At 42.1% G+C, this 114,721-nt stretch overlaps 3 protein-coding genes across 8 annotated transcripts; 2 read left to right on the top strand and 1 right to left on the bottom strand.

The window, feature by feature from the left end:
* The first annotated feature begins 4,319 nt into the window (after positions 1-4,319).
* LOC135558373 (nuclear receptor-binding protein 2-like) lies at positions 4,320-68,314 on the top strand. Its single transcript, XM_064992125.1, has 18 exons — positions 4,320-4,788; positions 37,636-37,758; positions 38,194-38,295; positions 38,586-38,675; positions 39,161-39,201; positions 40,313-40,407; positions 41,771-41,794; positions 42,050-42,133; positions 46,245-46,300; positions 48,862-48,957; positions 52,969-53,101; positions 56,929-57,031; positions 57,143-57,193; positions 60,075-60,204; positions 60,584-60,637; positions 61,478-61,541; positions 62,138-62,193; positions 62,513-68,314. Exons 1-18 carry the CDS (start codon positions 4,672-4,674, stop codon positions 62,600-62,602), a joined length of 1,509 nt encoding a protein of 502 aa, XP_064848197.1. The 5' UTR covers positions 4,320-4,671; the 3' UTR covers positions 62,603-68,314.
* A 615-nt stretch (positions 68,315-68,929) lies between these two features.
* On the bottom strand, positions 68,930-82,633 carry LOC135558374 (tetratricopeptide repeat protein 19, mitochondrial-like). Its single transcript, XM_064992126.1, has 10 exons — positions 81,467-82,633; positions 81,123-81,214; positions 80,057-80,167; positions 79,459-79,497; positions 78,949-79,005; positions 78,523-78,584; positions 78,032-78,126; positions 75,497-75,651; positions 73,401-73,563; positions 68,930-71,276 (listed from the first exon to the last, which is right to left on the bottom strand). The coding sequence occupies exons 1-10, from the start codon at positions 81,747-81,749 to the stop codon at positions 71,116-71,118; spliced, it is 1,218 nt and encodes a 405-aa protein (XP_064848198.1). The 5' UTR covers positions 81,750-82,633; the 3' UTR covers positions 68,930-71,115.
* A 7,830-nt stretch (positions 82,634-90,463) lies between these two features.
* LOC135558375 (zinc finger protein 808-like) lies at positions 90,464-114,315 on the top strand. Of its 6 annotated transcripts, XM_064992129.1 has the most exons (10): positions 90,464-90,543; positions 92,121-92,323; positions 92,563-92,667; positions 92,755-92,850; positions 93,528-93,638; positions 94,424-94,550; positions 95,777-96,042; positions 101,749-101,856; positions 113,280-113,371; positions 113,843-114,089. In XM_064992129.1, the coding sequence occupies exons 1-10, from the start codon at positions 90,474-90,476 to the stop codon at positions 113,991-113,993; spliced, it is 1,329 nt and encodes a 442-aa protein (XP_064848201.1). In that variant the 5' UTR covers positions 90,464-90,473; the 3' UTR covers positions 113,994-114,089. The 6 variants fall into 6 exon arrangements, with proteins under 6 accessions (XP_064848201.1, XP_064848200.1, XP_064848203.1 ...); XM_064992128.1 differs by lacking the exon at positions 113,280-113,371 and having other exon boundaries at positions 113,843-114,315; XM_064992131.1 differs by lacking the exons at positions 113,280-113,371; positions 113,843-114,089 and adding an exon at positions 102,145-105,599.
* Positions 114,316-114,721: the final 406 nt, after the last annotated feature.

Raw genomic sequence — 114,721 nt, forward strand, 5'->3', positions numbered from 1 at the left:
AGGTACGTGGGCTGAAAAATGAAAAAACAAAATATAGAACAAAACACACATCACGACAAGAGAGACCTAAGATAACAACATAGCATGGCAGGGCAACCATATTGGTTTATGAAGAATGGGAAGATGTATCCAAATTACATTGAGATAAAAACAAATATAGGAAAATGAAGTTCATTCAAGTCCCACTGTAATTCAAGAATGATCCAACACAGAGACATTGACAGGCCTGCTCAAACGAAATGTACTCTACAGCCCATGGTTGTAGTAATGGACCGTTCGTCGACTCTGCGGTGGCATCACAGGGTTACGACAAGGTAGTCATTGTCTTGGCGGTGTCGTCTCGGCAGGCCATGTCTGGAAAAGGACAGTGGTAAAAATACTTTAAAGTAGGATACCTGTACTTTACTATTTATATTTTTGACAAGTTTTACTCCACTACATTCCTAAAGAAAATATACTACATGACCAGTGTATGTGGACACTCATTCTCATTCCAAAATCATGGCCGTTAATATGAAGTTGGTCCCCCCTTTGCTGCTATAACAGTCTCCACTCTTATGATAATGTTTTCCACTAGATGTTGGAACATTGCTGCGGGAACTTGCTTCCATTCAGCCATAAGACCATTAGTAAAGTCGTGCACTGATGTTGAGCGATTAGGCATGGCTTGCAGTCGGCATTACAATTCATCCCAAAGGTGTTTGATGGGGTTGAGGTCAGGGCTCTGCGCAGGCCAGTCATGTTCTTCCACACCAATCATCTCGTCAAACCATTTCTGTATGGACCTCGCTTTGCGTGCTGAAACAGGAAAGGGCCTTCCCCAAACTGTTGCCACAAAGTTGGAAGCACAGAATAGTCTAGAATGTCATTGTATGCTGTAGCATTAAGATTTGCCTTCACTTGAACTAAGGGGCCTAGTCCGAACCATGGAAATATTCCTCCTCCACCAAACTTTACCGATGTCACTATGCATTCAGGGCAGGAAGCATTCTCCTGGCATCCGCCAAACCCAGATTTGTCCGTCGGACTGCCAGATGGTTAAAAGGATCAGACTTTTTTTTTAAATTTTCACCTAAAATGACATACCCAATTCTAATTGCCTGTAGGGCAGGACCTATCACATGAAAGGATGTTTCCTTTGAAGTTTGTGGAAATGTGAAATTATTGTAGGAGAATATAACACACTAGATCTGGTAAAACATAATACAAAGAAAAAAACATGTTTTTTTTTGGTACCATCTTTGAAATGCAAGAGAAAGGCCATAATGTTTTATTCCAGCCCAGGCGCAATTTAGATTTTGTCCACTAGATGACATCAGTGTATGTGCAAAGTTTTAGTCTGATCCAATGAACCATTGCATTTCTGTTGAAAAGGTATCAAGACTGCCCAAATGTGCCTAATTGGTTTATGAATACATTTTGAAGTTCATAATTGGGCACTCCTCCTCAAACAATAGCATGGTATTCTTTCACTGTAATAGATAATGTAAATTGGACAGTGCAGTTAGATTAACACGAATTTAAGCTTTCTGCCCATATCAGATATGTCTATGTACTGGGATTTATTTTTTTCTTACTTACAACCTCATGCTAATCACATTAGCCTACGTTAGCTCAACCGTCCTGCAGGGGGGGACACCGATCCCGTAGAGGTTTTAACTGACTTGCCTGGATAAATAAAGGTTGAATTAAAATAACTATATATAATTTTTTACCATTTTGCTAACATTAGTTATTATCACCACCAGTAGGACTTGAAACTAACTTCTTTTTCCACAACCCACTGTGGCCACAGTAAGATATTTTACCAGCCAATATGTTTTTGCCATATAAAAACTAAACAAATGGATGGGCATGACTTGAGTCTTTTAACCAAAATATTACAGATTAGACAAAATATGGGTCATGGCTAGAAGCTTTTGTCAGAATTGACTTTTCGTAGCAGGTTTAGGAAAAAATATACATTTTATCAGGGAGCAATACTGAGATGGTCTTTTTTTTACAGATGATCCCTGATTTACAGAAATTACAGTACATACACACATCAACATATAAATACAAGAAGAAAAAACACGTTCATAGAAAACAAACACATTCATCAGTAATAAGGTCCACAATCAGGTTTCATAATTGCCCTAGAGGCACCAAAGCATAAAAATTTAACGTTTTGAAGATTGTTCCACAAATAAGCTGTAAGAAAAGTTGATTATTTACCTCAGTGCAGGCCAAAGGACTTCCCAGAGTTAACCATCCTTGAGACAGTGGGTGGTAACTCCTACATGTTTCTGTGCACAAAGTTTTATAGACTTGATGCTTTGCGAAAGGAAAAAAATTGTATTGTTTAGAAGGAGTGCAAGGTTGAGTTTTGCACACTTGTACTTTACAGAGGAGGAGTTCCCTGACGGAAATATGCAAATACATGCAACAACGTGCTAATAGGATCTCGCTAGCTCATTCTTGGCTTTTCCCACTGCTTCATTTGCTCCCACTGTAAATGACACAGATGAATGATCTTGGATTAGTTATAAATATATTTTGATATATCTGACTAGTAGCCTCAAACATTGAAAAACAACCTAGCTTGTGAACAAAACAATGGAAATAGTCAAGAAACACAAGGACAAAGTCTCACTTTAGTAGACGTTCAGCAAATTAGACCAATTTGTATGCCTGTGTGCAGCACTTCTAAAAATTTGCACTCAGCTCTCCAGCACGCACAGCTCCCCAGCCAGGCAGGGTTGCTGCTTGTCATGATATGATTAATAGTTTTTTATGTGATTAGCATTAGCTACCAGATATGAAATAAAATGACAAACACTTTGAAAACAGCTACTGCAGGATTTATTTTTGTACTCATACTTGACTTCAAACTATTTTGTATTCTAAAATGCGAGGAGAAGTAACACCACTGATGATTTTTAAAAAAACAACAATGCATTTTTTGGCGGGTAAATTAGGATTTTCTGAAATGGAGGCCACAAATGCTCAAATCTAAGGTCATCATTCCTTAATTTACTAAAGTGATATGATTAATCATTTTGATCACAATGTTATTTCCCTTCATTTAAATAGAGTAACACCAAGTGACACTGGATTTAGACACACCTATACTAAGGAATATTATTCGCCAATCACACCCTTTTAGTAAGTCATAAATGTGAGGACCCTATGGCTGTTTGCCGCTGGAGAGAATGCTCAAGGTCCTTGTATATCATCAATGAGTGATTTTAATTAGCATTTGTTTTTATTGATTCATACAATAGATTCAATATTTTTTGTTCACTTTTTAGCATTCAAATCAATTAGATATGTCTAAATCCCAAAAATATGACACTTCAACTCTACACATCACTAAGTAAGCCAATTTGCTTACCCTAAGTGCTTTAAACAAAGTTTTCCAGTATAAATGACTTGCATTATGTTTTATCATTAATAAACAGTTCAATAACTATTTAATTTTAACGTGTTTTTCGCGGTTACAATAGCAAGGGAAGCAAATGCCACGCAACTCCAGAACAACCCTGTTTTTTTATTTGTTGTTGTTATTTACCTGTAAGCAGTTCAAGATAAAAGAAAAATGAGATTAAAGCGGTTATCTCTGTCTGCCCCCGGCCTGTGTTTATGGTTTTGGGATCCTAAAGAACCATGGGTATTGACAAAATACACTGTCGGCCAGGGAGAAGGTCTCTGCGCTGAAGCCAAAGAACCTGATCAGAGACACGAGGGCCTTCACCTCGTACTTCCTGAGCCGGGCGGTCATCCTCGGCCTTTGTTATGTGCTGTCTCAATGAACTAGGCAAGTTCTTAACTGACTTGCCTAGTTAAATAAAGGTTAAATATTTTATTACTTTAAACACATTATGGAATGTAATCTCTCTTGTACAACCCAAAGGAAATTGCTAATCAGTACAATAGCCTATTAAACATAAGTAGGCTATGAAATACAATGTAAAATCAAAAAGAGGGAACTGCATGAGAGGTAGATATGCTAGGGGGGTGGGTAAAAAAAAAGACGTCCTCTCCCACAATCGGTGTGCGTTTTCGTTTCAGTTTTTACGGTAGTATTTACATTACAAAAAACTCAGGAAGTGGCCAAAGATCACAGAAACTTGTCCGACGGAAAGAAAATAATGGGAAAATCTCAATTGTATACTCCGCGCGTCCTCTCTCCCCCCGTATCCTTCTCAAAATCCATTGGAGGAGAAAGTCAGAGCGGCGGGACTTCTGACTTTCTCATCCAATGGGTTTTGAGAAGGATACGAGGAGAGAGGACACGAGGAGTGTACAATTGAGATTTCCCATTTATCTTTTTTATTTTTTTATTTTTACAAAAAGCCGCAGAGGCCACTATGGAAGGACTGTATAGTGTGGCATACCACCCGCTCTTACTTCAAGCACAGTTCAACAGCGGCTGTGCGTGTTGCAGCACCTCCTGGAAGATCCCCTATTGGCTCTTTCTCGGGGAATGCGCTTGTTTTGACAACTCATTTGATTGTTGGATATGGTTTGAGAGGACGACACGGACTGCAGGTTAAACCGTAGAATTCATAACAGTTTCTGCATTTTGCAACCTATTCAAATCGGATTAATTTTGGAAGGCTAAACATAGGAATTTAGTTTATAAACGCGCGTTCCTCAAAAAAAAAAGGGGGGGCGATTGACTGGATTGAAATGACCATGTCCGAGGAGAAGAATTCGGGGTCTCGGGGGAAAGAGGAAGAGAGCGAGGATGAGAGTGAAATCTTGGAAGAAAGCCCCTGCGGTCGCTGGCAGAAGCGAAAGGAGCAGGTACTGTATGTCTCAGATAATTGTTCAATTCGTGGATGACACATGCGCAATGTACAGCTTGTTTTTATTTCACCAATGAATGCCGAACTCTTCAGTTGCGCAATAAGGGTCACGTTCATGTGGCTACAATGTTGCAGATGAAATTGTCACTTCTATACATTTCTCTGTTCCACTAGCCTTACATGACAGCGAAACATGTCCTTTCTGCTAAATATATTTATGCTGTAATGCCTGAAATGTTGTAGCTAGCTTAAAACAAAACAAAAATCATAACATTCTAACAACTATGATTTTTATTTTGGTTGTTTTGAAGAAACTTAGAGAAACGTACAGCCATTGACAAAACAAAATATGGCATTGTATCATGTATTATGAAAATATGTCTTGAACGCCTTACAAACAGTCCAACTCATTTTGGTAAGATCTTCCTTCTTAAGACATTGTTTGTGATGCACAGAATATAGGATTATTATATCAAATTACTAGGTAAAATGCTTCTTTAGGCATTTGAAGATCTGTAGATCTATGGAGAACATGTGTACCTCAAACACACAATGTGTTTTAAAGGGGAAATCTGTACCCCGTCTCTGTTTTGGTAAATAGCTCAAGGATGTGGCTGAAGCAATGTGACATCTCAAATTAATTGACAAAGTTATGGATGCAAAAACTGACTGTCCATGAGAGAGTTTTGAGGCTATACAGTTATACTGTATATATATATATATATCACAAAAGTGAGTACACCCCTCACATTTTTGTAAATATTTGAGAGTATCTTTTCATGTGACAGCACTGAAGAAATTACACTTTGCTACAATGTAAAGTAGTGAGTGTACAGCTTGCATAACAGTGTAAATTTGCTGTCCCCTCAAAATAACTCAACACACAGCCATTAATGTCTAAACCGCTGGCAACAAAAAGTACAAAAGATATACTCAAATATTTACAAAAAATGTGAGGGGTGTACTCACTTTTGTGACCTACTGTGTCTATGTATGTATGTGTGTGTGTGTGTGTGTGTGTGTGTGTGTGTGTGTTACGATGGGGCAAAACATGCTCAGTTTGTGCTCTGATGAGGTACGTCGCTATTACTAAACTCAGGAGGCATTTATTACATTGCATTCTTCAATAGTCAATCTTAAGTTGCCCCTTATCCACTTGAATTTGTTGTGATGCATCGAAAACATCCAAGTCGGATTCCATGGGAAAATAGCAGAGCACACGACATGTCTACAAAGTATATACATTGGCAAGATATGGACAACAAAAATTTGTGTGGGGGGGAAAAAAAACATCAAAATGGGAGACATCCTCCTTTGAGAGTAGCATGGTCTCGACCGGCTTCGATAGTTTTAAGTTGGGCTATTGGGTGGTGAAGTGACAATCGAACAACAGTAAATATTAGAGACTGCACCTTTTTTTTAACGCTTCAGAGACGTTAGCTTCATGAGCTTCTCTTTTATTTTTCTTGTACGGCTAATGTAGCTGTACAAGCTGTACACTGTACACTGTTCTGCAGTGACTGGGAATCATTTAGGCCTGGCTGTGTAGATGGGGGTGGCAGGTAGCCTAGCGGTTAAGAGCGTTGGGCCATTAAGGTTGCTGGTTCAAACCCCTGAGCTGGCCAGATGAAAAAATATGCTGTTCTGCACCCCCCCCCACCCCCAACAACACCCGCTCCCCGGTCGTCGATGACATGGACGTCGCTTTTTAAGGCATTACCCATCCCCGCACCCCTCTGATTCAGAGGCAGAAGACCCATTTCGGTTGAATGCGTTCAGTTGTGCAACTGACGAGAGAACTTTCCCCCTGACAGACTATGACAGCATAGGGGTTAGGTGTGAGACTGCGGGTTGGCAAATAAGGTACCTGTGAATGGGCGATGAAGTGTGGTATGTAGACAGACACTTTGCTGTGAAATTCAATAACTGTGATTTTGAAGTACTATGAGGGGCCCTAGCATACCACATATAGGTGTTGCGCAGTCATCGACATTGGGCGAAGGGGGCGTAGCCAAAGTCATTGGACGATGGGGGCGTACTACGTCATTGGGTGACAGGGGCGTAGCCATAGTATAGGCCTCCGTCATTGGGTGACGGGGGCGTAGCCATAGTATAGGCCTACGTCATTGGGTGATGGGGGCGTAGCCATAGTATAGGCCTACGTCATTGGGCAATGGGGGCGTAGCCCTAGTATATGCCTACGTCATTGGGCGATGGGGGCGTAGCCATAGTATAGGCCTCCGTCATTGGGCGATGGGGGCGTAGCCATAGTATAGGCCTCCGTCATTGGGCGATGGGGGTGTAGCCATAGTATAGGCCTCCGTCATTGGGCGATGGGGGCGTAGCCATAGTATAGGCCTACGTTGCAAAAAATGGTCCAACTTTTGAGAGCTGATGAGCTGCAGGTTTTCGTTCCTCCCTTCAATGTTTTATCATATCATTTAAAAAAAAAAATAGATATATTTTTTTAATTCAGCAGTGGTCCTGTAGGCTTACTCGGTGCTCTGACAATTGAACAAAGTCCTTGTCATACCAATATGGGCCAGTGAGTGTGCAGTCAATCAAGTCACCATGTGGTGGGTACTTTTTACACAATGCAATCTACACAAGGCTTCTGAGTGTTTGTTCGCCCATTGCATTCTCTAGATACGTGTTTTTTTTTGCATACAAACTTATCATGTTTAAACATGTCTGGTAATGGGAGTTGTCTGACCCAGTCACCCCCTAACTCGGCACCTATGATACCATACTAGTCCGTTCTCCTGCCATAGAGTCTGTGTGAAGGCCTACTGATGATACTGTTTCCCCTGTGTACTTGTACATGTGTGTGTCAAGGGGCTTTAGGACAGGGTGTGTCGTGTTAGAACGAGCCATTCGTACAAAGAGACTGAAAGCCAAGTTTGTTTGCAGAGTTTTTCCATTCAATATGGTTAGTGCCGTCGCTCTGAGGAATGCCTGTTAGATTTTTTTATGAGGAGGCTTGAAAGGCACCACCTCTGTGGTTTCTGCATTGACTGTGTCCTGGTGGATACAGCAGATTACCAACATTATCCTCTTTTCTCTTTTGCTTTCATGGGCAGTGTGTTTCCCATCTTTCGTCCAGGTATGAAACACCAGTTTGTGTATTTCATAGAATGTCTGTTCTCTATGTCGGTATGCCTTTTACAGTCCAATTTGTAAGTCGCTCTGGATAAGAGCGTCTGCTAAATGACTTAAATGTAAATGTAAATGTTTAGAGTACTGTTCTCCTGCTAGGACCCAGTATGATTAAGACTTTACATAGAAACGGCCTGATAATCAATGTCTATTTCTATTGTAAACTTCACATACTAGTTTTTTTATGAAACACCTAAGCCTTGTGTATTTCATATAATGCCTTGTTACCTCCCTATGCCTTCGGTATGCTCCCTATGCCTTACAGTGCTGTTTGGAGTACAGTATACCTCCCTATGCCTTGGCAGTATACCTCCCTATGCCTTGGCAGTATACCTCCCTATGCCTTGGCAGTATACCTCCCTATGCCTTGGCAGTATACCTCCCTATGCCTTGGCAGTATACCTCCCTATGCCTTGGCAGTATACCTCCCTATGCCTTGGCAGTATACCTCCCTATGCCTTGGCAGTATACCTCCCTATGCCTTGGCAGTATACCTCCCTATGCCTTGGCAGTAACCTCCCTATGCCTTGGAAGTATACCTCCCTATGCCTTGGCAGTATACCTCCCTATGCCTTGGCAGTATACCTCCCTATGCCTTGATAACCTCCCAATGTATACCTCCCTATTTCTATTGTAAACTTACCTCCCACATACCTCCCTAGTATACCTCCCTATGCCTTTTTTAAAGAGTACTTACCTAAGCCTTGGCAGTATACCTCCCTATGCCTTGGCAGTATACCTCCCTATGCCTTGGCAGTATACCTCCCTATGCCTTGGCAGTATACCTCCCCCTTGGCAGTATGCCTTGGCAGTATACCTCCCTATGCCTTGGCAGTATACCTCCCTATGCCTTGGCAGTATACCTCCCTATGCCTTGGCAGTATACCTCCCTCCCAGTATATGCCTTGGTATACCTCCCAGTATACCTCCTATGCCTTGGCAGTATACCTCCCTATGCCTTGGCAGTATACCTCCCTATGCCTTGGCAGTATACCTCCCTATGCCTTGGCAGTATATATGCCTTGGCAGTATACCTCCCTGCCTTGGCAGTATACCTCCCTATGCCTTGGCAGTATACCTCCCTATGCCTTGGCAGTATACCTCCCTATGCCTTGGCAGTATACCTCCCTATGCCTTGGCAGTATACCTCCCTATGCCTTGGCAGTATACCTCTCTATGCCTTGGCAGTATACCTCCCTATGCCTTGGCAGTATGCCTTGGCAGTATACCTCCCTATGCCTTGGCAGTATACCTCCCTATGCCTTGTATACCTCCCTGGCAGTATACCTATGCCCAGTATGCCTTGCCTTGGCAGTATACCTCCCTATGCCTTGGCAGTATACCTCCCTATGCCTTGGCAGTATACCTCCCTATGCCTTGGTATACCTCCCAGTATACCTCCCTATGCCTTGGCAGTATACCTCCCTATGCCTTGGCAGTATACCTCCCCTTGGCAGTATACCTCCCTATGCCTTGGGGGACATCAAGCCCTCCTTTTGTCAACCTTGACAAGGGTTCAGCATTGGTCAGATTTGAATGACAAATCCAACACAATAAAAGACTGCAATTATGTTATTTATTATAAATAATGACTGTAATTATCTGTTAGCCTATTCTCTTTTCCACATATTTTGACATACTGTTTCCAGAGACTTTGCGCTATAGATGTGTTGGCAAATTACCATGGCAACTAGTTTTTTTATTTAAAATGTTAACTTTTTTTATTTTTAGCTATCTACCATGCTTACAGTTGAGACAACTGTGGTGGCAGGGTAGCCTAGTGGTTAGAGCGTTGGACTAGTAACCGGAAGGTTGCAAGTTCAAATCCCCGAGCTGACAAGGTAGAAATCTGCCGTTCTGCCCCTGAACAGGCAGCTATCATTGAAAATAAGAATTTGTTCTCAACTGACTTGCCTAGTTAAGTAAAGGAAGAATAAAAAAAAATGTCCTATAGGGTACCCTGCCATTAAATGAATGATTGAGTGTTGTGTACTGTGACTCTGGAAGGTACTGACTGACATGACATGACAGGAAACCCCAGATTCCTCTGCCAATGTATAGCTGTGACTGTCTCTAAGACAGTCTCATACAGAAGAGGCAGCCTAGTTTGTTTTTTTAGAACTGTCATCCAGAGTTTGTACATTGGATGATATATGAAGTGTGTGATTGATTACATTTGGCACACACAGCTGATGCATAGAACATTTTTACTTTTGCTAATGTTTCCAAATGCATTCAATAATTCAGGCAGATGCAGTCATCGCTAGCATCTGAGTCAACAGAAAGCACCACATAATGGCACAATAGAAATCCTTGTTGGTAGAATGATGGCAAACCTGCAGCGTCACAAGACTGCCATTTAGCTGGCGGATCTGATCTCAGACCGGCTAGAGGGATGTCTGGCCGGGGGGATTAAATGAGAGTAGATCAAACCTTTCGCAAATCCCGCTGTGATAATTTTCCAGGACATTGGCTTGATGAGGCCATCTCTCTGTTCACATTTGACGCGGGTGTTCAGAGTAAATTCATATAACTTTTCAAATGGTTAGTGTACGTACACAACTGAGACATTTTTTGTTCTTTTCTTTTCTTCTGGACTCGATTGCAATTTAAGCGACATATAGACTGATCTAGACTCTTAAACTGGCACACACTCGCTCCCTTAGTCTAATCTGCCCTTTTGGCAGCCGATCAGCAGAGCGAGCCCCATTTGCCGAGTCATAGCTGTGACAAAATGACAAAAGCATGAGTTATGTCTGGAGATAACCTTCAACTTTCAATCAGGAAAGTGCTTGTGCTGTAATCTTCGTAGTGGACTCTAGGCTTTACTGATTTTGAAGAAGACTGGAAAAAATGCAGTACTGTAAGCAACATCCTATCATCTGTAGGTTCTACCGTATAGGGGATACACATTTATGGGAAGCATTTTCATTTATTTGGGGAAAACTTTTAAGTTAAACGTTTTGCGAACAGAACATCACTATTTGGGGAAATACCATGGGACCTTTTTTAAGAGAGCTGAACATGTCGGGAATGAAGTCATTTGGATCACCTGAAATGTTAGGTAAATTCACTTTAAAACTGCATCAAAACATTTCATTGAAAATTAAGAATTGTGTATTTACCAACAAGCTGTCTTAATGCAGAATTAGACATTTCAAAGTGTTTTTGTTGCTACTGCTCCCCTGTATTATTACATTTCTCCAAATGTTTAATTTCAATGTTAAATGTTAAAGTTTAGGCACTCATTCCAAACGGTTACGGTTTGGGATAGAGATAAAAAATAAATTAAAAAATGTGTCCATGACTGGGATTAAACACGCAACCTTCTGATCCAGAGTGATGGGATTACACCTGTCCAACCCCGACCGCAAACCATCAAGTAGACTTGAGTTTATGGCCGTTTCCCCTAGCAGCAGGTTTTGAAGGCATTTCCCAAAGTCCTATTGAATGTTCTAGCTGGTATTTACATGGGTATTCTAACCATTTAGCCCATTTACTGTATCTGATGTGCTTTGCGCACATGTGACAATGTTTATGGGTTTGTCTGTAGCCTCCAGAAGTTATTTTCCTCCATTTTGAATGTACCTGTTCAATATTTTTTTTAAATTTGACCTTTATTTAACTAGGCAAGTCAGTTAAGAACAAATTCTTATTTTCAATGATGGCCTAGGAACAGTGGGTTAACTGCCTGTTCAGGGGCAGAATGACAGATTTGTACCTTGTCACCTCAGGGATTTGAACTAGCAACCTTCCGGTTACTAGTCCAAAGCTCTAACCACTAGGCTACCCTGCCACCCTGTTGGGTAGATCCGGCATTCTGTAACTCTTGAGGTTAGAATCTTTGAGGTTCTAATCTACTGCAATGGCTTCAAGAAGAGGTGATAACTCCAGGAGGCACCTGTTGACATTCTCCTCCCGGTAACGGATTTGATTTGGGGACCTTGTTGATGAATGACCAGTCGAACTGCTGTTGTAGTCTGGCTGCGCAACAATATCTTGAAGTCCGACACTTTGCTACCTCCTTGAATTGGGCCCTTTAAAAAAAAAATATATATGTATTTTTTACTGTATTACAGTCAACATCCCAAAATTGGACAAAAATATCTATGGCAGCCTAATGAGGTTTGTGTATGGCTTTATACAGTGTATTCAGCCATACATGAACCAGCCTGTATGACAATACCCAATCCACTTAAAATAGCCTGAATACAAAAGATTAACTTCAATGGCAAGGACAGGACTCGACATTGATCTTTCTCTTTCTTCTCCTCTCTCCAAAAATAATTTCACTAAAATTACATTTCATGAACCCGAAGAATTTCATAATGCTGCCTGCTTGTTTGCCAGTGTTAAAATAAGCATGAATTATACCCGTAGTAGTTAGTAAGGTTGGCTATTGAAACCTTAACTAAGAACCTAAATCTATGTGTTTTTAGAAAATGTGTTGATATTACATTTTATAGATATAACTGGATGAGTATATATTATATCTACAAATGTCATATAACTCATTGTCCCTAACAGATGCATGCATGGTTCTTTGTTGGGTTCAATTGATGGTTTAAACGTCACAGCAAAAAAATCCCATGGTTTTCAACCCATAGCCCAAGATTATGATAACTCTGTGTCGTCACAAAGTAACAGCAGGTAATTTTATTAGATGTTTGACACCGGAGTTAGTTAATCCAATATTTTGAGCCGTACCTTGAGTTGTCCTATGTAGGCCAGTAGATGCAGCATCCACGATAATCCTAATATCAGGGAAATGTTAACTAATCGGAATTCAGGAGATGATGCTAGCCAATCAAATAATAACAAATGGAAATGCTGTGTACACAGTTTAATAGCAGGTATAAAAGGTGCAGTGAAATGCTTGTGTGTGAGTTCCCTCAACATTGCAGTACAATAATCAATAACAACAAGTCAAATGACAAAACCAGTAATAGAAGAGTTAGTAGGTCTAGTACTAGCCTGATATGTACACAATAGGATAGGTGAAAGAATCATCTCTGCCCTTGACCATGGCACTTATTTCTAATTTCTCCTGTAAATCGCTCAGCAGAAGAGCATCAGATAAATGACTAAAACTGTAAGTATGACTGTATTTACAATATAACATGGGTAGTGTCAAAAGTAAATAACTGATTATTGTAGATGTCACAACTGGCCTAATATAGACAACTCGACATTAATTTCCAATCTAGATTGGCTGAACCCTCCATTAAGTGGTACAGCAGGATAGGAAGAACTTTAATGTATCGAGGGGAAAACTATCTTAGACACTGTACATTGCACACTCAATGTAAAAAACACAATACAAAAATACATTGCACGTTACCCATGTCCTAGATATTGTACACGTTGTACAACCACATACATATTGCACAACTGCCCTGACACATTTTGTCAGTGACTCGGGAACACAGCTCGACTTAATTTATTGCTATTTAGGTATTTGATGGACATGGCAATAATGCAGGATGCTTGTACCTGTTCGGCTTACACGTAGCGACCCGATAGGGTCTGCCTGAGGGGACAGGCTGATACTCAGAGAATTACATGGGAGTGGTCTGAAAGAATCTCTGATAACGGTTTGTTCAACAGTAAAGAAGGCTACTGCATCACACCCATGATCTTCATGGCAGTTTGCAGGCAATTTGAGCGGCCTAATATGGGGGGTGCTCTTCACCCGGACAATTAGGCACATTTCCATAAGTCTGCTTTGCCTCTGGATGATATGACTCTAGTCACGAGGAGGAGGTCCTGAGATGGTGGGTAGATTATCAGATCGTATCAGGACACACATCAACAAGAACATTCCTATTATGTTCTCTGGAACCCGCGATCTTTTGAGGACAAGCAGCTTGTCTGTACCCGAATAGCCCCCTTTAGGAAAGAAAAGCAAGTCAGATGTGGGTTTCTGTCCTTTGTCACCCTCTCAGCTCACTGCCAGTGAAAAGCACATCCAGAAAGACATCTGTGTTGCAACATGGGGCTCTGTAGATGGCCTTGTTCCTGTTGTGTTTTCCTTCTCCCAGGTTTCTTGGAAAGGCAACTGACGTGGGCGTTTTTACTTGTTTCTAAACTCTGGACTTTGTGGGCGGAATACGCTCTAGCCACTACTTGTAAACGTATGCCACGAGTGTGTGGTGTTGCTTTGCACCCATGGGAATTTACACAGAAAACCTGTCAGTCACTCATGTTCATGGCTTGGTATGTAAAGTACCAGTCAAAAGTTTGGACACACCTACTCATTCCAGGGTTTTTCTTTGTTTGTACTATTTTCCACATTGTAGAATAATAGTGAAGACATCAACTATGAAATAACACTTATGGAATCATGTAGTAACCAAAAAAGTGTTAAACAAATCAAATTACATTGGAAAATGTTTTGCAACGGAAAAGTTTCTACTGGCCAAATTCAGATAGGTCCCTCCCCATTTCGTTTGCTGCCGTTTGGTTCATAGAGCAAACGGTATGCAGTTACCGTTGCAGAGCGTTTTTGCAACGGAATCCGACTAATGAATACACCACCACTTGTTGGTCCACTGATTGGCCAGGCCTCCTCTCACTTTAGATAATTTGCAATAGCATGTCACCTCTCTCCTGGGCTGCATTCCATTCCAAAAAAATCCTTCCCCCAAAATGCTCCCTTTCCATCACATTCAGGAGGGGGGGGGGGGGCAGCAGCAAAGGCATGTAAATGATTGGAGGGAGAAGTGACATTACCTCAGTCCCTCTATTTTTTTCGTCTGCGCCAGTGTCACGAACCGGCTCAAAGCCCGTAACAAAAAGGGAGACAACGTGGAGATAAGGAGTAAACTAAGTACAATATACAATGGTGTGTGTAATCAGTAGTGTAAGTGAGTGTTTTGCATGCATGAATGTGATATTGCAGGGTGTTGAAAGGTGCCAAAGCAAATAACCAAAAGGCCACCAAGATACACAACAAAATCTAGAAAGGTGTCTGCATGGAGAGAGTCTCTTCCATGAATGTGGAAGAGGTCTATTTATCCTGGGACACACCTGGCCCAGGTGTTTCCCATGTAGCTGACGACCCTCCCAACTCCGCCCACTGGCATCCTAATAAGGAAAACAAGAGCAAAGAGAAAATACGGCAGACAGAGTGGGAGGGTCGTAACACCAGTTCGAAAGCTTTTTTCTTTTTTTTCTTTTCAACATAATCTTTCTTCTCAGATCTGTCATTACTGTAGCTGAGATATATGGATGTATTTTATTTCTAATTTTTGTTGCCTTCTGTCACAGCCAGGCTCTGGCCCAGCTAAACACACGTGATGCTTGAGTCCTCGCTTAAAGTTTGTGGCTGGTTTATAGTGAACTATAAGTGTACTGTACAGTTGCTTTCCAGATAATTGCCGTGACACCAAGGTCGGCGGGGCAATCAATAATGTGGCCCATCTTTGAGATTGAACATCAATATTATCTTTTCTACCACACCGGATCCACACGCCGACGACATTCTTTACAGTCAATAATAGTGATGGATCCCGTGAGATAAGGACATGTGACATATGTCTACAAAACAGTGCACAGCGACTTGCCAAGAATTACCGTAACGTTTTGAGTAGATTGGCACTTAATAATCACTGCCGTTCTCAAGGACATCGTCAAAAAGAGACATTTTGAAGAGCTGCAAGAGCTGCTATTCCAATGATGGAGAATAAAGAAATCCTTTTTTTTTAAAGTGGACAATATTAAAGTTTAAAGTGGACAATATTAAAGTTTAAAGTGGACAATATTACTGTATTACACAACAGACTACACCACTGGAGTAATGCATGATATTATATGGTTGCTATCGGAAATACCTTTGCATAGCACAGTTATCATCTTTCTTTCTTTTTCTCCTTTGTAACCCTCAAGATGTTTTTTGGTAGCCAGTACACAATTATTCAATGTTTTCAATGATCCTTTCTTTGAACATATTGGGTACAAGAGATACCTTTTTTTATATCACCAAAACACTAGGTTGGGTTTTTGTACAAGCCAGCAGTAACTCCGTACTCTACAAATATGAGCTGAACGCTTCAAGATCAAGAGGAGCGTGTGAGCTGGAGTATCTCCTCTTTTTATCTCAAGGCTTATTGAAGGGAAATGAGATTTTTACAATGTTGCAGGAACTAGGCCACTGTCTTCATACCGTCCCAATGTGGTAATTGTGTCCGAAGTTTGAGTTACTCCACAGATGCTGCCTTAAGACTTAAGACCCCAAAGACGCAAATCATAATAAATGAATCTCATCAATGCCAACGATGGGAGTAAATGTCTATCAGGGGACGAAAGAGTGTGGAGGACAATGTTTGAAAATGTATGCATATTGAGGCAAACAGCCCTTATTTGAATGACATGGTGGTTTCCACTCCACAAGACTTGTAATTATACTGAACAAAAACATATAAACGTGACATGTAAAGTGTTGGTCCCATGTTTCATTAGCTGAAATAAAAGATCCCACAATAAAAGGCAACTCTAAAATGTGCAGTTTTGTTGTGCGCTCTTCACAACTTGTGCTTGGACCATGTTAGTTTGTTTGATGTGGACACCAAGGAACTTGCCGCTCTCAACCTGCTCCACCGCAGCCCTATCGATGACAATGGAGGTGTGCTCGTTCCTCGTTTTTCTGTAGTCCACAATCCTCTCCTTTGTCTTGATCACGTTGAGGGAGAGGTTGTTGTCCTGGCACCACACGGTCAGGTCACCAGAGCTGTTGCCATAGTTAATTTCTCTACCATAAGCAGCCTCCAATAATGTTTTAGAAAACTGGGTGAGGCCGTCCAACCGGCCTCCAATAATGACCATTTATTTCAATTGACTGATTTCCTTATGCACTTTAACCCTGTAAAATCCTTCAGATTTTGTTCAGTGTAGTTATTTTTACACAGCAGTAAGCCTTTATGTTTGCAGACAGTCTGATAACGTGTCGAAAGGGGGGGACTGGCCAGTGGGCGGCTTGAACTCTCAGGTAGCGTGACCGTGTTGTGACGTGTTCCCTGGGTTTGTTAACACATGTTTCATTAACGAATGACTTTAACAGACTTGAAATGGAATTGACCCAATCCTGTTAAAGTGAGCTGAAGAGTTTTAATTTACTGCTTGAGTTCTCTGGCACAATGCATTCCTTGGCAAAGGGGAAACACTAAGAATTGTGGTGACTGTGATCGCCTGCCTGAGATAATTAGCCAGTGACTGTGGCAAATTGCTATTTGTTGACATGCGGGTCACATCATGCGTACAGGAACTGGCATGCTTTGTGAGCCTGATTCCTGCCTGATTCAACCAGTATGAAGGCTACTGCCAAAAAGCGGGCAAGAAATAACCATTTTGAAGGGCACTTTAACATTCTATAAACCTTTCAGACAAAGTGGATCAATGTAACACTACAACAACAAAGGAATAACATTTTGTAAATGGGTCATGTAAAATAAGGCAATATTGGGGGTTTCTCATAATCAAAATTAGAAAGAGAGAATAATGGATTAACTTTTCCAAACGCTAGTTAAAGATGGGCTTTATTCTGTTGCTGCTCTGCACATACAAGCTTTTTAGCTAGCTCTGGTCCAACGTTAGTTAAACCAACTCTCTGAAGTTCAAAGACATTGAATGTTCCTCCATAGAAGCTGCTCCTCCGTAGGTATAATACTGTGGGCCTAATTCAGATAATGCATGTCATAAGATGCCCAGCACTTCAAGCCAAGCCTCCTCCACCCTCTCTTGCTCTCTCCCCACCCTCAAATTTCAGTCGCATCTCGTGCCCTACATTTGTCTGTCCAGTGCATGTAAACAACTATAGATCACCTGCTCCAGCAAGCTGATCGAGTCACACTGATTGCTTGGTGATGTAATTTAATGTTGCACTAAATGTAAAAAGTGTGTGTATATTTCGAAGGTTGAGAAAGGAACTAAATTCAGCAAGAAAAGAAAAGGTTTTAAACACTGTTTCCTATGCTTGTTCAATGCTTGTTCAATGAACCATAAACAATTAATTAATTAATGAACATGCACCTGTGGAACGGTCGTTAAGACACTAACAGCTTACAGACGGTAGGCAATTAAGGTCACAGTTATGGAAACTTAGGACACTAAAGAGGCCTTTCTACTGACACTGAAAAACACCAAAAGAAAGATGAACAGGGTCCCTGCTCATCTGCGTGAATGTGCCTTAGGCATGCTGCAAAGAGGCATGAGGACTGCAGATGTGGCCAGGGCAAGAAATTGCAATGTCCGTACTGTGAGACGCCGAAGACAGTAATACAGGGAGACAGGATGGACAGCTAATTGTCCTTGACGTGGCAGACCACGTGTAGCAACACCTGGACAGGATCGGTACATCCGAACATCACACCTGCAGGACAGGTACAGGATGGCAGCAACAACTTCCCGAGTTACGCAAGGAATGCACAATCCCTCCATCAGGGCTCAGACTGTCCGCAATAGGCTGAGAGTCTGGACTGAGGGCTTGTAGACTTGTTGTAAGGCAGGTCCTAACCAGACATCACCAGCAACGTTGCCTATGGGCACAAACCCACCTTCGCTGGACCAGACGGGACAGGGAGAAAGTGCTCTTCACTGACGAATCGCGGTTTTGTCTCACCAGGGGTAATGTTCGGATTTGCGTTTACCGTCGAAGGAATGAGCGTTACACCGAGGCCTGTACTCTGGAGTGGGATTGATGTGGAGGGTCCGTCATGGTCTGGGGCGGTGTGTCACAGCATCATCGGACTGAGCTTGACATTGCAGGCCATCTCAACGCCGTGCATTACAGGGAAGACATCCTCCTCCCTCATGTGGTACCCTTCCTGCAGGTTCATCATAGCATGACAATGCCACCAGCCATACCTCTCATTCTGTGTGTGATTTCCTGCAAGACAGGAATGTCAGTGTTCTGCCATGGCCAGCAAAGAGCCTGGATCTCACGTCTAGGACCTGTTGGATCGGAGGGTGAGGGCTAGGGCCACCACCCCCCAGAAATGTTTGGGAACTTGCAGGTGCCTTGGTGGAAGTTGTTGGGTAACATCTGGTGCAGTCCATGAGGAGGAGATGCAGATTGTGGCCACACCAGATACTGACTGTTACTTTTGATCCCCCCCCCCCCTTTGTTCAGGGACACATTATTCAATTTCTGTTAGTCTCATATGTCTGTGGAACTTGTTCAGTTTGTTCATACAAATATTTAAATTTGCTGAAAAATAAGTGCAGTTGTGAGGACGGTTTCTTTTTTTGGGGGGGGTGGGGGGTGAGTTTATATAAACACTTTGTGTTCGAACCAGTTTAGAACTTTTACTTTGCTTATCAGAACAGTGGAAAATAATGGTTCTGTTCAGAACAAAATGATTGGGAAAATAATTTTGGGTTCCAACTCCTGCTTTGTTGTGCCTACCAATCTTTGTGTGGTAAAGAGAAACTGCATGAACATTTTTAGAATTGCAATAACCAGTGGCCCCTAGTGTAAACTTCTGCCTCAAATATGTAGCTATATAATTGTCTATTTTAGTTGGTGTACTTTTGATAACCAATAGCTTTTTTTTTGTGTTGATACAACAGAGAGACACCAATCGTGTAAAACTGCTTTGCTTTATCTTGGTCTCGTCACAGTTGTAAATGAGAACTTATTCTCAACTAGCCTACCTGGTTAAATAAAGGCGAAATAAATAATAACTTTAGGGCTTATTTCAAACTTAATTTCTGCGCTCTCGGCTTTAACTCAGAGGGCTAATACTGTCTGGAGGCAACACTGGTTCGACATCCAGTTGGTCACAGTGGGGTATGTGGTTTTCCAGCCCTCCAATCTTTCACCATTTGGCCTACTGAGACGCCACGGAGTCTGAGGCAGATTGTGCACAATGCACGTCACAAATAAGACACTCGTACAACTCCAGTCTAAACCACAGCCTATTACATTTTGATAAAGTAGATGACTCAGGCCTTGAATAGGTTACTTTTTTAACGGGCTCGCTGGTGGAAAAACCTCACAGTAAAGTTGTTTTTATTTTTTATAGATGTTTCTTCTCAACAACAGCCCTCCTACTGAGTGATAATGTCTGAATCCCAAATGGCACCCGATTTCCTTTATAGTGCACTACTTTTGTTCAGGGTCCATAGGGCTCTAGTGAAAAGTAGTGCACTATATAGGGAATAGGGTGCCATTTTTGGGTATGTGTGTGAGTGAGAGATTATACATCCTGCAACCTTTTTAGGGGAAGCATGGTAATCAGAACCTGCTGTTATGCGTACTGAAGACTGCAGTGGTCCGACACACTGTTTACATCGCTGTGCAAGACAGAACTACAAGCCACTGTACTAATTCATGAATGAGAGAACATCTAAATATTGTGCTGGATTGGCTACAATTCTGGATACTATTGTTTATTTGACAGTGACCACTTAAAAGGAGTACATTACACCAGTGTTTGTTTTTTTTACATTTCTAGACTATCCCGTCTTAACTGCAGATAGTTTCCGTATCCAATATTTTTGAGCTGTGACATGAACTGCAACTTGTACGAGGAAATCCGCATGCCATTCTTCATGCGAACGTCAGTCAAACTGTGTTTATCAAGTGCTATTTGCTTGTGAAATTGTCATGCAATGCATTCTCCCCATTGTTGACGGTTTTTGTTGGTGGCCCACTCTTTGATGGTATGAACCCAACTTTTTAAAGGTTTCTGTTTTTATGTTGTAATTTTTCCATGTTTTTTTATTTATTTATGTTACGACGTTAATGAAGAGGACCTGTATTTACAGTCTGAAGACTGATTATGTGTCCTCCAATATGGGATGGTGGTTGATCTGTGAGGCGGAGGTGCTGCTGTCCTTCATCTGCGATTGGGTCATCCATGATTATTGATGAATATACTATCAATTCAGTTTCACATTGTTAATATGTGACTGGAACTGACTGACCCTGTATGTAGCGCGCTTCGTTGTCTTTTTATATCTGGTGTTTTTGTTCTACCTTTTTTGTTATTTTTTTTAGTATTACATTGTTATTGATTACTGCATTTTGGGGTTTTCGAGCTTGCAAGAAAGGCATTTCACTGTACTTCTGTAAGACACGTAAAAAGAAAAGTGAAACTTCAAACTAACTTATAAATGCCTTTTTTACTAGTTAAACTGTGGTATCGCATCAGAACTCAAAATAATAAGCATGTCATGGAACTCTGTCTATGAATTTGAAAGGTTAGTCCCAACCCCATCCCTCAACCAAAGCAGTGGTGGGGTGGCTACTTGTTAAATGTTTTTTTTTAAAGGTGACCTTGTGTGTCCTGAAATGTAGTTAGGCTATTCAAAACAATGGGCCTCTCACGTTTTACCATCTCCAATAAATAGGATACTGTTGCTTTCTACTTCACGTCCAATCACAGGATTTGGAGACGGTGCATACAGTGGGTTATTAATGCCAGAAATAAAGGTAGTTCTAGTGTGTACAGTGCCTAGTGAAAATCTACACACCCCTTACACATTATTCACATTTTGCTGTCTTAGAATTTAATATAGAAAAGGGATCAAATTTATTTTTCTACAGAACTACACCCCCCCCTCCAATTAAAAAAAAATGTTTCTTGAATGTGTAAGTCTTCACACTCATTAGGGCAAAATTTGGCCATTGTTTTTTGTCAATTGCTCAAGCTCAGTAAATTTGGTTGGGAATCATTGATGGACATGATTTTTTTTCTCAAAACATGTCTCTGATATTCAAGCAGATTTTAAGTCAGGACTCCGACTTGACCACTCAGCAACACTCAACACCTCTTGGAAAGCCATTCTGGTGTGTCTTAACCATGAACATGTGTGTAATTGTCTATTCCAGGGTTTTGAAAATACTTTTCTCTTTACCCGGGCTTTGCTCCTTTTTCATATTTATTTGAATCACGACAAACTCCCCGGTCAAAGCTGATGACAAGCATACCCATAACATGATGCCTCACATCAAGGCGTCAGGCTCTCATCACAATATCTCTGTGCATTCAAATTAGCATTGATTTTTAAAATGCAATTGTTTGTCTGTAGCTTATACCTGCCCATACCAGAATGCCAAGCCACCATGGGGAACTCTGTTCACAACGTTGACATCTGCAGACTGCTCGCCCACATGACGCCATACACGTGGTCGTAACTTGAGGCTGGTTGGATGTACTGCCAAATTCTCTAAAACTACATTGGAGGCTGCTTATGGTAGAGAAATTAACATTCAATTCTAAGGCAACAGCTCTGGTGGACATTCCTGTAGTCAGCCAATTGCACGCTCCCTCAACTTGACTTGAGACATCTGTGGCATTTGTGTTGGGTGACAACTGCACTTTTTAGAGAGATCTTTTAAATGTTTTATTCATAGATTTTTGGGCTATAACAACAAAAACAGTACAACCCCTCACTCCCTCCCTCTCCCTTCAAACCACCCACCCAACAAGGCATCTATAAAAGTAAGTTAAATAGGGAAGAAACAAACCAGTAATAGAAACAAACAATGGAAAATAAAAATAAGTTCAATAAATTCTTATCAGCACAAATGACCACTAGAACAGACATGACTGCTTACCAAACGATGCAAGTTGCACAAAGTAAAAGACTGGCTCTCCAGGTATTAATGGAGACCAGGTTAAGTCAAACTTTGTTGGGACCCAAGCACAGAAAGGTGGATTAATGTGGAGTATTATGTCGTATAATCTGTAGATTGTGCCCTTCAGATAAGGGTTAAGATCTAAGCACCTCTGGACTTAACACTTAGTAGGCTCAAATGGAAATGAAGGGAAATGTTTTTTGGCAAATCTGTGTATCTAATAGAATAAGTGGTTATTGGGAATATTATGGTCAACACTCAGAGTATCGAATGAGACTAATGTGTTATCAACAAATCGGTCACAAAAAAATATCACACCGTTCCTATGCCAGAACTGGAATGCCATGTCAATCTGTGACCCTGGGAAGAGATGATTCATGTTAATGGAGAGAAGCCGCTTGCATGTTTTAAGGCTAAAGGGATTTTGGAAATGGGACCAGATTTTAAGGGAGTTCTTAACTAGAGGTCGACCAATTTTATGATTTTAACGCCAATACCGATTTTAAAAATATATATATATATTTTATTTATTTATTTATATTCGATTTTTTTTTGTAATAATGACAATTACAACAATACTAAAAGAACACTTATTTTAACTTAATAGAATACAAACATCTAATTATTTAGTGTAAAATAAATAATTAAACATGCTCAATTTGGTTTAAATAGGGCAAAGAAATGTTGGAGAAGAAATTAAAATTGCAATATGTGCCAGGTAAAAAAATAAAACTTTTAAATTCCATGCTCAGAATATATGAAAGCTGGTGGTTCAATATTCCCAGTTAAGAAGTTTTTTTAGGTTGTAGTTATTATAGGAATTATGACATGTTGACTATTTCTCTCTCTACCATTTCATATGCCTTTTGACCTAATCTCAGGAGTTGATAGGCTTGAAGTCATAAACAGGGCTGTGTTTGAAGGAATGCTTACGAGCTTGCTGCTGCATACTACCGCTCAGTCAGACTGCTCTATCATAGACTTAATTATAATAAACACAGAAATACTAGTCTTTGGTCATTTAATATGGTCATATCCGGAACCTATAATTTCAAAAACAAACCGTTTATTCTGTCAGTGAAATATGGAACCGTTCTGTACTTTATCGAATGGGTGGCAACCCTAAGTCTAACTATTGCTGTTACATTTCACAACCTTCAATGTTATGACATAATTGTGTAAAATTCAGGCAAATTAGTTTGCAATGAGCCAGGTGGCCCAAACTGTTGCATATACCCTGACTCTCTGTGTAATGAACGCAAGAGAAGTGACAATTTCCCTAGTTAATATATATTTTTACCTTTATTTAACCAGGTAGGCCAGTTCAGAACAAGTTCTCATTTACAACTGCAACCTGGCCACGATAAAGCAAAGCAGTTCGACACAAACAACAACACAGAGTTACACATGAAATAAACAAACATACAGTAGAAAGTCTATATACATTGTGTGCAAGGGAGGAAAGGCAATAAATAGGCCATGGCGGCGAAGTAATTACACAATAGGAATTAAACACTGGAGTGATAGATGTGCAGAGGATGAGTGTGCAAGTAGAGATAATGGGGTGCAAAGGAGCAAGATAAATAAATACAGTATGGGGATGAGGTAGTTGGATAGGCTATTTAAAGATGGGTGTGCAGTGAGCTGCTCTGACAGCTGGTGCTTAAAGCTAGTGAGGGATATACGAGTCTCCAGCTTCAGTGATATTTGCAGTTCGTTCCAGTCATTGGCAGCAAAGAACTGTAAGGAGAGGCGGCCAAAGGAGGAATTGGCTTTGGGGGTAACCAGTGAGATATACAATGCCTTGCGAAAGTATTCGGCCCCCTTGAACTTTGCGAACTTATGCCACATTTCAGGCTTCAAACATAAAGATATAAAACTGTATTTTTTTGTGAAGAATCAACAAGTGGGACACAATCATGAAGTGGAACGACATTTATTGGATATTTAAAACTTTTTTAACAAATCAAAACTGAAAAATTGGGCGTGCAAAATTATTCAGCCCCCTTAAGTTAATACTTTGTAGCGCCACCTTTTGCTGCGATTACAGCTGTAAGTCGCTTGGGGTATGTCTCTATCAGTTTTGCACATCGAGAAACTGATTTTTTTCCCCATTCCTCCTTGCAAAACAGCTCGAGCTCAGTGAGGTTGGATGGAGAGCATTTGTGAACAGCAGTTTTCAGTTCTTTCCACAGATTCTCGATTGGATTCAGGTCTGGACTTTGACTTGGCCATTCTAACACCTGGATATGTTTATTTTTGAACCATTCCATTGTAGATTTTGCTTTATGTTTTGGATCATTGTCTTGTTGGAAGACAAATCTCCGTCCCAGTCTCAGGTCTTTTGCAGACTCCATCAGGTTTTCTTCCAGAATGGTCCTGTATTTGGATCCATCCATCTTCCCATCAATTTTAACCATCTTCCCTGTCCCTGCTGAAGAAAAGCAGGCCCAAACCATGATGCTGCCACCACCATGTTTGAAAGTGGGGATGGTGTTCAGGGTGATGGGCTGTGTTGCTTTTACGCCAAACATAACGTTTTGCATTGTTGCCAAAAAGTTCAATTTTGGTTTCATCTGACCAGAGCACCTTCTTCCACATGTTTGGTGTGTCTCCCAGGTGGCTTGTGGCAAACTTTAAACAACACTTTTTATGGATATCTTTATGAAATTGCTTTCTTCTTGCCACTCTTCCATAAAGGCCAGCTTTGTGCAATATACGACTGATTGTTGTCCTATGGACAGAGTCTCCCACCTCAGCTTTAGATATCTGCAGTTCATCCATAGTGATCATGGGCCTCTTGGCTGCATCTCTGATCAGTCTTCTCCTTGTATGAGCTGAAAGTTTAGAGGGACGGCCAGGTCTTGGTAGATTTGCAGTGGTCTGATACTCCTTCCATTTCAATATTATCGCTTGCACAGTGCTCCTTGGGATGTTTAAAGCTTGGTAAATCTTTTTGTATCCAAATCCGGCTTTAAACTTCTTCACAACAGTATCTCGGACCTGCCTGGTGTGTTACTTGTTCTTCATGATGCTCTCTGCGCTTTTAACGGACCTCTGAGACTATCACAGTGCAGGTGCATTTATACGGAAACTTGATTACACACAGGTGGATTGTATTTATCATCATTAGTCATTTAGGTCAACATTGGATCATTCAGAAATCCTCACTGAACTTCTGGAGAGAGTTTGCTGCACTGAAAGTATAGGGGCTGAATAATTTTGCACGGACAATTTTTCTGTTTTTGATTTGTTAAAAAAGTTTGAAATATCCAATAAATGTCGTTCCACTTCATGATTGTGTCCCACTTGTTGATTCTTCACAAAAAAATACATTTTTATATCTTTATGTTTGAAGCCTGAAATGTGGCAAAAGGTCGCAAAGTTCAAGGGGGCCGAATACTTTCGCAAGGCACTGTACCTGCTGGAGCACCTGCTACGGGTGGGTGCTGCTATGGTTACCAGTGAGCTGAGAAGGTGGGGCTTTACCTAGCAGAGACTTGTAGATGACCTGGAGCCAGTGGGTTTGGCGACGAGTATGAAGTGAGCGCCAGCCAACGAGAGCATATAGGTCGCAGTGGTGGGTAGTATATGGTGCTTTGGTGACAAAATAGATGGCACTGTGATAGACTGCATCCAATTTGTTGAGTGTTGGAGGCTATTTTGTAAATGACATCGCTGAAGTTGAGGAACGGTAGGATGGTCAGTTTTACGAGGATATGTTTGGCAGCATGAGTGAAGGATGCTTTGTTGTGAAATAGGAAGCCAATTCTAGATTTCACTTTGGATTGTAGATGTTTTATGTGAGTCTGGAAGGAGAGTTTAGTCTAACCAGACACCTAGCTGTTTGTAGTTGTCCACATATTTTAAGTCAGAACCGTCCAGAGTAGTGATGCTTGGTTGAAGAGCATGCATTTAGTTTTACTTGTATTTAAGAGCAGTTGGAGGCCATGGAAGGGGTGTTGTATGGCATTGAAGCTCGTCTGGAGGTTAGGTAAGTGTCCAAAGAAGGGCCAGAGGTATACCAAATAGTGTCATCTGTGTAGAGGTGGATCAGAGAATCACCAGCAGCGAGAGCGACATTGATGTGTACAGAGAAGCGAGTTGGCCCGAGAATTTAACCCTGTGGCACCCCCATAGACTGCCAGAAGTCCAGACAACAGGCTCTCCGATTTGACACCCTGAACTCTCAGAGAAGTAGTTGGTGAACCAGGCGAAGCAATCATTTGAGAAACCAAGGCTGTTTAGTCTGCCGATAAGAATGTGGTGATTGACCGAGTCGAAAGCCTTGGCCAGGTCGACGAATACGGCTGCACAGTATTGTCTCTTATCGATGGCGGTTATATCATTTAGGACCTTGAGCGTGGCTGAGGTGCACCCATGACCAGCTCTGAAACCAGATTGCATAGTGGAGAAGGTACGGTGGAATTCAAAATGGTCGGTAATCTGTTTAATTTTGCTTTTGAAGAACTTAGTAAAGCAGGGTAGGATAGATATAGGTCTGTAGCAGTTTGGGTCTAGAGTGTCTCCCCCTTTTAAGAGGGGGATGACCGCAGCTGCTATCCAATCTTTGGGAATCTGAAAATACAAAAGAGGGATTGAACAGGCTAGTAATTGGGGTTGCAACAATTTCGGGAGATAATTTCAGAAAGAGAGGGTCCAGAATGTCTAGCCCGGCTGATTTGTAGGGGTCCAGATTTTGCAGCTCTTTCAGAACATCAGCTATCTGGATTTGGATGAAGGAGAAATGGGGAGGCTTGCTGTGGGGGGTGCAGGGCTGTTGACCGGGGTAGGGGTAACCAGGTGAAAAGCATGTCCAGCCATAGAAAAATGCTTGTTGAAATTCTCAACTATTGTGGATTTATCCGTGGTGACAGTGTTTCCTAACCTCAGTGCAGTGGGCAGCTGGGAGGAAGTGCTCTTATTCTCCATGGACTTTACAGTGCCCCAGAACGTTTTGGAGTTTCTGCAACAGGATGCACATTTCTGGTTGAAAAAGCTAGCCTTAGCTTTCCTAACTGCCTGTGTATATTGGTTCTTAACTTCCCTGAAAAGTTGCATATCACGGGGGCAATTCGATGCTAATGCAGAATGCCACAGGATGTTTTTGTGCTGGTCAAGGGCAGTGAGGTTTAGAGAGAATCGAGGGCTATATCTGTTCCTGGTTCTACATTTTTTTGAATGGGGCTTGCTTATTTAAGATTATGAGGAAGGTACTTTTGAAGAATAACCAGGCATCCTCTACTGACGGGATGAGGTCAATATCCTTCCAGGATACCCGGGCCAGGTCGATTAGAAAGTCCTGCTAGCTGAAGTGTTTTAGGGAGTGTTTGACAGTGATGAGGGGTGGTCGTTTGACCGCAGACCCATTACGGATGCAGGCAATGGGGCAGTGATCACTGAGATCTTGGTTGAAAACAGCAAAGGTGTATTTGGAGGGCAAGTTGGTTAGGATGATATCTATGAGGGTGCCTATGTTTACGGCTTTGGGGTTGTAGCTGGTAGCTTCATTGATAATTTGTATGATTGAGGGCATCAATCTTAGATTTTAGGATGGCCGGGGTGTTAAGCATGTCCCAGTTTAGGTCACCTAGCAGCACGAGCTCTGCAGACAAAGGTATGGTAGGATGTGAATACAGTGGAGGTAAACCTAGGCATTTAGTGATGATGAGAGAGTTATTATCTCTACAAACATCATTTAAACAGGTGATGTCATCGCATGTGTGGGAGGTGGAACTAAAGGGTTGGATAAAGTATATTGAGCAGGGCTAGAGGCTCTACAGTGAAATAAGACAATATTGCCTGCTAACATTAATTTATTTTAACTAAATATGCAGGTTTTAAAAAATATTTACTTCTGTGTATTGATTTTAAGAAAGGCATTGATGTTTATGGTTAGGTACATTTGTGCACCGATTTTCTTTTTTCGCGAATGTGCTTTTGTTAAATCGTCACCCGTTTGCGAAGTAGGCTGTGATTCCATGATAAATTAACAGGCACCACATTGATTATATGCAACACAGGACAAGCAAGTTAAACTAGTACTATCATCAACCATGTGTAGTTTACTAGTGATTATGTGAAGATTGAATGTTTTTTATAAGTTTAATGCTAGCCAGCAATTTACCTTCGCTCCTTGCTGCACTCACGTAACAGGTGGTCAGCCTGCAACACAGCTTTCTCGTGGAATGCAATGTAATCAGCATCCAAAAATGCAGAGTTACTGATTTTTGTTATGAACACTTGAAATCGGCCATGCCGAATAATCGGTCGACCTCTATTAACAATGGGGTTCAAATCATGGGTGTCAAGGTTCATGGGCATTGGGGAGCACAGGAGCAAGAAGTTGGAAGGCTTGACTGTAACTCCATAATGGCCCAAGTTGGACCAGCCTTGTTTTCAAATGTAGAAACCCAATAAACATTTTATATATGTTTGCTGACCTGTAGTAGTGTAAAAAAATTGGGAAGGCCAAGCCCGCCTGCGAGCTTAGGTCTCTCTAGATAGACCTTTCTCATTTGTGGATTTGACTTATTCCAAATGAAGTTGAAAAATGTACTTGTAACCAGAGACTCTGGGTTCGCGCCCAGGCTCTGTTGCGACTGGGAGGTCCGTGGGGCAATGCGCAATTGGCCTAGCATTGTCCTGGTTAGGGAGGGTTTGGCCGGTTGGGATATCCTTGTCTCATTGCGCACTAGCGACTCCTGTGGCGGGCCAGGCGCAGTGCGTGCTAACCAGGTCGCCAGGTGCACGGTGTTTCCTCCGAGACATTGGTGCAGCTGGCTTCCGGGTTGGATGCGCGCTGTGTTAAGAAGCAGTGCGGCTTGGTTGGGTTGTGTTTCGGAGAACGCATGGCTTTCGACCTTCGTCTCCCAAGCCCCAACGGGAGTTGTAACGATGAGACAAGATAGTAACTACTAACAATTGGATACCACGAAATTGGGGAGAAAAAGGGGGTAAAAATTAAATCAAACTTTTTTTTTAAAGAAATGTAGCTGTCCAGTTTGAACGTAGACTTTGGCAGAAAAATGGGAATAATTTGGAATAAGTACACAAACCTTGGCAGTAGTCATCTTAACAGAATTAATGCGACCTAATAATGGAATGGGAAGAGACGACCACCTCATGAAATCCTGCCTCCTGCGCTCCAGGAGTGTTTAGAAGTTGTTTAAACAGAGCTTTAAATGAGTGTGTGACCTTTATCCCCAAATAAGTAAAGACCTGATGCTCTGCCTTAAATGGAAAATTGGAATTCCCAATTCCTTCTGCTAACTGATTAATGGGGAGGAGCACACCTTTTGTTAGGTTTAACTTATAACCAGAGAATGTCCCAAAACCTTGTAGCATGTCCAATAGAGAGGGTATAAACTCCACAGGGTTAGAGATGTATAAAAGAAGATTGTCTACATATAATTATGTTATGTTGCCCCTTAATATTCCCTTAATCCTCTCCTCTGCCCGCAATAGCCATATCAAATAGGAAAGGGGGATAGACAGCAACCCTGCCTGGCCTCCCCTGTGGAGAAGGAAGTATCTGGAGGTAACATTGTTGGCGTGAACAGAAGCCACTGGGGACGAGTACAAAATCTTAATCCACGAAAGTAATGACGGGCCAAACTCAAATCATCCCTCTAGTACTGTAAATAGATATTTCCCCTCAACCAGTCTAAAGCCTTTTCGGCATCAAGAGATGAGAAACTCTGGCTGTTCAGTGAGCAGAATAAAGAACATTAAATAGACTGTGCATATTATAGAAAGATACCTACCTGAGAAATCCGGTTTGGTCAGAGTTAATTATATTAGGCATCACTGTCTCTAAATGCCACGAGAGGACTGTAGTGAGAATTTTATAATTGCAGCACAAAATGCTTATAGGTTGGTATGAGTCACAGTCTCTAAGGGGATTATTGTCCTTTTTTTAAGCAAAACCAAAATAGTCATCTGGGTAAGGGTCTGTGGCAGTTTCTGACTAGAAAGGATTTCCTTGTACATTGAGCTGAGAATAAGGGATAATTTAGAGGAGAATGCTTTAGAAAATTCAATAGGAAAGCCATCAGACCCGGAGGACGCACCGCTCTACATGGACTGGATTTCCAGAGTAGCTTCATCTTTCACTCATTGAGGCATCCATGTTGGTTGTTCATATGAATTGAGACCGGGGATGTCTAGAAATGTATGCATACGAGATGTGTCAGGAAGAGCCTCTGGCGAGTAAAGAGTAGAGTAGAATTGCTTAAATTGATTGATTTCGTTGGGATAGTTAGAAGTTAAATCAGCTGCAACACAGATTTCAGGTATGCTGCTGCTAGCCAGCGGATTGTCGAAGCTGGTGAGATGTTCATAGAATTTTTACCTCGACTTAAACAGAAGCTGCTCCGTTTGTTTGGTGGAAAGATTGTCAAATTCCAGATTGGTGGTAGCAGTCTCTCTTTGTAGAGTTCAGGAGTCAGAAAACAGGCATATCTGTTGTCCACATCTAGAATGAGTTGCGATAGCTCCGATAAGCGCTTGGTGTGCTGTTTGTCATGTATGAAATAATTTGGCCCCTTAGATATACTTTTAACGGGTCCCATACAGTAGTGAGACACGTCAGGGGTACAGTTGATCTGTAAAAAGACATCAATGTGAGTTGATATGTATTTTTTTTAAAGGCACTACAGGATAGTAGTAGTGGGTCAAGTCACCACTCGCATTGTGACACAGTACTGTCCAAAAAGAGGATATCTAGCTGGACAGTGCTATGGTCTGTGATATTGGCTATTAGTTACAATAGGAAGAATGATCTTGTCCAGCAGGAACAAGTCAATCCTAGAGTATGATTGGTGGACTGGAGGAAACAAGTCAATCCTAGAGTATGATTGGTGGACTGGAGGAAACAAGTCAATCCTAGAGTATGATTGGTGGACTGGAGGGAAAAAATTGAGTTCTGTTTAACAGTGGGATTGCTCCTCCTCCATGGATCAGACAAATTATAGGATTCTAGAAATGAGTTGATTACTGCGCCTGATTTTGAAATTACATTGTTGGGCTTCGGTCTGGATCTGTCTAGACTTGGATGCCATACACAATTGAAATATCCACCCAATATCAATTGATGAGAGTTAAGGTCAGAAAGTGTTGCGATGAGTTCAGAGAAATTGAGCGTCATCCCAATTAGGACCATAGAGGTTAGCCTAGAATAACCTGTGTGCGAAACAATTTCCCCATCACCATCTGCCATTAGTATCTGAAATTACTTTGGAGGAGACAAATGGGGGTGCTTTTTTCTGATAAGGATGACTGCCCCTCTGGCCTGAGCACCAAAGTTGGAGTGAAATATTTGGTCTACCTATCCTCTCTTTAGTTTGTCATGGTCGCTGGACCGGAGATGGGTCTCTTGCTTGGAGAAAAACAATGAACGGATTTAAGGACTGAAGATGAGCATACACTCGGCTACGCTTCACCACCTGGTTCATTCCTTTCGTGATCCAGCTGATACAGCTTGTGGAGCCTAGAGTATGTGAATTAAGCATAGTAATCAGAAATGAATGTAAGTACAATCTCATGGCCAGTGTGCTGAAAGGTCAGAGTCATAAAGAAAAGGGGAAAAAAACGGCTAAAAACAACAAAATAGCCAGAAAACCTTGGACCCCTATGCTGGTCTTCCCCCTGTTGGAAGGCTGCATCTACCTCTCCTAGACTAGAGCAAAAGGCTACCATGTTAAACTGAACCTCTTCTTCATGACTACCACCGTGTAGTCCGGGTAAATGCGAATATTCTGGCCATAGTGGGTGATGGGAGCCTCTCGCGTTGCCTTAGGGAAGACCACCTCCTCCTGAAGGTAGTGGAATTTAACTACTATGGTTCTGGGTGGCTCCCCATTCTTTGGCGCAGACTGTATGCTTCTGTACTCCCTGTCAAGATTGGGGGCGTAATCGAGGCCTAGAATTTCCTGTAGCAGTTTAGCTATGGATAGGGTAAGCTGCATTCCGCCTACGGTCTCGAGTCCCTCTCTCCCGCCGAAAATGTGACAGTTCCCCTGGCGCTGTCTGTTCTCGAGGTCCTCAACCTTGGAAGGGAGTTTGACGACATCTGATGATAGCTGGGTGACTTGCTCTTCCAGTGTCACTGTGTCGGAGTAAATATTTACGCCATATTCCAGACTATTCAGACGGGTGTCATGTCTTGTCAAGTCTTCGTTAACGGAATCGATCTTTATGTATACCTCGGTGGCAAGAATAGGTATTTGTGTGGATAGTGACTCCACCTTATCCATCACAGTCTGTTCAGATTTAATGATAGCCGGCATTACCACGTCTAGGTCGGGAAACAGAGTCCGTGTCAGGTGAGCCCGCGGCCGTTGTTGTCTCGACATTTTACGATTAAAAGACAAAAAAATTCAGGAAAAAAATCCAGATTAGTAAATTGGGTTCGATTCCATATTAAATGTTACAAAATGAGCACGGTGGGGGAGGTGTTGGTCAAGTATTAATAGTAAATTGTTCGTCTTCACATGTTGCTGCTCCCCAGTATTTTTTTTTCTGTGTTATGTCTTACATTATTAGCCCAGAATTATTTTGGGTGTTATTACATACAGCTGGAAAGAACTCTTGGATATCAGAGCGGCGGTAACCCACCAGTAGTATGACCAGGAATACGACTTTCCTGAATTGGATCCTTTGTTCGTACCCCCCAGGGCAATTGATTCTAGAGGCTGATCCAAAACACAGCCGGCGGAGAAGAGGTATTCGGAGTGGACTTCTAGTCCGACTCAGGGCGCGCACATCACCCACTGCTTCCGAGTATATTACTCGCTAATGTTCAGTCTTTGGATAATAAAGTTGATGAGCTCAGGGTGAGGATCTCCTTCCAGAGAGACATCAGGGATTGTGATGTATTCTGTTTCACGGAAACATGGCTCTCTAAATATACTGTCTGAGTCTGTCCAAGCAATTGGGTTCTCAGTTCATCAAGCAGATGGGAATAAAGATCTCTACGGGTAGAAGGGCTGGCGTGTATGTTTCATGATTAACTTCTTATGGTGTGATTGTGATAACATACAGAAACTCAAGTTCCTCTGTTCAACCAACCTAGAATACCTCAAAATCAAATGCAATCCGTATTACCTCCCAAGAGCATTCTCTTCGGTTATAGTCACAGCCGTGTATATTCCCCATCAAGCCGATACCACAATGGCCTCTCAAATAACTACACTGGACTGGAAACCACATATCCTTAGGCTGCATTTATTGTAGCAGGGAATTTTAACAAAGCTAAAATGAGGAAATCGTTACCGAAGTACTCTCATCACATTGACTGTAGCACTTGTCTGAGAACATTGGACAACTGCTACTCAAATGCCTACAAAGCCCTCCCCGCCCTCCCTTCGGTATGTCTTATCACGACTCTATTTTGCTCCTCCCTTCCTATAGGCAGAAACTCATACAGGAAGTACCCGAGCTACGGTCTATTCAACGCTGGTCTGACCAATCGGAATCCATGCTTCAAGATTGTTTTGATCATGCGGACTGGGATATGTTCCGGGTAGCCTCTGAGAATAACATTGAGGAGTACACCGATACGGTGACTGAGTTTACCAGGAAATGTATTGTTGTACCCACTGACTTTTAACCTACCCAAACCAGAAACCATGGATAGATGGCAGCATTCGCGCAAAACTGAAAGCGCAAACCACTGCATTTAGCCATGGCAAGGTGACTGGGAATATGGCTGAATATTATAATATATATTTTTAAACAGTGTAGTTATTCCCTCCCGTAAGCAATCAAACAGGCAAAACATCAGTACAGAGACAAAGTGGAAACGCAATTCAACGACTCAGACACGTATGTGGCAGGGTCTACAGACAATCATGGACTACAAAGGGAGTCCGCGATGTCTTGCTTCCGGATAAGCTAAACACCTTTTTCGCCCACTTTGAGTATAACACAGTGCCACCGACGCGGCCAGCTACCAAGGACTGTGGGCTCTCCTCCGTGGCCGACATGAATAAGACATTTAATCGCGATAACCCTCGCTGGGGAAGCCACGTCCACAGAGTATGCGCAGACCAGCTGGCTGGAGTGTTTACAGGCATATTCAATCTCTCCCTATCCCAGTCTGCTGTCCCCACATGCTTTAAGATGTCCACCACTGTTCCTCTACCCAAGAAAGCAAAGGTAGCTGAACTAAATGACTATCGCACCGTAGCACTCACTTCTGTCATCACAAAGTGCTTTGAGAGACTAGTCAAGGATCATATCACCTCTACCTTAACTGACTCCCTAGACCCACTTCAACTTGCTTACCACTCCAGTAGATCCACAGACGATGCAATCACACTGCACACTGCCCTATTCCATCTGGGCAAGAGGAAAACCTATGTAAGAATGCTGTTCTTTGACTATAGCTCAGGATTCAACACCATAGTACCCTCCATGCTCATTACCACTCCAGTAGATCCACAGACGATGCAATCACACTGCACACTGCCCTATTCCATCTGGGCAAGAGGAAAACCTATGTAAGAATGCTGTTCATTGACTATAGCTCAGGATTCAACACCATAGTACCCTCCATGCTCATCATTAAACTCGGAGTCCTGGGTCTGAACCCCGCCCTGCGCAACTAGGTCCTGGTCTTCCTGACGGGCCACCCCAAGGTGGTGAAGGTAGGAAACATCACCTCTGCTCTGCTGATCCTCATCATAGGGAACCCACAAGGGTGTGTGCTCAGCCTCCTGTACTCTGTTTAACCATGACCGCGTGGCCATGCACGCCTCCAACGACACAACAGTAGTAGGCCTGATTACCAACAATGATGAGACAGCCTACAGGGAGGAGGTGAGGTCCCTGGGAGTGTGGTGCCAGGAAAATAACCTCACTCAACATCAACAAAACAAAGGAGCTGATCGTGGACTTCAGAAAACAGCAGAGGGAGCACCCCTATCCACATTGACGGGACCGCAGTGGACAAGGTGGAAAGCTTCAAGTTCCTTGGTGAACATCACTGACAAACTGAAATGGTCCACCCACACAGACAGTGTGGTGAAGAAGGCGCAAGAGCACCTCTTCAACCTTTGGAGGCTGAATATATTTGGCTTGGCACCTAAAACCCTGACAAACTTTTACAGATGCACAATTGAGAGCATCCTGTCGGGATGGATCACCGGCTGGTACGCCAACTACACCGCCCGCAATCACAGGATTCTCCAAAGGGTTGTGCAGACTTTCCCAACGCATCACCGGGTGCAAACTACTTGCCCTCCAGGACCCCTATAGCACCCTATGTCACAGGAAGGCCCAAAATACCAAGGACAACAACCACCAGAGCCACTGCCTGTTCACCCCGCTATCATCCAGAAGGCGAGGTCAGTACAGGTGCATCAAAGCTGGGACCCGAGAGACTGGAAAACAGCTTCTATATAGGGCTGCTGCCCTATATACATAGACTTGAAATCACTGGCCACTTTAATGTTTACATTTTTTTATTAAACCACATATTTTGCATTACTCATCTCACATGTATATGCTGCATTCTATTCATTGCTCATCTAAATATTTATATATTCTTAATTCCTTTACGTTAGATTTGTCTGTATTGTGAGATATTACTGCACTGTTGGAGCTAGAAACACAAGCATTTCGCTACACCCGCAATAACATCTGCTAAACATGCGTATGTGACCAATAACATTTGATTTGTAATGATGATCATTCTGTTTTAATCAGCTTCTTGATATGCAACACTTGCCAGGTGGATATATTATCTTGGTAAAGGAGAAATGCTCACTAACATGGATGTAAACAAATTTGTACACAACATTTTAGAGAAATAAGCCATTTGTGCATATGGAACATTTCTGGGATCTTTTATTTCAGCTCATGAAACATGGGACCAGCACTTGTTTGTGTTTTTTTGTTAATAAGAGAACATTTTCCAATTTACAATCAATTCTTTCACTTTGTAAATGTGGGGTAGGTTGTTGTAGATCATTAGAACATGCACATTTATTCCCTTATTTAGATTGTTTTAAGACAGAAAATGTTAAGACTATGCAAGGGGTGTGTAGACTTTCACTGGCGACTATCTTGTGTTGACCCCGTTTTGCTCTCCAGACAGGATAGCGTGCAGTCAATTTGGAACGGGATCATTTCCTTTTGATCCCTTACAGCGTGAGTCGGAAGAGCATTGACTTATTCAATTTAGACTAATTTAAGCAAATAGAACTAATGTAAATGTGTGTGGGGGGGGGGGGGTTTCTAACATGTTCCTATACTGTCCTTTGCAACTCCCTGTCAGGTGTGGTAGATGGTTCAGTTGTTCAACTACCAGACATATTTTGGGGATACTTGAGTCATACACTGTGTACAAAACGTTAGGAACACCTGCTCTTTCCATGACGTAGCTTTCATTACAGCCGGTCAGTCAATGACTACTGATTGATGTCACTAGTTAAATCCACTTCAATCAGTGTAGATGAGGTGAGTTCCTAAGGTGTTCCTAATGTTTTGTACACTCGGTGTAGATGAGGTGTGTTCCTAAGGTGTTCCTAATGTTTTGTACACTCGGTGTAGATGAGGTGTGTTCCTAAGGTGTTCCTAATGTTTTGTACACTCGGTGTAGATGAGGTGTGTTCCTAAGGTGTTCCTAATGTTTTGTACACTCCGTGTCTATTCTAGAACATATTGGAAGTTGTAAACCATATTTGTTCATTTTTAAATGGTTGGTCCAAGCTTTGCTTCTGTGTATCTCTACAATGAACCACTATAATGCAGCACGAATCCAGGGTTCATTGGAATACTTCTAACAAATCCTCATTTTTTTTGTCTGCATTGGTGAAAAACTAAGAGCTAGTACCCTTGCTTTCACCTAGTCAATTGTTTTGTATCACTGATTGCTTCAAGGAGGGAAACATCATACATTTATTTTTCTGACTTTTGTTGAACAGATGGAGGATGACAATGGGGTGGAGATGTGTCATATGACAGTAGGCCAGATTCTAACCTATGCCAACACTGGAGACCGGCTTTACCCCTGGAGCAGCCAGGCCGCGGAGGGAAGCATTTTAACAGTTTCGAAGAGGGCTGACTAATACTTTGGACCTACGCTTTCCTCTGTTTTTGTAGGTGAGTCAGGGGAATGTCCCAGGCATTGAGACTGCCTCACTGGCCATGGACACAGAGGAGGGAGTGGAGGTGGTGTGGAACGAAGTGCAGTTCTCCGATAAGAAGGTCTTCAAATCTCACGAGGTATCTTTTTGATAATCCTGTCCTGATTTTTTATTTATTTATTAATTATTTTTTTCCCCCCATTTTTTTTAAAGGCAGAATCTGGTAAAAAAAAAAAAAAAAAAAAGAGAAAAATGAAGTTTGACCCGGCAGGACGAGGAAGGCAGATATTTTTGTTGTGTGTGTCAAAGAGTGATGTTGATAACCGGCTTTGAGAGCTCATGGGGCAGGCTGGTAGCCTAGTGGTTAGAGCGTTGGGACCAGAAAACGAAAGGTTGTGCGATCAAATCCCTGAGCTGACAAGAAGTTTGTCATTCTGAACAAGGCAGTTAACCCACTGTTTCAAGGCCATCATGGTAAATAAGAATGTGTTATTTAACTGACTCACCTAGTTAAATAAAGATAGATAGTAAAACATTTCAGAAGTGTGGGTCTTCATGGTTGTTTGTCTTGCAGGATCGAATGAGGGAGATGTTTGAGAGCCTGATGCATGTAGATCACCCCAACATTGTCAAGTTCCATAAGTACTGGCTGGACACCAGGGAAAGTCGGGCGAGGGTGAGGGACATGAGCACGCATGACCTTGGTCTCTCTCTCACACACACACACACACACACACAGGTAACCAGTACATACTGTACACAGGAACAAACTGTCAGCATCTGGGAGAAGTAATTACCCTCCTTTAAAAAAAAAAAGTCCATTCAAAACGGCTTGTGAATTTCAATGACTATAGTATAGGGATACATCATTTTACACTTTTTGGATAAACAAGTTTTTCCAAGAACACTGATGCCCCCCCCCCCCCTAACCATTCATTATATCTCCATGTCTATCTCCGAACTCAGGTGATCTTCATCACAGAGTACATGTCATCAGGCAGTCTCAAGCAGTTCTTAAAGAAAACAAAGAAAAACCACAAGACCATGAATGTCAAGGTGAGTCCATCCCATAGAGAATGATAGAGGCCTCTAATGACCAAAAGGCTGAGGGCTTCCACCATTTTAAAGTAGTCAAGTGGGTGGGTAATTTCTATGGGTAGCCTGAATGGCGTTACCCATGCTGTCAGATCTATCATCTCTATGGTCCATTCCCACTCGTCTTCCTCCTCCCTCATCAAACCTCAACTGGGAATAGCGCCATCTAGTGTTTGGCTTTAAAACTACCACAACATATAGGATTTAGAACGTTTCTCGTAGTCACTTATCCTGTATTTGTCTCTGCGGGTGGTCTGGAATGCTGCCAAAGCAGTCGCGCTGCACATACTAACCGATTCAAATGCTTTGCAGCAGGGCATCAGATTGCACCAGTAGGTTAAACACTTATCCAGACGGTGTGAGATTTTGTTGACGGCCACTGTTTTTGTATCTATTTAAGTCATTCAGTAAAACTGTTTCTCTGTTTGCGTGTGGTCGGTTTTTAGGCATGGAAGCGATGGTGCACTCAGATTCTGTCAGCTCTGAGGTAAGAAACCCGGCACCATTCAACCTGTCACTCAAAACTCACCCAAATGATGTCCCTTCCCCCCCCCCACACACACTGGGCAAATGTGTAACACAAAATCGGTCCCTTTTTTGGTTGATTTTCAACCAATGTGAATTTTGCTTGAAATAAACCAACTCTTGAAATCTTGTAGTCAAATTGTGGTTCAAATCCAGTTAAAATGACGTTGACTTTTTTTTTTTGTGTGTGTTCAACCAAAAGTTCAACTACAATTCAGATGACAGTGATAGAATATTGGTTTTGTATATTTTGTGTGAACTCTATTTATTCAGTGATATATCTAAAGGATAGTGGTGGAAATGTACCCATTTGCTTGAGTAAAAATAAAGACACCTTAATAGAAAATGACTCAAAAGTGAAAGTCACCCAGTAAAATCCTACTTAAGTAAAAAAAAAAGTATTTGGTTTTAAATATACTTAAGTGTAAATAATTTCAAATTCCTTATTAAGCAAACCAAATGGCACTATTTTCTTGTTTTTTTAAAATGTACTGTTAGCCAGGGGCACACTCATACATAATTTTCAAACAAAACATTTATTTAGTGAGTCCACCAGATCAGATGCAGTAGAGATGACCAGGGATTTTCTCTTTAAGTGAGTGAATTAGACCATTTCCCTGTCCAGCTAAGCATTCAAAGGGAAATTGTATGGAGTAAAAAAGTACATTATTTTCCTCAGGAATGTAGTGAAGTAAAAATATCAAAAGTACAGATAGATACCTGAAACGACTTAAGTAAAAATACTTTAAAGTACATAAGTACTTTACACCACATGGTAACGAGGAAAAAATAAGATGGCGGCTCCACAAAGCCGTATCCCAGCAGGTTTAGAGGAGAATCTGACTGCCATGTTTCTTAAATTGTATTATATTTAACTACTATAAATGAGCAACTTTAACATCAAGAGGAACGATGTGAAACTGCTTCTCCTGTAGAAGATTTATGAAGTAGATTATCCACAGCACATGACAAAGACATAATATAGTACTGACATTTGATTTTATCACAGGACAGAAATCACACGCAAAAAGGTTAGTTTTTTTAAAAATATGAATGCAAATTTATATCCTTAGTTATCTGCATTCCTGCCACCCGCCCATAGTCCATGGTAACGTGACGTGTGACACCATCTTCATCCAGCACAACGGACTCATCAAGATCGGCTCGGGTATGTGGTCTACAGGGCAAGGAGGGGGGGTGGGAGAGAGTACCAGTACTCCACCGTTGTCCCTGACGCTAGTTGGATTTAAATCATAGGAAATGCTATGCTTTTAAAACCATCAGGAGGTAGTGCACAAGTGGACATTTGCAGGGAAAAGATTGGATAATTACAACGTGGGTGTTTATCTAATCACCAAAGAACAAAGAACAATGGTAATAAGAGACTGCTGTTACCGATGTACCCCTCTAACAGACCTACAGTGATATCACATTCTATTAAGTTGAATGGGGGATTACAGTACCAGTCAAACGTTTGGATACCAACTCATTGAAGGGTTTTTCTTTTCTTTTTATTATTTTCTACATTGTAGAATAACAGTGAAGACATCAAAATTATAAAATAACACATATGGAATCATGTAGTAAAAAGAAAAAAAATGTTCAACAAAATCAAAATATATTTTTGATTCTTCAAAGTAGCCACCCTTTGGCTCATCAGACCAAAGGACAGATTTCCACCAGTCTGTCCATTGCTCCTGTTTCTTGGCCCAAACCAGTCTCCTCTTATTGGTGTCCTTTTGGTAGTAGTTTCTTTGCAGCAGTTCGACCAGTCTCCTCTAAACAGTTGATGGTGAACTGTGTCTTGAACTCTGAAGCATTTATTTGGTATTTGGGCTGCAATTTCTGAAGCTGGCAACTAATGAACTTATCCTCTGCAGCAGAGGTAACTCTGGGTCTTCATTTCCTGTGGTCAGTCCTCATGAGAGCCTACTTCAACAGGTTGCTTGTTGATTTTTGCGACTGCACTTGAAGAAACGTTCAAAGTTCCTGAAGTAAAGTATTGATGGACTGTCGTTTCTCTTTGCTTATTTAAGATGTTCTTGCCATAATATGGACTTGGTGTTTTACCAAATCTTCTGTATACCACCCCTACCTTGTCACAACACAACTGATTGGCTCAAATGCATTAAGAAGGAAAGATATTCCACAAACTAACTAATTTAAATGCATTCCAGGTGACTACCTCATGAAGCTGGTTGAGAGAATACCAAGAGTGTGCAATGCTGTCATCAAGGCAAAGGGTGGCTGGATACTTTGAAGAATCTTCTAAAAATATAATTTGACATGTTTAACACTTATTATTTTTTATTATTTTTGTTGGGGGGGGGTTACTAGATTATTTCATAGTTTTGATGTCTTCGCTATTATTCTACATTGTAAAAGAAATGAAGAAAAACCCTTGAATGAGTAGGTGTGTCCAAACTTTTGACTGGTACTATATATAATTGAATAAATACCTAACTTTTCCTCAGTTTTTCCTCTTGGGATCATTTGTTTGAATTCTCCGTGTTTTTCTGTTTTGTTTACAGTGTGGCATAGGCTGTTTGTCAATGGTAAGAATCCTATTTGTCACTGTTGTTGTTTTTCTCCCCCTTCTAGTCTACAATCCACTACTAATTTAGGAACTAAGTTCTGTTGTGGTTTATGTTCTCAAGACTGCCCTTCACTTGGTCAAAACATTTTTTTATTTTTTTTATTTTTTTTAGATAACCTGTTGAAGAGTAATTGTGAATATAATCTGTTTTCGAGAGTGTGAACGAGATGGAGACTTTTATTTTTTTACTCTGGTCTGTTTGTCCCTTTCCTAGTTTTCCCAGAGGCGATCTACGGAAATGTGCAGCATCATCGGGATGATGAAACAAACCAGCACTATTTTGCTCCTGAATACGGCTGTAAGTGTCTATCTCCCATCTTTCTTACTCTCCCTTTAACTCCATCTACTACTCCCCATGCATTTGATGTAGCTCTTATTTTGGCTCGTGTGCATGAACAACACTCCACCACCTATTCTGCCTTTCTCTTATGATAATTTAGTTAACTTTAATAGCAAATTAAGGGCAACCATTGATGCCATAGCTCCAGTAAAGTTGAAAAAGGCCACATCCAAAGGGAGAGCCCCTTGGAGTGAGAAATAATAAATGAAAGAGAAATTGCAGAAAGGCAGAGTGGAAGTGCAGAAAGGCAGTTGCAGGTCCATTGTGATATTCTGAGAGAGCAACTTGACATATATAACAAGGCAATTATGAATGCCAGACGGGCTCATTTTACTAACATGATCACTGTTAATCAGAGTAATTTGTGAGTGCTCTTCTCCACCACTGATGGCCTGATATATCCTACCCCTGCAAACCTATGTGACCTTTCCTGCACATCTAAATGTGAGTTTGCAGCATATTTCAGAGAGAAGATACCCAGCCTAATGTTGCTTATCAGTAAAGCAATACCTGATGAGAAGGCACTATGGATTTATTTCCCCTGGTTGACACAGACATGCTCAGGAAAGTGATATCACAACTTAAGCCTTCTCGATCCTATCCTCCACACCTTCAAAACAGTTTTTAATAGTGTATCTGAAGAAATGCAAGCTATTGTTAACCACTCCCTGTTCATAGCAGTTTTTAGTGCAGTTTATTTTTATCTTTATTTAACCAGGCAAGTCAGTTAAGAACAAATTCTTATTTTCAATGACGGCCTGGGAACAGTGAGTTACCTGCCTGTTCAGGGGCAGAACAACAGATTTTTACCTTGTCAGCTCGGGGGTTTGAACTTGCAACCTTCCGGTTGCTAGTCCAACGCCCTAACCACTAGGCTACCCTGCCGCCCCCTCTCCCAGTGGGGAGAGTGCCTATGTTAAAAACCGTTCTGAAGAAAAGTAATCTGTACTGAACCAAAATATTAGCTCAACATTCAACAATTTCAACGATTTTACTGAGTTACAGTTCATATAAGGAAACCGGTCTTTTGAAATAAATTCATTAGGCCCTAATCTATGGATTTCACATGGGGCACAGCCATGGGTGGGCCTGGGAGACCATAGGCCCACCCACTTGGGAGCCAGAACCAGCCAATCCGAATGAGTTTTATTACAGACGGATATACTCCTCAGTTTCATCAGGTGACATCATCTGGGTGACTGGTCTCAGTCGATCTCACAGGCATCGGAACGCAGAGCTTTCAAAACATGAGTCACTTCCGGATTGGATTTTTCTCAGGCTTTCGCCTGCAATATCAGTTCTGTTATACTCACAGACAATATTTTTACAGTTTTGGAAACTTTAGAGTGTTTTATATCCTAAGCTGTCAATTATATGTATATTCTAGCATCTTGTCCTGACAAAATAGCCTGTTTACTCTGGGAATGTTATTTTTCCAAAAATGAAAATACTGCCCCCAAGTTACAAGAAGTTAAGAAGCCGGATGTGAAGGTCCCAGGCTAGTGTCGTTACACGTGGTCTGCGATTGTAAGGCCTGCCAAACTGCCAAATTCTCTAAAACAACATTGGAGGCAGCTTATGGTAGAGAAATTAACATTCTCTGGACATAACTCTGGTGGACATTCCTGCAATCAACATGCCAATTGATTGCTCCCTCAACTTGCGACATCTGTGGTGTTGTGAGGTCCTTTTATTGTCCCCAGCACAAGGTTCACCTGTGTGACGATCATGCTGTTTAATCAGCTTCTTGAAATGCCACACCTGTTAGGTGTATGGATTATCTAGACAAAGGAGAAATGCTTACTAACAGGGATGGAAATTAACGTGCACAATTTTGAGAAATAAGCTTTTTGAGTGCAAGGAACATTTCTGGGATTTTTTTATTTCAGCTCATGAAACATGGGACCAACACTTAATTTTTTTATTTAACCTTTATTTAACTAGGCAAGTCAGTTAAGAAAAAAATCGTATTTACTTTGGCGGCCTACACCGGCAAAACAGGGCCAAATGTGTGCCGCTCCTATGGGACTCCCAATCACGGCCGGTTGTGATACAGCCTGCATATAAACTTGCATGTTGCGTTTTTTAAATTTTTTGTTCAGTATAGATTCTAACGCTCTTAGCAATTTTCAGCCAATCTCCAACCTTCCATTATTAAGCAAACATCTGGAGAAATTCAAACAGCAGTGTCAACTTAAAAAAAAAACTTTACAATTCCCATCTGGTTTTCATGCCCACCACAGCACAGAGACCGCCTTAGTTAAAGTGGTCAATTATCATAGAGCCATCAGACGCCAAACAGCTCTCTGTCCTTATACTCTTAGATTTAAGTGCTGCTTTTGACACTGTTGACCATGATGTCTCCACAGTCTGCCCAGAAGGACGTGTGTTGGCCTCTCCAGTCCAGTTCTAAATTGGTTTAGAACTGGGGGTTTTGTCACTCTTGGTGAACATAACTCAGAGAAAATACATTCCACAAGGTTCTATTTCTGGTACTGAGTCCGGTGCTGTTCAGCTTATATATGTTAACCCTTGGCAGCATTATCAGAAAGCACAGCATTGATTTTCACTGCTACGCGTATGTAACACAACTTTACATTTCTGTATCACCAGAGGATTTTAGCTCCATGGATAAATTATTAGGCTGTATTGGTGATGTAAATAATTGGGTGGCTCACAACTTCCTCCAGCTAAATTAAGACAAGACCGAGGTACTTATTGTTGGAGCCAAAGCACAGAGGGAGAATCTAGCCACACATTATAATTCACGGGCAAGAAAGATAAAAAATCCAGGTGAAAAACCTAGGTGGTATTTTACATTCTGAGCTAAATTTCGAATCACAATTTAGGAATGTGACAGCTTTTTACCACCTGAGGAATATCGCCAATGTGCATCTGTTTCTCTCAGGCTGACAGAGACTCATCCATGCTTATATTACAAGCAGGCCTGACTACTACTGTAATGCTCTCCTGTCTGGTCTACCCGAGAATGCCATTGGTCAACTGCAAAACATACAGAATGCTGCAGCGTGGGTACTGACCAAGACCAGACGGAGAGCACACATTACACCGGTTTTAAGGTCTCTGCACTGACTGCCTGTGAGTTTTAGAATACATTTTAAGATTCTTATATTGGATTTTAAATCAATCCACCATTGTGCACCCCAGCACATATCAGACATGCTTTTAAGTTATGTTCCCACTAGGTCCCTCCGGTCCTCTGTCACTGGCCTTTGAACTATCGCAAAGCCTGGGACCAAAAGGCATGAAGAGGCAGCCTTTAGTTACTATGCCCCCAGCCTCTGGAATAGCCTGCCAGAGAACCTGAGGGGACCAAGAGGCATGGAGAGGCAGCCTTTAGTTACTATGCCCCCAGCCCTCTGCCAGAGAACCTGAGGGGACCAAGAGGCATGGAGAGGCAGCCTTTAGTTACTATGCCCCCAGCCCTCTGCCAGAGAACCTGAGGGGACCAAGAGGCATGGAGAGGCAGCCTTTAGTTACTATGCCCCCAGCCCTCTGCCAGAGAACCTGAGGGGACCAAGAGGCATGGAGAGGCAGCCTTTAGTTACTATGCCCCCAGCCCTCTGCCAGAGAACCTGAGGGGACCAAGAGGCATGGAGAGGCAGCCTTTAGTTACTATGCCCCCAGCCCTCTGCCAGAGAACCTGAGGGGGGCTGAAACTGTGGACATATTTAAAAGAGATCTTAAAACACACCTCTTTAGCTTTGCTTTTCCTTAGGGTACTTTTTAGTCGTTCAGTTTGTATTATTTTAGTTTTTCATCATCTATGCTTGTGTAGTAAATATTTACGTTTATTTTTTCCTGTGAAGGGCATTGCGTTGGATTCCATGTCTGAAATGTGCTATATAAAAATAAAGCTTGACTTGATATGTCATATTTTATATGCTTTGTTTTGTAAATTTGTTTTTGTGTGTAGTGTACATTGAGCTGTCTTCAAATGTGTGTATTTCAGACAAAGGGGTCTCTAAATAACCTTTTCTCTTTCCTTCTCCCCTTGTCTCTGTCTCTGTGTCGGTCTCTGTCTCTCTCCTACACTATTCTGCTTTAGTGGCTGAGGATGTTTGCTCTATTGACATCTTCGCCTTTGGCATATGCACCCTGGAGGTAAGACAAAACAACCCGGGGTGAAGTTTTCCCCTGGGTACAGATTTAAGATCAGCGTCTATGGTGAACTTCACTCTACGCCGACACAAAACACGTTCTCTTGTAGTGTTCCAATAATAAACAACCAAATACTTTTGGTCATGTAGTGTATCTAAAGGGTATGTGGACACCTGCTCGTCATCGAACATCTCATTCCAAAATCGCGGGCATTTATGGAGTTGGTTCTTGCTTTTGCTGCTATAACAGCTTCCACTCTTCTGGGAAGGCTTTCCACTAGATGATGGAACATTGCTGCAGGGACTTGCTTCCATTCAGCCACAAGATAATTGGTGGTGTTGGGCGATTTAGGCGTGGCTCGCAGTCGGCGTTCCAATTCAACCCAAAGGTGTTCAATGGGGTTGAGGTCAGGGCTCTGCAGGCCAGTCAAGTTATCCCACACCAATCTTGACAAACTACTTTCAAAACATATTTTTTTTAAAAGCAGGCCAATTTCATGACTACGGTCTTGTCTCATCGTTGCAATCCCCCCAACGGGCTCGAGAGGCGAAGGTTGAGTCATGCTTCCAGAGAAAGATGCCGCGTCCTGAGAAAGATGCCGCGCCCTGAGAAAGATGCCGCGCCCTGAGAAAGATGCCGCGCCCTGAGAAAGATGCCGCGCCCTGAGAAAGATGCCGCGCCCCAGAAAGATGCCGCGCCGCGTCCTGAGAAAGATGCCGCGCCTGAGAAAGATGCCGCGCCCTGAGAAAGATGCCGCGCCCTGAGAAAGATGCCGCGCCCTGAGAAAGATGCCGCGCCCTGAGAAAGATGCCGCGCCCTGAGAAAGATGCCGCGCCCTGAGAAAGATGCCGCGCCCTGAGAAAGATGCCGCGCCCTGAGAAAGATGCCGCGTCCTGAGAAAGATGCCGCGCCCTGAGAAAGATGCCGCACTTCTTACTTAGCCGATTTAGAAATTGTAATGTATTTTTGTAGCCGTCTATTTACCACCACAAACTGACGCTGGCACTAAGACCGCACTCAAGCAGCTGTATAAGGCAATAAGCAAACAAAAAAATGCTCATCCAAAAGTGGTGCTCCTAGTGGCCGGGGATTTTAATGCAGGCAAACTTAAATCTGTTTTACCTCATTTCTACCAGCATGTACAAAAAACTCTAGACCACCTTTTACTCCACACACAGACACCAACAAAGCTCTCCCTCGCCCTCCATTTGGAAAATCTGACCATAATTCTATCCTCCTGATTCTGGCATACGAGCAAAAACTAAAGCAGGAAGTACCAGTGACTCGCTCAATACGGAAGTGGTCAGATGATGCGGATGCTACAGGACTGTTTTGCTAGCACAGACTGGAATATGTTCTGAGATCCATCCAATGGCATTGAGGAGTATACCACCTCAGTCACCGGATTCAATAAATGTATCTACGACGTCGTCCCATCAGTGACCGTATGTACATATCCCAACCAGAAGCCATGGATTACAGGCAACATCCACACCGAGCTAAAGGCTAGAGCTATCGCTTTCAGTGATTGTGACACTAATCAGGACGCTTATAAGATGTCCCACTATGCCCTCCGACGAACCATCAAACAGGCAAAGCGTCAATACAGGACTAAGATTGGATCCTACTATACCGGCTCTGACGCTCATCGATGTGACAGGGCTCGCAAACGATTTGTTTTTATATAGCTGCTACTCTCTGTTTTATCTATACATAGTCACTTTACCCCTCCCAACATGTAGAAATTACCTCAACTAACCTGTACCCCCGCACATTGACTCAGGACTGGTATCCCCTGTATATGGCCTTATTGTTATTTGAATTTTTTTACTTTAGTTTATTTAGTAAATATTTTCTTAACTGCATTGTTAAGCATTTCACTGTAAGGTCTACATCTGTTGTATTCGGCGCGTTAGGGTTAGGTGTTAGGGTGCGTGACAAAATATTTGATTTGACTTACAGTTGACCGGGGCAGCTCTAGCAGGGCAGAAATTTGACAAACTGACTTGTTGGAAAGGTGACATCCTATGGCGGTGCCACGTTGAAAGTCACTGAGCTCTTCAGTAAGGCCATTCTACTGCCATTGTTTATCCATGGAGATCGCATGGCTGTGTGCTCGATTTTATACACCTGTCAGCAACGGGTGTGGCTGAAATAGCCAAATCCACTAATTTGAGGGGTGTCCACATTTTGTGTGTGTGTGTGTGTATGTGTGTGTATGTCACAGATGTTAATTGAAACCCGTATTTATGTTATGTTCAATAGACACGAAACAGGAAAAAACATTCTGATGTTTTACCTGAACTCGTCTGATAAGCCATTCTCATTTTCCGAATAAAAATGTTTCCTTTTTTTTGCCTACTGACGCATAATATTAATCACAAATGCAAAATAAGGGTCGTGTTCATTAGGTACCAAACGGAAGAAAACAGATTGAAAAAGGGAGGGACAATCTAGCCTTGGTCATGATAATAAGACCTGCCCATTTTAGCTTTCTGTTTTACCGTTGTTGTCCTAATTAACACGACTCAGCACATTTTTGTTTTTGTCCTCCCCAACTGCAGATGGCAGTGTTGGAGATCCAGGCCAACGGGGACACTGTGGTATCCAAAGAGGCTATAACCAACGCCGCCCAGTCTTTAGAGGACCCGCTCATAAAGGCAAGTTGCACAGGAGTAGTGGGCATACGCAATGATGGCGTGCCTAAAGTTAGGCATTTCCCACAGGGCTAAACCTGGTTGCTTTTCATATGAGTTATTTTATGACTTCATATTTACACCTGAATCATATTTACACAAGCGCCATGCTCGACCTACTGAGCCACATGGGACCATATACTGGTTGTATACCAGTGGAGGCTGCTGAGGGGGGGTTGGCTCTTAATAAAGGCTGAAATGGAGTGTAATTGCTGGAATGGAGTGAATATAATGGAATCAAACACATGAAAACAACGTTGGAAAAAATTGTGACTAATAACCAATAATTATGGAATATTAGAATCTCCTATTAAACAACTCCTAGGGATTAATTGTACCGTAGTGGTAAATGTGTGAAGGAAAGTTTGCAGCTGCTTCAATACTATAATACATTGAGTCAAACTGTCTGTGTGTCATCTTCGTCAGTCACTGAAAGCCACGGTTCTCTCTAATTCCCATGACACATTTCTTCCTTCCTACCAAGTGTTTGTAGTAACTCGGTGAAAGATGACAGGCCGTTTTTATATAAGCACATTGTAGGAAAGATGTCAGCAGCCGTAATGCTATATGTAACGTTACACGCCATCTTTTTTTCAATCACCAGATGCTATGGCTCCTTCTAATTACCCAGTTCCTTCTAAATACCCAGTTCCTTCTAATGACCCAGTTCATTCTAATTACCCAGTTCCCTCTAAATACCCAGTTCCCTCTAATTACCCAGTTCCTTCTAATTACCCAGTTCCTTCTAATTACCCAGTTCCCTCTAAATACCCAGTTCCTTCTAATTACCCAGTTCCTTCTAATTACCCAGTTCCTTCTAATTACCCAGTTCCTTCTAATGACCCCGTTCCTTCTAATGACCCCGTTCCTTCTAATGACCCCGTTCCTTCTAATGACCCAGTTCCCTCTAATTACCCCGTTCCTTCTAATTACCCCGTTCCTTCTAATGACCCAGTTCCTTCTAATGACCCCGTTCCTTCTAATGACCCCGTTCCCTCTAATTACCCCGTTCCCTCTAATTACCCCGTTCCCTCTAATGACCCAGTTCCTTCTAATGACCCAGTTCCTTCTAATGACCCCGTTCCTTCTAATGACCCCGTTCCTTCTAATGACCCCGTTCCTTCTAATGACCCCGTTCCTTCTAATTACCCAGTTCCTTTTAATTACCCAGTTCCTTTTAATTACCCAGTTCCTTCTAATGACCCAGTTCCTTCTAATGACCCAGTTCCTTCTAATGACCCCGTTCCTTCTAATTACCCAGTTCCCTCTAATTACCCAGTTCCCTCTAATTACCCAGTTCCTTTGAATGACCCCGTTCCTTCTAATTACCCAGTTCCCTCTAATTACCCAGTTCCTTCGAATGACCCCGTTCCTTCTAATGACCCCGTTCCTTCTAATGACCCCGTTCCTTCTAATGACCCAGTTCCTTCTAATTACCCAGTTCCTTCTAATTACCCAGTTCCTTCTAATTACCCAGTTCCTTTTAATTACCCAGTTCCTTTTAATTACCCAGTTCCTTCTAATTACCCAGTTCCTTCTAATTACCCAGTTCCCTCTAATTACCCAGTTCCTTTGAATGACCCCGTTCCTTCTAATTACCCAGTTCCCTCTAATTACCCAGTTCCTTCTAATTACCCAGTTCCCTCTAAATACCCAGTTCCCTCTAAATACCCAGTTCCCTCTAAATACCCAGTTCCTTCTAATTACCCAGTTCCCTCTAAATACCCAGTTCCCTCTAAATACCCAGTTCCCTCTAAATACCCAGTTCCCTCTAATTACCCAGTTCCTTCTAATTACCCAGTTCCCTCTAAATACCCAGTTCCTTCTAATTACCCAGTTCCTTCTAATTACCCAGCTCCTTCTAATTACCCAGTTCCCTCTAATTACCCAGTTCCTTCTAATTACCCAGTTCCCTCTAAATACCCAGTTCCCTCTAAATACCCAGTTCCCTCTAAATACCCAGTTCCCTCTAATTACCCAGTTCCCTCTAATTACCCAGTTCCCTCTAAATACCCAGTTCCCTCTAATTACCCAGTTCCCTCTAATTACCCAGTTCCCTCTAATTACCCAGTTCCCTCCAATTACCCAGTTCCCTCTAAATACCCAGCTCCTTCTAATTACCCAGCTCCTTCTAATTACCCAGCTCCTTCTAATTACCCAGCTCCTTCTAATTACCCAGCTCCTTCTAATTACCCAGTTCATTCTAAATACTAAATTCCCGTCAATCTACACACAATGACCAAGCAAAAACAGATTTGGATTTTTTTCTTCTAATTTATTAAAAATAAGAAATGGATATATCACTTACATAAGTATTCAGACCCTTTACTCAGGACTTTGTTGAAGCACCTTTGGCAGCGATTACAGCCCCAAGTCCTTTTGGGTATGACATAAGCCTGGCACAAGTGTATTTGGCGAGTTTCTCCCATTCTTCTCTGCGGATCCTCCCAAGCTCTGTCAGGTTTGAGGGGGGCTCGTTGCTGCACAGCTATTGTCAGGTCTCTCCAGAGATGTTAGATCGTAATCAAGTCCAGACTCTGGCTGGACCACTCAAGGACATTCAGAGACTTGTCCTGAAGCCACTCCTGTGTTGTCTTGGCTGTGTGCTTAGGGCCGTTGTCCTGTTAGACTGGGGTGAAGGATTACCTTCCGAGGTCCTGAGTGCACTGGAGCAGGTTTTCAATAAGGATTTCTCTGTACTTCGCTCCGTTCATCTTTCCCTCAATCCTGACTAGTCTCCCAGTCCCTGCCACTGAAAAAGCATGACGCTGCCACCTCCATGCTTCACCGTTGGGATGGTGCCAGGTTTCCTCCAGACATGACACTGCCATCACCATGCTTCACCGTTGGGATGGTGCCAGGTTTCCTCCAGACATGACACTGCCATCACCATGCTTCACCGTTGGGATGGTGCCAGGTTTCCTCCAGACATGACACTGCCATCACCATGCTTCACCGTTGGGATGGTGCCAGGTTTCCTCCAGACATGACACTTGGCATTCAGGCCAAAGAGTATATCTTGGTTTCATCAGACCAGAGAATCTTGTTTCTCATGGTCTGCGAGTATTTAGGTGCCTTTTGGCAAACTCCAAGCTGGCTGTAATGTGCCATTTTACTGAGGAGTGGCTTCTGTCTGGCCACTCTACCATAAAGTCCTGATTTGGTGGAGTGCTGCAGAGATGGTTGTCCTTCTGGAAAATTCTCCCATCTCCACAGAGGAACTCTGCAGCTTTGTCAGAGTGACCATCGGGTTCTTGGTCACCTCCCTGACCAAGGCCCTTCTGCCCTGATTGCTCAGTTTGGCTGGGCCGCCAGCTCTGGGAAGAGTCTTGGTGGTTCTAAACTTCTTCCATTTAAGAATGATTGAGGCCACTGTGTTCTATGATCTTCGATGCTGCAGAAGTGTTTTGGTACGTTTCCCCCAGACCTATGCCTTGACACAATCCTGTCTCGGAGCTCTACAGACAACTGCTTCGACCTCATGGCTTGGTTTTGCACTGACATGCACTGTCAGGTGTGTGCCTTTCCAAATCATGTCCAATCAATTGAGTTTACAACAGGTGGACACCAATCAAGTTGTAGAAACATCTCAAGGATGTTCAATCGAAACAGAATGCACATGAGCTCAATTTCGAGTCTCCGAGCAAAGGGTTTGAATACTTATGTAAAGGTATTTTAGTTTTTTTATAAAAAATAAAAAAAAGAATTTAACACCTGTTTTTGCTTTGTCATTGTGGGGTATTGTGTTGTCATTATGGGGTATTGCGTGTAGATTGATGAGGGGAAAACGTTTATTCAATCAATTTTAGAATAAGGCTGAAACGTAGCAAAATGTAGAAAAAGTGAAGGGGTCTGAATACTTTCTGAATGCACTGTGTATTTAAAAATCACCACGTTCCACCCAATTCCACCCACATTTCCACCCATGGTAGTAGTAACTCTCCATGCACCTCCCTTTTCCCTCGTCTGTTACAGGAGTTCACCCAGTCGTGTGTACGCATGGACGCCAAGAAGAGACCCACGGCCCATGACCTGCTGTTTCACAGGGTCCTGTTTGAGGTGCACTCTCTTAAGCTGCTGGCTGCCCACTGCTTTATCAACTATCAGTGTGAGTCAGAGGTGCATTCAGATTCTTGACACAATTGGTCAGAAAACATCCCCTTTTTTTGTCGTTTGCCCCCCATACTGAAAGTTGAATGCAAATCTCTTTTCAGTCTTATTTTCCAAGATTCTAATTTTAATATTTTTTTTTTTTTACATTGGATAAAAGTACAGACTCAGCGCTTCAAAATGGCATATCATACACTGTAGTTGGAAGAAACATGGGGGAGTAATGCTGCTTTAATCATTTGTAATATTTTCACAAAAATGTATTCTTTAACCAAATTGCCAAAATGGATTCTCAGAACATTATCTCACCAAGTTAGGCAAACCATTAATGACACTATGACATTTAAAAATATTTTTTAAATATTTATTTGATTGAATATTCAAAACATACAATATACTTGCAGTGAAGCCGCTCAATAACTACATCATACCAGTCATCCAACAGATTCCCATTCAGAGCGACACACAGAAGCATCCAGGGTCAATGCCCTGCTCAAGGGGGCATGTTGACCGATCTACCACCAGGTCAAAAAACGGGAACATGAACCCTCCAAGACCCCCCCCCCCCACACAGTTCCCCAATAGCTGTCCATCAACCATTTGAGATCCCCCCCCTCCGGGAATAAAAAATAATTAATTCCATTCCCCACCCCCAAGAACCCCCCACCAAGAGAATGAACTATAGAGAAAAAAGGAAAAGACAGAAGAAAACAGCTAGCCTGGCCAACATCCAGTGAGATTGCAGAGCGCCAAATTCAAATACAGAAATACTCATTATAAAAATTCAGAAAAGATACAACTATTTTACATAGGCTTAAAGATTAACTTCTTGTGAATGCAACTAAATAGAGAGAAAATGAATCACTTACCTTTGATCTTCATATGGTTGCACTCAGAAGATTAATTTATTCAATAAATGTTCCTTTTGTTTGATAAAGTCTCTCGTTATATCCGAAAACCTCAGTTTTGTTCACGTTTTCTTCAGTAATCCACAGGCTCGAACGCAGTCACAACAGGCAGACAAAAAAAAAATCCAAATTGTATCCGTAAAGTTCATATAAACACGTCAAACGATGTTTATATTCAATCCTCAGGTTGTTTTTAGCCTGAATAATCGATAATATTTCAACCGGACAATAACGTTGTCAATATAAAAGGTAAACAAGAAAGGCACTCTCTCTGGTCGCGCGCATGAAAAAGCTCTGTGACACGGCAGGGTCCACTCATTCAGACTGCTCTTACTCCCTCATTTTTCAGAATACAAGCCTGAAACAATTCCTAAAAAGACTGTTGACATCTAGTGGAAGGCATAGGAACTGCAATTTGAGTCCAAAGTCAATGGATACTGTAATGGCATTGAATAGAAAACTACAACAACAACAAAAATCCTCCCTCCTGAATGGATTTTTGTCAGGTTTTTGCCTGTCAAATCAGTTCTGTTATACTCAGACATTATTGTAACAGTTTTGGAAACTTTAGTGTTTTCTATCCAAATCTACGAATTATATGCATGTCCTATCTGCTGGGCCTGAGTAGAAGGCAGCTAAATTTGGGCACGCTTTTCATAAAAAATTCCAAATGCTTTCCCCTACCCTAGAGAAGTTAAAGAAACGTCTCGTTAATCCAACCAGTGTCCGATTTCAAAAAGGCTTTTCGGGGACAGCAGAACATATCATTATGTTAGGTCAGCAACTAGTCACAGAAAGCATACAGCCATTTTCCAACCAAAGAGAGGTGTCACAAAAAGCAGAAATATAGATCAAATTAATCACTAAGCTTTGATATTCTTCATCAGATGACACTCCCAGGACAACATGTTACACAATACATGTATGTTTTGTTCGATCAAGTTCATATTTACATCCAAAAACCTCAGTTTACATTTGGCTTTGCCTCCAAAACCTGCCGTGAATTTGCAGAGAGCCACATCAATTTACAGAATGTCAATGTCATTGGAGGAATCCCGGAACATATTCCAGTCTGTGCTAGCAAAACAGTCCTGTGGCTTAGCATCTGCGTCATCTGACCATTTTTTTTTAATTGACCGAGTCACTGGTGCTTCCTTCTTTAATTCTTGCTTGTAAGCAGGAATCGGTGTGCGGTCTTTTAGTGCCAGCATCGGTCTGTGGTGGTATGTAGACAGCTACGAAAAATACTGATAGTGTGGTCTACAGCTTATCATGAGATACTCTAACTCAGGCGTGCAAAACCTTGAGACTTCCTTAGATATCATGCACCAGCTGTTGTTTACATATATACATAGTCCGCCACCCCTTGTCTTACCAGACGCCGCTGTTCTATGCTGCCGAGACAGCGTATAACCAGCCAGATGTATGTTGATGATGTCGTCGTTCAGCCACAATTCTGTGAAGCATAAGATATTCGTTTTTAATGTCCCGTTGGGAGTTTAATCTTCCTCGTAGGTCGTCAATTTTTCTTTTCCAATGATTGCATGTTAGCTAGCAGAACGGAAGGCAGTGGGGGTTTATTTGATCGCCTACAAATTTTCAGAAGGAATCCGTCCTCTTTTTCCCCCCCTCTTATCTTCATGCAAATGACGGATTTGGGCCTGTTCCCGGGAAAGCAGTATGTCGTTCACGTCAGACTCATTAAAGGAAAAAAAAAAGCTTCTGCCAGTTCGTGGTGACTAATTGCTATTCAGATGTCCAGAAGTTATTTTCGGTCACAAGAGACAGTAGCAGCAACATTATGTATAGAATAAGTTACAAACAACGCAAAAAAAACCAACACATTTGGTTAGGAGCATGTAAAATGTCAGCCATCTCTGGCGCCATGATAGCTATATATGTGTAACAATAGCTAGCTATGAAAATGACTTTTTGATTTAGTTGAGAGAATAACGCATGTTCATGTAGCTATCTTGGTATTTTAACTGAAGACTCTTACCGGTGTATGGATTATGATGATTCACAGCAGACAGACACACTTTCAAAATAGTCCTTCCCACTCGGCTTCAACCAGTCCAGACTGCTTCAGCCACAGAAGACAGAGCTGTGTCGATACCAGCAGTAGTATTCAGGACAAAACTGGTATTGAAAGCTGTAGCTACACTTTGCATGTTGTCCCATGATGAAAATATGAGTAAATCCTATGGATCGTTCAAATATCTGCGGTAGCAGAGAGCTTGAAGTGCCATTTGACAGAGAAGACTAGCGTGACAGAACGGATTGTGAATGTCCCAGTCCACTCATTATCTCAACCATTCATGATGGCTAGGCAAGATTTTGTCTATAAACAGCTTTGTCACATTTTATTTATATTTACAGATTACATATGAGTTTGTTATTACAGCACATAAATTGATATATGGTCTATTGGTTTCTCTCTAAAGCTAACTTTCATCAATGTTTAATATGGTCTATTGGTTTCTCTCTTTTTATTGGCAGAATCCTTTTTCAGTGTTATGATATTCATAACATCCATATCCACCAGTCTATCTTCCTGTCAACTAGCAGAACTCTGCTCAAAAAAGCCACTTTGCTAAAAAAAAAAAAAGAAAAATGAAATGTTCAAATGCCTCTCCTGTGAAGTAGTGACGTCTATCACACACCCAGCTTTCTGAAACGGTTCACAAATAGATTGTGAATCTGGATATTTTTGTCAAAAACAATATTTTAGGATTTTGTTACTTAGTCCACTGTGAATACAATCCCACATTTTTTATTTTTCAGGTTAGGAGTCCAATATCACTTTGACACGGTCACTTTAAAGTTGAAGTTCTCTTCTAAGAGGTCAATCCAATAAAAATAATCTCCATATTAATCACATAACGGTAGTCTGAAATGCATTCCCTCTTTTCAACAGATCAGCTTCATGATAACTGCCTTGAAGAGAAGACCAGAACTTTCGACCCCAGTGGTGTGATGGCTGAGATCAAGCATAGGGACCGGCCCGGGGTGGAGATCAAGTAAGGATGGAGAAAAACCCGTCCCCAGGCAGAGACCCCAAGGTCTGTTTGACTGAGGTGATTTGTTGATGTTATTACTCATGCTGTCCCATTTCTCATCGTTTCCTAAAGGTACTCGAATGTTTCGCCGCTAGAACTGGACAAATTTCTGGAGGACGTAAAGTAAGTGTGAGCGTTGGAGGATTTGGACAAAGGTCATTGGATTTAATTTATTTGATCATTAAAAGTAGAAGGCTGCTTCAGCCGGAGATTACATTGCATAAAGTACCAGTCAAAAGTTTGGACACCAACTCATTCAAGGATGTTTCTTTATTTTTACTGCCTAGAGGGTGCAAAGCTGTCATCAAGGCAAATGGTGGCTACTTTGAAGAATCTCAAATATATTTAGATTTAACACTTTTTTTGTGGGGGGGGGTTACTACATGATTCCATATGTGTTATTTCATAGTGTTGATGTCTTCACTATTATTCTACAATGTAGAAAACAGTAAAAATAAAGAAAAACCCTGGAATGAGTAGGTGCTCTAACCTTTGATTGGTACTATATACAGTCAGAAGTTTACATACACTTAGGTTGGAGTCATTAAAACTTGTTTTTGATCCACACCACACATTTCTTGTTAACAAACTATAGTTTTGGCAAGTCGGTTAGGACATCTACTTTGTGCATGACACAAGTCAATTGTCCAACAATTGTTTACTGACATATTATTTCACTTATAATTCACTGTATCACAATTCCAGTGGTTCAGAAGTTTACATACACTAAGTTGACTGTGCCTTTAAACAGCTTGGAACATTTCAGAAACTGATGTCATGGCTTTATTGACATCATTTGAGTAATTTGGAGGTGTACCTGTGGATGTATTTCAAGGCCTACCTTCAAACTCACTGCCTCTTTGCTTGACATCATGGGAAAATCAAAAGCAATCAGCCAAGACCTCAGAAAGATCTCAGTCTTCATCCTTGGGAGCAATTTCCAAACACCTGAAGGTACCACGTTCATCTGTACAAGCAATAGTACGCAAGTATAAACACCATGGGACCACGCAGCCGTCATACCGCTCAGGAAGGAGACGAGTTCTATCTCCTAGAGATGAACGTACTTTGGTGCGAAAAGTGCAAATCAATTCCAGAACAACAGCAAAGGACCCTGTGAACATGCTGAAGGAAACGGGTACAAAAGTATCTATATCCACAGTGAAATGAGTCCTATATCGACATAACCGGAAAGGTTAGGAGGAAGGAGGAAACTACTGCTCCAAAACTGTCATAAAAAAGCCAGACTACAGTTTGCAACTGCACATGGGGACAGAGATTGTCCTCTGGTCTGATGAAACAATAATTGAAGGGTTTGGCCATAATGACCATCATTATGTTTGGAGGAAAAAGGGGGAGGCTTGCAAGCTGAAGAACACCATCCCAACCGTGAAGCACGGGGGTGGCAGCATCATGTTGTGGGGGTGCTTTGCTGCAGGAGGGACTGGTGCACTTCACAAAATAGATGGCATCACAAGGAGGGAAAATTATGTGGATATATTGAAGCAAAATCTTAAGACATCAGTCAGGAAGTCAAAGCTTGGTCACAAATGGATCTTAAATGGACAATGACCCCAAGCATATTTCCAAAGTTGTGGCAAAATGGCTTAAGGACAACAAAGTCAAGGTATTGGAGTGGCCATCACAAAGCCCTGACCTCAATCCCATAGAAATTGTGTGGGCAGAAAAGTGTGTGCGAGCAAGGAGGCCTACAAACCTGACTGTTACCCTAGCTCTGTCGGGCGGAATGGGTCAAAATTCACCCAACTTATTGTGGGAAGCTTGTGGAAGGCTACCCAAAACATTTGACCCAAGTTAAACAATTTAAAGGCAATGCTACCAAATACTAATTGAGTGTATTTAAACTTCTGACCCACTGGGAATGTGATGAAAGGAATAAAAGCTGAAATAAATCTCTCTCTACTATTATTCTGACATTTCACATTCTTAAAATAAAGTGGTAATCCTAACTGACCTAAAGACAGGAAATGTTTACTGGGATTAAATGTCAGGAATTGTGAAACTGAGTTTAAATGCATTTGGTTAAGGTGTATGTAAACTTCTGACTTCAACTGTACATACATACATACATACATACATTCATTCTAAATGATCAAGGATATAAACCTTGATCAGGAAGGAGGGATGCAATATAAAGGGGGGAACTGTGTACCGAAACCTTGGTTGATTACGGTAAGATATTTTTGTCTAATGTCTGTTGGTCTGCTCATCATCAAATGTTATGGGTGTGCATCTGCAGCTCCTATATCTGCTATAAACAAATCAAATTACCTACGATTGGATCCAGATCGGATCTTGGCAGCTTGCGCCCACAACTGGCATTCAATTGTGTCCTCTATCCATCTCTTGTCTGCTTTGTAATTGGATGCTTATACACACATTTGTTTTGTGTTTTATTAGAGTTGACCGCTATTTAATTTATTGCTGCACTTATTCCACGCCAGTTGCCAGCCGTTATTGTTATTGTAAATAAGAATCTGTTAACTGACTCGCCTGGTTAAATAAAATAAAAACATAAATTAAAAATGATCTACATAGTAAACCTCCTTTTTAATCCTAAATTTGTTTGACTTTCCGGTTGATGTTAGAACCGTCCGGTGCTATGAAGGCCACTATGATGGCCGCCACAGTTATAAACATATATCACTTCTTAGTAGCTCTGACTTTGCTTAGAGGAAAAATGTACTTACTGTGACATGTGGTTGTCTCACCTAGCTGTCTTAAGATGAACGCACTACCTGTAAGTTGCTCTGGATAAGAGCGTCTGACAAATGACTAAAATGTTAATGTAAAAAAATATCAATTTACTCAACTCAATTAAGTCTTAAGATTTTCCAAGAGACTATTGTCCCTTCCCCCTTTTTCATACTGACTGTGGCATTTAGTCAGTATTTAAAGTAAAGACTGTACATCACATGATTTAACTCACTTAGTTTGTTTTTCAATTGATTGGATTGGCTCTTTCTTACTGTGTACTCACTAGGAATGGGATCTATCCCTTGATGAACTTCCAGCGAGGCCTCACCATGCCCCGGACCTTGTCCATATTCCAGGAGCGCATGGAGACAGTGAAGACTCCCAGCCCAGAGCCCCAGGAGATGGAGACCAGAAAGGTAACTTATACGAGGGGTTCCATGCAGACCAGTACTCAGAAGGTTGCTGGTTCAAATCCCGGGTCAGTCAAAAAAAAAAGGTGTTTTATAGCATATGTACTGTATATGAACCATACCGGCAACACCCAACCAAAATGTTGGGGTAAACAATTATCCACTATACAGTCTCTTTAACTGGCAACCGGAAGGTTCCTGGTTTTAGATACCAGACTGTACCATCTTCTGCCGCTGTGCCCTTAAGCAAGACACTTAGGCACTAAAATTAACCTTCTTTTTGTCTGCTTTCAATTTAAAGGCCCTATGGTCATGAAACGAGTGTTGGAAATCAGTTGAGCAGATTTTTTTTCTCTCTCTCTGTGTCATGCTTGAAACTGTACAGGTTGTCCAAATGCATTGTAACTTGGAGTTCACTGAGGAAGGCACCAGAAGTCATGTGAGTTTTTGTTCATTTTCATCTACAACAACTCACACTTTAAAGGGAACAAAGAATTGTTGCTGGAATGTAAAATTGTGAGCTTTTATAACTACAGGCAACAAATAATTGCACAATAAAAAATCTTGGTTTGTGTGGTTAGTGCCGCAGCCAATTCCTCCTTTGGTCGCCTTTCCTTCCAGTCCTCTGCTGCCGATGACTGGAACAAACTGCAAAAATCGCTGGAGACTCATATCTCCCTCACCAGCTGTCAGAGCAGCTCACAGATCATTGCACCAGTACATAGCCCATCTGTAAATAGCCCATCCAACTACCTCATCCCCATACTGTATTTATTAAGCTTGCACCTTTGCACCCCAGTATCTCTACTTGCACATTCATCTTCTGCACATCAGTCACTCCAGTGTTTAATTGGTATATTGTAATTACTTCGCCACCATGGCCTATTTATTGCCTTACCTCCCTTATCTTACCTCATTTGCATAGACCTTTTCTACTGTATTATTGACTGTATGTTTGTTTATTCCATGTGTAACTTTGTGTTGTATGTGTCAAACTGCTTTGCTTTATCTTGGCCAGGTTGCAGTTTTAAATGAGAACTTGTTCTCAACTAGCCTACCTGGTTAAATAAAGGTGAAATAAAAACAAATGTAATAAATCAAAACCCCCGGCACTTACGTACAGTATGCACGAGAGTTGGGATTGGTTCAAATCTGACCCAGTGCACACACTCGCACCTCTCCATTTTATAATAGATAATAAAAACCAATTAGATTTTAAACATTTCTACAAGGAGTTGTAAAATACATTTGAATTGAATTCTCTGTTATCTGTCTGCAGCTCTCTCTCCTCCTGAAGATGGACGACAAGCTCCAACGGCAGCTGAACTGTGACGTTCTGCCTAGTGAGTCAATCCAACGTTCAACAACGTTATTGTAACGTTACTTGTGTGTACCCTTTTTGACGTTGTATTAACCAAACAGGATGTCCTGGTCCTATAGACTGGGTAGATTGGTTTCGGAGACCATTAAAAAAAAACAGCTTGTGACGTGGCACGGTTAGGGTTCATGTTATTAACAAGGCAATGTGATTGTACAGTAACGGCCACTAACTCATTGAATTATCCCCCCACCACCACCCACTGTAGATCAACAGTTAACTTGGTATCTGGTACGAGGTAATTTAACCACATGCCAATATACAGAGGGGCTGTTACAAATGCAGATATACCGCTCCATCTATTGGATTATTCAGTTGATCGCATGCAGTTTTTAAAGTGGAAGTTCAGGATTTTATTTGAGGTTAGATGTTTCCTCAACCTGAAAGTATGGGCCAGGAGTGGAATCGGTGGTTTGGTTTTATCTAAACAGCCACTACAAGCTTTAGTAACTGCTAGCAAATAATCAATGGCAGTAATATGGGCCCCTTTAACTGTAGGACTGGTTGAGGATCTTTATATGTTAAGGTTTTTGGTGGCTGTTTTGTGTTTTTCCAATTTAGCTGACAGTTCCAAAGACCTGGCCAGTGAGCTGGTTCACTTCGCCTTCATCAGTGAGGTAAGAGGAGCGGAAGACACTGATTGATTAAATTAAACTCAACCCAGGCCAGCCTTGAATCTGTAGTATTTATACAGAAGTATTGTTTTTTTGTATTGAGGTTTTTTTTTTTTTTTTTTTTTCTGGTACTTACTTTGAAAAATTTGACAAAATTTTATAATTACCTGATACCAAGTGGTGCCGAGTGGGACTTATTTGAATGAATCCCAAAGAATCAAACCTGTTTTAAATACCTGGTCATTGTACCTTTAAAATAAAGTGCAACTAAATATCGTCCCTTAATATATAACCCCTTATTTCTGGTCTCTTGTTTCTCCAGGAGGACTGTGAGAAGCTGGCGGGCTTTCTGGAAGACGCCCTGTGTAAGCATTGGGCCGGGCCGTCATTGGAGGAGTCTTCCCTGGCATAGTGATGATGTACCGACACATGCTGCTGACCCAAGGGGGATCTGGACCCTGGGAAAACTACAACAAGAGAGGGAAAGAAAGAGAATTTAGGGACGCGGGGGGCAGGGCAATTAGTGGGAACTTTAAGAGTGAACATTCCAGGACTAGGAAGTGTCAGATTTTAGTTTTTTGTTTTTGTGAGGCTTGTAAGGGAAGAGAGCCAAGTCAGCACTTCAATCTGTGTGGTAAATGTAAGCATCAAGAAACGCTGTCTCAAAACAGAAGTGAGAGGCGATCTCTCTCTCTACTAAACAGAAGTGAGAGGCGATCTCTCTTTCTACTAAACAGAAGTGAGAGGCGATCTCTCTTTCTACTAAACAGAAGTGAGAGGCGATCTCTCTTTCTACCAAACAGAAGTGAGAAGCGATCTCTCTTTCTACCAAACAGAAGTGAGAAGCGATCTCTCTTTCTACCAAACAGAAGTGAGAAGCGATCTCTCTTTCTACTAAACAGAAGTGAGAAGCGATCTCTCTTTCTACTAAACAGAAGTGAGAAGCGATCTCTCTCTACTAAACAGAAGTGAGAAGCGATCTCTCTTTCTACCAAACAGAAGTGAGAGGCGATCTCTCTTTCTACTAAACAGAAGTGAGAGGCGATCTCTCTTTCTACCAAACAGAAGTGAGAAGCGATCTCTCTTTCTACCAAACAGAAGTGAGAAGCGATCTCTCTTTCTACTAAACAGAAGTGAGAGGCGATCTCTCTTTCTACTAAACAGAAGTGAGAAGCGATCTCTCTTTCTACTAAACAGAAGTGATCTCTCTTTCTACTAAACAGAAGTGAGAAGCGATCTCTCTTTCTACTAAACAGAAGTGAGAAGCGATCTCTCTTTCTACTAAACAGAAGTGAGAGGCGATCTCTCTTTCTACTAAACAGAAGTGAGAAGCGATCTCTCTTTCTACTAAACAGAAGTGAGAGGCGATCTCTCTTTCTACTAAACAGAAGTGAGAGGCGATCTCTCTTTCTACTAAACAGAAGTGAGAGGCGATCTCTCTTTCTACTAAACAGAAGTGAGAGGCGATCTCTCTTTCTACTAAACAGAAGTGAGAGGCGATCTCTCTTTCTACTAAACAGAAGTGAGAGGTGATCCCACTTTCTACTAAACAGAAGTGCCAACCAACTCAAGCCAGATAAGACTATGCTGGGAGAGCTACTATATTTGGCCACTTCAATGCCTCCGTCTCTCCGCACAGATGATGTCAATGGCCTTGTTTAGAATTATAGCAAGAGACAGTGGACAAAGTAAGCAATACGAGGAACATAAAGGTCTTCAACATTTACTGCTGCATTGAGGCCTTTTTGTCCATAATAACCTATTGGGCTCCATTTTACACACGCAGCGCAGCCTTGGCAATGACCCCATAAAGAAAACTAATCTAAAACTCTCACTCTCACATGCAAGGTGAGGGTACAGACACATTGAGATTTTGTGTCCCAAGATTCCAGGATTGAGACAATGGTTTTTCAATGGGGAGGTCATCCTCTGCTTAATGAAAGATTGTCCAACGGAAGGGAAAAAACTGCAAAATATGTTAAGTCTTCTACATATACAAGTCATCCGAGAAAAAGTAGGGATGAGTTAAACTTATGACAAGAACGGACAATGATGTAGGTCATATACAATTTTATCCGTGTTCATGCTTCTCTGTTAGAGTTTAATACTTTCCTGGTATTTTACAAATAAATCACTTTTCTCCCCGGTAAAATCATTTATAAAGCATATAAATATGCCTATGTCTGGATTTGAATAGGCCGTTGAGCGAAAAGTCAAGTCTGATGCGCCATATACATTAAAGACATTTAATGAGCCCAAGCCACCAAAACAAACGCATGATTGTGCGGTTATCCAATACATATATGATATAGGCATATTACGCACGACAGAAAAACATAAAAGCCCATAGATGTACTTAGCTATATGCTCTGTTGGGTAAATAAATTAAACTAACTCCAGTAGGCTAATACTTCCTGAGTGTGAACTGTATAATATCGACTGGAATTACACACATCGATCAAACTGATAAAGCGAGAGAACATGCGATTCCGGTGCAGCACATGCGTCCTGTAAAGTTACAAGTATAGGTTAGCAAAATAGTTTTTAATTTAAGTATAATGGGGCCTATTTGTATAATTTTAGTCGACTGACGCATATATACCTTGAAATAATATTTACCCTAATGTTATTAGTATATTATATTTGTTTTTGCTTGCTTCCTTCCTTCCTTCCTTCCTCTCTTTCAACTGTTAAATGAAATACGTTTCGTTGTCCTTTATTCTCATAATTCTAAATGACATCCTTGAACAAAATAGGACTCGAATTAGATGCAGAAGGCTTTCACTTCTCTTCACAAAGATAGAATGGTCATGGGTCTGAATAAATAACTGCTATAGCCGACCGACATCGCGCGTTCGCTCTTTCAAATGAGTTATACTGGCTGCTGTATTTACCATTCAGCAAACAAGCGCTTCAGTCCCTCTTCAAATAGTCTATTGGCATAGGAAATGCTTAAAATGTCCAAGCTATTCTAGTCTAGCTTCTCCTGCATGGGACTCCAACAGCTAAGGAGCGTTTTTTTTAAGAGGCCAGCGGAGCACGGGTGTGTTCGTATTGCGCAAGAGACAGGGGCTATAAATTAGAACCTAATTATTCATAACCCATAATTAATTAGCTAAATATAGGGCTAATACTGCATTGAATGTATTACCTGAAAGAGGTAGGCTAGGATATATATATTTTGGATGCAATTTGAATGGAGTTAGAGCGAGAAGGACTGTGTGCTCGCACGTGCACAGATTTGAAAGCAAAGCTATTCGAGTGATGGGCTGTTTTTAAAACTGCAGCTGCAATAAAACAATTATCTTTACAATAAAATAAAAAAGTGATCCCTAAAGCCAGATGTAAAGACATTCAGTCTTTATATTACTGTAGCATAGACTATGCTGCAGAAAATGCAGGCCTACCATCACAATATATTTTGTGTTTACCATGATAACATGCTAGGTCTACATGAACTGCGGTCCATACTCATGTTCCCTGAGCGTTGATTCATCTTGCAGATGCCGTAGAGAAGCCAGATTTTAGACATTGCGTATAATTTAAGTTCCATTCACGCCATGCTGTTCATAGAAATAATTTATTATAATTTTCCGGTTTCTCGCAGTTATTTATCCCGGGAAAAGGGTGTGGTTTTGGGCAGTGAATCTCAGTGACCGGGTTCCTGCCATTCAACCCTAGTCTCCGTGTGGCCATTCCCCTTATGCAAGTCGTAATTTTTCGTTTGCGATGTCTGTGAAAGCACAGATTATTGAAACATCATTGAAGCACATGACACTAAAATGTGAAGCGCGTAATTCAATCTCGATGATTATTTTTCAAACGTTACCGAGGCTACGCTGCGTATGTCACCCTGGTATGTTTCAATGTTTATAAGGCTACAAACAAGATGCACAAAATTAGCATGCATGTTGTATTGCTTAGTTACTTTCCAATCATGACCACTTCACTGCAAGTGTTATTAGTCTTTCATAGGTCACACCGACCATCACCGTTTCTGAGGAGACCGAGTCTGTGTTCCCGGCAGACAAAATTGACATGGAACAAGGATGGTTTTTAAGGTTGTTTTTGTTAAGGTCTTCTTTTTTTTGCAAACTAAATAATGTGTTAATCTGGTTAACATATCACAACCAAAATATACGGTCTTTTCCATGACTTCTTTACCTTGTCATGAACATTTTTCTCAATTTCTCTTGCTTTACCTGGTTGTAAAAGAGACCCGTTGGTTGTAATCTGGTTATAGGACGTCTTCTCAACCAGAAAACTTGTTAACAACCAGAACACGTCATACACCATGAGCAAAATGTCCACTGGGTTGATACCATAAATCAAACACTACTTCTGTGTTTGTGTCCGACCTAACACCTTTGCTCAATTGCAGGGAAAGTCTGGGTTAACGACAGATCTTCCATACTAAAATGTCAGACATTGAACCTGTGAAAGTAACTCAAGTTTTAAACGGGAGACAATAGAATACATTTGCCAGCAATCCCTTACATAGTATGCTGCGTTTTTCTTTCTAAGAATGAAAACCCTATCAAGCCGAGAAGAAGACTTACCTCACAATTTGAATTCATACATTTTTCTGCCTCATTGATATGATCACCATTTCCGATCTTAATATTTTGCTCTGTCCTTAATGTCTTTCAGTGGAAAGTCATAGACCTACAATAGTTTCTGAATTAAATTCACTGTTGAGAAAATGTACCTTTTTTTTTTTTTTTAAAATATGAATTGTCATTTTTCTTAAATCATAACTTGCAATATGCCTTTTACAAGTTGCTGTGTGTTCTTAGTCTGTATGAACAAATGTTACATGTATCCACATTGGAATATTCCTTTGTTTTGTGTGTTTTTTGCATTTGTTGAAAGATCAATCTTTTTAACTTGGTTTGATAGGCTACACGATGGAAATTTAGTTGCTAATTATTTACCTCAGATTTTTAGCTTGTTGACTGTATGGTTCATTATACATGCATGACATACTATTAATCGATTTTAGCTGCAATCAAGCCCAAGTGCCTCACTATACACCAGTGCAGTGTTTTCCCAAACTTTGTCCTTGGGACCCCAAGGGGTGCATGTTTTGGTTTTGCCCCCAACACTAAACAGTTGACTCAAATAATCAAAGCTTGATGATTAGTTGAATCAGCTGTGTAATGCTAGGGGCAAAAAAACTAAGTGCACACCCCTTGGTGTCCCGAGGACCGAGTTTGGGGAAACCCAGTACTGGTGTTACACAAACCAACTTTTTAATGCAATTTTAGTTGCCATTGAGCTCCCTTACTGGGCTGTATGGAACATGCATGAGCCTCAATTTCCATTTTGTAAGCCAGCATTCATTTAGTACACTTCATACCATGAATTTGTAAAACATTGTGGGTTCTGTTCCGCATGAAATATTATCAATATCTACTTGATTATATGACCGTCCAGTTGATCAAAACCAATGTGCTGGCATGTTGTATGATAAATGTTAAACTCATTTGATCAGTAATCTTTGTTACTCCGTTGCCCATGACTGGTCGGTACTGTGCCTCCGTTGACCTATTTTTGGGGGTCAAGCATGTCCTGTCCACACTGTATTCAGGAGTGGATGTCTTGAGTTGAATTGTACTTGAGCTTGCCGCAATCGAGTCACTCTAGCCCTGTTTATACCTGGTGCTAACATGCAGCCTTTTTCCTGCTCTTATCCCCACTTTCTGATTCTGGCCAATTTTGGGGGGAGGGACAAGTGCAGATTAAATTTTTTTTTTTATATATATATTATATAAAAATGCATTGTGATCTGATCGGTGTAAACAGCCAAGATCAGGACGAAGGACACATGTTAACGGCGGGTGTAAACAGGTTCAAATAAGGTTCTCCTCATTTCAGCACCACCGATGAATTTATGTCTACATTCCATATTGTAGACAATGATAATTTTCTCTGTAAAATTTGGAGGGGTGAGGCTGTATCATCGATAATTGAAAAATAACTAAAAACAAATGAAAGGCCTAACACATTCTCTTCCTTTATCTGTTTAGCTAAATTACAGCTCTCCTTGTATTGAGTTGCTTCTGCCTTGTTCTGTTTGTACAACTCATGTAAAATATTGTACAATAAAAAAGTATTGAGTCTATAGATGAGGCAATAATGACACTGATTCTTTTGTGTTAACTGACAATCTGGGCCCGAGAGTTGAGCTATGGCTTCTGTTATTACACACGTGGGCCTGCCATTCCTCACACATCACAACATGAAGCCTAATCCCGTTCAAAAGACCATTCCACCCAATGCTCGGAAGGTCTGGTGCATCAACGTGTCAAATGTGACCTTTGTTTATTCGAAATAGGAAAAAGTCCCGACCCACAGCCAAGGTTCTGGAGCACTCTGCCTTAGAGTCATTAAAAATCAGTTTAATCTATATCAACTGTAATATTACTAAATAAATGTATTGTTGTATTAAAGTTAAGACTCACATTGTATGTACACTTATCTGATAGCAGTCAGATTCACTTTGTAAATGTAACCTTTAACTAGGCAAGTCAGTTAATGACATTCTTATTTACAACGACGGCCTACCACGGCCAATTGTGTGCCAGCGTCACGGCCGGATGTGATACAGCCTGGATTCAAACCAGGGACTGTAGTGACGCCTCTCGCACTGAGATGCCGCGGGAGCCCTGACTCATGCAAGTCATCTCACAGATTAAGCCAGTTGACTTAAAACTCAGCAAAAAAAATAAACGTCCTCTCACTGTTAACGGAGTTTATTTTCAGCAAACTTAACATGTGTATGAACATAAGATTCAACAACTGAACAAGTTCCACAAACATGTTACTAACAGAAATTGAATAATGTGTCCCTGAACAGGGGGGGGGGGGGTCAAAATCAAAAGTCAGTCAGTGTCTGGTGTGGCCACCAGCTGCATTAAGTACTGCATCTCCTCCTCATGGATTGCACCAGATTTGCCAGTTCTTGCTGTGTGATGTTAACCCACTCTTCCACCAAGGCACCTGCAAGTTCTCTGACATTTCTGGGGGGGAATGGCCCTAGCCCTCACCCTTCGATCCAACAGGTCCCAGACATGCTCAATGGGATTGAGATCCAGGCTCTTCGCTGGCCATGACAACACTGACATTCCTGTCTTATAGGAAATCACACACAGAACGAGCATTATGGCAGGTGGCGTTGTCATGCTGGAGGGTCATGTCAGGATGAGCCTGGAGGAAGGGTACTACACGATGGAGGAGGATGTCTTACCTGTAACGCACAGCGTTGAGATTGCCTGCAATGACAACAAGCTCAGTCCAATGATTCTGTGACACACCGCCCCAGACCATGACAGACCCCGCACCTACAAATCGATCCTGCACCAGAGTACAGGCCTCGGCATAATGCTCATTCCTTCGACGATAAACGCGAATCCGACCATCACCCCTGGTGAGACAAAACCGCTACTCGTCAGTGAAGAGCACTTTTGCCAGTCCTGTCTGGTCCAGCGACAGTGGATTGGTGCCAATAGGCAAAGTTGTTGCCGGTGATGTCTGGTGAGGACCTGCCTTACAACAGGCCAATAAGCCCTCAGTCCAGCCTCTCTCATCCTATTGCGGACAGTCTGAGCACTAGTCAGTAGAGGGAAAGATTGCTCAGTTAATGTACAGAGATCCTTGAAAACCTGCTCAGGACCTCAGACTGGGGCAAAGGCTAACCTTCCAACGGGACAACGACCGTAAGCACACAGGAGTGGCTTCGGGACAAGTCTCTGAATCAATCTCCTTGAGTGGCCTAGCCAGAGTCTGGACTTGAAACCGATCAAACATCTCTGGAGAAACATGAAAATAGCTGTGCACCATCCAACCTGACAGAGCTTCAGAGAATTTGCAGAGAAGAATGGAAGAAACTCCCCAAATACAGGTGTGTCAAGCTTGTAGCGTCTTTCCCAAGAAGACTCGAGGCAGTAATCGCTGCCAAAGATGCTTCAATAAAGTACTGTGTAAAGGGTCTGAATACTTATGTAAATGTGAATTTAATACATTTGCAAACATTTCTAAAAACCAGTTTTTTTGCTATGTCATTATGGAGTATTGTGTATTGATTGATGAGGGGAAAAACTATTTAATCCATTTTAGAATAAGGCTATAACGTATCAAAATGTGGAAAAAGTCAAGGTCGGAATTATTTACAAATGCACTGTATGTAATTTATATATATACAGTTTTTACAATCTTAAAGACAGTTTTTATGATACATCTCTGTTCATAAAAAGGTTATTGATTAGGCCTTTCACTCTTGAAGCTGCCAGTTAAGTCCTATGTCCCATTCTAGCCCATTCAACATTTACATATATCTTAGTTTCATTTAGTGATTCAGACAGCAATGGCAAGTCAGACTGAGGCGCCATCATTCAGGATGGAATTCAAACAACACACACTGTCATCAATCGCTCTGTCGAACAATGTGCCTTTTGTAAAAGGGCATTTCCCCTCGACGTTCGTGGAGAGATCGCATTCATGACAAACTCTGAAGATGCCAGCACAAACGTAAATATAAAGTCATAATTTAAAAAGTCAAGTGCAATTTACGCTTGTCGACAACACACCTTTTGATTGAATTCTGGAATTAATTAAGCCCTGAGGTGTTCCCATGACATCTTAATGCCAATCTGACAACAAAAAGACACCACATTGAAGGAGTGAGATTTCCCCACAATACAGACAACATCATTGGGGTTTCACAGATAATTGTTAATTGCCCAGTGTAAGAAACTGTTCCCGAGACATCTGTTACGATGTGACAGTGTTGTTCTTCTCTTTCTGAGCTAAATGCCCTCCATAACTTGTGCTAACATTGACCACTCAGATCCCTTCAGCACAGACACGTTAAGAGAGATTGCTTGGGGGTTGTGTTAATAAGATTAGTTTAGTTGATCCAACCGGTCAGTCGGTCTTATTCTTGGCTGCTTCTGCCTTCTGTGCTTTCCTCCTGTTTCCCACCTCTTTCAGTCCCTCCTGGATCTGCTCCAGTGCTTCTTCATCTCCTGCAGACTGGGCCAGAGCCAAGGCCTCCTTGTACAGCTTCACAGACTCCTCAAAAAGATCTAGAAGGAGACAAGAAGGATTGTGTTCATTTGGCACGAAACGGAAAGAAAAACAGGTGGGACGACCTGGAAGGGGCCTTGTCCAATACGACACACATTGTTGTTTTCTATTGCAAAAACGCTTTGAAGCGTTTTCTGTTGCACGCCTTAGTGAACACTACAGAGATGATCAACAGTCGTAAAAAAGTCTTCACTGTACCCCCTTGAACTAAATGTTATTCATTAATGTTAATATCTGTACAGTTACTTATGCAGCTGCACCTACTCAAACTGCCGTATTCGTCGACCTGGCTAAGGCTTTCGACTCTGTCAATCACAACATTCTTATTGGCAGACTCAACAGCCTTGGTTTCTCAAACGATTTTCCTCGCTTGGTTCACCAACTACTTCTCTGATAGAGTTCAGTAGGTCAAATCGGAAGGCCTGTTGTCCGGAACTCTGGCAGTCTCTATGGGGGTGCCACAGGGTTCAATTCTCGGGCCGACTCTCTTCTCTGTATACATCAATGATGTTGCTCTTGCTGCTGGTGATTCTCTGATCCAACTCTACACAGACGACACCATTCTGTATACCTCTGGCCCTTCTTTGGACACTGTTAACTAACTCCAGATGAGCTTCAATGCCATACAACTCTCCTTCCGTGGCCTCCAACTGCTCTTAAATGCAAGTAAAACTAAGTGCATGCTCTTCAACCGATCACTACCTGCACCTGCCTGCCCATCCAGCATTAAACTAGACGGTTCTGACTTAGAATATGTGGACAACTACAAATACCTAGGTGTCTGGTTAGACTAGACGGTTCTGACTTAGAATATGTGGACAACTACAAATACCTAGGTGTCTGGTTAGACTAAACTCTCCTTCCAGACTCACATAAAACATCTCCCATCCAAAATTAAATCTAGAATTGGCATCCTATTTTGCAACAAAGCATCCTTCACTCATGCTGCCAAACATACCCTCGTAATACCATCCTACCGATCCTCGACAATGTCATTTACAAAATAGCCTCCAACACGCTACTCGACAAATTTGATGCAGTCGATCACAGTGCCATTCGTTTTGACACCAAAGCCCCATATACTATCCACCACGTTGGCTGGCCCTCGCTTCTTACTCGTCGCCAAACCCACTGGCTCCAGGTCATCTACAAGTCTCTGCTAGGTAAAGTCCCGCCTTTTCTCAGCTCACTGGTCACCATAGCAGCACCCACCCATAGCACACGCTCCAGCAGGTATATCTCACTGGTCACCCCCCCAAAACAATTCTTACTTTGGCCGCCTCTCCTTCCAGTTCTCTGCTGCCAATGACTGGACTGAACTGCAAAAATCTCTGAAGCTGGAGACTTACCTCCCTCACTAGCTTTAAGCACCAGCTGTCAGAGCAGCTCACAGATCACTGCACCTGAACATAGCCCATCTGTAAACAGCCTATCCAATCTACCTCATCCCCATACTGTATTTACTTATTTATCTTGCTCCTTTGCACCCCAGTATCTCTACTTGCACATTCATCATCTGCACATCTACCATTCCAGTGTTTAATTACTTTGCCACCATGGCCTATTTATTGCCTTACCCCTCTTATCCCACCTCATTTGCACATGCTGTATATAGATTTTTCTACTGTATTATTGATTGTATGTTTGTTTATTCCATGTGTAACTCTGTTGTTGTATGTGTCGAACTGCTTTGCTTTATCTTAGCCAGGTCGCAGTTGTAAATGAGAACTTGTTCTGAACTAGCCTACCTGGTTAAATAAAGGTGAAATAAAAAAATATGTGCGGTCCCACTTGTTTTTTCTTTCAACAGTTTACCCACCTTCTGTGGAAAAACATATTGAAAGTATATATAGGGAGGGTTATTTTTTTCACCGTGGCCGGCGATCACCGTAACGCAACCATTATTGTTTTTTACCACGACATCACAGTATGCAACCATTTTTTAAATTTGTTTTTAAACTTATGGTTCCCGGGAATCAAACCCACTATCCTGACATTGCAAGAGTCATGCTCTACCAACGGAGTTACATTGATTTAGCGAATTCACAATAAAAGTTAATGTTGTGACACTGGCTTGTGTTGGAGGAAACCTAGAGGTTGTCCTCATTTTCATCCCTCCTTACCATTGTGCAGTAGGATGCCTGCCATGTTTCCCAGCAGCACATGTTGGTCAGGGTGGCCGGCTTCTCTGCTCAGCTCCACAGCCTGCTTCACCAGGGGCAGAGCCTCGTCGTGGCAACCCTGCATGTCCAGGATGGTGGCCAGGTCACTCATCAGCACCAAGGACTGTAGTCAGGACAGCAGAAAACAATTTCCAGATAATAAATAAGTAAGAACAGATGTAACCTCTAGGTTACAAAACAGCAAGGATGCATAAATGCCACCCAGTCTGCTGTCCCCACATGCTTCAAGATGGCCTCCCATTGTTCCTGTACTCAAGAAGGCAAAGAACTGAACTAAATGACTAATCGCCCATCACACTGCCCTATCCCATCTGGACAAGAGTAATACCGATGTATGAATTCTGTTCATTGACTACATCTCAGCATTCAATACCATAGTACCCTCCAAGCTCATCATTAAGCTGGAGGCCCTGGGTCTCAACCTCGCCCTGTGCAACTGGGTCCTGGACTTTGGAGGGCCGCCCCCAGGTGGTGAAGGTAGGAAACAACATCTCCACTTCGCTGATCCTCAACACCGGGGCCCCACAAGGGTGCGTGCTCAGCCTCCTCCTGTACACACTGTTCACCCATGACTGCGTGGCCATGCACGCCTCCAACTCAATCATCAAATTTGCATACAACACAACATTAGTGGGCTTGATCAACAACAAGACAACCTACAGGTAGGAGGTGAAGGCACTGAGTGTGGTGTCAGGAAAACAACCTCACTCAATGTCAACAAAACAAAGGAGATCGTCTATTTCAGGAAACAGCAGAGGGAGCACCCCTCTATCCACATCGAAGGGACAGTAGTGGACAAGGTGGAAAGTTTAAGTTCCTCGGCATACACATCACAGTCAAACTGAAATGGTCCACCCACACAGACAGTGTGGTGAAAAAGGCGCAACAGCGCCTCTTCAACCTCAGGAGGCTGAAGAAATTTGGCTTGTCACCTAAAACCCTGACAAACTTTTATAGATGCACAATCTAGAGCATCCTGTCGAGCTGCATCACCGCCTGGTACGCCAACTGCACTGCCCTCAACCGCAAGGCTCTCCAGAGGGTAGTGAGGTCTGCACAACGCATGACCGGGGTCAAACTACCTGCCCTCCAGGACACCTACAGCACCGCATGTCACAGGAAGGAAACAAGGACAACAACCACCAGAGCTACTGCCTGTTCACCCCACTACCATCCAGAAGGCGAGGTCAGTACAGGTGCATCAAAGCTAGGACCGAGAGACTGAAAAACAGCTTCTATCTCAAGGCCATGCTGCTAAACAGCAATCACTAACTAAGAGAGGCTGCTGCCTAGAGACTTACTAGTCACTTTAAACAATGCCACTTTAATATACATTTACATATCTTACAATATTTCCATATGAAATGAGTAATGCATCTTATACCATCTATTGCATCTTGTCTATGCCATCGCGCATCCATATATTTATATGTACATTTTCTTATTCCAGACCTAAAGATTTGTGTGTATTAGGTAGTTGTGAAATTGTTAGACATTACTGCACTGTCGGAACTAGAAGCACAAGCATTTCGCTACACTCGCATTAACATCTGCTAACCATGTATGTGACCAATAAAATTTGATAGTTTACAAAACATCAAGACGCATAACTGCAAAGCATTTAGACTACATCAGGCTTCTGTGGGCGGGTCTCTCCCTGCTCTTCCTGGTACCTGTGGGCGGGTCTCTCCCTGCTCTTCCTGGTACCTGTGGGCGGGTCTCTCCCTGCTCTTCCTGGTACCTGTGGGCGGGTCTCTCCCTGCTCTTCCTGGTACCTGTGGGCGGGTCTCTCCCTGCTCTTCCTGGTACCTGTGGGCGGGTCTCTCCCTGCTCTTCCTGGTACCTGTGGGCAGGTCTCTCCCTGCTCTTCCTGGTACCTGTGGGCGGGTCTCTCCCTGCTCTTCCTGGCCAACTAGTACTTGTGGGCGGGTCTCTCCCTGCTCTTCCTGACCAACTGGTACCTGTGGGTGGGTCTCTCCCTGCTCTTCCTGGCCAACTGGTACCTGTGGGCGGGTCTCTCCCTGGCCAACTGGTACCTGTGGGTGGGTCTCTCCCTGCTCTTCCTGACAGATCAGCAAGGCTTGCTTGTAGTCCACCACCGCCTGGCTCAGGCGGTGTATAGCGACCATGTAGCGGGCGTGGGAGTCCAGGGTCAGGCCCAGTAGGAGCCGGGTCTCCTTCCGCAACTCCTCTGAAGAGAGGGAGAAACACAAGGATGGATGCTGTCAGCGAGCAAGTTCAATATCGAAAAAGGTTGAATGCACCACATACGAAAAGCAAGGTTACAAAACTTTTCAGAAGATAACATCGCCCTCTTTATTTAAATGTTCTGATTTTATTGACCCGATCGTGCAAGAGTGTGACCAAGGGGAAAGATATCCTCTGTCTACGTCACAGGGTATTAGGCCGGATTCCAGCCTATACCGTCACGGTACATAATGTGTGCCTGAGACAGCACCACGACACCAGCCAGGCCACACCATCATTTCAAGCATGGTTGTGGCTGCATTGTGCAATGGTAATTCCTGTCATTGGCAGAGACTTGATTTGGAAGGATTAGGAATGAAAAGTTTTTTAAAAAAGGGACAGAGAAAAAACACATGGAATGTTCTAGAGGAAAAGCTGCATCAGTCTGCTTGAGACATTCAGTTCACAGGGAGCAGTGTTTGTTGTGCTGTTCTGTCACGCCCCGGATTACAGATGACATTATGAGGGTTTAAATATTGTAATTGGACAACATTTACAAAGAAAGGAGAACAAGGACAGCACACACACACACACACACACACTCTGTGCTAGAGAGAAGACACCTTAGGGCCCAACACAGCTCGAGAAGAAGAGGCTTGCACTTTACAATGAACTGACAGTCTGTTGTTCACAGAACAGTACAATGGACTGGCTTTTAAAACAAGATGGCGCTGACGATGGTCACCCTGTTGCTAGCTCCCTGCCAATTTAGCACTCTTGATTATTTTGTGTTTTTAAATATATTTTTTTTTTACTTTATTTGATCAGAAGGTTTCTAGTATTATTCCCTATCGCCGACAAGCACTTCTGGACAGCAGATCAAGATTACTCAAGACAAATTAGTGCGTGTGTGTGTGTTTGTGTGTGTCCCCTCCTCACAAACAGACACTGCTCTGGCACTCGAAAATTAAACAGGACATTGAGCAAATTGGAAACAGCATATCCCAAGGCCAGATCCATTGTGGACTTTAAAGGAAAATTCTCCCAGAATTCCACAAAACACATCTCTTCCCTTTACTTGCGGGAATAATACATTGGATCAGTGTTGTTATTCTTCAATCCGAGACGGATTAGAACCCCCCCCCCTCTCCTTCCCCTTCGGCAAATCAGACCACGCCTCTATTCTGCTATTACCTGCCTATAGGCAGAAATTAAAACAGGACGCACCAGTGCTAACATCTGTGCAACGCTGGACTGACCAATCAGAATCCATGCTGCAGAATTGTTTTGATCACACAGACAGAGATATGTTCCGGGAATGTTTCTGGGAATAACACTGACGAATATACTGACTCGGTCTCTGGGCTGGTTCATCAGGAAGTGCATAGAGGATGTTGTTCCTACAGGGACAATTTGAACATACCCGAGTTGTGTACTCGACAAAAAATAAAATAACTTGAGACTTGGAGCTTCAAGGCTCGGGACTTGACTGACTGATGGCTTGAATTTTGTGGCACAGAGTGTCTGTGGATTACTCTCCACACAGCCAGAGACAGTAGCTGCAGCATCTCCCTTGCAAAAGAAAATGTGTAACAGGCTGGCTAGCGAAACGCACACTCAGCCCTCTGATTGGAACAGCAATATGTCAATCAACACAGGTCAGTGAGCTAGCGAACAGATTGCTGATTTGCTGTACAGCGATGGGGTGTAGTGTAGGGGAATGCCAAAATAAATATGCAGCTCCGAAAATTGTTTGGTGATCAAGAATAGTAATGGTTTACTTTGCAAGCTCACCAGAAATTGGCCATCAACCAACAATTACTAGCTTAGGCCTTTTTTGACATGTCAAAATAGCTTGAAATGGATCATTTACTTATGAAGCTAGCATTTCAAATTTGTTAAAAAGTATAGATTGCATCTTCATGCATCTTATAACAAAAATGTATATTTTTCTTAGCATTAAAGATTTGTGTGAGTTGCTTTGCTTGTCAGATCAAGACCGTGCTGTTTTGACTAAAATGTAAGCCTAGATTTGTGATAATGATGTGAGCTACAAGCAAGTTTGAGTCAAGTGATATGCATTTTTAGCAGACAGCATGGTGCCACACACACACACACACACGAGCAGTGTTGGACAGGAGATAGACGAGAATCCTGTTTAGGGCTGTGACGATACCAGAATCGTGATCGTTTTTTCAATGGCAAACGAAGCAGACCAAACTATTTTACCCTTTAAAAACCTTCTGTATGTAAAGTAGCGTGACATACTGTAGCTTGGAATATAAATAAATGTCACTCTGGATGACAACATCACCCAGAGTCATACACACACAATCTTATGCTATTACAGCTAAAAACAAATGGAAGGTTTGGTCGTTAGATACCAGATTGCTCCTCAGCAGGAAGTTCCTTGAATTTCTCCAACTTGGTTTCAAGGGATTCAGTGCAAAACTGGAAACCCATCTCTGCCAAGTCATTCCTGAGAAGAAACAAACAGGTTACAGTTGGTAAATGGTTCACCGTGGTACTGGGGGGGTGGTTCATGAACATATAGTCCTATAATACAGGACTACAACCAAGCGCAGGGAGAAAAAAAAAACATTCTCAACTGAAAACCTTTGGGTAGAGGCCTTCTAATGGTGTATAGGCACACTCTTAAACAACTAGGCTGGCTGGCTCCTATCAGAGACTTATTTGTATCTATTAAAAGTCATCAAAAAGGTGCCTCCTAATTTAGATGATGTCCATTATTTATTATTATTATTTATTCATTATTTACAAACTCATTTGGTTGCCTTAAACCTTGAAGCTGATTCAATTGCTCCAATGTCCATTTAAACTCACATGAAGACATCTACTTTTGAAGTTCACTTACTTCTCCTGGCCGGCATATATGGTAGCGAGCTTCAAGGACATCTCAATGACCCCATTGTCATCCTTTGAACCCGAGGGAGAGAGAAAAAGACTGAAGTAGCAATATAGCATTGAGTGTCTGGACCACAATGCACTACCAATGGTTTCTGAATTGACGGAGCTGAGCCAAAAACTATTCCAGAAAGTCCATCTTTCTTCCAAATGGACAATAGATAGATTGTCCTCTTCATTTCAAAATCAAAAAACTGCTTCAGTACCCAGCGACTCTACTGTCCAGATGTAACAACAATTCTATTCCTCTGCTATTAATAAAATATACCATGTAGCAGACCTTTTAATCCAAAGTGACTTACAGTAATCCGTGCAGACATTTTTATATATTTACCACGCCATTAACCTCTTACTTAGACACACGACCAACCCTCACCTGTGGTGTTCCTCCGGACAACATGAAACTCATGGCCACTTTGAACAGTTTCTCTGCCTGAGGGAGAAGAGCACAGGGGTCACTGGAAGTCAGCAAAACAGCTCAAAACACAAGCATAAAATATATATAAGTACAATCACATTAACCTCTGCTCAATTGTCATTTCAATGAATGATGTACCACGAATTCTTGAAGAAAATACTTATGAACCCCTCATGAGCTGAGTACAACTGAATGGTTTCAAAGGTAGACTCCGCAATATGACACCATCTTCACCTCCAGCTTACAGACATCCACAAAAACAGGATAGAAAAAAATGCTCCCCCTATTGGCTCTTCTCAATCTGTGCCCTCCTTTGAAGAACACATACATTAGGAAACGTCAATAGCGGCAGTGCTCCTTGCAGATTTTTTAACTTAGTTAATTTTGATAAGCAGGATCCCAAAAGTGGGACAGCAGGTGGGGGTTCACTGAAGAGGAGAAAGAGTGGCGACCTCTGCTATTACTCACATTATCCAGCTGACCTTGGACATAGGCAAGGTTCGCCATCTGTAGAGACCGGGGACAATAAAACAACAATAATGATGTGCAGCTGACTTTCTGTGGCATTAATACCATGCATGGCATTACATTAAAAAATGCTTACAGAAATTCCTGAGTAGGCATTACTCCATCAAAGTGTATTGTTGGGGCGGCAGTGTAGCCTAGTGGTTAGAGCGTTGGACTAGTAACCGAAAGGTCGTAAGTTCAAATCCCCAAGCTGACAAGGTGCAAAATCTGTCGTTCTGCCCCTGAACAGGCAGTTAACCCGCTGTTCCTAGGCCGTCATTGAAAATAAGAATTTGTTCTTAACTGACTTGCCTAGTAAAAAATTTTTTTACAAAATTGAGTGATACCTCAAAACTATCGTTATCACAACATGTATCAATGTGTGTGCACTATTGCAAGAGGCTGTGATTCTTAAAATAATGCACAGCAGAAGCAAAGACCAATCACGTGTCAAATAGGTCCAGTCAACCACACGTGTTCACTGTGTAGGCTAATAAACACGGCTTGAAGCACATTTGAACAAGTTAAAAACGTCCTGTTAAATAGTCAAGGCTTTTACCAAGCTGTAGGTGTAGATGATAGCTTGTGTATTATTAGTCTGGTGGGCCAGCGCGATGGCCTGGTGGAGGAATCCATTAGCTCCATGCAACTGCCCCCGCATCATACTGAGCTTGAACACAACACACACCAATGTTACTCAGACATAACATGTAAAGAAATGACACTTCATCAAAACATAATGTCTAGAACAGATATGACCAACATTTGAGTCTGAATTGATACAATTAAAATGATGTTACGTTGATGACACTTACACGGAACCCAAAAACCGTCTGCACATGTGCGCCATCGTGCATACATTTATTTGGTCCCCCCACACCAAACGCGATCATGACACGCAGGATAAAATATCAAAACAAACTCCGAACCAATGATATTAATTTGGGGACAGGTCAAAAAGCACTAAACATTTATGGCAATTTAGCTAGTTAGCTTGCACTTGCTAGCTAATTTGTCCTATTTAGCTAGCTTGCTGCTGCTAGCTAATTTGTCCTGGGATATAAACATTAGGTTGTTATTTTACCTGAAATGCACAAGGTCCTCTACTCCAACAATGAATCCACCGTTAAAAACGGTCAACCGAATCGTTTCTAGTCATCTCTCCCCCTTCCAAGCCTTTTCATCGTTTAACTTATATGGTGATCGGCATCTAAACTTTCATAGTATTACCACAACAACAGTTTGTCTTTCAATCACCCACGTGGGTATAACCACTGAGGAGATGGCACGTGGGTACCTGCTTCTATAAACCAATGAGGAGATGGGAGAGGCAGGACATGCAGCGTGATCTGAGTCAGAAATAGAAATGACTTCTATTTTAGCCCTTGGCAACACAGCCACTCGTTGGCGCGAGCAGTGTGGGTGCAATAATTTAATAACATAGATTCCTAAATGTATTTTGCAACGCTTGCGCACCAGAGCGGTGTAGTCAGGGTGTTAGATTCACAAGATTGCAAATAATCTCTTGGCAAATACAGTTGCATGGTACAGTACTTCTCGTTGAGATTAAGATTCTAGGTAGAAACTGGATTGAGGAGTTGCCTGCATCAATGACAATTAGTTACCTTGGCTCTCTTCAAAAGTAAAATAATCTCATCTTCTTTCTTCTGGGCATCAGTTCTGGTGTCCTCCTCAGCTTTGCTGAAGAGAGAGAACGCTATGAGGGAGGGAGGGAAGGGGGGGGTGTATATCAAAACATTTAGGTCACTCAATGACTCAAATGACCTGTTATGAACGTTAACCACGTTCTTGTAATGACATGTTGAAGGACTCATAATAATACAAATCATATGCACATCAATGTAAAAGATGATCGATGAGAGTCTCTTGGTCGAAGTTTCATGTATTGACAATGACACACACTAGGGAAGAGTATTTTAAACATCTGGCATGACAATAACTTACTTACCAATTACACTCCCCATTGCATAAATCCAGTTACTAGTAGCACGACTATTTTCATCGCCATCGCTTTCGCAGCTGCGGTATAGCGGTGACCTTCTGTGCACAGTAGCATGGATAGCATACGATTGAGAAGTCGTCCTTTTCAGACATTTCAATGATTGTGTCCTCGCATGAACTCGACTACCTAAAGACAGGTTGCGGAAGCCCTCTGACATACATTGCTTTATTTGATTCCTATTAGTAAATAATGCACGAGTGATAGCGGGTAACGCCATTTTAAAATACATTACAATTCAGTCGGAGGTTTTGGTGGAAAACCAAAAACACGTCACTCCCTTTAAATCAAAAAGCGTTCAACATAAAAGGGAAGTTGTACATAACAGCAATAATATGAATTGTAATATTTTCGCATATGTATTGAATACATCAATGTTGTATTTTCTATTTTGAAGGACAATACAAAAAAACTTGTGCCGGAAGTGTTTATATGCGCCTGCGGTCAATACGACTACCTTTAGTTGATTTATTTATGAGCATCTGATGTGTACTTTTTCCAAAATGTCTAAAGTACAGCTGTTGAAACGATTAAACAACCGTGGTTGATAAGATTTTCATGGCAGTGGAAAAACGATAGCAGAGTAGCGTTACCAGGATGAGATCTCCAGTTAAAAAAATGGAGAACGAACGTCTACGTGTATTTCTTCTGAAGTTTGGAGCAGGTCTGTACCGAACAAAAAAAATATGCATTATAAAGTTACACAACAAATTCGTTCTTCTAAGCTATCTGACAGCTAACCACAAGCCTTTTGCCGCGTTCAAAACAACGTGGAACTCGGATTTGGATAATCTCTGACTTCAGTGCGTTCAAAACAACTGGGAACTCAGGGGGAGAAGAACGAGCTACGACTGGGAAAAATCGGTTTGAACGGTCATCCAATTTGAGAACTCGGGACATTTCAGGAGCTCCGGATCTGAAGATCACTGACGTCATTATTTGACCTTTCTGTTTTTTTCTTCTGAGTTTCCAGTTGTTTTGAACGCGGCATTTGTCTCGCGCGAGGGACTATCTGGGAATGACAGTGTCCGGTTTTTCCGCTGCTGCAGTACACTACAGGTGCATCAAATGTAAATCTTCGTTAGAAAATAAACGTCCCACACAGTGCAACGGTGTCAAAGTACATAGCTCGCGTTCACGTGCCGTTTCCTCACTCGCCCGCGGTTCTCCGGATCAGCGACGCTGAAAAAAAACATTAAATCAAGTACAAGAAACATGCAAATAAAATATGAACGCAATTAATCCATGCTTTTCTGGGAATGCTACTAAATCCGGAATTTGTGGGCGAAACTAGAAAGTTGGCTGTCAAGTATTAGAATGTAAATTTACTTTTAATCCGGCTGTCTGCATATTTCAAGACATGGCATGAAGGTGTAGTGAGATACCCAATGGGCTGGACGATTCTCTTCTAATAACGAAAAAAATGTATACTAGAAACGTGGAAGTCAATCAATCCGCCATCATTGACATAATGGAAAAATCTAATGATTTATTATTGAAATTGCATGGGGTGACCGAGAAAAACAAATTAGTACAATTTAATAAGGCCAAGTGACAAACAATAATGCAAGCACAAGGGATGGGCTGTGAGCATGTTGGTCTGGGAAGATGAGATGTAGTTGGTGTATGAGTGTTGTCTGTAAATTGTTCTTATGTATACGTACTTTTTTTTTAGTGTAAAAAAAATAAAATTAATAACATAAAGTTCAACATTCACCTTTTGCTACTATTTCTGTCAAGTCTTCGCAGGCAATTTGACCACCTCGAACACACCGGCTCTGCAACGCAATACTGAAAGACTAATTAATGCAGCATTCCTTTGGAATTGAATGTACATCGGGTGTAACATATGAGCCAGTCGTGGGTGAAGCTAATCGCTGAAAACTGTAGGGAAAAGGCAAAATGCTGCCAAGAGACATGACACCAATTACCAACATAACTAAATCATTCATTTATTTTTTTGCACTACACAATACACGTTAATGGAGCGGCAGGTTAGCCTAGTGGTTAGAGTAATCGAAAAGGCCAGTAACCGAAAAGTTGCTGGATCGAATCCCCGAGCTGTCGTTAATTAATTACTTAAAAATCATACAATGTGATTTACTGGATTTTTGTTTTAGATTCCTTCTCTCACAGTTGAAGTGTACCTATGATAAAAATTACAGACAGACCTCTACATGTTCTGTAAGTAGGAAACACTGCCGATTTTGCAGGTTATCAAATACTTGTTCTCCCCACTGTATATATGTGTGTGGGGGGTGCTGGTACAGAGTCAATGTGCGGGGGCAGTAGTTCGTTGAAGAATCACACAGGGGAAAAACCATGCAATGAATGTGGCAAATTGGTTCAGAGGAAAAACCAAGTCTTAACAGGGCATATGAGGATTCACACAGGGGAGAGGCCCTATAAGTGCCTTATATGTGAGAAATCCTTCATGTGTTCTAATGTTCTAAACTCCGCCGGTTAACTCACTCCGAAGAGAAGACCTACTGCTGCCATGAATGTGGCAAATGGTTCAAAACCAAGAAGTACCTGGACAGTCCTATGACGACTCACATAGGAAAGAAGAAATCGTACTGCTGCAATGAATGTGGCAAGTGCTACAAAGCAAAGCAGAGTCTTTAACGGCGCACGTGATGACTCACAGGGTCGAAACCATTTTGCTGCCATGAGTGTGGCAACGGATACCTGGATGTGCACATGATGACTCACAGGGTCGAAACCATTTTGCTGCCATGAGTGTGGCAACGGATACCTGGATGTGCATATGAGGACTCACAAAGGAAAGAAACCACATTGCATGCAGTGAATGTGGCAAACGCTACCATGAAAAGGCAAGTCTAACAAAGCATATGAGGACTCACACAAGGGGAGTAATCATATGTGTGACCTGCGTGTGAGAAAACGTCTTGTATCAGTTTCTGATCTTAAGTCGCTGCATTTTTTTGCAACACCTGTGGCAAATGCTCACGTGACCCATCTTAGGCCAAAAAGAAACTGAATGAACACCTATTGAGTTGATGGGCAGCGAGTAGCATAAACACTCAAGTTTTTTTTTTAACCTTTATTTAACTAGGCAAGTCAGTTAAGAACACATTCTTATTTTCAATGACAGCCTAGGAACAGTGGGTTAACTGCCTGTTCAGGGGCAGAACGACAGATTTGTACCTTGTCAGCTCAGGGGTTTGAACTCGCAACCTTCCGGTTACTAGTCCAACGCTCTAACCACTAGGCTACCCTGCCGCCCCCGAACAATTCTTGGTGTAAAAGCTACTCCCAAAGTAAAAAAGTGTGTAAACAGAGCTATGGAGGGCACATACCAATCCACTGCAATTTGTCAGTCAAAAGAGGGAAAAGCTAATTATTATATCTGACACCTTAAGAGACAATAACCCCCAGGTTACAACTCTTGTTTGATTTTAGTTCAGGATGTGGGATTGTGGTTAGGGAAGTATGGTACACAAAAACATGTTGTTTTTTTTGTCTGTACATTGCCCATTTTTTGTAACTTTTCTCAAAATGCACCTGTTTACATTTCAGCCATTATGCTTTATGTTGGTATCAATAAAAACACATAAATCCCATACTGCTGTTTTGTTCTATAGCAAAGCAAGTCAATGTCCCTATGATGGAATGTCACTCAGGACATCTGAAGCACTGAGTTTTTTTTGTCAACCTATTTTCTCTCTTGGTATAGATGACCTTATCCCCTTGAATAAAATACTAAATAGTAACTAGCAAGATGGGGATCACAGAGGTTATTTTAAATTAGTGCATTTTGGAAGTGGCTAGTTTGCATCAACTACCTTCACTAAAATCGTGAAAATCTCTCTCTCTCTCTCTCTCTCTCTCTCTCTCTCTCTCTCTCTCTCTCTCTCTCTCTCTCTCTCTCTCTCTCTCTCTCTCTCTCTCTCTCTCTCTCTCTCTCTCTCTCTCTCTCTCTCTCTCTCTCTCTCTCTCTCTCTCTCTCTCTCTCTCTCTCTCATTTCTTCTTCTGTGGTTTTTAAATGTAAAGGTACATTACTGCCACCAACTGGACTGGAGTGTGAACAAGAGACATGGAAGGTCTGTGACCAGGGGTATATTCATTAGTCAGATTCCTACTAATGAATACCAAGACCCATTAATCCCAACTCCCCAAGGAAACAAAATACCTAATTAAATTTTACATCAACTGAAGGTTTTCTCAACAGTTCAATTAAACTTGGCTCTTCAATACTATTATTTCGTAGATCTACACTGAACAAAAATGTAAATGCAACATGCAACAATTTCAAAGATTTTGCTGAGTTACAGTTCATATAAGGAAATCAGTCAATTTAAATGCATCATTAGGCCCTAATCTATGGGTTTCACATGACTGGGAATACAGATATGAATATGTCGGTCACAGATACCTTAAAGGTAGGGGCGTGGATCAGAGAGACAGTCAGCATCTGGTGTGACCACCATTTATTTGCCTCATGCGGCACGGCACATCTCCTCACAAAGTTGATCAGGCTCCTCTTCAATGGTGGTGCGAAGTTGATGGATATTGGCGGGAACTGGAACACGCTGTCATACACGTAGATCCAGAGCATCCCAAACATGCTCAATGTGTGACATGTCTGGTGAGTCTGCAGGCCATGGAAGAACTGGGACATTTTCAACTTCCAGGAATGGTGTTCAGATCCTTGTGACATGGGGCTGTGCATTATCATGCTGAAACATGGTGATGGCGGCAGATAAATGACACGACAATGGGCTTCAAATCAAATCAAATTTATTTATATAGCCCTTCGTACATCAGCTGATATCTCAAAGTGCTGTACAGAAACCCAGCCTAAAACCCCAAACAGCAAGCAATGCAGGTGTAGAAGCACGGTGGCTAGGAACAACTCCCTAGAAAAGCCAAAACCTAGGAAGAAACCTAGAGAGGAACCAGGCTATGTGGGGTGGCCAGTCCTCTTCTGGCTGTGCCGGGTAGAGATTATAACAGAACATGGCCAAGATGTTCAAATGTTCATAAATGACCAGCATGGTCGAATAATAATAAGGCAGAACAGTTGAAACTGGAGCAGCAGCACGGCCAGGTGGACTGGGGACAGCAAGGAGTCATCATGTCAAGTAGTCCTGGGGCATGGTCCTAGGGCTCAGGTCAGTTGAAACTGGAGCAGCAGCACGGCCAGGTGGACTGGGGACAGCAAGGAGTCATCATGTCAGGTAGTCCTGGGGCATGGTCCTAGGGCTCAGGTCCTCCGAGAGAGAGAAGGAGAGAATTAGAGAACGCACACTTAGATTCACACAGGACACCGAATTGGACAGGAGAAGTACTCCAGATATAACAAACTGACCCCAGCCCCCGACACATAAACTACTGCAGCATAAATACTGGAGGCTGAGACAGGAGGGGTCAGGAGACACTGTGGCCCCACCCGAGGACACCCCCGGACAGGGCCAAACAGGAAGGATATAACCCCACCCACTTTGCCAAAGCACAGCCCCCACACCACTGGAGGGATATCTTCAACCACCAACTTACCATCCTGAGACAAAGCTGAGTATAGCCCGCAAAGATCTCCGCCACGGCACAACCCAGGGGGGGGCGCCAACCCAGCTTCAGGATCTCGTCAGGGTATCTCTGTGCATTCAAACTGCCATTGATAAAAATACTATTTTTGTTCGTTGACTGTAGTTTATGCCTGCCCATGCCATTACCCCACCCACACAATGGGGCACTCTTCACAACGTTGACATCAGCAAACTACTCACCCACACGCCGGCCATCTGCCTGGTACAGTTTAAACTGACATTCATCCGTGAAGAGCACACTTTTCCATCATGCCAGTTGCCATCAAAAATGAGCATTTGCCCACTGAAGTTGCCTACGACACCAAACTGCAGTCAGGTCAAGATCCTGGTGAGGACAAAGAGCAACACAGATGAGCTTCCCTGAGACCGTTTCTGACCATTTGTATAGAAGTTCTTTGGTTGTGCAAACCCACAGTTTCATCAGCTGTCAGGGTGGCTGGTCTCAGACGATCTCGCAGGTGAAGAAGCCGGATGTGGAGGTCCTGGGCTGGCGTGGTTACACGTGGTCTGCGGTTGTGCAGCCGGTTGGACGTACTGCCAAATTCTCTAAAACCCTGACACAGCCTGGAGGTGTGTTAAGTCATTTTCCTGTTGAAAAACAAATTATAGTCCCACTAAGCGAAAACCAGATGGGATGGCGTATCGCTGCAGAATGCTGTGGTAGCCATGCTAGTTAAGTGTGCCTTGAATTTTAAATAAATCAGACATTGTCAACAGCAAAGCACCATCACACCTTCTCCATGCTTCACGGTGGAACCACACATGCGGAGATCATCTGTTCACCTACTCTGCGTCTCACAAAGACAGTGGTTGGAACCAAAAATCTCAAATTTGGACTCATCAGACCAAAGAACAGATTTCCACCGGTCTAATGTCCATTGCTCGTGTTTCTTGGCCTAAGCAAGTCTCTTCTTCTTATTGGTGTCCTTTAGTAGTGGTTTATTTGCAGCAATTCGACCATGAAGGCCTGATTCACGCAGTCTCCTCTGAACAGTTGATTTTGATATGTCTGTTACTTGAACTCTGAAGCATTTATTTGGGCTGCAATCTGAGGTGCAGTTAACTATAATTAATTTATCCTCTGCAGCAGAGGTAACCCTGGGTCTTCCTTTCCTGTGGCAGTCCTCACGAGAGCCAGTTTCATCATAGCGCTTGATGGTTTTTGAGACTGTACTTGAAGAAACTTTTGTCTTAAAGTAAGACTGTCATTTCTCTTTGCTTATTTGTGCTGTTCTTGCCATAATATGGACTTGGTCTTTTACCAAATAAGGCTATATTCTGTATACCCTCCTACCTTGTCACAACACAACTGATTGGCTCAAACGCATTAAGATGGAAAGAAATTCCACAAATTAACTTTTATTAACAAGGCACAACTGTTAATTGAAATGCATTCCAGGTACTACCTCATGAAGCTGGTTGAGAGTGCCAAGCTGTCAAGGCAAAGTGTGGCAACTTTAAAGAATCTCAATGATAAAATATTTAGATTTGTTTGACACTTTTTTTGGTTACTACATGATTCGATATGTGTTACTTCATCGTTTTGATGTCTTCACTATTATTCCACAATGTAGAAATAGTCAAAATAAACAGTATACAAAACATTAAGAACACTGGCTCTTTCCATGACATAGATGAAAGCTATGATCCCTTAGAGGTCACTTGTTAAAAAATAATTTTACCTTTATTTAACTTGGCAAGTCAGTTAAGAACACATTCTTATTTACAATGACAGCCTACCGGGGAACAGTGTCTCGTTCAGGGGCAGAACAACGCTAGGTCAATTATGCGCCGCCCTATGGGACTCACAATCTTTGTGTCAAGAACTACAACGCTGCTGGATAATTTATTTTTACTCAATAGTTTCCCGTGTGTATCAGGAATAGTCCACATCCAGCCAACTTGACAACTGTGGGAAGCATTGTTGTCAACATGGGCCAGTATCCCTGTGGATACTCACTAAACAGAGAACATCCCTGGTCATCCATACTGCCTCTGATCTCGTGGACTCACTAAAAACAAATGCTTTGTTTGTAAATTATGTCTGAGTGTTTTATTCTGTAAATCTGGTTTGCTTAATATAAGGAAACTTAAATAGATTTTAGCATTTAATATCAAGTATTTAAAATCAAATACTTATGGACTTTTACTCAAGTAGTATTTTACTGGGTGACTCACTTTTACTCAAGTATGACAATTTAATATTTTTTCCATCAATGGAAAATGTTGGGTGTTTTTCTTTTGCATGTTGCTTCTCAGCATTGTACAGCAACACATTGTCAATATCCTTTACAAACTGCAAATGTAAGTATACAGGATTGAAATAAGCACAAAATAAGTAGCCCATATGCATTTTGAACTTGCAAAAGATGTAAGAAGCTACAGGGTTCATGTTGCCAGCAGCATACCATCCCACTGCTGGCTTTCCTCTGAAGCTTAGCAGGGTTTGTCCTGGTTGGTCCCTGGATAGGAGACCAAATGCTGCTGGAAGTGTTGGAGGGCCAGTAGGGGGCACTCTTTCCTCTGGTCTAAAAATAATATCTTGGGGACATTGCCCTTTGTAAGGTGCCATCTTTTGGATGGGATGTTAAACGGGTGTCCTGATTCTCTGTGGTCACTAAAGATCCCCTGGCACCAGAAGGTTGCAAGTTCAAACCCCCGAGCTGACAAGGTACAAATCTGTTGTTCTGCCCCTGAACATTTACATTTACATTTAAGTCATTTAGCAGACGCTCTTATCCAGAGCGACTTACAAATTGGTGAATTCACCTTCTGACATCCACAGGCAGTTAACCCACTGTTCCTAGGCCATCATTGAAAATAAGAATTTGTTCTTAACTGACTTGCCTAGCTAAATAAAGGTAAAATAAAAAAAATATTGTAAGGGTGTTAACCCCGGTGTCCTGGCTAAATTCCCAAATATTGCCCTCATCCATCTTGGTCACCTAATCATCCAATTCTCATTTCTCTCCCCAGGTTGATGCTGTAAATGAGAATGTGTTCTCAGCCAATGTACCTCTTAAAATAAATATGGTGTTTCACAATGATAATGTGTTACTATCCAGTAATGAATGTCCACAGAACTACTTTGCCCCATACACAAAAAAATAATTAACTGTTGTGAAAGCCACAAAATGTCAGCCTTTTTTTCCCCAAATATGAATTACTGTATATTTGTTCAGTAAATGTGTTTAGAAAAAGTACAGTTTTTTACGGTAAAACTCTTGCCCAGGAGGGCCCAATGTTCTGAATAAAAAAGTACAGTAGGTGGCAGTGCAATATTGGTTACGACGTTTCCGCCAATGAATGAACAGAGACCAGTGTTTACGACCTTTTTACGACAAAAGGTTCTTTATTTCCCGTGTTTACATCCAAACCCTGTTTGATGCCAGAGATGCCCAACGCTATACAGTTGCAAATGCAAAAACGGCATCGGATGGACGCTTTGAGAGACGGTTAGTTATGTTACTCTCATAGAAACTCATTCCTTGTCGAGATCTAGCATACATTTGGTCTGAAAACGTTATTCATACGCTCCATTGTTTACATTTTGGTGGCACGTGTTTTGAGGGTTTGAAGTGTAAAGCAATTTTGATGTTCAGTTTGCATAATCTCACCAGTCATATTTAGAGGCATTTAAGTCACATTTACACCAACCAGCTGTAGTTATCTGTTCATATAGTATAAATCCTAGAGAAACACTTGACCTGGAGGCGAGAGAAACGCACAGCTGTTTAGGCGAGGTGCTGGCAAGCGGAATGTAACGCTTGAAAAAGAAAGGTTGAGCCGCACACTCTTGGAGCTTAGATGCAATAATTTAATAACCTAATAACCAACGTTTCGACAGTCAAGCTGTCTTCCTCAGGGTATAATAACAAAAATTGCGGGTCACTAGTTTATATAGTGTCAAAGGACACACAGGTGTCTGTAATCATGGCCGGGTATGGCTTGATATCATTGGTTACTTTACAGATATAAATATAACATATAAAAAACATAAATGGATATACGATCATAGATACAATTTGGCTATATAAGCCTACAAACATTTACAATGACTAGCAAAATCACAAGAACGGTGCTACGATGCTCCGAGATTCGTACTTTTAATTTGCGCTTCATTTTACCCACATAATTTTTTACCACAAGGACAAGTTATAAGATAAATAACTGCCTTAGTGTAGCACTTGGTAACAACAACTTTTTTGGGGGGATCTCTGTCCCTGTTTGGGTGTGTTTGAAGTATTTGTAAGTGCCATTGCATTGAGTGCAGCCATTACACTTGTGCAGGGGTATTTTGGGGTGGTACATCTTTGAACATCTTGGCCATGTTCTGTTATAATCTCCACCCGGCACAGCCAGAAGAGGACTGGCCACCCTACATAGCCTGGTTCCTCTCTAGGTTTCTTCCTAGGTTTTGGCCTTTCTAGGGAGTTGTTCCTAGCCACCGTGCTTCTACACCGGCATCGCTTGCTGTTTGGGGTTTTAGGCTGGGTTTCTGTACAGCACTTTGAGATATCAGCTGATGTACGAAGGGTGATATAAATAAATTTGATTTGATTTGGTAAAATCAGAGCTTTTACCAATTGATCTCTGAGATTTCTGCAAGAAGATGCTGTCATCGGATCTTAGAATTTTTCCTTGGACTACTCATAAGATACCTGCCAGGGTAGGCAGGGTAGCCTAGTGGTTTGTTGGACTAGTAACCGAAAGGTTGCAAGTTAAAACCCCCGAGCTGACAAGGTACAAATCTGTCGTTCTGCCCCTGAACAGGCAGTTAACCCACTGTTCATAGGCCGTCATTGAAAATAAGAATTTGTTCTTAACTGACTTGCCTGGTTAAATAAAGGTAAAAATAAAATAAAAAGTAGGTCTTCCAGTCATCTCTGTTATCCAGCTAACTGAATTTGTGTCTGCTGTAGGTCTCCCTCTCCCCCTATCATCTCTGTTAACTAACTGAATTTGTGTCTGCTGTAGGTCTCCCTCTCCCCCTATCATCTCTGTTAACTAACTGAATGTGTGTCTGCTGTAGGTCTCCCTCTCCCCCTATCATCTCTGCGTCTGTTGATTCCTCCACTGCGGCTGGTGTCTGCAGCTCTATGGCAAGTTGTTCAGCAGAGAGACGTAATGGACTACGGGTTGGTGGAGGAGTTTGTCACCACTGTGTTGGAGATAGTTCCTGATATGATGAGTTACAGGGAGAGAGTCCAACTCATCATGGGGCTGCGAGCACAGGTGAGAGATGGTGCTGATTGGTGGAGATGAGGGAGTGGCCAGAGTTCTTCAACTCTCATCTCCTGAGGTGTATTCATTAGTGTGTACACCATAGTACCTTACCATATTCTATTCAGTTAACCCTAAGGGGTGTCTCAGGGGGAGTGGCCAGAATTCCTCAACTCTCATCTCCTGATGTCAGTGCTGAGTTTTTTGTTTGTTTGTTGGCCCACCCACCGGTCTAACTTTTACTTCATCAGCTGGTTCTAGAGTTGTGTCGCTCTGATCACCTAGCCAACCCTGAGACCATCCAGCCACACCTGAACAGGATGAAGACCTGTATGATCACTCATAGGGACAAGGAGGTGAGTACTACCCAGTAACAGATCAAGACTTGTAACGCTGCTACTTAGTTGAATTTATTATGACTGAGCTATCCATACTTGCTGTAGATTTCTGATCCAGAGGTGGAAGCGTCAGAATCAAACTTCCTGAAGCTGATTCAAACTCTGCTGGAAGACCCAGTCGAGAAGGAACACTTCTTTCAGGTCAGTGTTGTAACGAAGGAGCTGCTGAAGATTTTAGATGTTATTTGATTAGGATCTCATTTAGTCCTCATTCTCTCTAATCTTCCAAGAATCCTTGATGATGATGACTCCAGAGTGAATGCTTTTACAAGGAATTAAAACTTATTATTAGATGTTTTTTTTTTAAGTACTGAATATTGGGCCTCCAGAGTGGCGCAGTGGTCTAAGGCAGTGCTAGCTTTGCCACTAGAGTTTCTGGGTTCGAGTCCAGGCTCTGTTGCAGCCGGACACGACCCAGGAGACCCATGGAGCAGCGCACAATTTGGCCCAGCGTCTTCCGGTTTAGGGGAGGGTTTGGCCCGGCAGGGATGACCTTGTTCCATCGCGCGCTAGTGACTCCTGTGGCGGGCCGGGCGCAGCGCACGTTGACACAGTCGCCAGGCAAACGGTGTTTCCTCCTACACATTGGTGTGGCTGGCTTCCGGGTTAAGTGGGCATTGTGTCAAGAAGCAGTGCTGCTTGGTTCGGCTTACAACCTTCGCCTCTCCCGAGTCCGTACGGGAGTTGCAGTGATGAGACAAGACTGCAACAACCAATTGGATACCACAAAATTGGGTAGAACAAAGGCAAAAAGTTTTTTTTTTTTTTTTTTTAAGGGGAAAAAAGTACTGAATTTCCTCTACTTGTTTGTTTCTTAGAGTGTGTTTCCAGAGGAATTTGGCCCCAAGTATAACTCAGCACTGCAGACTCTGGTGTGGGAGTTCCTCTCCAGGCTGGAGAAGCTGCTTCCAGCACCAACCCTTCAACAGGTACCATGCTAACATCTTATTACCTTCATCAGTGACCATGCTAACATCTTATTACCTTCATCGGGACCATGCTAACATCTAATTACCTTCATTGGGGACCATGCTAACATCTTATTACCTTCATAGGGGACCATGCTAACATCTAATTACCTTCATCGGGGACCATGCTAACATCTTATTACCTTCATCGGGGACCATGCTAACATCTTATTACCTTCATCGGGGACCATGCTAACATCTTATTACCTTCATCGGGGACCATGCTAACATCTTATTACCTTCATCGGGGACCATGCTAACATCTTATTACCTTCATCAGTGACCATGCTAACATCTAATTACCTTCATAGGGGACCATGCTAACATCTAATTAACTTCATCGGGGACCATGCTAACATCTAATTACCTTCATTGGGGACCATGCTAACATCTTATTACCTTCATAGGGGACCATGCTAACATCTTATTACCTTCATCGGGGACCATGCTAACATCTTATTACCTTCATCGGGGACCATGTTAACATCTTATTACCTTCATCGGGGACCATGCTAACATCTAATGACCTTCAGCAGCACACTATCATAAAAGTTGTTTTTAAAATTCAGTGTACAAAGATATTTATCCTTAAATGACAAATGCCATGTGAATAACTAGATGGTTATAACACAGTGAAAATATGTATAAAGACACATTTCTTAAAAGCTACCACATGTGTTTTTATGTTATAATACAAAATGGATACATTGGTCTTTTTAAAAGCCATTCTCTCTCTTCCCATTTAGACGGCATCTTGGTTCCTACCTGACCCCTCTGTCCTGGAGGAGTGTGTGCAGTGTGTATCCCACCCTCAGCCTTTGAAGACCCTTCTCCAGCACCACAGCAACACAGGTGGACATGTCGACACCAATGGTAGGAGAAATAGACTTTGGACAGGAAATAATGTTATGTGATTTTTAAGCTTTTTCTGTACCCAATCTTCCCGACAGCTGAAGGTCCCGACGCTTCTGCGCATGTGGGGGATTCTTTACTTTACGCACAGTCTCTGCTCTAACTAGTAGAAAACCTCCCTTCACTATCAAATCAAATTTTATTTGTCACATACACATGGTTAGCAGATGTTAATGCGAGTGTAGCGAAATGCTTGTGCTTCCAGTTCCGACAATGCAGTAATAACCAACAAGTAATCTAACTAACAATTCCAAAACTAATATCTTATACACAGTGTAAGGGGATAAAGAATATGTACATAAAGATATGAATGAGTGATGGTGCAGAGCAGCATAGGCAAGATACAGTAGATGGTATCGAGTACAGTACAGGAAATAATGTTATCAGATAGCCTATAACATTTTAATGTTTGGCTTTAATGTTTTAATATTGACTTTTTTTCTTCTTCTACGGTCTTCTGCTCTACTAGTACTGTCTTCTGCTCTACTCGTACTGTCGTCTGCTCTACTCGTACTGTCTTCTGCTCTACTCGTACTGTCTTCTGCTCTACTCGTACTGTCTTCTGCTCTACTCGTACTGTCTTCTGCTCTACTCGTACTGTCTTCTGCTCTACTCGTACTGTCTTTTGCTCTACTAGTAGAAAACCTCCCTTCACATTTCTGACTATCAGACGTGAATGACAATTGGTAATGTTTTACCAGTGCAACGTTGGTGCAGCATCTCGGCATACCAACCATTTCATCTCAAGAGTTCATGGAGATATGCATTTAGATCTTCTTGAGTTGCACAGTGTTGTTTTGAATTAAGTAGCCCGCAGTGTTGTTTTGAATTAAGTTGTCACCAGTGAGCATTATATTATGCTTAGTAACGTTATACTATGCTATTATATTTGGTTGTGTTATGTAGAATACTATCATTATGTGATCTTGCAGACATTTGATTCAGACTTTGATTCAACTTGATTAAACAAGCACCATTCACCAGAGCATCCTGTTCTCTAGGAGTAGAGGAGAGACAGCGTAGACTAGAGAATCCCGCACATGCACAGAATCTTCTAGACCTTTAGCTGTCGGGAAGAGGGGTCTAGAAAAGTCAGATCTGCAACCACTCCATATGAAGATATAACATGTTAGCCTTTAATGTTTTTTACATTTTTATATATAGACTTCTTGTCATCCTGTCCTCAGGTCTGTTTTCTGGCGAAAATCAAATCCCAATCGAAGCTGACCCAGAGGTCCAATCAGAACCTGTGCAGCAATGTATGAGCCATGTCTCATCTGACAATAAGTCAGACATGACCTCTTTGTTGGAACTGGGGATTGATTCAGACCGAACTGTGCACAAAGGGGTGGAGCCTGTGCACAAAGGGGTGGAGCCTGTGCACAAAGGGGTGGAGCCTGTGCACAAAGGGGTGGAGCCTCTGCACAAAGTGGTGGAGTCTGCTTCTTTAGAGGTAGGGCATATATACAATGAAACTACAGAGAAAAATATTAAACACAACACACCAGGTAAAGAGCTAGCAAAATATATGCAAAATAATACATCTTTTCACCACCTTAACACTGACAGTGGGCTGAAAATCCAAGGAAAAGCCCACAGCAGCCAACATGAAGTGCAGGACATTTCTAATTTATCTACTTCCTGTCAGCTCCATCAGCCAACAGTCCTGCTGCACAGACTTGACATTGCTGATATGCTTTTACCTGTGACGGAGGTCTCTTCAACACCGAGGAGAGAGAGGCTTCAGATTGACAAAGTGGGATCCCAAGGACAGAGAAGAGGACAGGTCATATCACAAAAGAGTGAGAGGAATATCAATGAAGAGCCCTCTGATGGTCAACCTCGGTATTCTCTGGCCCCTGACCCATCCCTTACCACAGGGCAGCCTAAAAGAAGCAAGCGTGTCAAAAAATGCTCCTTGTGTGGAAAGACTTTCAGCGAATCAAAGGATTTGACGGCACACATGAGATGTCACAATGAGCAGAGCCCTTACAAGTGCACCCAGTGTGGACAAGACTTTGAACACCACGAGGACTTACAGAAACATCAGCAGAATGTGTGTGAGGCGGCAGCTCAACCAGAAGAGGACAACATGTCTGCGACATCCGTGGAGGATCAGACGGAGCTAGCATGCACGGAGCTATCAGAGTCTTCCAAAGCCAGGACATGCCGTGTGTGTCATAAAACTGTCTATAGTACAAATTATTTGAGAAAGCACCTGAAATCCCAACACGGTCAACTCCTGAAGATACACAAGAAACACAAAACGTTTTTCTGTTGCTCCTTGTGTAATAAGACCTTTGGATGCAGAAATTATTTGAGAAAGCACCTGGAATCCAAACACGGTCAATTTCTGAAGATGCATAAGAAACACAAAAATATTATCTGTTGCATTATGTGTAATAAGTCCTTTGATCTTTCTGAGCCAAACAAGTGTGAGGTGAACCAACAGCAACTCCCCAGGAAGGCACACCCAGAGGCCAACACACTTATTGCTGCAGTGATACCACAGCCCTCAAGCACTACATCCCAGAACCCAACAGCCTCCAATGCTCTGCCCATTCAGACACAGTTCTACAATGACTACAGAACATGTCTTTTGTGCAATGAAACTTTCAATACCGCAGAGACCATGAGAAAGCACCTAAGATTTCAACACAATATACTGTCTTACTTGTGCCACGATTGTGGGGAAAGTTTCCCAAGCAAATTAGATCTTCAGAAACACTCAAAGAATTGTTTGAGTATTCCAGATTCAAGAAAATGTCATGAGTGCAGGACAATTACTCCTCAAACAACGCAGCCGCAAGCAAACATTTGTCAGGAGATGAACCAAAGACAACAGCAACTACCTGCAGGGGGAAATGAGATGGAGATCCCTCAGTCCTGTAACACAGGCGTTAACTCCTTAAATGACTTGCAGCAATGGCAGCCAAATGAGTGTGAGAAGATTCACTTTCAGGGAGGACAGCAAGACTGGAGTGAGGAGGTTGATCCAAACCAGCATCCAGGGGAGGTTGATCCAAACCAGCATCCAGGGGAGGTTGATCCAAACCAGCATCCAGGGGAGGTTGATCCAAACCAGCATCCAGGGGAGGTTGATCCAAACCAGCATCCAGGGGAGGTTGATCCAAACCAGCATCCAGAGGAGGTTGATCCAAACCAGCATCCAGGGGAGGTTGATCCAAACCAGCATCCAGAGGAGGTTGATCCAAACCAGCATCCAGGGGAGGTTGATCCAGCCAACAGAAGCAGTTCTCTGATTCCAAGGGAGAATGGGACAGATATTCCCCAGAGCCATAGCACTTCACCCCAGAACCCAACAACCTTCGATGCTCCCCCCACTCAGACGCAGCCACCTGGCATCTCCCCCCCAGCCTCGCTAAAATCTAGAACATGTCCTTTGTGCTCAAAATGTTTTGCTTATAAAAAGACCATGATGCAGCATCTGAGACGTCATTCACAGGGTCAGGGACCCTTCATGTGCACCATATGTTCAAAGAGCTTTGGTACCGCCAGCGATTTGAAGAGACATCAGGGAATTAAGAGCGGTTGTGGGCCAAATCATCGTAATCTCGTCATACCTGAGAATGTTCCCACAGAGCAAAAAACTGTCTTCTCCTGCCCCCATTGTCAGGGACAGTACACGAGTGAAAAAAAAAAGAAAGCACACATGGTATGTCACACAGGAGATGGGTTCACCTGTAGGTTTTGTGGCAAGATATTTGCCGAAGACAAGAAATTACGCAATCATGTTCGTTCTCATATCGACAGACGACATCTATGTGACACATGTGGTAAAGATTTTACGTCTCTGTCTAACTTGAAAAAACACACACTTGTACACACAGGAGAGCAGCCGTACATTTGCACAGACTGCGGCAAAAGGTTTAATCTGAAGGGTAACCTGAAAGTCCATCAACAGAGTCATACAGGAGAGCGGCCATTTGCGTGCACAATGTGTAAAATACGCTGTTTCACACAGACTCATCTGAAACGGCACATGTTGAGACACACAGGGGAGAAGCCTCATAAGTGTTTGGCTTGTGGGAAGACTTTTCAACGGAAAAACACATTGAGGAAACATCAGCAAGATTCGTGTGTTTAGTTCTTGGCTTTTACACACTGCCTTCTTGAGATGCAGACTCGGTCATACTTTTTTTCGCTCAACATTGATAACGTTTAGTTGATGGCATTAATGGCTTGCAATTGGTTGTAGGTTCTAGTCAACAGACAGGCATCCATCTTTTGCTACTTTTAACGTTTTGCATATTGGTAATATCTAGTGTGTGTGTGTGTGTGTGTGTGTGTGTGTGTGTGTGTGTGTGTAAAGGATATTGTCAATGGGTTGCTGTACAATGCTGACAGAAAAAAAGGCAACATTTGACACAAAACAGAAAATATATAATTTTTTCTGTCAGCATTGTACAGCAACCCATTGACAATATCCTTAACAAACGGCAAATGTAAGTCTACAAGAGAGATTGAAATACATAGGTAGACCGTATGCATTTTGAATGTAAACAAGTATAAATTGTCATCCCTACATTTTGTTATTGTGTTTAAGAATACTCATGTGCTGTGACCTTATTTACTATTATGTATTGATTTCTTCTTCAGTCTTCATGCGATGTGCACTGCACAGAACACAGGAAGTATAATAACTGAATTATTGTAATGTTTGTGTCAGTTTAATCCTGTAAGGGATGGATTGCCAACTGGCAATTTGACACAAAAATAAAATGTCATTCACCACAATCGGTTAGCCTTTTTCCCCACACAACTCTGCCCAGGAGGGTGCACTGTTTTAAACATTTTCAGATGGAAATGTGACTGTCCATTATCCATCCATTCCCTGTCTGCCCTGTCCTTTCCTTGTGCGCTACTGTCACAGTACAGTAGGTGGTAGTGCAACGTTGGTTACAACGTTAAAGCCAATTAATGAACACAGACCAGTGTTTACGAACTTCTTACAAACAAAGGTTCTTTATTTCCTGTGTATACATCCACCCGGTCCGTGCTATCCGGGATCCTAGGAACGACTCTACCCCCCCCTTCTGATTATGCATGCTGTTTTTTTATTTATTTTTTACATAGATTAGTTATTTGAGACGACCATGATAAGCAGTTGTCTAGCTGCACTCCCAATAGTTTGGTTTCTGCCACTTCTTCAATCTGTACTCCTCCCATACTTAATTGTATCCCATGCTGTTTTGGCCTTTTCCTAGTTGAACAGACCAACATAACTTTGGTATTCTTGGTGTTTAAAGCAAGTTTGTTTTGGCAAACCCGTTCCCTAATATTCTCCAAATCTCCTTGCAAAGCTTGCTGTACCTGTTGAACCGATTGTCTTGCTGCATAAATTGTAGTATCATCTGCAAATATAGTAGCTTGAGTTTCAGCTAAGGCATAGGGAAGGTCGTTGGTATATATTAAGTAGAGAAGTGGCCCAAGGAAGCTGCCCTGCGGTATTCCACAGTTTAACACATGAGGGGAAGAAAATTAACCATTGTTATAGGTGGACTGTTTCCTGTCAGTGAGATATGACTGTACCCAATTCAATGCTACCTCCTTTAAAACCATAATGCATTAATTTTGTCAAAATAATTTCATGATCCACTAAATCAAATGCTGCACTGAAATCTAAAAATAGTACACCTACAAACCTACCATTATCCATAGCATTGAGCCACATGGTCATGGTTGTCAACTGTACCGCAGGAATGGAACTTAAATCACAGAGGGTAGATGTTGTGGGGGCAGCTGCAGAGAAGTACTTGGGTGTATGAGATTTTACTGCAGAAGAGTTACAAGATGTTTTGAACGATAGTGTCCTGTCTTCCAAGGCTGCTGGCCTGGAGTAGGATCAGACAGGGCCAAAGTAGTAGAATAGTGGTGAGGTTTTAGTGGGTGCAGTGTTAGTTGGTATAGTGGTCAGGTTTTAATGGGTGCAGGGTTAGTTGGTATAGTGGTGAGGTTTTAATGGGTGCAGTGTTAGTTGGTATAGTGGTCAGGTTTTAATGGGTGCAAGGTTTGTTGGTATAGTGGGGAGGTTTTAATGGGTGCAGGGTTAGTTGGTATAGTGGGGAGGTTTTAATGGGTGCAGGGTTAGTTGGTATAGTGGGGAGGTTTTAGTGGGTGCAGAGTTAGTTGGTATAGTGGGGAGGTTTTAGTGGGTGCAAGGTTAGTTGGTATAGTGGGGAGGTTTTAGTGGGTGCAGGGTTAGTTGGTATAGTGGGGAGGTTTTAATGGGTGCAGGGTTAGTTGGTATAGTGGGGAGGTTTTAGTGGCTGCAGGGTTAGTTGGTATAGTGGGGAGGTTTTAATGGGTGCAGGGTTAGTTGGTATAGTGGGGAGGTTTTAGTGGGTGCAGGGTTAGTTGGTATAGTGGGGAGGTTTTAGTGGGTGCAGGGTTAGTTGGTATAGTGGGGAGGTTTTAGTGGGTGCAGGGTTAGTTGGTATAGTGGGGAGGTTTTAATGGGTGCAGGATTAGTTGCTATAGTGGGGAGGTTTTGGTGGGTGCAGGGTTAGTTGGTATAGTGGGGAGGTTTTAATGGGTGCAGGGTTAGTTGGTATAGTGGGGAGGTTTTAGTGGGTGCAGGGTTAGTTGGTATAGTGGGGAGGTTTTAGTGGGTGCAGGGTTAGTTGGTATAGTGGGGAGGTTTTAATGGGTGCAGGGTTAGTTGGTATAGTGGGGAGGTTTTAATGGGTGCAGGATTAGTTGCTATAGTGGGGAGGTTTTGGTGGGTGCAGGGTTAGTTGGTATAGTGTGGAGGTTTTAATGGGTGCAGGGTGAGTTAGTAGGGCTTTTTTTTTTTTTTTACTAAGCGTAATACATTCACACTATAGAATAGTACACATAGAAAATTTTTTGCGGACCGCCATAATACCAAAGAAGAAGAAGCAGTAGCTACAAGGGTAAAATACATAGTTGCGAATACAACGGCATCGGGTGGAAGCTTTGACGCGAGATGGTTAGTAATGTTGCTCTTATAGAAACTCATTCCTTTTCGAGACCTAGCAATAAAGTTGACGTATTGTAATATCATTTTGTCTGTCACGTTTAAAAAAACGTTTTTTAAGTAGTTTAAGTATTAAAATTGATTTATTTTGTCTGAAAATGTGACGCACGTGCTCCGTTGTTTCCATTTTGGTGAAAGGTTACGTCCTGCCTACTGAAGCAGAGGCGAAGAGAGAGAGAGAGATGTCTGTATTCTCCAGCAGGCGGTGTCACTCACCAAGCAAGGAGTTGTTGTATGGAGGTGAATGTAAGTGTCAAATTTGGTTAACAAAAACGGTATGGCTTATTTGATCGAATAGAAGTTTCGTAATGCTTAGGATGTTCACACGCGTATAGCTCTCATTGGCTAGAATGGCCCAACTTGATCTTGCCTCCTCATTGACTGCCTTCCATTTTTGAAGACATTTCTTTTTCATTGTTAGAGTGGCCACTACAGTATCTGGTTAATATAATGGAACATCTGTGCCTGTATTGTGTGTGTGTGTGTGTCTGAACAAGTATAAAACCAAGGTAGTTAATTTACTGTCACCTGCAGTTATGGAACGTTTCCTCATGCGCAAAACTCCCCAGAAGCGGGCGCGCGAGGCGGACAGAGAGGATGGGAGTGGTAAAACCCCTACAGCTTGAACATCGTTGCGATTCTTGCTTGGCTGGTGGTGCATTTGGTAGCTGACAAGATTTGATAAATAACTGGTACTTCAAATGAACGAATCCCTGTCAGTTATGTGTAGTATCTGCATACTAATACCATCAGTATTAAGCTTTTGTTGAAAATAATAAAACAAATATATAAACACATATATATTTACAATTTAAAAGATATGGTTGCTTAGCAACTTGGGGAATAATATATACCGTTTTGTACACCCTCAAAAAAAGTTTAACTTTTCAACAGCTTACATTGAAATAAATTGTACATTTTCACCTCCCTCTCTCTTTCAACATCGCCAACTACACCTCCGATGATAGTTCTGGCTTTTGCTTTCACTGTATGCTAGCAGGATAATCCATATCTCCAATCTGCTTTGCTGATAGTGATGTGTTAATTGTTCTAATTAGAATGTATGGTAAAGCCTCAACCCTTAGCCTCTTTTTTTTTATAAGTACAAACTTTTTTGTGTGTTTTGTGTGACAGAGATAAAATGCAAAAATAGATAAACTTTCTACTCGAGCAACTTTCTACTTGAGCGCAGCTCCAGTTGGGTCATTATCATTCAAAACAATCAAACTGTCACTACTGAGAAGTGGTTAAGGAAGAGTGCTTTGAATACTGATGTTAACCTTTCTGGTTATAATCTTTTTTGGCAAGACAGATCTTCCAAAGGTGGTGGAGTGGCAATCTTTACCAAGGAACACCTTCAGGGCTCGGTTGTCTCCACCAAATCTGTCCCCAAACAATTTGATTTGCTGGTTTTAAGCATTAAACTTTCAAATAGCTCTTCGTTGACTGTTGTTGGGTGCTATTGTCCTTCATCAGCACCGGCCTGTACCCTGCCCACCCTAATCTCTCTCCTGGCCCCTTACACTAAGTCTGAATTTGTCCTGTTAGGTGACCTAAACTGGGACATGCTTAAACCACCTGACCAAGTACTAAAGCAACGGGACTTGCTAAATCTTTCTCAGATTATTACCAATCCCACAAGGTATGACTCCAAACACCCAGAAAAGGCTACTCTCCTCGATGTTATCCTCACAAATAATCCTGATAGGAATCAGTCTGGTGTTTCCTGTAATGACCTTTGTGATCACTGTTTTACAGTCTGTGCTCGTAATGGCTGCTCAGTGAAACGACCTGTCCTGATTTGTCATAGACGCTTGCTAAAAAACTTTAATGAGCAAGTATTCCTTCATGAACTGGCCTCTGTAAAATGGTATAGAATCAGCTTGGACCTTCTTTTTTTTGATATTTTCAGTGGTATTGGAAACGAACATGCCCCCATAAAGAAAATTATAATTAAAAACAGGTTCAGCCGCTGTTTCGACCGGGATCTTGCAGAGTTACTCCACCTTAACAATTGCATTTGGTGAAAGGCTCTGCACACACATACTCAGGCTGACTGGCTCTCGTTCAGGCAAATGAGAAATAAGTGCACTCAGGCTGTCCGGAAGGCTAAAGTTAGTTACTTTAAGGAGCAGTTCTCTCTCTGTGGATCTAACCCCAAGAAGTTCTGGAAAACGGTGAAATACCTGGATAATAAACTCTCCTCCTCACAGCTGCCCGTGTCCCTTAATGTTGATGATGTGGTTGTTACTGACAATCTTTAATCACCACTTCATTAAGTCAGGGTTCCTATTTGACTCAGCCATGCCTCCTTGCCCGTCCAACATTTCCTCATCTCCTACCCTTTCTAATGCGACCCGCCCCGATGCTTCTCCCTCTTTTTCCGCTGCCCCACTACAAAGTTTCTCCCTGCAGGCAGTCAGAGAGTCTGAGGTGCTAAAGGAGCTCCATAAACTTGACCTCATAAAAACATCTGGGTCATATGGTTTAAGATCCTCGTGTCGTCTTAAGGGTCAAAAATGACCCGCCACTATGTTTAACAGCAGAGAAAACCTCCTAAATTATATTTTTTGTTGACTTTTCCTAGAGTGAACCCAACATTATAAAAAGTGAAACATCGCCTTTGTTCCTATTTCCATTAAGGCTGTACAACACCTCGGTACAAAGGTTGTCTTAAGGGTAATTTTTGACTCAGCAGTTATACAATAATTTACACACCACACAAACCACAAAGACACACACACACAATGAGAAATGTAGATGATGTGTACTACTGATTGAACTCAGCCAGCAGCTCCTGAACAGGAAGATCGCCATGGTTGTCACGGTTAGAAAGAACAAGCCTGACCTCCCCCTGCACTTCTCGCAACAAGGCGAAGAGAGGCCTTCTCATCAATGTTTGCCTTCAGCCCCACCACCATGATATTTTCTTACCTCACAAAGAGGAAGAAGAATGTGGTTCTTCTGAGCACACTGCACAAAACGGCTGAGACCAGTGATCGTGAGGACAGGAAGCCAGCCATCGTCCTGGTCTACAACCACAACAAAGGAGGCATGGACAACCTGGACAAGGTGATTGGAACTTAAAGCTGCAGGAGAATGACTGCCCGCTGGCCCCTGGTCATCTTCCATAACATCATTGATGTGTCCTCATACAATGCCTTCGTGATATGGAACAAGATCAACCCTACCTGGATGCCTGATAAGCGGAACTAGAGGAGGGTGTTCAGGGAGCAGCTGGGAAAGGCACTTGTAACCCCACACATTCAAAGAAGGGAGCGCCTCCCCCACACAGCAGCCTCTGCAGCGCTTGTGAAAGCTCTTCAGTTGGTTGAATCTTGTCCTGATCTACCTGAGGCTGCAGCTGGGGCAGGCAAGAGGAGGAGATGCTACTTCTGCCCCCCAAAAGAAGGACTGTAAAACGAATACTATGTGCTGCACATGCGAGAAATACATCTGCAAAGTCCATGCACACACACTTGCATACTGTCCTACATGTGCAAATTAGAGTTGATTGATTTATGTTCTTCACATTTTTGTTTTGTATCTGTTATCTTATTTTGTTCTTATGTATTGATGTTGTTTATGCACCTTGTTGGTGGGGGCAATGGTTAAAAAAAATGAGAGAAGACTAGTATTTTGTAGGTAAATTCCTAATTGAACAGTATATAAGAATATATCACTATGTTGCCAAAAAAGTTCAATACTGTTATTGTTTCCCTTCAATAAAATACATTCAAACTACTTTCTGCACATTTATGCTAATTTCTTAGGCTACACCAATGCTATCCCTTGCTTGAAAAATTATATTTACACCTATGCAATACCTTTAGCAATAATAATAATAATAAACCTCTACTTTAGTATATAAAAAAAAACATTATGACAGGTGTATGTAATAAGAACTAGTGGTTGTCACACCCTGACCATAGTTTTCTTTGTATGTTTGTATGTTTTGGTTGGTCAGGGTGTGAATTGAGTGGGCATTCTATGTTACATGTCTAGTTTGTCTAGTTCTATGTTTGGCCTGATATGGTTCTCAATCAGAGGCAGGTGTCATTGTCTCTGATTGGGAACCATATTTAGGTAGCCTGTTTGGTGTTGGGTTTTGTGGGTGATTGTCCTTGTTTCTGTCTCTGTTACTTTGCACCAGTATAGGCTGTTTTCAGTTTTATTAAACATGAATCTCAATAGCCACGCCACATTTTGGTCCGACTCTCCTTCACACCCAAACAAGGGCACTGCGTTCATCCACCTCTGGCCTGCTCGCCTCCCTACCACTGAGGAAGCACAGTTCCCGCTCAGCCCAGTCAAAACTGTTCGCGGCTCTGGCCCCCCAATGGTGGAACAAACTCCCTCACGACGCCAGGACAGCGGAGTCAATCACCACCTTCCGGAGACACCTGAAACCCCACCTCTTCAAGGAATACCTAGGATAGGATAAAGTAATCCTTCTCACCCCCCCCTTAAATGATTTAGATGCACTATTGTAAAGTGGCTGTTCCACTGATGTCAGAAGGTGAATTCACCAATTTGTAAGTCGCTCTGGATAAGAGCGTCTGCTAAATGACTTAAATGTAATGTTAAATGTTACAGTGGTGTCCACTGATTTAAATGCAGTCTTTCTGCATTGTGAGGGAAAACCCAGATATTCACAAAGTTTGTGATGAATGACAGGTTGTTTCTTCATGCAAAATAGATTTGGGGTTTAAAATTAAATTAAGATGCTTTATTGTAGGGGTTTAGTGAAGGCGGGTCATTTTTTACTCTTAAGTAAAGAATGTTAAGACTGTTAAGAATGTTAAGACTACACAAGGGTTAAGGTTGCTGCCCCTATCATCACCAAGCCTATCTCCAATCTTTTTAACGTGTCTCTCCTTTTTTGGAGAGGTTCCCATTGCTTGGAAGGCAGCCACTGTTCGTCCTTTATTGAAAGAGGGAGATCAAGCTGATCCTAACTGTTATAGGCCTATTTCTATTTTGCCCTGTTTATCAAAAGTGTTGGAAAAACTTGTCAATAGTCAACTGACTGGCTTTCTTGGTGTTCATAATATTTTCTCGGGTCTGCGTTCTCGTTTCTGCTCAGGTTATGGATGTGTCATTGCAACCTTAAAGGTCCTCAATGATGTCACCTTTGCCCTTGATCCTAAGCAATATTGTGCTGCTATTTTTATTGACTTGGCCAAAGCTTTTGATACTGTAGACCATTCCATTCTTGTGGGCCGGCTAAGGAGTATTGGTGTCTCTGAGGGGTCTTTTGGCTGGTTTGCTAACGACCTCTCTCAAAGAGTGCAGTGTATAAAGTCAGAATCTGCTGTCTCAGCCACTGCCTGTCACCAAGGAAGTAACCCAAGGCTCGATCATAGGCCCCATGTTTTTCTCAATTTACATCAAAAACATAGCTCAGGCAGTAGGAAGCTCTCTCATCCATTTATATGCAGATGATACAGTCTTATACTCAGCTGGCCCCTCCCCGGATTTTGAGTTAAATGCTCTACAACAAGGCTTTCTTAGTATCCAACAAGCTTTCTCTACCCTTAACCTTGTTCTGAACACCTCCAAAACAAAGGTCATGTGGTTTGGTAAGAACAATTCCCCTCCTCCCACAGGTGTTATTACTACATCTGAGGGTTTAGAGCTTGAGGTAGTCACCTCATACAAGTACTTGGGAGTATGGCTAGATGATACACTGTCCATCTCTCAGCACATATCAAAGTTGCAGGCTAAAGTTAAATCTAGACTTATTTTCCTCTATCGTAATCGCTCCTCTTTCACCCCAGCTGCCAAACTAACCCTGATTCAGATGACCATCCTACCAATGCTAGATTACAGAGTGGTAATTTATAGATTGGCAGGTAAGGGTGCTCTCGAGCGGCTAGATGTTCTTTACCATTCGGCCATCAGATTTGCCACCAATGTTCCTTATAGGCCACATCACTGCACTCTATACTCCTCTGTAAACTGGTCATCTCTGTATACCCATCGCAAGACAGTGTAGTCTAGTGGTTAGACTGGTTGATGCTTATTTATAAAACCCTCTTAGACCTCACTCCCCCCTATCTGAGATATCTACTGCAGCCCTCATCCTCCACAAATAACACCCATTCTACAAGTCACATTCTGTTAAAGGTCCCCAAAGCACACACATCCCTGGGTCGCTCCTCTTTTCAGTTCGCTGCAGCTGGTGACTGGAATGAGCTGCAACATACACTCAAACTGGACAGTTTGATCTCAATCTCCTCATTAGGAGACTCAATCATGGACACTCTTACTGAGTTGTGGCTGCTCTGCGTGATGTATTTTTGTCTCTACCTTCTTGCCCTTTGTGCTGTTGTCTGTGCCCAATAATGTTTGTACCATGTTTTGTGTTGCTACCATGTTGTTGTTATGTTGTGTTGCTACCATGCTGTGTTGTCATGTGTTGCTGCCTTCTTATGTTGTTGTCTTAGGTCTCTCTTTATGTAGTGTTGTCTCTCTTGTTGTGATGTGTTTTGTCCTATATTTACAGTTGAAGTTGGAAGTTAACATACACTTAAGTTGGAGTCAATAAAACTAATTTTTCAACCACTCCACACATTTCATGTGTAAACAAACTATAGTTTTGGCAAATCGGTTAGGACATCTACTTCGTGCATGACACAATACATTTTTCCAACAATTGTTTCCAGACAGATTATTTCACTTATAATTCACTGTATCACAATTCCAGTGGGTCAAAAGTTTACATACACTAAGTTGACTGCCTTTAAACAGCTTGGAAAATTCCAGAAAGGATGTCATGGTTTTAAAAGCTTGTGATAGGCTAATTGACATAATTTGAGTCAATTGGAGGTGTACCTGTGGATGTATTTCAAGGCCTACCTTCAAACTTAGTGTCTCTTTGCTTGACATCATGGGAAAATCAAAAGAAATCAGCCAAGACCTCAGAAAGTTTGGTTCTTCCATGGGAGCAATTTCCAAACCCCTGAAGGGACTACGTTCATCTGTACAAACAATAGTCCTCAAGTATAAACACAATGGGACCACGCATCCGTCATACCGCTCAGGAAGGAGACACATTCTGTCTCCTAGAGATGAACGTACTTTGGTGCGAAAAGTGCAAATCAATCCCAGAACAACAGCAAAGGACCTTGTGAAGAGAAGATGCTGGAGGAAACAGGTACAAAAGTATCAATATCCACAGTAAAATATCGACATAACCTGAAAGGCCGCTCAGCAAGGAAGAAGCCACTGCTCCAAAACTGCCATAAAAAAAGCCAGACTATGGTTTGCAACTGCACATGGGGCCAAAGATTGTACTTTTTGGAGAAATGTCCTCTGGTCTGATGAAACAAAAATATAACTGTTTGGCCATAATGACCATCATTATGTTTGGGGGAAAAAGGGGGAGACTTGCAAGCCGAAGAACACTATCCCAACAGTGAAGCATGGTGGTGGCAGCATCATGTTGTGGGGGTGCTTTGCTGCAGGAGAAACTGGTGCCATTCACAAAATAGATGGAATCATGTGGGAGGAAAATTATGTGGATATATTGAAGCAACATCTCAAGACATCAGTCAGGAAGTGAAAGCTTGGTCGCAAATGGGTCTTCCAAATTAACAATGACCACAAGCATACTTCCAAAGTTGTGGCAAAATGGCTTAAGGACATTCAAGTCAAGGTATTGGAGTGGCCATCACAAACCCCTTACTTCAACCCTATAGAGAATTTGTGGGCAGAACTGAAAAAGCGTGTGCGAGCAAGGTGGCCTACAAACCTGCCTCAGTTACACCAGCTCTGTCAGGAGGAATGGGCCAAAATTCACCCAACTTAATGTGGGAAGCTTGTGGAAGGCTACCTGAAACACTTGACCCAAGTTAAACAATTTAAAGGCAATGCTACCAAATACTAATTGAGTGTATGTAAACTTCTGACCCACTGGGAATGTGACGAAAGAAAAAAAGCTGAAATAAATCCTCTCTACTATTATTCTGACATTTCACATTCTTAAAATAAAGTGGTGATCCTAACTGACCTAAAATAGGGGATTTTTACTAGGAATAAATATCAGAAATTGTGCAAAACTGAGTTTAAATGTATTTGGCTAAGGTGTATGTAAACTTCAACTGTACTACCTCAATTAGCCCGACTAACCGGTGCCCCCGCATTGTGTCCCACCTCCCACCCAACCCCTCTTTTACGCTACTGCTACTCTCTGTTTGTCATATATGCGTAGTCACTTTTACCATATCTAGCCCGACTAACCAGTGCCTGTATATAGCCTTGCTACTGTATATAGCCTCGCTACTGTATATAGCCTCGCTACTGTATATAGCCTCGCTACTGTATATAGCCTCTCTACTCTATATAGCCTCGCTACTGTATATAGCCTCGCTACTGTTATAGCCTCGCTACTGTTATAGCCTCGCTACTGTATATAGCCTCTACTGTATTTAGCCACTCTACTGTATATAGCCTCTCTACTGTATATAGCCTCTCTACTGTATATAGCCTCACTACTGTTATAGCCTCGCTACTGTATATAGCCTCGCTACTGTATATAACCTCGCTAGTGTATTTAGCCTCTCTACTGTATTTAGCCTCTCTACTATATATAGCCTCTCTACTGTATATAGCCTCTCTACTGTATATAGCCTCTCTACTGTATATAGCCTCTCTACTGTATTTAGCCACTCTACTGTATATAGCCTCTCTACTGTATATAGCCTCTCTACTGTATATAGCCTCACTACTGTTATAGCCTCGCTACTGTATATAGCCTCGCTGCTGTATATAACCTCGCTAGTGTATTTAGCCTCTCTACTGTATTTAGCCTCTCTACTATATATAGCCTCTCTACTATATATAGCCTCTCTACTGTATATAGCCTCTCTACTGTATATAGCCTCTCTACTATATATAGCCTCTCTACTGTATATAGCCTCTCTACTATATATAGCCTCTCTACTGTATATAGCCTCTCTACTGTATATAGCCTCTCTACTGTATATAGCCTCTCTACTGTATATAGCCTCGCTACTGTATATAGCCTCGCTACTGTATATAGCCTCTCTACTGTATATAGCCTCTCTACTATATATAGCCTCTCTACTGTATATAGCCTCTCTACTGTATATAGCCTCTCTACTATATATAGCCTCTCTACTGTATATAGCCTCTCTACTGTATATAGCCTCTCTACTATATATAGCCTCTCTACTGTATATAGCCTCTCTACTGTATATAGCCTCTCTACTGTATATAGCCTCTCTACTGTATATAGCCTCGCTACTGTATATAGCCTCGCTACTGTATATAGCCTCGCTACTGTATATAGCCTCTCTACTGTATATAGCCTCTCTACTGTATATAGCCTCGCTAGTGTTATTATTCAGTCTTTTTACTGTTGCTTTTTATTTCTTTACTTATCTATTGTTCACCTAATACCTATTTTTACTTAAAAATTGCACTGTTGGTTAGGGCTTGTAAGTAAGCATTTCACTGTAAGGTCTACCTCCACCTGTTGTATTCGGAGCACGTGACAAATAAACTTAGATTTGATGGCAGAGGATGAATGGCACTACAATGGGCCTCAGGAGCTCGTCACGGTATCTCTGTACATTCAAATTGCCTTTGATTATGCTTGCCCATACCTTAACCCCAACTCCACCATGGGACACTCATGGTGGAGGCTCTACACGGCAGCTGACCGTACAGCCTTGACATCTGCAAACCTCTCGCCCACACGACGCCATACATCTGTGTTTGTGAGGACAGTTGGAGGTGCTGCCAAATTCTCTAAAACGACGTTGGAGGCAGCTTATGGTAGAGAAATGAACATTCAATTCTCTAGCAGTCAGCATGCCAATTGCAATTGCATCTGTGGCATTGTTTTGTGTGACAAAACTGCACATTTTAGAGTGGCATAAGGTGCACCTGTGTAATGATGACACTGTTTAATCAGCTTGTTGATTTGCCACACCTGTCAGGTGGATTGATTATCTTTGCGAAGGATAACTGGTCAACAAATTTTAGAGAAAGAAACTTTTTTGTGTGTATGGAACATTTCTGGGATATTTTAGTTCAGCTCATGAAACAAGGGACCAACACTTTACATGTTGCGTTTATATTTTTATAGTTCAGTATATGTTCAGTTGTCTTTTCAACAAACCCATTTGTCCAATATTCCTAGGTTTCAGCAGTCTGATTCAAGAATCACTATTATTGATGGTTTCTTGTTTAATGTCCTCTGGACATAACAAGGCCACGACAGTTAAAAAATAACATTTGAGAAAAAAAAAAAACACATTTATGAATGAGGGCTTTCACACCAACGGGGGCTCATGTAACCTACGAACATGAACCATGACTTGAAAAAGACCCTGTTCTGCTGCTGATAGCATATCAGTGCTCTACACGGCAGCTGACCGTGCTTAACCCACCCTGGGGTAAAAAAAAAAACATGACTTCGCCTACACAATCCTGGCTCTGGATTGCATCATCTTTAAAACGTCTTCTACACAACGTTTTGTGTGTGTCTTTTAAAACGACACAGTCATAGATGCATATCTAGTATGTGTTATCATCCTTTTTGTCTGCTTTAGTGTTTGGTTGTCTTTCTTGTTCCTCCTTTTCCCTCCTCACCTGCTTAGTTTATGGGAAGAGGAAGAGGAAGTAATTCATGTTTTTTCAAAAATCTTTTTTTTTTTTTTTTTCCCCGCTCACTGTTGTGTTCACACCAAACCACAGTGCATCAGCAATCCTTTTCTTTCTTAATGTATAACATCCCCTTTTGTGTTGTGGAGCCTATATGGCCAAGTCACAGAGATATCTCAAATGGCACCCTATTTCCTAGTGCTCTACTTTTGACCAGGTCAACCTGTAAGTAGTGCACTATATAGGGAATAGGGTGCCATTCTGGTCAAAAGTAATGCACTATATAGGGAATAGGGTGCCATTCTGGTCAAAAGTAGTGCACTATATAGGGAATAGGGTGCCATTCTGGTCAAAAGTAGTGCACGATATAGGGAATAGGGTGCCATTCTGGTCAAAAGTAGTGCACGATATAGGGAATAGGGTGCCATTCTGGTCAAAAGTAGTGCACGATATAGGGAATAGGGTGCCATTCTGGTCAAAAGTAATCCACTATATAGGGAATAGGGTGCCATTCTGGTCAAAAGTAGTGCACGATATAGGGAATAGGGTGCCATTCTGGTCAAAAGTAGTGCACGATATAGGGAATAGGGTGCCATTCTGGTCAAAAGTAATGCACGATATAGGGTATAGGGTGCCATTCTGGTCAAAAGTAGTGCACTATATAGGGAATAGGGTGCCATTCTGGTCAAAAGTAGTGCACTATATACTTAATAGGATGCCATTTGGCGCGCACACATTGGCCCAATGACTTTATTCATTGATGAAATGCCAGTACCTCATTTACATAAAAACAAATATATATTTTTGGTAATTACGTGAAGAAACAGTTTTATTGTAATTTTTTTTTCTCAGTTCAGTGTCTGTTTTGTATTAGCTAAATGGAGCCGTTGTGCAGAACGTCCCACGGGGCTACTGCTGCAGACAGACTGTATGTAGGTGTCTTCCCCAGGCGTATGGGTGGGACTGTGATAAGAACTTCTGTTCTGGGAAAGTGACAGTTTACTGTTGGGTGACTAAGCTGATACTGTTTGCAGGAAAAAGGCGGGATAAAAGTCATGCGCGAGAGAACGAGAAAAGTGAGGCAGAGTCTTATGAGACACCAAAGAGAAGAATGTCAACACGTGAGGTGGGGATTCTTTTGAAGCTACAGGGGGTCCTATCTAAAGCAATTATTTAATGCACATGCATGTCAACAAAGGTACACAGTGCAGTGCATTGTCGCGCACAAACTCCAACTCAGTACTTGTTTTGGACCCCTGGATGGGCTGCTAAACTGCCTGCTCAATAACATAACATCTTCCAGAAAATCCCTTAAAAAAAAAAACTGTTACGTTCAGAATGTGCTGCGAACTGTTTTGTACAGAGCATGACAAGGGGAGACCTCATGTTTTGGCTATGCCTCCGCACCGGTGTTAACTTGCATGTACAATGATGAAATTGTTTAGTAAAACTTCCAAAACCCATGTGCAGTTATAATAGTGGGGGAAACACACCTAGTGAGAGGTCGTGTGGTGAGGTTGTGGTTTCTCTCCAACATGGCAACCTGTTCTATTGAAAAACAAACCACAGAATCTCTTTCCACTTGTTTCTGAAACAGCTGTGGGCAACTGTCTGGCCAGACCTTCCTCCCAGACTGTCTGGCTCGGCCCTTCTCCCAGACTGTATGGCTAGGCCCTCCTTCCAGGTGGATTGTGGTGGACTTTGTCTGTGTCAGCACCAGCAAGGCTTTGGACCCGGGAGAAACATGAGCCAAAGACCACATCCAGAGCAGCAGGAGAGGCCTATGGCAGACTTAACCAAGGTTAACCAAGTGGAGAGAACATCAGCAGCCATTATGAATCATACTGGGAACACCTGGGCTGAGTTTCCCAAATGCAAACATCGTCTTTAGCTCGAAGAACATTTTAAGTCCATTGATCTTAATGCTGAAGAGGATCTGGATGTTTTTGGGGTAATTCACCCCTGGGAAGATTGAGGTGTTTCATTAAGATAAATGTAGAGCTGGTAAACTGTGTTGGAGATTTCAGGTGTTTCGCAGCTCTAGTTGCGATGTATTGATGTAGTTACATGTCTTGCATTTTTTATTTTTTTGGTGGTGGGGGGGGGCATTGGAGTCATTTTCAGATGAAGAGGTCAAAGAGCTTTGAACAACTGCTACTTTACCGTGTAAAACAAAGAAGAGTTTAACAATTGTTTTTAGCTAGGCGAGTCAGTTAAGAAGAAATTCTTATTTACAATGACGGCCTACATCGGCCAAACCCGGACGACCAATCGTGCGCCGCTCTATGGGACTCCCAATTACATCTGGTTGTGATACAGCCTGTATTTGAACCAGGGTGTCTGTAGTTTCATCTCTAGCACTGATACAAAGTGCTTCAGACCGCTACGCCACTCGGGAGCCCAACCTGAGGTTTTCAGGTTTCTAAATAAGTCAAATGTACCACCAATGACTATTAGTGTAATCATTGGTTACAGT

The sequence above is a fragment of the Oncorhynchus masou genome, chromosome 17, assembly GCF_036934945.1.
Source record: "Oncorhynchus masou masou isolate Uvic2021 chromosome 17, UVic_Omas_1.1, whole genome shotgun sequence".
Taxonomy (NCBI): Eukaryota; Metazoa; Chordata; class Actinopteri; order Salmoniformes; family Salmonidae; genus Oncorhynchus; species Oncorhynchus masou.

Coding starts and splice junctions, on each gene's coding strand:
- LOC135558373 (XM_064992125.1), top strand. CDS start 4,672: ATGACCATGTCCGAGGAGAAGAATTCGGGGTCTCGGGGGAAAGAGGAA. Junction 38,296..38,585: donor CCAGGGAAAGTCGGGCGAGG/GTGAGGGACATG, acceptor CTCCGAACTCAG/GTGATCTTCATCACAGAGTA. Junction 57,194..60,074: donor AAATTTCTGGAGGACGTAAA/GTAAGTGTGAGC, acceptor TGTACTCACTAG/GAATGGGATCTATCCCTTGA.
- LOC135558374 (XM_064992126.1), bottom strand. CDS start 81,749: ATGTATTTTAAAATGGCGTTACCCGCTATCACTCGTGCATTATTTACT. Junction 75,652..78,031: donor TCCTGCTGAGGAGCAATCTG/GTATCTAACGAC, acceptor CCCTCTCTTCAG/AGGAGTTGCGGAAGGAGACC. Junction 71,277..73,400: donor AGGCATCCTACTGCACAATG/GTAAGGAGGGAT, acceptor GTCTCCTTCTAG/ATCTTTTTGAGGAGTCTGTG.
- LOC135558375 (XM_064992127.1), top strand. CDS start 90,474: ATGCCAGAGATGCCCAACGCTATACAGTTGCAAATGCAAAAACGGCAT. Junction 90,544..92,120: donor GATGGACGCTTTGAGAGACG/GTTAGTTATGTT, acceptor TGTCTGCTGTAG/GTCTCCCTCTCCCCCTATCA. Junction 93,639..94,423: donor CAGCACCAACCCTTCAACAG/GTACCATGCTAA, acceptor CTTCCCATTTAG/ACGGCATCTTGGTTCCTACC.